The 144,179-nt window shown below is 42.0% G+C and overlaps 1 protein-coding gene and 1 long non-coding RNA gene across 2 annotated transcripts in view; both read left to right on the top strand.

The window, feature by feature from the left end:
• banp (BTG3 associated nuclear protein) overlaps positions 1-33,385 on the top strand; it is a 33,637-nt gene extending 252 nt beyond the window's left edge. Inside the window, exons 2-13 of the mRNA XM_034588445.1 lie at positions 1,646-1,724; positions 2,005-2,114; positions 2,244-2,443; positions 2,675-2,764; positions 2,895-3,067; positions 4,845-5,084; positions 6,571-6,729; positions 9,418-9,539; positions 10,749-10,820; positions 13,229-13,273; positions 27,743-27,883; positions 31,761-33,385. Of these exons, the coding sequence (XP_034444336.1) occupies positions 1,655-1,724; positions 2,005-2,114; positions 2,244-2,443; positions 2,675-2,764; positions 2,895-3,067; positions 4,845-5,084; positions 6,571-6,729; positions 9,418-9,539; positions 10,749-10,820; positions 13,229-13,273; positions 27,743-27,883; positions 31,761-31,877 (1,539 nt within the window). The 5' untranslated portion in view covers positions 1,646-1,654 and the 3' untranslated portion in view covers positions 31,878-33,385. The remainder of the gene's footprint in view (positions 1-1,645; positions 1,725-2,004; positions 2,115-2,243; positions 2,444-2,674; positions 2,765-2,894; positions 3,068-4,844; positions 5,085-6,570; positions 6,730-9,417; positions 9,540-10,748; positions 10,821-13,228; positions 13,274-27,742; positions 27,884-31,760) is intronic.
• Positions 33,386-35,521: 2,136 nt separating this feature from the next.
• On the top strand, positions 35,522-141,647 carry LOC117763207. The gene is made up of 4 exons (XR_004614128.1): positions 35,522-35,605; positions 49,964-50,029; positions 78,612-78,663; positions 141,076-141,647. It is a non-coding gene; the product is annotated as an uncharacterized LOC117763207 (long non-coding RNA).
• The last annotated feature ends 2,532 nt before the right edge of the window (positions 141,648-144,179 follow it).

Below are 144,179 nucleotides of genomic sequence, written 5' to 3'. Positions count from 1 at the left end.
GGATCGTTGCTTTACACCCCGGAGGCCTTTAGGCCCCACTAGCATGCTAATCGCCACGCTAGCTTAGTCCGTAGCTTCAGCTTTATCGTTACAAAGCAAAGCTTGCAAAGTCCACACTCTGCAGCGCTAGCTAGCATTAGCTCGTCTGTTTCTCGCCGGGCTGGGCGGCTATGCGGTGGTTATAACGCGACTAGCTGACTGGGAGAAGACATTTAACTCACCTCACAGCCATGTTCGCGCCAGTTGATTGTTTTATTTTGTCTTTACACACTTAATATCGCCGATAACCGCCCCCCTCCCCGCCCAGTTAGCTCCATAGCCGCAACGTTAGCATTGGATTCCCAGTACAGCTGCAGTTAGCCTGGCTAGCTCGACTCCTCCAGCACTGTGGGATGTTTTTTAAAAGTCGTCGCAGTTTAGTTGGAAGCATCGCGGGGGAAGCATTGTTGTCCCACAACAGCTGCAACCCACTGCGTGTCCCTGCTAGCACCAGAGCTAATGCTAGCTGCTGTCACTGTCAGTCCAAATGTTAGTATGAAGTCAGCTGTTGTCATTAATACAGTGACATGTTCTTATAGTTATCTATAATCCATGTTTAATGTGTGCTGGATTGAAATCTGCAAACATAAACAAGTGTAGAACCAGAGGGATGAAGCCAGGAGAGGACTGACACATGATGAGTGAGGACAACTGTCTCCTCTGTCTCATAGACGCTCAGTGACAGTCACCCTCCTTGTGTTTGGTATTGTCCCCATCAGCTGAGGAGACGTGTCCCTGCACACAGATCATCGTTCAGTTTATATTACACTCAGAATTTAAGTTGCTAACTGAAATAAACACATTAAATAAAAATATGTAATATAAATATATTATGTTTTTGTCATTTTAATTCCATAAGGTGACTGCCCTTGCATCAGCCAGTATTAGCTGTCAAAAAACTGATCTACAGTGTTCAGTGCTACTTCATCATTTAAAAAGCAGTAAATTTCTTCTCTCACCGTAAAACTTCTGCCTAAAGAAGCAAATTAAATCAAATGTAAACTCAAACAATCCACTAGTTGAGTTAAATGCACAGTAGTTGGAGTTATGAAGTGGATTTTGCTGAACTGATGCATAGAAATGAGTTTTTGCTCCTTTTAGTTTAATTTCATTTGCACACAATAATGATCGCATCATCAAAACCAAATTTAATTACATCAAAACTTTCTCTTATGAAAATGGCCTTTTTTTAATTACAACAGTAAAACATTTAAACAAATGGGATATTAGTGGCACACAGAAAAGTACATTTATATTTGCACTGAATGCAGTTCATGGATATGTTGGGTACAGACAATATAATACCTCTACAACAACCGTTCAGAACATTACATAAACATTACTTAGGACTAGTAAAGTGTTACATTCAAATGGATGTGTTGGGTTTTTCTTGTCCTGAAAGAACTTTCTGAAATATCCCCGAAGCATACAAACAAAAGGGAAATGCAGGTTTATATGTTATTTGAGCAAACTTAATTTGTGTAACAAGTTACATTTTAAGTCCAACAGACATCAATAGACAACAACAGGTGTTTTATTCTGCCTTTTAGTAGCATGTCAGTAAATAAATATTTTCATGTTCTACTTTTTCTATATTCTATATCAGGTGTGAACAATGTCGGAGCAAGATTTGGATGACATTGTGCAAATAACAGTGGAGGACTTTAACCAGGAGGAGCGAACAGGTAATCTAATCGTTGTGGATGGGTATTGACATTGTCGTCACTTCTTGACCAAATATGATTAGGTTTCTGGCAAGTGATGTTCTATTAAACATTTACTCAACAACTGTAACAGTATTGTAAATTCTGTAGTTTTGGTTGTAGACGCTCTCTTTAATATGTCCTCAGATTGAAGAACGACACACAGCCACTGTCTAGACATCCAATAGTGACATTTATTTAAAAAAAACATAGGCTGTCATGTTTTGTGTTGAGGTTTGTGTTTCTGCATGATTCTTGCCAGACTTGCTGGACAATCATGAAAACGATGAAGAAAGGCCACAGAGGAAAAAGAGGAAATTAAGCAACAGTCAAGAGAACAACAGCAACAACCAAGACTTATCTTTTATTAAGGTACAAGCTTTGAATAATTAACATTGTGTAAAGCACAATTTTTTTTCTTCATATTTTCACATATAATGGAAGAAATACAAATGTTGGGGATAAATTATACATTTGAGATCTTATTCTCTGTCTTTCAAGAACCTGTTTTTTTCATTCACCACATCAATCAGCCAGCGACTGGAGGGAATCGAGTCCAAGTTACAGGCTCTGGATGCCACGTGCAAAGCCCTTGGACACAAACTGGACAGCATGGTGCCCTGTCCAAAGAGTCCTATCCAGGTTCCTATGGTTGCAGGGTCACCTCAGGGGGCCACTCAAACCTGGAACAAAGTGCGATGGTAAGTTACATATGTTTGCCCACTAACACATTTTAAATCACTAGAGTGCAATCCACTGGAGATGAATCAGATGTTAAGTATGTGTCGTTTTCTTATGATGCTTTTAGTCATTTTTGCAAATCTGTATTATGATCTCAGAGCCGAGCAGAGCCACATTGATAGGGTTAGTTTAAACAGCAAAGCAAAAATTCATGTGGGAATTTACCATTGATTTTTCTACTCCTTCCTCAGTGTTGTTCCACAAACAAATGTGATTGTGAGCAGTGAGCACCCGAAGAGCTCGAGCCAAGAGGACACCCCGCTGGAGAATCTGCTCAGCAAGTGAGTGGCTCACATGTACATTTCTAGTCTTGTTGGAAAAGTTTTCCCTCACTTCTTCACACCAGGTGCCCACAGCTGTGATTTTAATCTATGTTTGACCCACTGATTGTATATTTGCGTTTCTTCTCAGCACCGTAACGAAGCGGCGGCATAACACAATTCTGGTAAAGGTGCCGGGTCCTGATGAGAGTCAGGAGGAGCAGGAGAGTGGTTCAGAGGCCAGTGACTCTGTGTCCAATGGCGGCCATTCCAACAATGCGCAAAGTGGCCAAAATGTCACTCTGATCACGCTCAATTCAGAAGGTACGAATACAAGCTATTGATAAACACACAGAAACACTGATCACTATCACATTTGTGTACGAAACAACACTGGAGGAGAAGTTGATAACTGCTACATATGCCCCATGCTTTCTTTAAGATGGATTATCATAAAAATATTTGCTATGTTTCAGACAAGCAGGGATGGCTTAACTGCTGTATACTGCTTTTTTTTTAAAGAACTGCATATCAATCTAATACTTCCATGGTACTCTTAACGGCTCTTTTTGTTCTTGTATGATTCAGTCTTGTGTGTACTGTTTTTACAGCAAAAGAAAAAGGAAAAAAAGTCACAATTATAGACTTTTACGGTGCAGTGGTTTTCCAGGAGCCCCCAAACCACCATTTTAGATTGAATTCATCAAGTCATCCATAAGAGGCAGCTGGCTAATGGCTACTTGGGGTCTCGGCTGCTGGCATACGAAACATAGCTGGGTCAACAGCAGACAAACAAGTTAGGCAGCCAAAAACTGCATTTAGCCATTTTGGCTTGCATGCGATTGACTTTCACAAGAAATTTAGAGAAATTTATCTTGTTTTCGTCCTTACATGCAAAATACTTTGTGCACTTGAGCATTGTCAGCATCGACTCCAGTGAAGTGTAACCACACTTTTGAATGATAAGTCCTTTCCACCATCGTCCCCAAGGGCAGCCTCTGTGTATGTGTTACACAGAGGCTGTGTTTGTGTGAGAGAGAGAGCTGCCCCCTTGTGTCAAGATGAACAAACCTGCGTAAAGTTTATGAATTTCTACTTTCCTAATCCGTCCTGTACTGAGAGCAGATCTGATTCCTTTGCACCTCCTTAAAACTACAATACAATAATAATTTACCCCCCAAGCCCATTAAATACTTGGATTCAGTAGCCTTCCATAATGACAAGATTGTATTGTTATTTAAGCTTCTACACCCTAACACTTCTCTGCATTTACTTGGAGGGCAAATACTGCCACAAATCTATAGTTGTACCTTCACTAATAGATCAGCCAGGAGGAAAGGTACAGACTTAACAATCATATCTCCTCCTGGTGGAGAGAATGATTAAGGATCTTTTTTTGGGCCAAATTTCTACAACGACAAAATGTGACTCTTTCACATGGTCCCTGTATTTAATGAAAAAGCAAACTACTGTTATGTTTCATGTTCTGTGTCAGACTGTATTGATAAATACTATAATAATGATAATTTTTCAGTAGTTTTACATTTGTAAAGAGTTTTATTTGCTGTCCTTGATGGTTGGGTTATTGTCAGTGGACTGAGGAAGATCTTGATTTCCTTGAAAGGGAGAGAATTCATTTGTTTATTTGTTTGCAGCTTTGGGTTACCATGACAAAATTATAGTAGTCCGCATTATTTAGTACCATGTGCTGTTCCGAGCAGTGTCTCTAATGCTGTGTCTGTGTCTTTGTGTGGCGGTCCTAACATTTAACATTTGCAGTGAGAAAACAGCCAAACCACATATTCTGCATTTTAATATCTTTAATGATAACATGTGTTTGCCCATAATCTATGTAGTTTTCCCTTACAGCCACATGGGTGTGCTGTTGTATTGCATGGTGCAGAGTACAGGATCTCAGTGACTGTACCAGTGTAGTTATCTCTGAATCTATACATACCATAGAGTGGTTATATTTAGCTTTTCTTCAGTGAACAAATGGTAGGTGGCATTTACACACTACCCCAGATCTTCGCCTATGAACCGACTGCATGTTTGCTGATAGAGCTGTGTAGCTGTAACTGTTCCTCCTCCTGCTCTCTAGATGATTATCCAGAGGGCACCTGGCTGGGTGATGAGAACAACCCAGAGATGCGAGTTCGTTCTCCGGTGTCTGCAGCCGATATGCTCCATATCAGCACAAACTGCCGCACAGCAGAGAAAATGGCTCTGACGCTGTTGGACTACCTGTTCCATCGGGAGGTCCAGGCCATGTCAAATCTCTCAGGGCAGGGCAAACATGGCAAGAAGCAGCTGGACCCGCTCATGATCTATGGCATTCGCTGTGAGTCCTGACATTATAATATCTGACCATTGACAAGTGCATACATTTCATGCCAAATGCTTCACTTTGTGATAACATTATTGCATGATAAGTTTACAAAAAGTTTCTTTTATGAACCAGCTGCCAGCACTGGCAGATCCTCTCAAGCCTCAGAGCTAAATCAGTCTGTGTTGACTTTATTGGCAAAATGACCCACCAGTATCTGTCAAGTCGGGATCTACTGACAGAATTTTATCTCACGATTATTATAAGATTTCCTCATAATTCAAATTATACTAATAAATATCACTCAGTCGGAGTTTAAAGCCTTGCCCCCCTGTAGTGATAAATGAACTCTCCGAGACCTTCCCACATTTCATCCCCCCGTTCCATTACAAAGCGGCACTGAATTAAACACAGAAATAGACTGCAGTGTGTATTCCCAAGGCGGGTTATAACAACATGCATTCATCATTGCACACACGCATTAATGTGCAACACATTTTATAACATACCAGACTCTAAATGCCAAACACATGTCTGGTAGAAAGATCCTAATGGAGTCACCCTCAATTCACTGAACTCTTTGATTCCTGATTAAGCAGACTCAAAGATTGATGATGTTAGACAGATGGATATTTGTGAAGTTTCTCTTGCGATATATATATATATATATATATATATATATATATATATATATGCAAGGCTCATATTGCATTTTAAAGAGAGGCTCTATGCTGTAGCCTATGCCAAAGAGTTTATCTTGTGCCCCCTGCAGGGGATTTACAAACATTTGTATTCTTGGTTATCAGTATTTCCTGTCAGCAGTATGGGTGTGTGTAGTTGCATGCAAATTTGACCTGACATAGAAGAATTCTGAGGCTGGAGCAGTGCCAGGTGACTTTTGGGTGACTCATTCTGCCTGCTTAAAAAAGGGAAAAGGAATTAAGGAGCACCTGCCCTGCCTGCCTGTACAGGACCCATCAGGTGTGTAAGGGCTGCCATACAATGCCATCCGACTATGTGCAGATATGCATCAGCTCCACTTTTATCTCATTTTCTACCCTGGGGCCGTTGCTGCGTTGTTAATTTATGTAGAAATGAGCTGTCAAGCGACTCACCCTCTTTAAACAGTTCATAACACTGAGGTAGACAGCCACTAAATGCAGCTGCATCCAATCTCCTCTGGATATATCTGCACCGAGGGAGGGATGAGACACACTCACAGGCCTGTGTTAACACTACTTGTTTAAAGGGTGTGGACTGTGGAAAAGAGCTAAACAGAATCAGGACAATGTTTTCTTCAGTTTTTATACTTATAGTTTTTATATTCTTCAGTTTAAGTATACATCCATTCTAGAGCCCAGCTGATACTGACACTAGTGTGTAAAACATTTCAAAATGAACATGTTGAAACCCTGAAAAGGAGACAGCTTTGGGACATATCAACACCAACTCACCAATCATACACTATTTGATGACCTTTGACCTTTCCATGAACCCACAGGTCACTTGTTCCACAAATTTGGCATCACTGAGTCAGACTGGTACCGTATCAAGCAAAGCATTGACTCAAAGTGTCGCACAGCCTGGAGACGCAAGCAGCGCGGCCAGAGTCTAGCGGTCAAGAGCTTCTCCAAACGTACACCTCGCAGTTCAGTCACAGGTAAAGTACAGACTCTTCACAGCAGCTGTAAAGCAGGTATTTCTCTGTTTTGCTGAGAAGAAGATTTATTTTATTTAGAATTACTCTGTGAGACCTCGCTAGATCTGTATCCTGTGTCCCACAACCATGGAACGCGCTAACTGCAATGTGGTGGGGTTTGTGTGTAGATAAATTGTTGTGAACACAATAACCCCAAGAAAAATACATAATTGCAACTTCATGTTTACATCCCGTGTGACACTGAACAGTGATGGCTTGAGTTGTTTATTTGTGCCTTTTGAGTAATTAACATGTACACTAAGGACAACTTATTTTCTTCAAACTAGTGCCTATGATTTAAGATTATGACTTTATGTCATCAAAGAAAGAAAAAAAGGAGAGAGAGAGTTCTTAAATGACTTATGTGAAGATGGTTTTTAAAGTAACTTTCCAGAACAAAGCCTAATTTAACATTTGGTCCAGGACAATACATTCTGTAACATCTTTATCACAAAGATATCTAAAAAAAACTGCTGAAGAAGGAAATATGGCTGCAGAGAAAGTGAAATAGAATTCCTGAATCATCCCATTTATTCAGAACCGAATAAGTAAATACTACAAGCAACACAAAGAGTCATGCATTATGTCCTCACAGCGTATATGACTGGTGTGAATTCCAACATGTTGAAGCAGTCGGAATCTTTGTATTTAAGAAATCTTTGGACCTTTCTGACAAGTTCCTTGTGAAATGCTGTGGGAGTGAGCACACTAACATTTATCTCTGTGGTCTGAGGAAACCAACAGATAACGTTGCTACGTTTCTCTGGTTGTTTTATAATCAAGCAAGGTGCACAGCATTGGGGTCTCAGAAAGAGAGACATCTGCTTTCCTTTTCCTTTGCTTACAGGCCAGTGACGCCACCACTGGTTTTCAGTTTCTATTGGTTTTAGTGGAGCAGTGTGTGACATCAGTTGGCTTACAGTGTTGAAACTTATTATCTTTGTGGCGTCATCAAATGAATTTCAGATTCTTTTCAACCTTGATCTATGAAGTTAAACCAGTGTTCAACAAATCAGAAAGGAATGGATGCAAGTGTTTATTTTCTGCAAACTTGGAGGACGTTTTCACTCAAGTCGTATCGGCTTCTCAACTGTAGCTGCCAAAGCTTTATTATGATTCTGATAACGTTTTAGACAGATTGCTCCCAGTAACGTTTACATGGTTAGTTCACCTTGACACTTTACATCAACCCATGTGCAAATGTTCCGTTAAAACAGCATAAAAACAAGACATGTTAAAAGTAGAATGAAAACATTAAGAGGAGATAATAGTAGTAAATTAGTGAAGGTCGTCCCAGTATAACAGATTTATCATAATTTTAAAGCCTTAAAGAGATGATTTCATAGCTAAATTAAAGCCATAGACTACACGTTTTTTGAATCAATCAATTTCACAGAGGGGAACATAAGTCTGTCTGTCCTGCCAGCTAGATCCTCACTGAAAATGCCCTGAGAAAAGTCCTGAAAAATGATCTCTAGAAGAGAGTGGGAACTCCTGACAGTGTGTATTTCCGCAGATGGTTGTAATCTGCACACAATGCTTGCTGTCCCTCCCTCCCTGTGAGCCATCACCTCTCACCTCTGACCAGGGAAAAGTTAGACTGCAGGGGAAACCCAAATATCCTGTGAACACACACTAGTGAGATCCTGCCTTCTCGGGGCCACACACCCCGGTGTGTACAACACAAATACGAATTCAGATGGTGCATGCACAAACATGCAAAGACACACTCTACACAACCATTCATTCCTTTATCAGATTACATGTTAAGTGGCCAGAAAGAAGCGATTATTCTACTTTGAAAAGCATTATTTACCAGTGAACCAGCCAGTAGGGCTCCGGCCAAAACTAAAGTCTCTACAAGCCACCTGCATCCTGCGTCCTCATCTGGCAAACAAAAGTATTGAGGATTATTTCCATAAAACAGTGCATAGCTGTAATAATGAAAGATGGGAGACAGTCCTACTTTTCAAAGAAACATAACTCAAAAGAGAAGGATTGAGGTGCATGTCATATGAACTGCATGGTACATATCATTTAAAGCCAAATCTCAGCAATGATAACCGTTGCATGGTTTGTTCCAAGAAATGATCTCAAATCCCTTCAGTCCTCACTTTTCCCAAATGGTCTTTTTATTGCTGAGGGTGTAATTTTACGGCCTGTGGTGTAAATGCCACTGTCGCTGAGTGCTGTGCCATCGTTGACTGCTGACATGGTGCCTGGATGTCATCGGCGTGCTGCGGAGGCCGATGTGACGAATCCATGCAGGAGTTTTCAGACCACTTGTGTGATAGCGGGTGTTTAGACTGAGGCCTGTAGTTTGTGCTTGACAGCTAGACCATGAGTGTCTGTGGATGCTTAGCTAAGGAGTTCTTGTTGTGTGTTTAGGCGTTGGATGAAGTATAAACACATTGTCATCCAGCAGATGGCCTAGTAATCAGCCAGGTTTTTTTGAATATGAGGTTACTGAGGCCTCTTGCGTGATCATGCGTGGGTGTGTGTGGGATTGTGTGTCTGCCTGCGTCTGCGTCTTTAGAGACCTCATTCTTGTTTATGATGTATGCTGCAATCACTTGCACAGTATTCCTGACCTACTTCCACTGTACACTTGACCGCATCAGTGACAACTCTTCTTTTCCTCCTAACCAGAGGGAGGCATCGCAGAAGAAACGGCCCAGATCGACGCTGCCACCCAGCAAACCTTGCACTACACACTGGCCAATCAGCAGGTCCAGTTCCACCGTATTGGCGAGGATGGTCAAGTTCAAGTGGTGAGTATCAGACATTTCATCCCTTGTTTTTCCTCTGAATCCATAAGCAAATATTCTTTGTACAAGTAAACACAACAAATGGATATAGATGTCCATGTCTCTTTCTGTGGCTGCTGTCATATAAGTTATCCGTTGAGCAGGATACGTAGTGTTTGGGGACAGATCATACCTCCCACCACATTCTGTATTGTTTATGTGACACACTCTGCAGTTATGTAGTACAGCTTATGTCAATGAAGGAGTGGTCAATGCTCTGGGACTGAATGACCTTGTACAGCCGCTGTGGTCAAAGGTCACAAGCCCACAACTGCATCATATGTGGGCTGACGAAGAAGGAAGGGATTAGACCTCTCATATAACCAACCACCCAAAATATCTAATTGTGAGGAACAAGAGTGGAACTGACAACTTAACCTCTATGACCTGCAGTAGATCTTAAGACATCGAGCACTGTGTGTGTGTGGAATTGATGAAATGTGTTCAGTGTTTTTCATTAATGTAATACTCATTAATTGAATGAGAGCAACTTGTCTCTTTGGTGTATTCCATCTCTTCGTGATAAATACAGAGGGTGTGGGAAGTTTGTTATATGGGTTTTTTCCACGAGGAAAGTGAATTAGATCATCTTGTCCTTGTGTTACAAGTGCATGTGTCTAACAAAAAAAAAGTAGCCCTGGCTATAACAGCCTTGTTCTACTTTGAGAACATTAGAGGAGCAATTTCTTTTCTGCACCTGGACTCAATGGTGCATACACTACGAAATGTGAGCTCCACATAATTTACAGTGTTGAGATATTTCTGTTGTTACTAGGTTGCTGCATGATGCATGTTTTTGGAGGCAGTGATGATAAGTGTCTCATCTGATAAAGGAAGGAACAGGCGTAAAAGATAGAGGGCGGACAGATGGGGAGAAAAGTAAGGCAGAAGGTGGACTAGAGGGAGCTCACTGTGCAGTAACTACAGATAAAGTGCACATGAGGATGACATTTATGAGAGTTGTTAATACAGCAGAGGAAATCAAGCAACCTTACTGGCAGTGACTCACCGCTGCAAACATAATTATATAATTGTATAATAGTTTTAACAAATTAAACCGGTACTTATGATAAAGGAAACAAACGCCATTAACAAATTACATAGTCATTCATTGATCATGTTTTTGTTATTGTTCCAGCTCCTTTTGTCTCATGCGTCATCCGTCTCTTTCAGATTCCACAGGGTCAGTTGCACATTGCTCAGGTGCCACAAGGAGAGGAGGTGCAGATCACACAGGACAGCGAGGTAAGATGTGTGTCTGTTTGTGTGAGAGGAAGAGAGAGAAAAGAGAAACAACCAACCACTCCTTGTCTTCAGTCATTTTTCCTGTTGTATAACGTTTCTCAGCCACTCAGGGGAATCTGTCTCCAGACAAAATATAACAGTGAACTCATGTTTGAGGTAGAAGTGGTTTGCTCTGAAGAAAATTTGGGCTGTGATTATTTGTGGCTATAAATCGTCGGTTTGAATTTCACCAACATGAAATCTAAAAGTTTTTTATGTTTATTATTTAATTTCTCAATAAAACTGGCATTTATGAGTATGAATTAGAGCTTTTATAACTTTGATAGATGTATTTATGATTGAAAATACATGGATCAAGGTCATAATGTTATTTAATTTTTATGCAGTAATCTGATGTCCCCAATACCTCAGCTTATATATTTGATAAATTTGTATTAGCAAGCAGATATCACAGTGTTTATTAAGACTCAAGACACCTACTTGAAAGAGGTCTATGCTCTACTGAAACCACCAAAAGAGAAATAAGGGCATGGACATGATGTGATTATGTTTTCTATCACAATTGCGGACCTTTCTCTTTTGGCGAGATACTTTTGTATCTCTTTTTTGTTGGCAAGCTGTGGAAGACAAGAGCACTTGTATTGTTCTTCTCTTGAAGCTTGAAAACTATTGGCACGGCCTCTATTCCTTCACACACACTATGGTGTTGTCACACATCGTCATAACTCATGAAATACAGCTCTTACTAAAACACTGTTTTTAATGTAAGACTTTACCATTTATAACATTATGTTATGTGTAATACCTATTGCCTGTTCCCAATCACTGAACATATTGTGATTGCACAACTCACATTTTGTAGACTGTAAGCTAGTCTACCTTTTAAAAAGAGTCACACGGGTCAAAGTTATTTTTCTAATCTGTCAAATAAATTAGGTTAAATTCACTGAAATATTTATGTGCCCTTTGAGCCCTGTATATATCTGTATGCCAATATCTGTCCCAGTGAATGCACCCGAGCCATACCTAACAACATTAAAGTCATCAGCAGATGTTTGGTGAAGAGCATCTTAATGTTTATATATCCGTCTGCTTACGCATGAGGTTCTAACTTTTGTTTATATGTAATGCCCAGATGTCTCGTGTCCCCTCACCAGACATCTCTGCATGCACACTCAGTGTTGTTCTGCCAGTTGAAATCAGAATCGAACTCCAAACCAAACCAACTGCTGAAGAGGAATTTCCATGTCAGCATTATTGTTAACGATTTAGAGGATGTGGGAGAGAGGTTTATTTCAAGGCGCCAGCCTGTGTACAGAACACGCACGCACACACACAAGCACGCACACACGCACACACACAAGCACACACACACACACACACACACAGCCACACACAGCCACACACATAATCACATGTATCACATGATAGATGCCACACATGCATGACAACTTGAATATTATGCAGATGCAATCAACACCTTGACCAAGTGTTTTTCTCCTTTCCTCTTCAGTTGTGCTAAAAGTTGCTCAGAGGGACAAATGCACAATTGAGTGAGAGCGCGAGTGAATTGGAGGCAGAAAAGCTCTTAAGCTTTTCCTGCTCTTTGTGGCTGAGTCCAGATATTTTTTTTCTCCTCTCTCATTCCCATTGCATGATATTGTTTGTTTTTTGGAGTTCAAAGCTTAGCAACGAAATCCCACTTCTCCAACTGCCACTCGCAGAATATGTTTTCATTAGGAATGGGCCTCTTTCATCACAGACATTGGTTTTAGGGTGCTGGAAAAGGAAATGAGCTGTTTGAGAGATTACACCACTCTTTGGCCATATGGTAGCGCAGTCAGAGCTTCATATATAAATGAAATTACAATTAGCAAGAAAACAGCTGAGATATGGGGTTGACTGAGTATAGCTTTGAGGATCTTCTCATCTGACCTTGTAAATGTCTCTGCACATGTTCAGAGTTCTTTATGATGGGCATTGCATCTTAACGAGACTGTGATGGGCTCGTGTCTGTGCAAAGGTCCGTCTGTTTTTGTTTAGCTAGAAGTCTCTGTGCAGCCAGAAATGACAAAACAGATGTAAATACAAGGACACTGCATCCACTTCTCTTCCTTATGTCATAATGTGTGAACTCACTTCTGCCAAACCCTGCATACTCCTGTCCAAACAGTTCAGACACTGTCATGCAGCACACTGTGCACATTGTGAGGGAGGGGTACAGTTTAGATCTATTGCATGGCTTCAGCCTCTTTTTGACCATGCAGGTCTCAGTATTCTTTTATCCACGTAGGTGAGGCGAACAGGAAGATGGAAAAGTGGGAAAGGTTTTACCTTTGCTAGTTTATAGCTAAATAATTGTGTGTGGCAGCAGTATGAAGTCATGACTTTTTATTTCTCTGTTGCAGGGAAACCTCCAGATCCACCAGGTACATGTTGGACAGGACGGACAGGTAAGAACACATTTATAGTAAACTCAATAAAAGTTTTAATACTCATATTGGCATCTTTCCATACTTTGCTGCAAATCCATTACTAACACAGACTGGATGACAGTATTTGTGTATATGTCTGGTTTTGGTGTTAGAGAAATGACTTTGGTCAGCCTAATGCATTCCTCCTCATATCTTCCACAAGTGATTCATGTTTCCCGTTGTCGTAAACCCTCCGGGATGTATGAGCAGACTCTTTGTTCCTATGATTCTGCAGACATGAAGAAACAAAGACAGGCATCTATATTATCTCATAATGGCCCCAAGTACCTCACTAGTCCAATTCGAATGAGTGATATTACTTCAGTCATAAAAGCATTACACACAACCCCAAAATTACAACCACATATTAATGTTTTAGTACCAGGATTTCAATCATCTCGCTTGAAGTGATACTGTAGCTTTGGCTCTCTTCGTTCATTTCAGCAGTGGTTTCTAAAAAACGGTTTTTCTGGATTTATTTGCAAAACAGTTCAAACTATTCCTGTGTTTGTTTTTTCGTGCGACTGCGTCTGGCAGATACTGAATATTTCTGCCATTCAGGGTAGTGAAGCTTGTCGACTTCTTGTATGGTCACCGTCACCGTCATATCCTCTGTTGTACTGTCGCACTGTGAGGGCGGTGACCCCTGAGTGTGAGCACGGCATATTTTTATGTAAAATGACTGTTTAGTGAAGAAAATATCATGTAAGTAATCTAATAATTTGGTATTTGACTGAAGGTATTTTCTTTTTGACCTCAGGATTCACTGATCATCTAAATTTCGCTCATGGTTTGTTCTGTAAAAACGTTTCCCCAAGTGCATACGTCAGTTATCATCTCAAAGAATAACTCTGTAATACTTATATGTAGCTGCCAGGAAGTCTGAAGTCTAATAGTTATGGGGTTTTCAGTTTTATAAAGTCAGAGGGTATAAAGTCAAAATAAAGAGACAGATGTTATGATAATATGGTCAGTTGGACACATACCAGTTGGCCTAAACGAATCACTTTTAATCAGCCCCGACTTCCTGTTTCCCAAAACCATGAACCCACTATTGCACTCCTCTAATACGAAGCTTACTGTCAAGCTGAATCCCATAATGTTGTTACTGCAAAGATGATTTAGTATTCAGTTTCAATGAGGTGTTATTAATATGTAGAAGAGACAGATGCATCCAAACAGATTACATAGAACATTTAGCATGCAGATATTTGCTGTATTTGTGATAATTTGCACGTGTGAAAAACAGGTTCCAAATTCGTTCAAGAAATAGTGACAGCATTTTTTTACATTTTATATGTAAATACAAAAGGTGATAAAGAACTGACAGCTGTGAAATTATTTGTGAGCATCATTTTCACGACAAAGGCTTCTATATAACAGCCTATAGAGTGTTTTTGTCCTTCACTGTTGAGGTCATTGCTAAAGATTATTATTGTTTGCTTAATTAATTTCATTTGTTAGCACAATCTATTCGGCTTGACCCTCCCAAAAAGTAACTAAACCTCATTACAAATCATTTGCATTAAGCTTTCAAACAACTGTGATACATTAATTATCTCACTCAATGTTTTCGCACTAAGGCAATGTTCAAACAAACAACAGCACTATGATAAATCCCCTCATTTATTCAGGTTATGATGTGTTGCACCTGGTGTGATGTATACCACACGTTCCTGGTACATTACCTTTTAACATCAATGCCGTAATTCTGTTGTTTATCCTGTGATCATCCCTACAGAAGATAAAAATTGGCACTATGGTAACTTTCCAGAGTTGTAAAATTCTCCCTGTCGGTGTTAGGCACCAGTTTGCAGTGTTTTAGCCTCTGATAAGCTTCCAGACTCATGGAAATATTTTTTTCAAATCAGCCATATTGGATCCCATTTCATCATCTCACCAGTGCCTTAAACAGGATGCCTCCACCAATGCAGCCCAGTGTGTTTGAAGACCACATTTATACTTACTTCCAAGTTCTGTAGTAAAAATAGTCAAAAATAGAGTCTGTAGCTTTGAATTCAGACTGTTTGACTTGTATTTGCCACTTTGTTGGCTCACTCATGCACCCTGCTCATAATTCAGACGTTTCTGGCACGAACTGAAGGGGGAATAAGACGGAGGAGATTTTTCCAGTGATATTATGCCAGTGAAGAGACTGAAGATGCCTAAAAGTGTAATTTAAGTAACAACCTATTTGTTTTTGAGTCAAGTTTTGCCGAACTTTGTTCCACTGCAATAAGTCGTAAAGTGATGACAATAACATTGCTTTGTAGGGAATTACTGGACCTCTAAAACTACATTTGAAAATGAAGGCAATCATTCTATGCGCCGTCATATGTCAAAATGTGGGGTGCAGCAAGATTTACAAGCCACCCACCAACTGGAACCATGTGCTTTCGGCTGCTCTTTTCTTAATTTTATTGTCCGATTAAGATCCCAATCATCCAATTCACTGATAGGTTCAAGGCGCGATTGGTTATCTGAGTGTACGCTCGCTTGTGATGTGTGAATGGATTTGCTTTATATGAGGGTTTTCTTTTGTTGTTTATGTTGTGTTATTGGCTGGTTGGCTCCGTGTGTGTTTTCGGTTGACTGAGGTACACAACCTCGTGCTGCTTCTTCTCCCTCTCACACACTCACGCACACACATGTGTGCCCGTGTCCTCAAATGACCCACTTGTCAATCCTGACAGCAGCATTCCTCCATCTCTCTCTTGGATCTTAGAACAAGTTTTGGCCAAAGTTTGGTTTAGATTTTACACAACAACAGACATCTCCAGTTCACAGAGTACACAAAGTGTTTCTGCTGATTTCAGTCAGCTTTATCTGATTAAGCTGTTCTATGGCGTATATGTTATACCATAAACAACATGCACAACAACATGCACTATTTGAAACTGCAGTGTGGAATACTTATAGTTATTTCTTACTTGCAAATAGACACTAAAGCGTTGCAGGATGCGAGGACTGAAAACAGCACAAAAGCCTCAATTCCCTTGGCAGTGTCTGGGAGCTTAGTCCAATAAAAAGCTGTTTTATTTTCCTTTCTTTGCGCTCATACTTTGATTAGGTCTGTAAAATGATACAAGTGCGGTGCCAAAACAAACATGCAGTGACTTATTTTTTAACTCTGGTGTTGCGGGTCGAGCCTTTCACACACACACGCAGTTGTACACATTATTCTTACAATCTCATGGAGCAGAGGTCATGGGGATCCCAGGTCCGCTCTTAAATCTGCTGTATCCCAGAAAGAACATGTACACTGAAGAGAAACAGGACCCAAACAAGTAAGACATTACTGATAGCGTTTCATTCAATGAGATAAATCTCTTTGACCAGATATGGTTGCATACAAATGACATATTGCATATTTATCTTGATTGGTGTAGTGTATCTTGGACCTGAATTTGTGAAGGACCTCAGACAAAGACAATACAGATCACATTTAAATCTGATGTGTGTGCTTATACGCATGTCTTAATTTGTGTGTTTACACAGAGGCCTAGATCAAATAGGCTATGGATGATGTCAATGTTTTTGTAATCTGGCAATATATTGCTGAGGCTATGTTAGTGTAAGCCTAGCCCACGCAATTCATCACAGAAGGACTCTCTCTCTCCCTCTCTCTCTTCCCTTGCTTTCTCTGGGGCAGTTATCCTCTCATCCCTATCTGACACTCGCTGCTTTTCGTCTTCCCTGACTACACCTGCCTTTTAAAGGCCACCTGCTGCCTCCAATCACTCCAGGTCACATTAACTGTCAGATGTTTACACTCTCTGGTTGAACCTTGGCTGTGTTCAGATCCGTTACATGAAAAAGAAAAGTTGTGGCACTCTCAGGCTGTACGGTTTAACAGCTTCACGCAGATGTTTTTGCACTCTTGTTTTTTCCTTTTAGTTGTTGCACATGTTGTACTTGTTTGTCTGGAACGTCCTTCGTTTTTGACTTTGTGCAGCATTTGTCACATTTAAAGTTATTATCAGATCCTCATCCTGAGGTGGTCTGGCACTGTCACATCTCAGCTTTGTGTGAAACTGTCATGTCGGATATGTCACAAGAAGCAACATACTGGACACAGATTGTCAGTATGGAGATATTCTGGAGGCAGTTTAGTGATTCCCTCTGCTCTTTTCCCCTCCACTGGGGTTAGCCATGGGTAATAGATATTTTAATTACTTGTGTGCATGCCTAATCAATCTTTTTGTTTGTTTGTTTTAAATAAATAACATATTGTGAGACCCCCTTTAAAAAACTGTTTAATTGTCAACAGACTTCACCGACTATCCCTAGCTAGTTTTCACCATTCTAGTTTGGCTAGTTGTTTCTGTTTATGAGGCTGCTACTCATGGCACATCATTTTCTCCACAGGCCAGTTTCATCCTGCCTATGTTGTCAGAAGTGAGGTATTTCTTTCAGAAAATTCATGGTGTATCTTGGTTGTATTGTGATAGGAAAGAAAACTTTGGATGTTGATATGTGTTGTAGTGAATTTTCAGAAAGATGACTCCTGCACTGGTGAGACTATAGATGTTTTTTCCTTTGTGATCAAAGGAGTGTAATCAGCAAATTATATCTGTGATCACTTGTTGAAGGAAGAACGGGATATTTTCATTCTTATATTTTCCACTCGCAGCTCGTCAGTCATATATCATGTGTCTGGGTTTGAGTAACTTGTGGTGTCCAGTGAGTTAACTAGTACTGCAAATTCTTTGTTTACTGTTAAGCTCCAGATTTAATTTAAACAAGGTTCTTTTTTCAGCAAGAGATGAGTGAGAGGGTTTGGGGCTTTGTTAATGGATGAGGGGTCAAACCCGGGGTCCAGCTTTACTGAGATAATAAATTGAGGTGTCTTTGTTGTTGAGGAGACAGGGAGCTTTAAAATATTAAGAGGGCTGCAGACTGACCCCTCTTTCTGCCATCTGTCCACCCGTCATCCCCTGTGTTGCCAAGGGAGATTTACTGCATGCAGTGAGCAGAACGGTGTAGGGCCGGAATGACGCATTTTGTATGATCGATTATGTCGTTTACATAAATATGTTGATTTGTGTTCAATGCATTAGTACCCACACGTGTGTGTTGATAATGTGGACATGAATCTATAGCAGGGGAACATTAAATATATATATATATATTCAGTGTGAAGGAGTTGGTGGCAGCTTGTGGAGAATGCAAATATCTGAATACCCCTCAGCCTCCCCTCCCATGCAAATAGGAGATCACGAGGTGACATCAGGTAATGTAGAAATGTGAAATGGCCTGTTTATAGCTCATGTTTGGTTAATCCTTTCTGGGCTGCTGCAAAAAACGGTTGGGCAATATGGTCGACCTTGGGTAAGAGGATCCACTCCCATTGTAGATGTAAAGGCCTTATTCTTAAACAACAAAAACATGATTCTTTATTTCAATTGATAATAATATAACTTATATAACTTTTGTGATTAATAGTACAATTCCTCACTTTATTAATAGATTTCATGTTAAACTATGTCACAGATTTTTATTTAGTATCTTTTTTTTTTTCTCAGGAAGAGGCAAAGCAGAAAAGAATTGATAGATTAATTGAAATAAATAATCATTAGACCAATCAACTAAACAAAAAAGAATTGATAGACGAATCAATGAAAACAAATCGTTAGTTGTTGCAGCCTGAGAACAGTAACACACATGTAACTATTTACTTTGTGTTTTTTTTTGTCTAACCCCTGATGTGCCCATTGAATTTGTGTATTTTCTGGTGGCAGATGTTTGTGTATCCACTTTTGTGCTGCTCTGTGCCAACTGTGCCCTGATCTGAGAGCAACTGTGTCAGCAGAAATTCTGAGCAAAGTTCTGTGGTGGTGGCCTATAAAAACCTTGTCATGCAGACGGAAGAGAAGGAAAACCCATGAAACTATAAAATAACTACTTTACTGCAGTCGCTGTCTGTCATAGCCTCTTATCTAGTGCCCTTCTCCCACTGGGCTGTGATCTTACCCTGCACTGATGCAGACCAAATGGAGGATTGGAAGATGAAAGGAGTGAGGAGGAGGGGAGAAAGAAAAAACCATGGTGAGAGGAATGCCAAAAAGGGAGACCGTCTGGAATAGATGTTTTGCCCAATTCATGATTGGAAACTGACAACAGTCGAGCTATAAATCGAACAAAAACAGACTCCGCTAAACAAATGCACGGCACCAGGTGCCACATAAAAACAGGGTTGTTGTGGTAAATACGGGAATAAAACTTACATAGGAGCGGCCAATCCACTGTTTCAAAAGATGGCTTTAAAACAATGTTGTGTCAGTCACATCTTGATAGGTCTATAAACCATATTTACTTATCCTGTCATTGTCTGATGGACCCAAATGCTGCCCGTCAGGGGGCTTAAGATGGGATCATCACGAGTATGAACAAGTTCCCTCACCTCACTCCCTCCCCGGCTGAAGTGCTGTCATCCCTTCCTCTCTGCACATGTTATGGTGCATCTGGTGGATCCTCCCTCCCAAGTGGCATTGCTAATGTTCAATGTGGGAACTGGGTCACAGAGCAGAGTCCGGCTCGGCTCTGGTCCCTCTGGCCGTGCTGCCAGAACCTGTAAACACACAACCAGTCCAAGACCAGGAAAAACAAAGGCCGTACGTGTCATGGAGTCGTGGTGTGGAGAGGCAGAGGGATATATAGATGAATTGATGTAGTGCAGAATAAGAAAAAGATGGTCGGACGGGGAAAATGAGACAATGAAATCACAGATGAAGAGGGAATGCATAAATCAGCGTTTTGAACTGTGAACTTGTTATGTTATACTGTAAGTGTTGACGTTATTACAGTTGTGTGTGTTTGTGCCAGAGACGGCACCTCCTTTTGATGTCTGCTGTCAGTTAGCATTGGTAAACATCTGGCGTTCTAGGACAGTATCTCTTGTATTTGGCATGTCTACACAAAAAACAGATGCTTGAATGACATGTAAAGTGAAGCGCACACAATCAGGGTGTGATTCGTGCTGGAATCAATCTGCTGGCCTCCAGCCGGACTCGCTCAGTTGTCCTCTTCTCTCCGCTCAAGAATTGTGTAAAAGGTTTGTGCAGATTCCTATGATTCACAGAACTTTGGGAGGGTCGAAATGAGACAAAAAGATACAAATAAGATGTTTTATGACCAATGTTTATTATATGTGGAATGCATGTAAGCAGTCAAGGATTTAGAGGTCCAGTGGTGGATCCAGTTTCAAAGGACTAGTGGTCTGCTTTGTGTCCCTGTGTCATCATGGCTTGGAGATAAATACCTGCAGATTGGGGAATCCTTAGTTTACTGTAGGTGTGGGTGTGTGTCTGTTTCTAGCTCAGCATTCTGCAGCAGTGCAGAGGAGGGTACCCCCCCAGTGGCGTTCTCCTTTGTCTTTGTGGGCAGAGCCCAGGGTCGCAGTCTGAGTGAGTAAGAGGGACCAGATGTTTTAGATGCATTTCAGTGTGACTCACCCGCAGCACAGGCCTAGTGCAGCCTTGTCTCATCAGACCCAGACCTTCAGTGCTTCCATCATCCATCAGTTTGAACTCCACCAGGATACTAACAGGGACAGTTCAAGCAATAATGAGTGAATGGACAAAGATCTGGGCTTGATTAAAACCAGGTTAAGGCGGGGCTCGATTTATGCAAACATCTTGATCAAGGTATTTAACACACATAAAAGTTATAATCATAAAAAGCATAGAAGAACTTGATTAACAGAACTAGATCACGCATCAGTCTTTTAAATTACTCTTGGCCTGCAGAGTATAGCCAACGTTTTGTGGTTGGGGGAAAAGGCAGCGCAACTAGCAGTGGGGGAACAATATAACTTGTTGGAATGGGAATGATAGCAAACAACTTCCATAAGTTACACTGCAACCAAATGGTGTTTTGTAAAATGTAAGTAAAAAATGAATATGATGTCTTCAGACCACCCAATCTCCTTGACATTGATTGATGTGACTATTAAACAAATAATTAATCCAGAGAAAGGACAAGGCAGATGTTGAGATGGATGTTGCTTGATAGTCATCAGAACATTTTGTTTTCTCTCTTTTACTAATGCTGGCAAATGCACAGGTGAAGCAGCAGTGAATGCATTTGGCAGATTTGATGATATGTGATAGATTTGAAGGTTCACTGAGATTGGGGAGTATGAAAATGATGTGAATCATATGCTGCAACCACAGTCACCAGATCTCAACCCAACTGAACATCCCATGAGAGATGTTAGACTGATGTGTTCAACATTACTCTCCATCACCGCCATCATTAAAACACCAAAATGAGGGAATATGTTTTGGAAGATGATGGTTCATCCTTTCAGAGCTTATCCAGAGAGTTGTAGTCACTGGCGAGGTGCGCTGAAGTTGTTCTGGCAGTATAGCGTGGCCCAACACCTTACCAAGACACTTTATGTTGGCTGTTCCTTTAATTTATCACCAACATGTTGTTTCCAATGCTTTTTTATTTGTTTTTTCTTATTTGATGTCAAGTACCAGAAATTGAAAACAGAATGAGATGTGTCAGGAAAATTACATTTGATTTAAGAAATGTCTTGGCCTCTATCAACGTGCGTTTGTAGATTCTGATTCATAGCTAGATTAAGATGTGGGTATTTTGTGCAGTGTAATACCTCGTTAGTTTGACGTTTCCAACAATTGTATATCATCTCCTCCGGCTCCTGCAGGATAATTGTAAACATGATCATCATCTTAAATTATTACATTTAGAGACGATTTAAAAATGCTCTCATCGCTTAGTCAAGTTTGGATTTATTCTTTTAATTTTCAAAGGTCCCAACTTTTATTTGCACTTTTTGCAATCAACCCCATTTGGATTTGCCAGTTCTGGGTCAGAAGTCAGGTCAAGGTTTTGTCATAAAACCTCTCCGAGCCCTGTTTCAATCTGATTCCCAGTCTGCGGGTCGGAGCTGCGGAGCAAAGGATACAAGGGAGGGTTTTATTCGATGCAGGTGTCGACCTCTGGTGTCGAGGCGGTGTCGCTGTGTGAGTGGAAACGGGAAGCTGTAGGCCACATTAGAAGGTCAGCGGTCTTGCAAGACATACTATTTATAACAAGTGTGTATTTCAAAGATTAATGTCTCGACATATTAGTAATGTATCATAATATCACTTGTGAAATGCCTTAACGTATAACACAAAACAAGTCAGGGAATTCACAAATCACAGAGGAACAAAGAAGGATACTCATTGGCTCCTATTTCAACTCCTGACAAATTTTGATTTGTAGCACAACTCGTCTGTTGTCTATTCAATCATATTGTGAGCTGAGGCACAGCTGAATTCAGAATACTCCTCAGAGGTGAAATAAAAGGAAACGTAACTAAGAAAAGTAATGACTGCAGTGAGACGTTTTTAGGTCAGTGTGTTCGCCTTCCTAGTCTGCACCAAACAAGCAGTCATGAGAGCACTGCTGGGTCAGGCATCTTTACAGCAAAGTCGCAGCCAGCCCTTAGTTCTCCACCCTCCTCCACTCCCCTCCCACCCCAACTTTTAACCCAGAGCTAGTGTTTCTGCTCGGACATCTGTCCAGGCCTGGCAGTTGCAGATGTTGTTGACGGCTGTGAAGCTGAGAGGAAGTTCCAGCCACTCCAAAGTCCAAATGTTTCTTTTTTTCATTTCCCTGTTTTGGTTTGGTTTTTTCTTTATTTTTCGGATCTGAAGGAAGAGGAGGTGCTCCACTGAGAGTGATGGAAAACAGATTTGTGTCGCTCTCTTAAGCACAGCAAAACCTTAAATCTTATTTTCTATGTATTTCTGTTTCCTCAAAAAGGAGGATCTTGCATTATGAGCGATTCCGGCGTTCTTTGATTTGAGGCCTAAAGGAAGAGTTCATCCAAAAATGAAAATTCCCTCATTATCTACTCACCCCTATGCAGATGTGGTGGCACCCACCCCCACATCGGCATAAGGGTGAGTAGATAATGAGTGAATTTTCCTTTCTGTGTGAACTATCCCTTTAAGCAGAATCTTTAAAGGCATACTCAGACACTAACACACGTACTCTCAGCTGGTGACTCATAACATCTTCCGATTCACAGCTGACTCTAAGTGAGACCTCCGGAGAGCTTGAGAATTGATGCCAGCCTTAATCAAGTATGTGTATTGTGGAAGCAGGTTTTTTTTTTTCTCCTTTTTTTTTTTTCATATTGGTGCACTACTCTGACACAGCCAAAAAGGATTAAAGATGGGAATTTAGATCCATTGTTGTATTTCCAAACAAATCATATTTTCTTAAAGCCTTCATTATTCATGTTTAACTATTTTCATGTGAAGAAAATGGAAAAACGTCCATTTTGAAATCTTCTAGACAACCAGAGATGATGGCAGGGTTAAAAAGTCTTGTTTATGCAGTTGGTTATTATCATTCATTCTTGAAATCATCTTTTTACATTAAGCTGCTGTTTCTGTTCACGTTTGTGTCGTTCCTCTCCCATGGCTGTATTCTATATTGTGTCCTGAATCCATTACTGAAAACATTACAGCATCAGCAAAATATGTTTCTCTTAAGGCCACAGCAGCTTGCAAAGCCTGCAGAAAATTTAAGATGTTCTTGATTGTGCGCCTCAGTCCATTACTGTGCTGCAGTGTCACATGCCGCTCGTCTGCTATGCTCCTTGGCCCTCCAGCCTGGGAGCTGTCCAGCAACCAGCACTATTATTTAAGGGACCCAATCCCTTAAACGTTGAGGTCAACAGTAACCAATGCACTTAAGATCTGCTGATGGTCCCTGTTTCTGACAGATTGAGCTCACAAACATCAAATCTAATATATTGAGCTGTATTTTAAGTGAGTCAGCCCTGCTCCTTGCTGCACACTGACGCAGTTAGGCAATCAAAGCAAGGCTGTAAAGTTTTCCCATTGTCAGGGAACTTCTCTGCTCCAGGGCAGCCCCCTCAAATATTTGTCACCCTGCTGTACAATATGTCTTTTCTACTAACAGTTTTAGACTCGTTTTCTACCTCATAAAACCTTTCCTTTATACAATTTAGCAATTACTTTTGTTTTTGCATCATTGCCAACAAGCTTAATGATGATCTCCTACCAGCTGAATGAGAGATAATTATCATCAGAACTCACAGAATCACTTAATAGCAGTCGACAGTGTTCTATACGATTTTCCAACGTTGAGGTAATCTTAGACAACAAATTAGTAATTAATCCTCGTGGGGAGTACACTCTCAGTACACTCTCAGTACACTCTCAGTACACTCTCAGTACACTTTCAGGGCAGCTTCTGTGAAATGGATGTACATTTTTTTGGAGCATAGGTTTAGTCTTTCATTGATTTCGACTGACACTTAAGCCAAGCGAGACAATATTTCGTCCAAGCAGTAGAGACGAGTTGTTCTGACAGAGCAAGTCCTGGGACAGGATGTAGGCCCCGAGAAGTTCCTGTGTAATCGCTGCCAAGATCTCACACACTGTTCCAACTCTGTAAATGCTTTTGTGAGCCTCTGTGTGCCGCTCCTCACAGCTGAGAATGCAAACTGCTCTCAAATGGAGGTTGAGAATCTAATTGAGCGAGACAAGTGTCTGCAATCTCAAGTGTCAACCATAGCATCACTTGGACGATGGTAATTGCACATTTAGATACATTAGTTGGACAGTATAGACTCCTCATCATGATTGAGCTTACACACACACACACACACTCACACGACTGCAGAAGCACTTGGCAGAAACCATGTGCCCACTTAAACTATTTGCTGTATACTAGTCTTAAAGGAAAAGTTTGACAGTTTGGAAAAGATGGTGGCAGGAGTTTTTAAGCTTAGCTTGGCATAAAAGCTGTATGCCAATTCAGGGGATGCATCCTTCAGAGGCTACATTTGAAGACCGATTGCATCACAGCCACGTCATTAGACTCCCATTGTAAATGCTCCTTCAAATGTATCCGAGCAATGAAGGATCTAATGGGTGGATCTTTCTTGGGCAAACCTATCCCAGGATTCATTGCGCTTTGGTGAAAAATTGCTTTTCAATGAGTTAATGACGGCGGCAAGTGGCGAAACACAAACGTCAAACGCTTACACTGTTAATGTAAGTTTCAGGTGCACATGTTAAAAAAACCAAAGGGCTTTAACACACGTTTTTATTGTGTCCAACTGCAGCTTTGTTGCTAGGCTACAGTAGTACGGGTGGGACAAGCTGGTGAAGCATATCACAGAAATTGTCCATAGACCAGACCGTATCATTTTGGTTTGGCCTTCATGGTCTACGCAGCCCACAAAGGAAGCAGCCAACCGAAAAAGGTGGCCCCTGAATTGGGACACCGATAAAGTCTGGTAGCAATGGGGACAGGTAGCTTTGTTCTGTCCAAAAGCCATTTGTAATTAGATTTTTATAGTAATAATAGTGTGTTTTACATTTGGACAGATCCAAGCTAGTTGTCCCCCCTTGCTTGTCTTTCTGCTAAGCTAAGCTAACTGGCTGCTGTCTCCAACTTCATATTTAGTGTACAGGAATAAGAGTGGTATCGATCTTTGGTTCTAATTCTCTGCAAGAAAGCAATGACACATATTTCTTTTCATCGTCTGTTTACACCAACCCAACCCTCCAGGCTTATTCTGTAATTAAATCAAGAAAGTCTAAAGGGTCATCAAACAATGATTCATTTAAACCAGCTCAACTGTTGAGTCTTCTGCTATATTTGGAGTCAAACTCGTTCGCCCTCAATCCGTGTCTGTGAAGTGTCCTGGTTGTCTGATTGGGTGAGTCAGACAGACTTCTTAGGCTAATAACTTCCATAGGGCCTGCCGAGCCTGGCACATTATGGTGATGAGGCGGCACATTTTGTGGTGAAACTGGCAAAGTCTGTGCGATGAAGAGGCAACTCTGGCGGATACCAGGGGGGGGGTGGGTAACTGAACCTTCTGGGCCCATCACTTCACTCAGAACTTCAAAGCAAAGGTCGAAGTCAGGGTTTGGGAGGCAGTGTGGGACTCTGGGGTTAGGGGGCAACAAACATCATCTGTAATTGAGGTTTGTGAGGTTTGGGTTTTTCTGCAGGCTCGCATATTCTCCTTTAAATTTTTAATGTCTCTTCAGCATGTCTCAGCCAGTCCCAGCATCCAGTGCAGCTGGAGGAAGATTGAGCTGGAGACAGAGACCTCACATAACATCGGAGAAAAAGCCCAGAAAGACAACATACAAATGAAACCTGCCAGGCAGGAGACACTGAAGGGGCCTGTGTTCATTTCAAGGCCATGTGATTGAAGGAAAAAAAAAACTCTAAATTAGAACATGCTGTCGGTTCATGTGGGAATACCCTTTATTTCAAACCAGCATTCCCCCCCTCTGAGAAATGTACTGCTGGAAAGCTGTGGGCCACACTGGAGGGAAGTCGTGTGGTCTGCGACCCTTGTCTGATTAAAATGAATAAGTACAAACAAAGCCGAGGAAATGTTTTCCTCCATCCGTCTTACTATGTGTTTTTGTTGACAGGATGATTGTATGTTAATTTGTGTGTCTGTTGCCACATGGGAGTTATGCTATCCAAATTAACAACATACTCTGCTAATCCCAGAGCGTGTGCATGTGTGTTTGTGTGTGTGATCTCGCACAAGTGCATATACATGCAAGTCCTGTGTGAGTTTGCGGTCACAGTCTGCGTATAGGAACAGACTCGACGAACTATAGGATTACTCTGCAACACTCCAGCTGCACTTTACTGCTCTGTAATTAGTGCATCGAATCCGCACAGCTCTAATGTCTCCTGGCGGAATTTCAACACTGTGGGAGATTAGAATCCCCCTGCGATGGCTCACAAGCCGTTCTCTGCCAGTTTTGTCTCGATAATGGAATGAGTGCAAATAAAAACCACCTAACTAGAATATCAAGTTATGCAATCCAGGAAAGCAAAACTTATATAATATAATTGAATTGAACGGACCATAACTTTCCTCTCCAAGTCAATGTATAAAGAGATGTTGGGTTGTGAAGGAGTGAAAACAGCACAGCTGAAATGTTTATTTGCACCACTTTGATACCAACACATGACTCTTGCCTCCCCACAAAGCTGTGTGTGTGTGTGTGTGTGTGTGTGTGTGTGTGTGTGTGTGTGTGTGTGTGTGTGTGTGTGTGTGTGTGTGTGTGTGTGTGTGTGTGTGTGTGTGTGTGTGTGTGTGTGTGTGTGTGTGTGTGTGTGTGTGTGTGTGTGTGGAACACCATGCTTGTGCACATAAATAGCTGTAAACAATAAAAGAACATGAATATACCAGATAGCAGACAAATGAGGCCTTGTGCAGTTTGTGTTTATTTGGTTTTTCTTTCCAGTGGTGTGGGCTATAGATCATTGCAGGACTGGATGGATCTGATGATGGAGGCGATTTGAAAAAAGAACTAAAGATTAATTGACTGATGAAGTTGAAAATGGACAGAAAATGCCATTGATGCTAATCAACTTTCCTCTGTCCTCTTCCTTCCCTGTCTGTCGTAGGTGCTGCGTGGCGCTCAGCTGATAGCGGTGGCATCCGCTGATGGAGGGGCCACAGCTGTAGAGGGCTCCTCTCTCCCGCCTGACATCCAAGTACAGTATGTCCAACTGGCCCCTGTCACAGATCACACGGCTGCAGTACAGGTAACATACATACACACAAAATAAATACAATCCATGTGCTGGAGTATGCAGCTATAATTACTTTGATAAAAAGCATACTAATCTGTTTGAGTTTTTTAACCAATCCACATTCAGCTTAATTCCTGGGAAACTGCTTTTTTTAGTTAGCCTGGTATGTGAAGTGGAGCAAATACTAATGAGCCGCATCAGCTGTTTCTGGAGAAGATGCCAGAGCCACAAAATTACCTGTGCAGCTGATTCAAAATGTCGTCATTCCAAACAAACAACAAGACCACACCACCTCAAGTCATTAAAGACTGACACGAAATCTGAAAGAGATTTTATTAAACTTGGCAAAACTATTCATTAAGTCTCTGCCTCTCTGCCAGTGGCAGCAGAAGAAACTAACTTCCCAGCTCAGTGAGGGAATATTTCTCACTTCAGTGTTTCTTGGAGCTTGTAGTTATCGCCCAAAATGAAGAACACAGCTTTGTACTTTTTAAAACTTATTTAATGAGCTGGATGTTGTGTTTTCAACATGTAGAAAATGTCACGCTCATCCAAGTGTTGAAACACTTTGACAGCCAGTCCCCTCCTCGCCCAGCCCCCTGTTTTTCAACACTGCACAGCCGTCCAATTGGAACAGTGGTTCATTGTGCTTGTGTTAAGCTCCCCCGAAACTGATTTTGATCTAAAATATGTCACAAGTGAAAAATGCATGTTGTTTTGAGATGAAAAATACACTTTAAAGCAATGGCCGATAGTTAAAATTTGTTTATACAGAACTCACCATTTCTGTACTTACTTAAATTTTAGGACTCATTTAATTTTAACTTTATTCTTGTTTTGTTTTTTCAAGAATGAAAGGGCTGACTATGAGCCAAAGAGTCTGGTGGTTGGCGCTTCCCTTCTTTTTGTACTATAATTGTTTGATTAGCTTCATAATGAGGCTGAATATATCCTGAAATATTTCATTCTTAATTACGGTAATGTTCAAATAGAAATGTGAGTGCAATTTTAGCAATTTAGCCAAACTACTTACAGGTACAATGAGTCTGTTTTTCTCCTGTTGTCATATTTCAGCTTAAATAAAAAGCACTTATCTTTCAGTCATGACAGGTGCTTGGACAAACAGTAATTTAACACTGTAAAAGGAGAAGAGTTGTAATTAGTAGATTTGCCTGAAATCCCTGGATGATAGAGTGTGTTGAGCAACAGCCACATGTGGAATCAGGATGGTGCACATGGCACAGCGATCTTTGAAGTGGTCACTTAAACTCTCCGAGGAATATTCAAGAACAGCACTTTTCCATTGTTCTCTCTGCTTTTGTTTTGCTCCAACATGTCGAATATTATTTTCTCTTTGCAGCTTCTTTCCCTCAAGTCACATGCTCAAAAAAGTGTCTGGACCTGATGTGAGTCGGCTCTTTGTTGTGTTGTTATAATATAAACAGAGAGAACTTCAGAGGATGTATTTCTGTGTTGAATACCAGTCCTGTCCTGATATTATCTCCTTGCATACGAGTGTAGTGTAATTGATTATATTCACCTCCCTGCAAGACATGCGAAGAGCAAATGTGCTGACCGGCCTCACATCAGGTTTTGGCATTCCCTTGTTGAGACTCTGTCTTCTCAGTAAGACTCATTGTCTGTTTGTTGTCCGTTTGTTGTCTGTAGTTGTCTTGGTAATTGGTTCCTTGCCCTGTTGAGAGTGTAGGTGGTTAAAGCCAACTATGTTAATTAAATGCTTTGGGTGTAGATCATACACAATACTGATGGACCCCGAAACACTATTTGTTTGTGCATCCATGAGCATGCACAGTTATTGCCACCCCATGCACTGTATTTTAATCGATGCCCAATGTTACTCGGTGCAGTAAGCAATCAAACTGTTTGTTTACTCAACTGATTTGTTTGAATTTATTTTTTTAAAGTCTCATTTTTCCAGGCTTCGACTGTACACAGATCTTGACAGAAATCAACAAAGTTGACAGAGGTCTGATCAGTCATCAACTTTCTGCTCAATGGAGTTCGGGTTCATTGAGGGCACTGGGATGTCGTCAGGGACAGAATGAAACCGCCTGTTAACAATGTGGCGTCCATTGATCAAACAGTATTTAAACTCCCTATTGAAGGTTTTCATCACACTTCGAATGTAAGATGTTAATGTGCTGAGAAAAGAGGCTGGTGCTTAAACACCTACATGTTGATGTAGACTCTTTTTTTTTCTCAGCATACCTTAAAGTAAAAGTAAGAGCCTGCGTGTATCTATCCAGACAATAAACAAATAACATGACAGGCTAGAAGGGCGCTCGGGGATTATTTACTTCCGCCAAAGGTTAACACCCTCTCTCACCATGTTGAAGAAAGTGAAGAAAAATACTGGATCTGCCCGTTTATCTGGATCCATTCAAAACTTTAAAGGGTTCTTCCTTTGCTCATGCCCCACCCGTCCACAAGATTTCCTGGAAATCAGTGAGTAATTTTTTGCATAATACTGTTAACAAACGCAGATGAAAACAAAACCTCCTCGGCCGAGGTGAATAATATGTTACAACAAAAGGAACTCAAAAGATACAGAACAGCGCAGACCAATTTGAACGCTTAATAAAAAGTGTAACTTTTCAGTTTAAATGCTTTATAAAGAGTTAGAGTCAAGTGGCCGTGTGGGAACCAACGTGCTTGGCCTGATTGGCTGGCACAGGGTGGCTTATTGTCACAGTTGGGTCTTGATGATCCAGCGTGTAAGCAGAGCTGACTTTCTGCTCAAAGTTCAGAACAAGGTCAGCGCTGTTCTTTTTCCCCCGTTTCTCAAAAGTGTTAAATCGAGAGAATTGCTCTCATCTGTTTCCAGACACATGGAACCGTTCTTGCAGGTTCTTGAAAAATTACTTAAGCTTTTGTATTTATTTATCTCTGCATCCCCCCCCCCCCCCCCCCCCCCCTCCTTTATATAATAGTTTCCATTACACAAACTAGAAGAAGTAGGGGGAAATACACACTGATATTTCCACGGGGCATTTCTGCAAGATGGTTAAAATATGTGGCTGAATTTGGACTCAAAGTGATTTATCTCCATCTCAAGTCCAAAGTCGGGACTAGAGATCTGAGACCGGCAGGTTTAAAAACACGCCTTTGAAAAATGCCAGAGCACTTCTGTGATAACACCATTCAAAGCAAGGGTTCCATTATCTGTCAGTACTTTCAAACAGAGAGCAAAGCCCATGTTATGACAGGTAAACATGTGGAAACGCTCATTGAAAAAAAAAAATGGATCTGTGAATGAGCCTCTGCACCCCCAGTGTTTACAGTGTTGGCCTGTTGTTTCATGGTGTGTGCTGCCGTGGTGCAGCTGTGCTCCAGTCAGTGCTGTTGTCTAGTGACAACATGCTGGACTGGAGGGAGGATTAAATGCTGCAGGTGTGTTTGAGGGAACCTTTGGCGTGCATTTCAGGAAGGAGTGAGTCACTCTTCATGGTCATCATCCAGGGCTGAGTCATGAACCTCTCATCCTTTAAGAGCTTTTTACCCGCACAATACCTCGCTCTGTCTGACACCGAGCATAGACGCAGTCAACGAGCATTAGCATACAAAAAGCTCATCTCTTGTCAACCACCGATCACTCTGCTTCTTTTCTCATTCCTTTCACCGCCGTCCTTTCTTCTCCCTCCTATATCTCCTCTCTGATCTCCTTCTCATCATTCCTCTGTCTGCCACAATGACACAGAGCCAGGAGCTGTAGTAAAGCTCCGTCTCCATCTGTTAGTTCACAGGAAATACATTTCCTTTTGCGTTGCAGGTGTTTTTTCGAGGTTACACCTAATTAGCTCAAGCAGGATGCTACATAATTAGTTGTTTTCTCATTGTTTTCCCTCTCCTCTCTTTTTATGTGGCCCAGGCTGCTGAGCTGACTCCAGCCCTGCCGGCGGACATGGAGGTGAAGGAGGCCATCCAGGGTGCCATCAAGGGCGAGAATGGCGAGGTGGTGCAGATTGTCAGCTCTGTTGCCACCTGAGATCCCAACGTCTGGGTCAACGCAGCCCAGAACTCTGCCCTGCAGCAAGGCCCGGCGAGGCCGAATGGAAGATCGGGAGTCAACAAATCCAAATAGTCTGAGGAGCAGTCAAGTCAGAAAACTTTTATAAATACTGAAGGTCGCTGATGAAATCGAGGGAAGATGCATCTTTTTCAGTTTTTTTGTTCTCACCCTGCAAACTGCTCACTTCTCTACCAACTCGATGTCATAGTGTGAAAAGGTTCACTGAGAACTCGAAAAGAACACGATGCTCCAAACATCAACGTGCTCTTTGTAGTGTTTTCATCACCAGACGAACGTGGCCAACGCAGCATACACAGTGGGATTACCGTCTATCCAGGGAGGATGCTGCAGTATGCAGACCATCAACCTGCCACTTCATCAGCACACACTTGTTTACATCGACTTTGGAGCTAAGCTGCTTGGCTAACCCTGAAACCCCTGCGAGGGTTTGTCTGAATCCCACCTCAAACAACCAGTACTGTGCTCTTTTTCTCGTCGTCGTCACAGTGGGCTGCAGTGGAAAGCAGATTCAGCTGAGGACAGCTACTCTTAGTTGTGTTTCACTGGGTTTCCTGTCACTCTCCATGCATTAGCCCATACTGCGTCTCCCAGCTGTGAGCGTTTCCTTCCTTTACTTTGTTCAGCTTGTTTTCATATTACTTTAGCCACACAGCTTTCTTTGATTTATCTAATCATGATGTGCCGTAATTCTCTGGGAGCTTTAATTTCAGAGGTAGAACACCATGAAATGGAGGAGATGGTGCCAGTGGTAGACAGTACAAGTCACTTGTAGAATACCAAGGAAACCTTGAAGTTGTTTATTTCCCCCAGTCTCTGTGAAAGATACATTCAAGTGAATAAAACATGTTTGTGGTTGCCATAAAAGCGTGTTTTTATTTTGGTTTCTTCCTCTATTTTCTCTGTATTTCCATCGGCCCTGGTCATCAAAGTGTCTTCAAAGTTTCCCGAGACATGCTTTCATCTGCCACAAATAGACAATTGAGGAAAGCATGATATAATACTTTGGTTTTGAGGTCTTGTTTCATGTTGAGCTAGTAAATATGTATCATGTTAGCTTCAACAACCATAGGATTGGGCTACTGTACTGTCAGCAATCTTCACAAAATAGACAGCAAAAATAAGCCCTACGATTTTTGCCATAAGACTGAAATTAATATGTCGGCCACAGTCTAACAGTTTCTGAGCTGGAATAACTTTTAACCTCCACAATATGTCCACTGTGTGGTTATTTTTATCTCACAGCAGAAACAGAGAATGTATTGTCGGGTTGTGCTGGAACGATGCTCCTCTAATGATGAATAATATTTTTTTGCAGCCATCGAGAGAAGAGATAAGCGAGACACTCGGAGGCGTTGTGCTGGTTTGGGGAAGTTTCCCATGCTCACTGTGATGTAATAGTGTATTTTGGAGTTGTGGAAAGAACCAGGCAACACAATGAACTTGATAAAACAACATCCATGGTCTTGGCTGCTTCCTCTTGTTTCCCTTCAGTCTGATGTTGCTGTCTCTGACCCCACTTTAAACTGCCTTGTCCATTCCCCTCTCTGCCTCTCCGACGTTTTCCTCTCTGCTCTTACTCAGCTTTTGTTTTTCTCTCTCCCCTTTGGAGGCCGTGTTAAAGTCCATTTACTCCCCTTTAAAATTCCACTCCAAGCCGGGCTAAGATTTCACGGGATAGACCAGTGGATCCTTCGCTTTGAAATAATCTTGATATAGCCGAGTTCAAATGTTGGCTTGGACGACTGTCTCCGACCCCCCCTCTTGCCCCCAGTGACTGCTCCATTAAATCTTGGACTTGGAAGGAAAAAGACTGCACATTACCCGTCTTTTTGCTCCTCACTTTTTACAACCCTGGGCTCGATCCAGGGGCTGTAGTGGTTACCATTGCGACGGGCTGCCTTTGAGATAACCTGCTGAAAACAGAAATGAATGATAGATGGAGGAATGAGATTGTTTGGAAGCAGAATGCATGTTTGGGCAGAGGGAGTGGAGTGATGGACAGGGACCAGGCGGTGTATCTCTGGCTGCCTCTCTCAGCGGCTCAGCGTTCTCCTGCAGCTCCATTGGCATCTGCTGCAACGTGCAAGTACCAACCTCTGATACATGTCCGACTCGGTCTCTGGTTGCAGATACCAACCCACCCCCCCCCCCCCCCACCCCTGTTCTAACTTCTGACAAGATTGGAGGAGTTATCTTAGCACATGTAAAGATGAATTGAATTATTAGTTTAAGCAAAACTATCCAAACACAATGTGCATCCAGGATAATAAATCTGCAATTGTTCATCTTTGGGAAACACATACCACCACAACTTGTGGGCAGATTACGGCAGAGCCGCACGGTCACAGTTTACAGAATACACTTTTTTGACAGAATATTCCCAAGGAGCACAAGTGAAGCACGCAAACTTTGCCTTTAGAAATATGACTGGGTTTCCTGTTACATGTGAGCACAGAATGTTCAGCTTTCTACACATATGGGGATTCTATAAGTGATGCTTTTTTTAGCAGCAACACGTACAGACCGAATGTCTTGGACCTTATAGCAACATGGCTGTTACATGCATCATAAAATAGCATGGGCTGCTGAATGTGTTTTTGAGATGTTGAAGTCAGTAAATTAAGTGTTGCCTTGGTCAAAGATAAAGAGCTGCTCAAAAGGTTTGTTTTAATCATTGTTTTTTTGTTCTGTTGAACTGTTGAACTCTTTCCTACAATTAAAGGGAATTCTGTGTATTTTTTTAGATGCATAAAAAAAATAATAGATCTGCCTTCTAAATCCGTGTATGATCTTTCTGTTTGTCAATACAAGACGGTGAAATAAATCTAGATATGATATGAACAAAACTGTTATCAAGATGTACATATATATATATATAGTTGATAATTGTTCTTGCTCACTACATTGGTCATCACAAATTGTTGCACTTACCTTTAACTCACTTAGTTTAATACTAAACTATTATGTTGGTTAAATGTTATACAATTGCTTAATTAAATTTAAATGCTATGTTATATTTTTGCAATTTGCACAATTGGCCTTATTTTAGAAACGTATTTTCCATGTTATATATATATATATATATATTTACATGATATTTTATTATTAACAATAATGTGGTGTTATTCATATCTATTTAACAATGTGCTTCGAACAACGCTGAAAGACACTTAAACACAGGAAGCAAATAAAAGCAAATAACGAAAATCATAATCCCACATTAAGATATAAATACACATAATTGCAGCTTGTAATTTTCGCTGCTCATTGGTTGGCTGTTTGCATCATTAACCAATCATCAGCGGGCACAGCCGTGGCGTGCTGGTGTTTACATCACGTGGGAACCGCCGTGGTCGGGTCGGGTCGGGTGTGGATGTAAAGAAGCTCAGTCACATCTTTAGAGTTGATGTTTTGTCGGAGCTTCAAAGATACAGATGAGAATCCTCATGAAAAGCAGCAACATGTGAGAGTGGAGGATGAAGGAGGAGGAGGAGGAGGAGGAGGAGGTTCTTCGTCACTGCAGGGACCAGATGTTAGAGAGAGAGAGAGAGAGGAGGAGGAGTGGTTCTCCCTCATCCACTCACACTGGCTGCTAAATGCTTCCTGATCCACGAGTTTGTCCTAAAAACAAACTGTTCTCAGCTCGGACCTTCAGATGAATTCTACTCATTTTAACAGCGAAGGTAAGTTTCTTTTTCAGCCATGTGTTTTGTTATTATTATTGGACGTCTGTTGTTGATCAGTTGACGCGCACGTCACGTCCATGTCCTGGAGGAGAAGTGGAGACGTGATGACGTGAGGGCGTAACGAGACGCTGTGCGGTGTTCCCCTGCTGCTCTCTCTTTACGTTTATATCATGTGTTCATGTTAAAGCATGTAGCTCACTGGACTCACATGTAAACAATGGTCTTTATCATTAGTATGAAGCAGGTGCATGTCAAGGATATGACAATATGTTAAAACTTAAAAACAAAGTGACTTTTCGATATAAATGACCCGTATCATCATTTATATGGTGAAACCATCAAAATGATAGTCCCACGTTTTTATATTTCACTTTTCACTCTTTTTGTATTTTTAGTCATCTTTATTATTGAATCTCTCCATACCTGCCTTTGGTGTTTCCTCATTTCAAATTGATGAGATTTACGATTGTGTTTCCTCACTTCCTGTGAATCTCTAACTATGTATGTGGATGGAGGGGGGTAAATTGGTGGGGGGGTATTGTTTTTATTATTTACTTTTCTCTACATCCTACCTCCTGCATTTAGGTCAGTGTGTCCCTCCTCTTTGGCTTTTCCACACGGACTGTTTACCTGCGGGCAACTAAAGCCTGATCAAATGTAACTAGAAACCGAAACCAGAACGCTTTGCCCCAAAATCATGCTGAATCTTTTTATAAAGATAATCATTGAAGGTGGCCCCAGGAATCCCTACCTGTGCATTAATGAGTATGGGGCAATCCCTTTTTTAAAAATATAATATACTACTCAAACATGACATGATTCATGTGAATAAGGATGTTGTCATTGTTTGGTGTGAGTGTTTGTTGTGTTTATGTCTGAGTTGGCGGGTTTGAAGTCTCAGATGACGAGGAAGTCCTGTCTCTCATCAAATCTGACTCTCAGGTATCAAGTGTCTGTACCAGAGATGTGTATCCCACGAGCTCTGTGGTTTGTTTGAGCAAGCGGCTGTTACATATTTTATTAGATATCCAATACCATTATGAGCAAATTTCATTACAAGATATTGAGAATTTCCTGTAAGCTGCTGGGAATTTAATAAGATCAACACTGAGAATGTCAACATTAAAAGGATTTCAGAGAGAACATATATTATATAATTTATTGTAAACTGTATTTGTAGGAAGTACTCTGACCTGACCATCAATACCTGTAACACAGAGCTAGACTCTGTGCCTTTGTTATTTTTCTCTCCACATGATGGGATGCTCTCTCTCGTAGTGGCAGATAACAACTGGCAGAAAAATCTAGTTCAGTAATGTCTGTGTAAATATGCATGATCAGTGTAAAGAATAACTTTGGGAGACTTGTATTTCTCCTACAGTACAGGTCAGGGACGGAAGTGACTGCATCTCGCTGTGTATTTTTGTTCACAGTTTGTACGTTCTCACTCTACAGAATGCTCCTTTGTTTTCTGAGACATTAGGGACTAAGAGAGGTCGTCCCTTTTGGACAGAGGCCGACTCTAATTCCATGGGAGAGCGGCTGCTTATTTGTTAACGCCATAAAGCTCTCACGTGATGAAAGGAATCTGCAATTTGCTTTTCGTTGGGCAGACATCTAAATGCTCTGAGAGAGGCTGTGTTTGATTTAGCTCCTCTTATCTACGTTATGGTTATGAAAATGATTATGCCAAATGTGGCATTGGATACAGGGCTTTGTCTGGGGGATATAAATGATTGATATCTCAAAGCATGTTTTCTTCTGGTCCAGCTGGACCAGGAGGTCAGCCCAGGAAAACAGGGACCCGGAGGTTCGTGGAGCTGTTGAACACCAGTGCCTGACACTGCATCGCACCATCTCTGGCTATGTTCACACATTAAACTATCAAAGTTCTCAGAGTGCATGTGGCTGGCTAACTCCCATCAATTTACAGAGTTCTTGTGTGTCTGCAGGGGAGAAAGATGTGTTTTATTGTGCATTTTAAGTGTTTATGATCCTTCGTAAACTGAGCTACTCTCCTTCTATTGGCGTAGTGGCATGAGGCAGAAAGTGTTATTGTCTGATTCAGGGGTTGTGCCTTATACAAAAAGCACTGGCTCACCTAATCTCAGTTTGCACGAGACAGCTTGCCATTAAACGCACTAGAGTACAGGAGACAGTCAAGCCTTGTTCAGGCTTCAAACATGTCTCTTGCTCCACAGGCTGCATGGATATAATGAGTTTTTACCTTTAATGAAAATCAAGAAAGGTAGAGATCAGCAGGACGGAACTGACGCAGTGAATAGGATTCATGTAAAGTATTTTTCTGACCTTGCAGTGAGTTGGGGAGTGAACAAGAGGATTGGGTGAAAGGATATAGATTTTTAATGGATAGAAGAATAACAAAAGAGAGAGAGAGAGCAAAAAAGAAAAACTATATGATTCCATGTTTCTGTTATTATCTGCCCTTCGTAAGGACTTTGGGAGTTTATATCCTGTTTTACTTTGAAGTTACTTGCCTCGTGTGTCTTCTTACTTCCTGTCTTTGTCTATTTTCCCGCCTTTGTGATAGTCTGATGTGTTTCACCTGTGTCCAGTTAACTCCGCCTTCCTTGTGTATTTAGTCTCTGTGCTGCCAGTCCCCCCCTGTTTGTCACTCCACTCTCATCACTCTGTTTCCTGCCATTTCACAGCTCTCTGCCCTGTTCCTTACTTTTTGAGTCTGGCTGCCTTCCTGCCAACCTGTTGACTGGAGCCTCGTAAGCCTAATATTCAGATTGAATTATCTTCGCTGCACCTACCTGCGAAAAAAGTTATCATTTTGTGTCCCGGATAGATGTTGAGCACATACAAGCTGCTAAGTTTGTGTGGGACTTGTCATGTTTGCACCTCCACACTATCAGATGATGGTTATTACCATTTCTTTGACACAAAAACAAACAGGCATTCTTGTGAGGTGAAAAATCCAGCATTGGGTTGGAGAGGCAAACAGACAAGTTATCGGTGTTGACATTGTAAGATTCATTGATATATTTTTTAAATATTTTGGCCTCCATGCAACAGAATGTGGCATAATAGATTCATTCATCAATAGTCTAGACTCTAGATTAATGGTCTATTAAATCTGCTAAATGAGCCATTTTTAAGACAAATATTCACAAGCGATGAAAAATAGAGGTGCTTAATCAATTGTTTTGGGACAGTTTGCAGTAAATGGGATTAAACAAGCCTAAGTATTGTAACGCTTCACAGTGTAGTAGCCTACAGTCAGAGCAATATCATTCTCAAATTCCAAACAAAGCCGTTATGAGTACAACAATATCCTCTAACACGATCAAGTAAATTCAATGTGTACAAACAGTGTTTATCAGGCAAAACGTAAATAAATTTGAAGACAAAAGCCCTTTGTAAAGGATCATTCAACCAAACACCAGCAGGCAATCTGTCTGGACAATTCTTCAGGCCACATGGTTCCTACTGTTGTGTATAGCGTGCTGAAGCACTTGGCTGCAGCACAGAAATGTAACTGGATGACATGTTGACTTAAAAGAGATGCTTATCAACTTCATATCGTCTTTGCATGTCCCAAAAGGCACCACCTATCGTGTTTGTTTGCACCTTTAACAATATGGAGTATAAATTGCAGTTGGAGCATGACGTCAATGACAGTAAAAAGAGTGCGAGTTTGCATTGGAGAGTAAAGAGGAGAGATGGGAGGCAGAGTTGGAGTGACAGATGAAGATAAGCTGGTAAAGTCTCACAAGAAGCAAGTCTGGTTCTATTTTTAATTTTTTTCTTTCTGGACATAAGGATCAGACCTCTCACAGCAGCAGATGTACACGTGTAATTCTGTGAGTACTGGCATCTTTGATACAGAGTGAACTTATGTCTTTGGTTTGAGTTTTGCTTTATGGATATTTGTCTCCCTCTTGAATCTGTTGGAATATTTTTCTGGCTCACGTAATGTGACACAGAGGAAGTAAACCGCTAAAAATAGCAGCGTCTTGACCACAGAAACGGGTCAAACGGATCGAGTCTTAAGTGAATAGCCACAGAATATTTTGTTAGAAAACTGTGTCGACTATCAACTCTCACTTAAACGTTCACACACCTGGGCTTTTCTTGCTGTTAAATGCCAAAATGTCTGCTGTGAAAAAGTTCAGTATTATGTCATTCACTTCACTCTGTTTGTGAAGGGATGGTAACTTGTTAAAGATGTTTTTCATGGTGAACATGACAACCACAAAACCTGCATGCTTTAAACATGCTTTATACGCTAAACTGATAATATTAGCTAATTGCTATATACACTTACTATGATATTAGCAAAACGCGGCAACTTAACGATCATATCTAAACATGCTAGACACGCTCAACTAAAGTAATGGCTAAATGCAATATAAGCGATATCAGAGAAACACCATGTGCTAAACGATCATATTAGCTAAGCATGATATGCTAAACTAAAGTTATTAGGTACACGCAATATAATCTAAGCTGTGATATTAGCGAAACACCATATGCTAAACTATCATGTTAGCCAAGCATGCTATATACGCTAAACTAAAGATATGAGCTAAACTTGATTTATTAACTGTCACATTGCAAACATTTTTTCTTTTAGCCATCTGCAGTGCATATCTGTGGCATGGGAGTTCAAACTACAAACGCCTACTTTACATAGTTGAGTGGCAGTAATAACCTGCTGTCTGAAAAGCTTGAAAAGGAGAATCTTCTGTCAGTGAATGATGTACAATATGGTCAGCGCCATGCTAGAAAAAAGCTGTTATTATCTGTTTTTGTGTTATTATCTTTTATTGTGTGGTGGCATTGTTGCTCTCTTTGTGGCTCTGGGAGGATGAACTAGGTATTGAAAGCATGGCCTAAAGGTTTATATCAGGAATAAGCTGTATAAGGTATGTTTTTGGTAAAAATCTGGCGTTGGGACAGAAATCATTTCAAAGTCAACATCCGCAATATGTCTTTACTCTCAGTTGAAGAAAGTTTTGGTGGGCCGAGCTGTGGTTACTTTCATTGCTTATGCTAATTACTATGTTTTTCTTCTTCCATCTATTTATCACTTCTGCACGCCCAAGCGACTTTTGCTGGGAAAGACCTACAGCACTTAACATAGGATGTTTAATTATCAACAGCTTCCGAGAACCAGGTAAAGGTTACACTGAATATAATGTAGATTAATATCAGTTGGCTGTATGTGGCAAAATGTAGATTTCTGCTGCAGTTCATGTCGGTGTCTTTGTTTTTTTCTTAATGATCCAGAATGTGTGTGGCAAACATGTGAGAGGAGAAAACTAGAAGCAGAACCTCCTAAATCTCTCACAGTGAAATAAATCACATGCATTACTTTAGCTGAAAAAACCCAAACAAACAGGAAACACAGCGAGGAGGATGTGATATAAACCTCCCAGCTCAGGCTGTGTTATGGCTTCACTGTTGGTGTTCGGGTTCAATCAGGGTCTGGTGCTGTAGGTTACACAGCGGGTCAAGATGGTGCCATGGTTGTAATGCAAGTGACAAAAGAAGTGTAAAGAAGGAGAGCGGAGAGAAAACTAGACAACTAGACTGTTGCCTCCAACTCTGACGATTATTCTCGCAATCAGTGCTGAACAAGAACCTTTTCATTGAAAGGATGCGCCCTGCCTGCACCACTCAGCTCAGCCGTACTCAGCCCAGGGAAACGAGGTGAATGTGGCTGTACCCAGCTGTGTCTTGGCTCAGTGATAGTTTGGTGCAATTAGAGAGTGAGAGACAAGATCAGGAAACACCCAAAGGCTGTGTTGTCGCTGCTGAGTAACATGATGAAGTGAGTGTGGCTGGCAGCGGCCCTCACAAGGTCCAGGGAGAAATCAGATGTAAACCTGAAGGATTAACAAAACTTCATAACTTGCAATGAGTTAACTCAAAAAATACAACACTCACAAAGGTCAGCCAGTTTGTTGTTGGACCAAAAGCTAGAGTAGCATCAGTGAGATAGTATGAGGTCCCATTGAAACAGTGCATACAGACCACAGACAGTTGTATATATGTATCAGTGAAGAGAATGCATGTGATTCTGTGTTAATGTATGTTTTTCAGCAGAGAATTTAGTGTCATCAAAGATAAGTGTGATAATGTCTTCCCGTTGTCGCATTTCTAAAAGTCACATTTAATATTGTATTTCAGCATTTAGTAGAAGCACTTTCTCCTTTTTCTTGTTTTCATGTTTTGCTACCATTTTTGTTTTCATTTATTCCAGACGACTATCTTTGGTGTAACCCTTATTTCCAACAGTGGTACCACATAGAGCAGAGTCCATGTTGGATGGCAAATGTCTGCGAGAGATGAAGAGTGAAAATTACTGAACAGGCTTTCACTGTCTCTATGGCACAGAAACATTGCTAGTTTATGATGCAGCGTGTTACCTGAAGACATATTGACAGAAACATGACATTGGATTCCTGAGAATGTGTGTATGTGCCCTCTGTCTGTGTGTGTGTTGGAGGTATGGACTGTCTATATTACTCTTCTGCATCATTTTACGTAATCTATTTGTGTTATGAAAGTATTGTATTTTAACTATACGTAGCAGCACTTGAATAGCAGGATTGACTTAGTTAGCCCTAGTGATATGGTAAAGATTTATAAATAGAAATGGAAGGTGGATGTGCCCTATAGTTGTTAGTGGTGGAATGGTAAGATAACTCTAAGATATATTGATATTGTCTAGTACTGACCATGATCCAAAGTATGGTCCGTCCTACAGTGCATTTAGTGCAGCGGTCCAGGCCCATGTGAGCTCTCACAAGTCGGACAGCCATGTTGTGGCATTTTTTTTTTCTTGCAATTGATTATTGATTTTCACTTATTTTCACAATTTATACACCATCAGGGGCTGTTTCCACCAAACTTAAAAACAAAACGACAAAGAAAGATGGACCACTTAAGGACTACTTGTATTTCCACAGGTGTAGATATAGTCAGGGTCCTCAAGAAACTGGTACTGAGTGCATACTGTTACATGTTGGCTACATTATTACTTCTTTAATACAAGTTATTGATCTCATTCACAGACATTCCTGTGCACTTTGTCCTTGTTAAACTGGAAAGCCCATTAATTGTGCATTATTACTGGAAGTTTTGTGCAGGGGAGGGTAAAGACACTCACACCCCCAAAAACCAACCTTTTATATCCAGATGGTGAACTCAGCTGAATGCAATCAATTGTGACAGGTGAACAGCTGTATTCAATCAATTTGTGCTCTACCGACGTCTATTGAGGCGTCAGTGTAAGCGTCAGCCCTTGCCTGTAGCCCTCCTTGTTAGAATACCTCCTCGGATAAAGAGCAGCAAGTCTACCTGTGTGACTTTACAGAGAGAGGCCCCGGCAAAGCAAATTATCTTATTTGCTCTAAACACTTAAAACTGTAGCTCTCCCCTCCATTCCTGTTGTCTCTTGTAAATGCCAATAGTATAGCTGCCAAAAGGCAAGAGGTCTGGTTAACCTCTAGCTCTTGCAACATTCCTCACCCACATGTGCCTCCTCCTCTGTTGGGTCGTGGAACTGTCTCACTGAAACTTACATCAGACCCCTTCTCCCATTCTTCCTGTCTGTCCAGTTGAGGAGTTTGGACTGGCCTCCCGATCTCCAACAAATGGAAATTCACTCAAGTTTTGCTTCACCTCAAAAACACCTCTTTGGAGTACAATACTGTTATTTGACTACTCCAGTAAAAGATTCTGTGGTTGTCATTTACGTCTGCCCGAACAAGTGGGGTTAATGTGCTAGACACACTGCTGTCTACCATTCCTGAGCACGACTGGCCAGTATTCATCCTTGATATGAACATCAGCCTTCCTGTCCCTGATGGTTTGCAGCCCTCAACTCACAAAGCCAGTAAAGAATGTGACTAATTCTAATCCAAAAACTGTGCCACAGACTGTCTAATGATCACACCACTCTTCCTCTCTGACCACAATTTCTTTCACTTCACTGTATGCCGCCAGAATTGCCCAACATTCCTCCAGCTCAGGTTTTGTTTTGTATCTTTGCCAATCCTAACCTTTCTCCCACCCGCTCCTCCTCAGTGGTTACCTGCGTATTACCTCCTCAAATCACATTTTCCTGACAAGAGGTCACTAGAGGTCATAGATCCACAGAGTATCTGTGTTCTACACTGGGCTCTAGATAGTCTCTATTGACCAAACACTAACCTCCCTCACTCATAGCTGACTGATACCATTTGAAATTTGCATACTGATCTCTAAGATTGTGAGAGTACATGGCATAAAGCAAACAACCCTCCAATTTCAAGGGTTATCATTATTTTTCAGCTTACAAACCTTTCTCAGTCCTCCAGACACTATAGCTGATATCTTGGCCTTCTTTTTTTTACTGAAATGTTGGCAGCCATCAGTAGCGAATTTGTTGAACCACTCAGAGACAACCGATCTCCCCCACTTAAGGGCACATCACCCTCCACACTCAACCCTATCACCAAGGGCAGTAAGCCAAACAGAAATGCTGCTCTTCTCTCATGCCCTTCTCTGCCTCCTCTGCTCCATAGCGTGCCTCCCACCTCCTTCACTCAGCCCTCTAGCTGAGTGTAAGATCCCAAAATTTGCAAAATGTAGCAGGCCCACTCAACACACTTGCATATGTGTTGGACTCCGTTCCCACCAACCTCTTTGAAGGCACGTCTCCCACCATTGTCCCAACAAACAAAGCGATAAATGCTTCCCTAGCTTCAGTACAAGTTCCAACCACATTCAAACAGCCAGCCTTTGATACAGTAAACCACTGCATCCTGTTCTGTGTACACTCTTTTATGGGCATCTCGTTCTGAATCCAATCTCACCGAGTGGTTCCTCAATGTGTCATGGAACGCACATATAACCTTATCCCGTCACCTCCCCACAGGGGTGCCCCAAGGCTTGGTGCTGGGGCCTCTTTTCTTTGCACTATAGACCACCTCTGTCCATCCCACCAGTGGCCCCATGTGGCTGGATCTTGGCATGTCTCTCAGACATATTCACATGGAAGAAGGAATGTCACCTTTAACCAAACCTCTCCAAGACTGAGGTGTTAGTCATACCGTATAATCAGTCTCTCCACCACAATATCAACATAGAAATTGCCTCTTCATAACTCACTCAAACCAAGGTCGAGAGAAACTTTGCCAGCTTTGCTTACTGCTCTACTGCGTCTGTTTCAGGTTTGTGATGCTTTGTCCAATACAACTTAATAAAATCAGGCCTTATCTGACTGAGTATGCTACCCAACTCTTGGTAGAGGGTCATGGTGTTGATCACTGACAGGCCTCTCTTCATACACAGTGAAACCCTAACAAATGGACCAGTATTTGGCAGCACGTCTGGTCTGTTGCCGAAGTTGCTTTGGAGTCTAAAGGCATTGTTGCACGTATGGGAAGGAGAAGTGTACAGTAGTTTGGAAACTCATTCATATAACATGCTGTATTTCTCCCCTGGAATGATTCACCCTCTGACTGTGATTGTCGCTACACTTCAGCTGTGCATTCTGAAGTTAACAAGTTCACCACCTCTCAGAGGTTTGCTATCTGGGAATTATGGGAACTAAAGAGAGCATATCCAGCATTTCATCACTCTTGTATAGCTTTTTTAAATGAAAATAGCTTTAAAGTTCTGTTTTATTTTGCCAGAAGGATTTTTCATGCTTATCAAAATGGACAATCAAAACTATGATCCAATGTGTGTGATGCACATCCAAATTGTTAATGATATTGTGAGCTTATAAATTCCTGATTTTCATTTAGATTTTATGGTCTATTATTTTAAGTAGAGACGTGGTTTGGACGTAAATGCAAAGCACAACCTCTCTCAGTATTTATTTCTTGGCAGCATACATAGAAAATAGTTGTCTAAAGAGAATTACCGTAACTGACATACAGTAGATATCAGATTGGTCATAGAGTCTGGTCATTGCTGCCAAATGATGTATTGAGGTTTAGATAACGTTCAGGGATTCATCAACTATTTCTGCATAAAACGGTTAGAAGTTACATGTTCAAACCGCCCCCCCCCCCCCCCCCCCCCCCCCCCCCACACTTATAATAAGTTAATAAATATTTGGTGCAGTGGTCTCCTAATAATGAAGAAGAATGAGGAGAGAGAGTCTGCCTCTTAAAGGAAGTTGTTTCTCACCACTGTCGCCAAGTGCTTGCTCATGGTCGGAATTGTTGGGTCTGTGTAAATAATATGATGATTAGTACAGTCTAGATCTACTCAATAGGAAAAGTGCCCTGAGTTAACTTCTGTTATGATTTTGTGCCTTTTAAATTAAACTGACTTGACTAGTTTTGGAAAAAGTTTTAAAATAGAAGCACTCACATCCATGTATTATGATAAGATATGTGATCCCAGTCATTACTGACCAGGGCCTTCACTTTGAGACACACACCCAGACCTATGAAGTCACTGCCTGTGTTGAGTGAATGTATTTTGATTAGACATTAGATCTCAGTTATTACTGATCCCTCTCTGTGTTAGTTCAATATACCATTTCATCTCTGTCTGCTGTGATTGCTTCCACATGTCAGGCCCCAGGCCTCACGGGCCCACACAGGTCTGCAGTATCTGTGAGTTTGGGGGTTCAGGAGCCCCTGTAATGGGCTTAGACAATCATAGAGTCCCCCTGGATGCAGCAGCAGAATGTACTTGGAAGCTTGCTGATGAAGAGGTGGGTTGGTGGGTGGTTGGATAATGTGAGAACTGTTATGGGAGCAGTGGGAGAGGGGCATGCGGGGCAAATTTGAGGAAAGAGGGGGATTTAGGCAGACACACTGCCTGATGCTGATGAAAGAAATTTGGGTCATGGGGATGCCACATGTGTATCTAAACATCTACACACACTGAAGGTATTGTAGGTATGTATGTTTCCAGTTAGCAGTGCATATATTTGTTTAGCGTCTCGGAAATGTGGATTAACAGTGATTAGTGTGTTTACCATGATGTTGTTTGAGTGAATTCAGCAAAGCCCTTTACATGATGGTTCTTAAAGACAGGATATGTTTCATAATAAGCACAAAGGAGCTTTGGTTGTCAGTTCTACCCCAGGTGGAGCGTACATCTGCCCAAATGATCTGTGTGGGGAAAAGCACGGGAGGAGAAATGGGGAAAACAGCTGTGGGTGTTCATGAACACACAAAAACAGTCACACCACAATTTTCCACAGAACGGCCTTCAGAATGATCAACAGTTTGGCAATTTCTCCGGCTCATCTTTCTGGCGAGCTCTCCTGATGATGGTGGGATGCCAGCAGCATCAGTGGTGAAAGAGACCCCAAACTTTAGTGGAGAGGAAGAGGGGGATAAATTTAAATCACCATATTTAATTTGTGGCATCTTTTTGGACAGGAGCACTATTGTTTTTCCTAAAAGAAAACATTGCTGACTGATTCGAGTAAGGCCCCTGAGCCAGTTGAGCATTCTGTTTTTGTTTGACAGTTCTCAACCTGTGTATAATTGTTTGTCAAATGACAGAGTTGCCTCTCTCTGACACTTCTGTGTTACATACCCAAACCATAATCCAGAATCGATGCTTTTGTTTCTTGAATTTTTTCTTTTATAATTCAGAACATTTGCTGGCAGAGCTTTTTTTTGTTTCGCCTGTTACTGTTTTGCAAGGTTATATGGCTAATGTTGTGAATTATCGTAATTTTTTTTTATCTTAATCCTGAAGAAATGTTAAACTTTCTGTTCTCAGCTCCGTTCTCAGATAACAATGCTGAGCAATCCAGCCAGCTGAGACAAGTGAGTGAACACAGTCATACAAACTGACAGAAAGTGGTTAGAGATATTCGGTTTCTTCGGTGCAAACAAAACCCCCCATACCATTGTCTGTGATTTCATGGTAACCTGAGAAAGATGTTCGCAATGATTTGATAAGAACAAAGTGTGACACAGGATTTTGGCGGAGGCTCTTTGGCTCCAGTTTCACCAGTTTGCACTGGCAGAATGAAAGAAATCAGCAGAGCATCCTCATGCTCAGCCAGTGTTGCCGCTGAACCCATTCCTCTCTCTGCTCTGCTCTCTCTGAGATGCAGCCCTATGTTTGATGAGGAAAAGCTACAGTGTGCAGTTCATGGATCCTGAAAAAGGAGGCCTGCGGGTCTTTGAGAATAACAGCTCTCTGATACGACACACTGAGTACAGCCAATCCTCCTTAATTTGAACCACGTGCTTGAAACAAGATGATGCGTTTTCAGAGTAGTCGATGTAGAACAACAGTTCTGCTGCATGTGCAGTTGTCAGTGTGGCTCGAGGGTCTGACTGAAAAACTCATTTTGTGGAAGGGGAACCATTTGCTTTATGAATACTGAGATGGCAAAACTACAGTGGTAATAAACAGTGCCTGTTTGTTTCAGTGCACAAACGCGGACAATCGGATTAAGATTACACATGATTGTTTGCACAAAACACACTTTGCTTTGGAGGCAATAAACCATTCACCTTTGACTCTCTCCATTCACCACACACTCTAAATTCAGTAAAACTCATTATCATCTGTATAGTTTTTTATAGTTTTGTTAAGGTCACGGAGCTGCCAAAAAGCTGCACGTATTTTCACTGTTTCCTCTCCACCTGTTAGTGATCTGTTTTTATGTGTCTCGCGTGCCTTTCCGGCTATAACGAGTTTTGGCTATTGGCAGGAGGAGGCATGTTTTACCCAAACCCTTTCTTTGCCACCATTCTCCATATCTCTGTCCTTTTTTAGACCTAGATGCATGCTGTGGCTTTTCCTGTGAACATATTGCATAGCTTGTATAAGTGTCTCCACTACTGTTCTGTAATTGCCCACAATGTCTTCCATATGCGCTTGTTGTATTCCACTTATGTAGCTTCCTCCTCAGGATTATCAGAGGTCGAGAAGTCCACGAGCATCATGCTGACTCTGTAGTGTTTTTTCTTTGCACCAATATTTCACAGAGGGGATCCCGCTCTTAGAAGACTAATCAGCACATCTCAATAAAGTGCAAGCAGATGATATTCATAAGGAAGAAGTGATGTCTGTGCTGTGTTCCCTTACCAGTGCCGTCCATGACTTTTCAACCTTAAACATTGTTATAGTCAATTGACCAAAACAAACCCATTCATGCTCATGTTGCATGTTAAGCTTCACTGACAAACCAGTGTTATATCCAGTGTAATGAAGTCCTCTCGGGGAAAGAAACGGTTCGCTAATTACAGTTCCACAAGCCACAGTGCTGTGTCAGGCCATTGAGATTCAAACTCACCATTGAAAGTCCATATGTTTTTATTTCATTCTCCTCTTGTTTATGGCTCTTTTGTCAAAATCGAGCAGAAATAAATCCGATTGTCACTCTCCAGCTGGGCTGAGTTCAGATGGAATTAAGATGGGGTGCCTCACAGCTCTGTAAAATGAGTCATTGTCAGCATTTCCACTAATAGATCACTCCACGCCGGAGGCTAGGAGGAGAGCGTACTTTCGATACTCTCTCAGCCCGAATCAGAGAACCTTGCATGCTCCCACAAGCAACTGACTTTCCTTCCTGACTTCAACCATGTCGTAGTGGTTTGTATTTTTACATGGCACCATTCAAAAGCTTTACTGGATGTGTTAATGTCTTCAATCCGTGAATAAACAAAACCTGTGATTGGAAACCTTGAAGAAACCCTCCCCCTATTGATATCACGGGCACAGATTCAGAGTAAACATTGAGAGGCATCGCTTCAATCCTCTGTTTTCATTGGCTCGCTTGCACTTTGAGGAGCGCTGCAGCTCGGTTGCCAATCGCTTTTTGCACAATTACAAAATGTCTATCTTTTGCTTTTATACTAATGTTGAACATGGAAATAATTTATTTAATTAGCAGTCGCTGTGTTTCCAGCGCACAATAAACTTTTTCTTTTGCTCAGAATTGATCCCAGTGTTTGGCTTCTGTTTCTTACTCCTCTAATGGAGAGCCTGAGCTATTTTGTTGTCATTTTCCTGATTGATTGATAAGCATTGATTTTGTATTCTTGCATTGTTCATCTTGCCAGAAATATTCGGGGATTAATGAAACTATTGAAGCGTGTCCAGGAAACTGTTGCACTGAAGCAATCCTACTGTCTCATGGTGAACTTTGTCATGGAGTGGGAAGGGATGTTGGGATTTGACGTCTTTGGAATTCCCTAAGTGGTTATTCATTTATTTTCAAGGTGACATCAATTTGTGTGGTTGTCTTTCATCCAGATGCATGCGTGTCCCTCATTCCTGGTTCTATTCATTCAGAGCTCCATTGTCTTCTTTCTACATATCAACCTCAGTGATCTATAAGTTATTTCACTGACCTGAGTGTGTAACAAACGACTGTTTTCTCTTCTTTTTCTCTGATAGGAGCTTGTGACCGAGCAGCAGAGATCAGCTGCTCACAGACGTACTGCTCATACAGACACTCAAACAGTAAGAACCGCATTATTTAAGCATGCATTCATAACATTATAATTTTGCACTTGAATTGCATGTATATGACTATGTATCCTTGCTAATGTGTCATTAACTGTATGTACAAACGTATCATTCTCAATACAAGTGCTAAATGTTATAATTCCAATATGATTGATAAGATCTATATAAGTAGATAAACATTATACGTTTGTATAAAAATGCCATCAGAATTGAATGTAAAAAGGTACTAAGAAAAGTTCTTCCATGTCAAGCCAGTCAAGGCTACATGTTGAAAACAAGTCTTCAAATCAACACATGTGCGTCCATTTACATAATTATATAAGGCCGTTTTCCTTGAAACAATGAGCTGTTGATGATGATGAGTGTGTTGGCCTCCCCTCAGACCTGGCTTGGGAAAAGGTGCCCCCTCACCCCACTTTAATTGGCTTGTTTCGCTCAATTTCTGGATGCGATCATGATTATTTGATCCCATTCGGTTTGTCTTAAGGCATTTATTAGTTTGTGACTCTGACAAAGTGGGACAATATATGACAACAGTCAAATGAGATTTTTCGGGGTTAAAATTCAAATTTTGTCCTTTCAAGCTGGGCGGTATAGGTGAACAGAAAAGTGCATTTGTGGTCACCACATTATATATTTTTCATAAAAAGCACTACGGAGAGACTGCAGGGGTTTATGTGAAGATTTTATCTGCAGGCCGCTGGCAGCACAGCTCTATTGGGTGCACAGTGCAGGCATAAAAGTGCTGATGTGCTAAAATTCCTTAGTGGACTGATTATTATCAAATTCTCGGAATTATTACACATTGGGCCGATTTAGAAACACGGATAACATCTTGATTCTGTATAACTCTCAACTCGGGGGGTGAGTATTTGGGAACAATCATTGATATGTCCTCATCAGTAATGGGTCCTTTGTCGAACTTAACCTTTGAATTTGCTTTTATCAAAGGCCCTCAAAGAGCAACCGGTATGTTAATTAATCTGAATCTCTAAATTGCTACCATGTAGGATGTGAAAAACAGGAGAAAAGGGGCACGATTATCATCATTTATATATTTACCTGCAGGTCTGAAGAATATGAACATCAGGCTCCACATCTTGACATCTGCCTCCTTCAGGCGCCCGGGGCCCTCTCACATAGTTGATCACAGCATTACGCAGCTGAATATAAAAACATATTAAAATGTTTTGCTTATCTAGATTTCTAGTTTTTCTTAAGAAATTGTATTTGAATTAACTTATTCCCCAAAGTTAATTTTAGCGCATTAAGGAATTCTTCACAGTGTGTTATTCATTGCAGAAATGGCATTACCAGTCAAATACAGGAAAGCAGTCAAAGAGCCTTCAGTGTGTTATGTAAGGTTTATTTTGATGAACCAAATTAAATTAAGGTTTGCGGTAAGACTCAGGATACCACAACAGTTTCATTATTTGATTATTTAGATGGTGCTTTCATGTTTATTTTGAAATATATGTTTTTAGTTTGGATTTGGCACATTGATTTAACAACACAGGTTTATCATATTCCTGAATGTAAGCAAAAGAATGTCAAATTGGACCATTCAGTCACCAAACATTTTACTATCCACATTACAGACGCCAACGGCAATTATGGTTTGAATTGGAATTAAGCTTTGATTAACCTGAATTGGAGCTGTCACATCATGGCAACTCTGCAGAGTTCCAGCTGGTCAGTATTTGTTTTAAATGTTTCTTACAACACTCATCAGTAGAAAGCTTTGATTAGTGAAATGTAAATACTATATGGTACATATATATGCAACTAATGTACAGTTAGCAACAAAGCCACCACAGAAGCACCACAACCATTACAACCCTTGTCCAGTGTTGTGTGTTTGTGCTTTGATTCAATGTGTTGAGGTTTTGTCACAGTCAAGCACAGTGAATCATGATAATCATGTTAATGACAGCACTGTCAGACTGGCGGCACAGATTGAAATGCTGTGTTGTGGTCTGTGTAACGGCCACTGTTTATTAAAGACACGTTTCTCTTCTTTTTCTCAATAAATCAATATGATTTGTTTGGGCAAAGAATGATTTGACATAGGAGTTACGGCAATATTGTAATTTTTATTGAATATGAGATATTGGCCGTTTTGACCATCTGTCTAAATCAGCTTTGGTACTTTTCAGTGTAGTTTTATGATTACATTTAAAAAAAAATCTTAACTGTGCTTGCTACAATATTCCCAAATAGATAATTCCCAAATCTTCAAATTTAAGACAAATGGTTGAATGTGATGTTTAGTAAATCTATTTGATGGAATACATTTAAATTATATCTCGATATCTTGTCAAACCTCTGCAGTAGATCCAGGAGGTGAGGTAAAGTCTCTGCTGGGTCAGATATAAAATGTATACATGTTTATATATTTATACATAAAAAAATAGGTTGTCTGCATAAAGGAGTATTTTATGACTTGTTTTTATCTCTGGCAATAATAGGTTGTAGTTTAAATAGATCAAAGTCAACTCAAAAGGGCATTGAGTGCATCCCTGACATGACACCACACCTCAGGCACGCGTTCAGGCGAGGAATGGACCTGCTTTTCCGACCTGATCTCAAGTCTTACAGAGAAAAATAACCAAAGACTTAGCGAGGGCCTGCTTAAAGCAACACCTTGTTGTTTTCTCAGATTTGTCGTCGTAATGTGCTCGGCTTTGTGTCTTTTGTGTGGAGATAAGCTCTGTCCTGCTTGTCTTGGGCGAGGCTGAACATGTTGTTTGGACAGTACTGTGTTGTACTGTAGTCACGATTCTTCTCTGCCAGCATCATCTCTCTCCAACCACTGATGGACTAGTTTGTAGAGTAGTGTATTATCCTGTGACTGCTGCAAATCTCTCTCCATATGTGCATCTGTATGCACATGCACACATGCACCGGTATGCACGTGTTTATGGACTAGTATATATTAAGTGTGTAGTGTTTTTGGCTACCCGAGTCATTAGTGGATAGGTTTGTTTGTGTAGATGTGTTTACTTTAAACAGTTGTCATTGGTTTCGTAGAAAACTGCATTCCAGAGATTAATGTTGTGTATATAAAAGGTTTGGGGGAATACACCTCATGCCCTTCTAGGTCAGCGCAAGCAGCGTTGTCTGTGTTCTCATAAATAAATAAATGGCAGGTGTTTGGAGAACTGGTATCAAAGTGTTTTGGTATAGTTATGATTGCGTATGCCTGCTGTCTCCTGTCGCTCTCTCTTTATATGTTTGCGTGTGGACCACCCAAAGCCTTTGAGGTCATAATAATAACAGGTCCACTTCCTTTCGGCGATTACGGCCGTGGTTCCAGTTGAGGGGGAGCAGATGGGATAGACACTATCAGTCCGTATCACAGGAACAGCAGCCCCTCTGTGTAGTGGACGAGTCACAGCTGTGTCTGGAGAAGGTTAGGCTCCCCCTCCCAGGGCCATTATCCAAATTTGCAGAATCCCAAATATACTGTCACAGCCCTATAGTTAGTGTGAGCGGGTTAATGTTCTTGAAAAGCACCCACATAGCTCAGTGTTAGTCCATCTTGCACCAGATGTGCAAGTGATGATGTCGCAATTAATCTTATTTTTTTTGGTCTTAAAGCGTCTCTTGTTAAATGTGGTCTGCTGGAAAATCTTCTTACTGTTTAAGGTTGTTTCCTTTTTTTTTTTGCCTCTTCTGTGTAAACAAATTCCTCTGGTTAGACAACATTTTCGTTTTTGTGATTTTGTGATTCTTCCTCCTCCTGGTGAGCAAAAATACACTGTGGTAATTAATATGATAATATATGTGGTGGCATAATTTTTTCCAGGCATCGCCGAGGGCCATGTTGAATTGAGGTCTGAGTGAGGTTTCAGCTGGAAATACTGAAAACAGTCCTAGTACAGTATGTCTCTGTCGGTGCTCGGCCAGTTAAAGAGTGGAAATAATATTTGTTTTTTGGAAAGAGGAGAGCGCCTTTCCCACAGTGCGAACTATTATTATTTGCCCAGATAACTGAGAGAGAATGAAGCTCTTTTCACCTTAGTGCAGTGTTTACTCTGTGCAGAGCAGCATAGGTTTAAAACTGCGTTTCAAACCACCGTCAGCTCCGGGACAATTATTCTTTTTTCACTGCTGGAAGCTGGAAAAACAACCCAGCATGGAAAGGCTCATTGTATGGGAACCATAGCAACTCTGCTGGAGCACAGTTTAGCCTCAGGAATCAAGCGTGCTAATTTGATCAAAAGGAAATTCCATAACTGAACTACTTATTCTTTGAAACACCATTTTAAAATTACTCTTCAAATTGGTTTCCCCCAACTCTTATAGACTGTTTATGCGCGAGGGGATGATTTATGACACTCAATGACAGTGGAGCACTCATTTGTGGTTAAACTGGGTGCAGTGTACTACGCAGATGCCCATGGCTGCCAGTCACCCGGTGTGTCTAGACAGGGTAAGCACCAGGGTCTGTAGACCTGCCGACTGACAATCACCGATGATTGGGTTTGTGGGATGTGATAGGCCACATCAGTTACAGTGACTGACAGCTAGTGGCGTTCTTTGTGTGCGTTGGATTGGAGGTAGTGGTGCACGATCTGTAGCAATGGCCTCATCTCTTTAAGGTTGACGTAAAGCACCGTCACTGAGGAGAATGAAAGGGCTCGACCTGCACACGCTGTTACAGAATGATCATCACGAAACAATTCTCATAAATGTCAGGTGGATGCGGATGCAGCGATTCAAAAGGCATCTATCTCCGCTGTACTTTTTTTTCGGGTCATGAGAAGACACAGTCCCACAGCCAACAATAATACCCATAATGCAACTGATGACTCATACTTTGAAGGCAGATAACAAAGGCCCTGGGACCTTCCCGGGGAAGAGAGGGTTGGTTTTGATTTGCTCTGAGATCCTCTGATCCCACGTCTTCCTCGCTGTGCTCGCTGCTGTACACGTTTGCTGAAAACGGCGGATTGTGATGGTAATTGCTTTTGTTGTTATTTATGTGTTTTGCTTGTGGAGTCGCTGTGAACTTTGGGCGGGGGCAAGATCCCATGGGACGCCATGGAAACGCCTTCACAGCCTTGGCATCGGATAACAGGTATTCATACTATTGTTATTACACAGATACAGATTCATAGACGCTCCCATACGCTGAAATACGTACACAGATGTTCTTGTAATCAATCCACAGTTGTTTCTCTCAACACAGTTATGCATTTCTTTGCATTATTGCATACAGTGAAATAAATTGCTACGAGCCTCAGAGTGATATCAAAAAGAGACCAGCTTTCTAAGAACTACAGTATGATTTGCCCTGTCTGCACGATGACTGTCATCGCTCGCATTTCTGTCTTGAGAAAACAGTCCTGAATGGGCAATGACTGGAATTTGTCTGCCGCTGATTGAAGCAAGATGCTGAAACATAAGACTTGTTTTTGGCAATATTGTGCTCGAATGAAATCAATTTTCTATGCATGCACCACTCCCACTTTTGTTCGTTAATGGGGGGAAAAAAATCTCATCTGTTTTTGAAGAATGGATCAGCAAAACAAACACAAAAACACACCCTGGCAGTGCGGGAACGTGCCAGGAAAATGTTTTTGGTTAATGGCCAACACTGTGCCACGGTGAGTCACTGAGTAAGCATCAGCGCGGAGATCAGTATCAGTTTAACCACAATGCCACAGGCACCCACAACTTCTTTGGTCCTGCATTCAGCTTTAGGACGTACTAACCTGCCTGTGTCTCTCTGCAGTTGGGTTTCTAAGAAAAATAAATCCCTCCCAGTCTGTGTGGAAAGATCTATCAGAGGTAAAGATCGGTTCCAGCAAAATCTCCTTTCCTGTCTCCCTCTCCCTCTCCCTGGTGGAGCTCTGTGTGCCAACCTCGCTCTCAGTCCGACCGATGGGAAGAGGAAGTGAGAGGTGAACGAGGAAAACAGTTTGTTTGAAAGAGAGAGTGGAGGCATTACGACTATACTTGGAATAGCCGTCTTAAGTTAGCACATTGCAGCGACACTGAGATATTAGTGTGATTTCTCTGCAGCTCGGGGTTGGCAGGTTCATTGCACATTGCTGCTCTGTCTACAGTCGGGCCTGTGGGGCTTGGTTTTGGCAGCCTTCACTGCTTCTTAATGATGCTTGGCACAAACAGGCAAGACACAGGTTTGTCTCAGGTCAATGGAGATTACCTTGACAGTTGTATTCATAGGAGCTGTGAGGGCAGAATGTACAGATACCTGCACATTCACATCGATGCAAAAACCAACTTGTCCCAGTTAATATTAATTAACGTAACATTGAGGGGTTGGGTTTTGAATCCTACTTCTTTCCCTCAGTTCCTTTTTAGAGTGCCCTGCATAAAATTGGCAAATTCCTTCTCTTCATTGCTTTGATGCTCAAGACTGAGCAGTATGTCTTTCGTCCACAAGGGGGTAGACATTCAGCACATATATGGTGCTTTTTTTCACTGTCAAAGCCTTGGATCAGTTTCAGGAAGTGATGGGGACACAGTAAATCCTCTCTGACTTTGTTGTATCTCAGTGTTTCTTCATGCTGTGTTTTGGTTTTATTTTGAACATTGAGTCGCGTCCAAGGTCTTTGCCTGCATTCAATTGGATGCACTTACACCCCTCAATGCCCCAAACTGCACTTCAGCTCAACGCAGGGTGACAGAGAGGACTTTTGACATTCAAGAGGACCCCGTCATTACCTGTAAGGACCCAGTTATTACCCCATCAGCTTCTACTTATCTTTGTCATTTCCTGCGTAGTTTCACCGTTAAACCTTTAAAGTATCCGACAGGCCCTGCTTGTGATTATATATTCATAACAAAATACGAGTGACAAATGTCTTTAAGTATATATTAGAACCTAATGAGATCAGTAAGCGTATGTCGTCTTCCCTCAACCACATGCACATATGCTGCATGGCAGCGCGGAGGGAAATTAGGATTAAGAAGGAATTTCGAGATGTCACACATCTTGAGAAGATCAGCGTTTGTGACTCTCAAATCCTCCGTCCATTCTTTACTTAATGATTTTTTTCCATGCAAACATAATGTCCTCATCAGTTATCATGACCTTCATCAACGTTGGATGGAAGGTAAAAAATTCCACATTTTTGTTTTTCCAAGTCTTCATTTTACAGAATGTTGGATATGCCATATGCACACAAGCTGAGCTGAGATTCTTCAGCTACACCTTTGGCCAACTATGTTTCCAGCGCAATGGGGCTTCTATTAAGTTTGTGTTTAATGCCGCTCCTAATGGGAGCTATAGTAAATCATACATGCTCAGCAAAAGGAATTTCATAGAATCTACATATACACTAGTTCAATGCCTGCGAGTCCATGTGAAAAACTTTAAAGTATCTGAACCACATTATCTCATTGTTTTCACATTAAATATAAAACTAGAATGGCATGTCGGGCCCACACCTCCTCCAAGGCCCAACGGTCTCCTTAAATTCAATCAAGCTGCACCAAATTTCACAAACTCAGATATCACCTTCCCTAAACATGAAAAAATAACCTCCTTGGCGGAGTTAATTCTTGTAAACAACCGGATATGTTCGATACGGACATGTTTGAGTACAAATCATCATTAAGTGTGCTAGTAAGGTGTTGGGCCACCATGAACCACCAGAGCAGCTTCATTGTGCCTCGGCATTGTTTTTCCAAGCCTCTGGGACTCTGCAGGAGAGATGGGAAGCCGTTCTTCCAAAACATATTAACTAATTTGGTGTTTTGCTGTTGGTGGTTGAGACTGCTGTCTAACATTTCCATCCACAATCTCCCACAGGTGTCTGACTGGGTTGAGATTCTGGTTGAGAAGGCCCGCAGCGTATGATTTTCATACTCAAACCGTTTGGTGACCCCTTGAGCTCCGTGTCGGGGCATTTGTTATGTTTCTCGACTCATTATTTTTGCAGGTTTTCCTTCAATTTGTCACCCGTCCATATATGTCTCATAAGTTCCATGCCATGTGATCCGCTGTAGGTCATGCAAAAGTCATGTCAAATATCGTGTGTGTGTCGTATGGGTGCAGGGGATAACTGATTTATGGATGTGTCTGTAGATATATGAGGCCCTGCACTTCCTCACTCTCATCCAAAACATTCAGATGCACTGTTCTCTCAGTGTTAACTCCCAAAGCGTATTCCTCCACCAGGTTCCCACCACGGCCACTGCAGTCATATCTCTGCTTTGTGTATAATCCTGAAACATTTTGGTCCTATTGTTTCTGGAACCACAATTCTCCTATTGTCCCCCTACTGTCAGTCCATTGTGACACGTTCCAGCTTTAACTTTCAAGATAAATTTGTTGGCTTGTTTTGGCAAGATTCAAGCATGTGTTGGCTGGATATTACTGGCAGTATACTGGTCTCTGAGTTCAAACTAGGGACGACTCCTGCAGTACGTTAAGGTGGCCTGTTTAATCTCTTAAACCAAGTGGCTGAGGAGATGGACAGACAAAGCCGAGACCTAGCTTCTCTCGGTTAGAATAAAAACCAAATGCTTCTGTTCTACAATAAGGTTCTGAACCAATACATTCAGATATGTGTTGTCTCTGTATTTATTGCCCTATCTATCATCTAGTGTCACTCATAGAAGGGGCCTGTTGTTTTTAAGGCGACCTGCTTTCACCTTTTTTCGTATGACATCACTTCATCAAGTTTCAAATTATCTCTCGAGGCATGAACTCACTTTAAAAACACACTGTGGAATTTCTGCTACCAGGCCATTGCATTTTCTGATCTCATACCCATGAAGACAAATGCCTGTACAGTTGACGAAAGGTGCATGCACTGGCAGTAGATCATACTTGTTCGAGATTGCATTTTCAGTGTAAAGACACACTGGTATGTTTGCAATAAGCCTAATCCGTCTTCATTTGTGTTTGAACTTGCTGAACTCCATTTTCAGATTCAAGCTCCACTGATTCACACATCAGAAAGCCTGGACACGTGCCATCCCTAATTCACTCAGCTTTTCCGTTCATGGTCCCATTTAGAGTTGCTTTTATAAGATGGTCTCAGTTAGGTACAAAAACAGTCCTACTTACTACTACAGCAATGTGCAGGAGTGGAGTGTTTTCAGAGATAGTGGGGTGTGGTGCACTCATCCTGCCATGACTCTATATTGTTTGCCTGTCAGTGCTGGAACAACACTGATTACTTGGCGTTCACAGTAAATGAACATACATGAGCATTTGTACGTATATTGTCCCCGCTCTTACTGATCGCTGGGCTGTGGCAGTCGGCTCATCGCTGACTGTTTTCGCCGAAGCGCTCGCATTCGCAGCTACCGAAGTTCACCAGTGAAAACTGGGTGTTGCTTGACCTTGACCAGGGTGTGTGAAACCACTCAGAGTTTGTGTGAAAGCGAAAGACGAGGGACGATAAATCAAGTGTTGGGAGAGCGACCTGCTGCTTGAGGTCAAAAGAGAGAGTTACTTTCTTTGATTAATGATCGTCTAAGGACAAAATATTAGCCATGTTTGAGAGTGGACTGCAGAGAGTGAGATCACCTACTGTGTTTGTTTTGGAGCGTTATAGCAGCAATACGTTCTCTAGTCCCCTACAGATGGAATTTGGAGTCAGGTCGGCGGCTCAGGAAGATCCAATCATTCCATTGTTATCTGGGCGAGTGGCGGTGATGTAGCTGTCCTTGAAGACAGATGGTAGACCTGCGTGCACCTGGGACACGAGTCCGCAGCTACAGTAGTCCGGTGACTGTGAAATATTCCTGGAGCAGTCTTACAGCAAGTTATGTAAGAGCTAGAGGTGGAAGTAGCCTCTGGGGATGCGTATGTGCTTTTGCAAAACTATGCATGCCATCATGCTGAGGGTGGGTGGGAGAGTAGGTGCAGTATTTTTTGTCATCTGTCAAATATTTGCGTAGTGATCGCTGAAGTAAAGACTTGGATCAGATTCTTGCCAGATGATTTTTTTGGAAAGTGGAAAGAAAAGAGAGGGAAAAAGACCAATACAAATGACAGAGGCTTAAACGGGGACATTAATAAATGAGAGGGACTACTGTGGACTGAGGCACTGTGATCACTCAGGTAGCTGCTGAGCGTTAAGCCTGAATATCTCACATTTATTTTAAGAGCTGTGCAGTCCGTTCTAGTGGGTTTAGGGTAAATGTCTCAGCACATGGGTGTGAAGTAATGGAGGGGACCAGTGGAAAATGTCATTTAACTTCCATTTAAGCATTTAATGCCTGGCTCCAGCTGGTTTTAATAGCCATGCACATAAATATCCATGTATGCACTCAATTGTGAAATGCTGTGTGCTGTTGTTTTCATCAGCGTTTGTCTGATAGTTAGCAGCATAACACGGAAACTTCTGGACTGATTACCACGAAACTTGGTGGAAGGATGTGGTATGAGTCAAGAAAGCACCCATTAAGTTTTGGTGAGAATCTGGTTAAGGCAGCAGATCAAAGACTTTTTGAGCATTTTTGTACATTTTCATTGATTTCTCCCTTCCTATAAAGCAGGGACTGATATTTATGAGTGTGTGCAGTTTGATGCAGTCCAAATACAAATCTGGATCTGGTAAATTTAGATGTTTCATAAGGTGTCTGGCCTTGGTGGAGTTCTGCACCAGCATTCGAGTTGTTTTTATTCTGTCCCTCAGTCTTTAGCTCTATTTATTCAGTCTGTTAGTCTGTCGCTTTAGCTTTATGATTGTTGAGAACAGCGACTGGTAAAAACAGGGAGTAGAGGGTTAATGGCAGAGACCAGCTTCCTTGTTCTGTCACAGATTTGGGTTTGGCCTGATACCAGACTGCAGTCTGACATTCTCACATCATCTGTTCAGGGAAATGAAGTGACAACAACAAAGTGTCTTTTGTTATGATGGGACCCCACACACTAATAAACCATATGTAATGTTGCCCACAATCTACCGACTCATGCCAGTTCGTACTTCTGGTTGGCCTAAAAACAGTGACAGTCCTTTAATATTCTTCTTGACATGGATGTGCAGACGGTGCTGCCACATGCAAACAACCTTCACGGGGTTAAAAAGGGCAAACAAAGTCATGGCTGTCATCAAAAACATTTGACATTTTCCGTGAATCCAATCCCATTGTCACAAATGAGTTACATGCTCATTAAATATTTAGTCAGTGCAGTTGTGCATGTATTCTGTACCGTTCACATGCTTTTGCCTCTTTTCTATGACACAGATCCAAACTGAGACTAAGCCCAGAGGTTTAACTTTGATTCGATTTCATTTTATTTTGCTTCACATTTGCTTGTGAAAAGAGCAATGGGACAACTTTGTACGGAATGTGCTACACAATTATATTTTGAAGGGTTTTACTATGAGAAATGAAAACTTCCTGCTGTCAGTGAAAAGAGGAGGCTGACAAGCCGCAGTATATGTTAGGAGGCAGCTCTGAGCACTGACCGGTCTCCAGCCAGTGTAATCTGGATTACTGTCAGCATGGTCTTTGTTTTTTGTGGTTGGTTGAAAATCAAGCTCCTCTGCAACTTTTCGTGTGGTGAAATCAAGCTGAGCCGAGAGGTGTCCTCGGGGCTTTTCATTGAGGAAGCAGCCAAATCCAATTAATGACATTTAATAGCGGACACATGCATGTGCTTTTGCAGGTGTTTACCTTGTCTGTCTCCTTATTGACAGCATGTGGAACATGACCAATAATCCCAGGTTTCAAGGCTGAGGCAGTTTGATTTTTATATATAATACGTGTATCCTTGGTAAACTCTATCTGAATGTGTATGCACTTGCACGGCCCCCTCTCTGTGTGCACCAGTGATGTCAGTCATTAAAGTTCATTTTATCTCGTGTTTAAATAGTTGGTAACAGCTACAGTAACAGCCTGTGGCAAAATAATAGGTTCAGTGGAAAGTGAGGACTCTGTTTTCATTTGATTTGGACGTTTTTCAATTCCATCATATCTGCCACAACTGTTTTCATTCCAGCTTTAAGCTTGTGATCACAGGTAGTGCTCTCAGGGTTTGTGTACTCACGGCTTTATTGCAAAGACACTGTATTTACAGAAACCTTTTTTTGTTGGGCTATAACCTGTGTCAGTATTCATTTAGAATAGGATTCATAATATGTAAATACTTTGTATGTTGACATTAACATTTCATTTAACTGGGGGGGGGGGGGGGTTCCCCCCCATGTTTTCTTTATGCATGTATTTAAAAGTTATAGATGCCTTAAAAGTAATCAGGAAATGGTCTCTGCTATGCTGTGCTTTTGCCCAAATGTGTCTGTGATGGGGGGGGGGGGGTGTGTGTGTGGGGGAGAGAGAGGGAGAGAGAGAGAGATGACGGGGCTCTCGGTGACATATCTAAACATTCTTGACATTAGGGCCCCAGCAGTCATCAGAGGTGCATCTCTCAGACAGGCTGAAGTGTAACCCTTTGAAGATTATGACATGCGACGCAATAACACAGATCTTTTTCCATGTTGTTATTACAGTTTTTTTCAGATGTATTGGGGCTCTGCACATGGAAGCCATTAGCCTGAGGGCTTAGGAGCTCTTTCCCATGGAGAGAAAGGGGGCTGGAGACCATCTATACATTTTGCCCAGGAGCTTGTTTTTCCCTGAAGCCCCCCTGTCTTCTCCGTGGAGGAAAGCCTGGTTTTATTTTGAGGCTAACCATAAGAGTGTGAAACTGGGCCCAGCAGAAGTTCTGGAAAGGGTAGTCTTAAAAGAAAATTGCACTTTAATGTTTAGTTTTTTTTTAATGCATTCATTATTCCTTACTTTGCATTACTATGGTGGTCTGCAATCCCTCCACCAAGCTAACGCCTCCCTGCAGAGGAATGAAGTCCCGTGCTTCCTGTCCTTTTGTGCACATCGTCTTTCCATCCTGGACTTCACACCTAAATTCACATCCAGCTTTGCCATGATGGAACAGCAACCCTGTCTTGCCTCTCAATTAAGAACCATCTGGGTTCGTCCTTGCCCATCCAGAAATGATCCACCCAGCTCTGCCTGGCTGCTGGAGTGAGTGGTCCAGACTCAGCAAGCCAGTGAGGAAGAGGAGAGTCATAGAAAGTCCATCTGGACTCCATCAGGACTAGGTAAACAGAGCCAGATCCTACACGGAGCAGTGGAGCCAGACCTTGGCTCCCACCCACCATCACAAAAGACTTCGGCAATGGCTCAAGATAAAAAATGATACACACATTGTTATTAACTCAAACCGTGTGCAAAAATGCAAATCTGCTCAAAACTTGATGTGCATACTGTCAACCTCGTGCCATTTTAGTTTAGTCCTCCAGTAGAGTGGGGAAAAGGAGTTGTGAGGAGGAGTTTGTGGAGTTTTAATGTCTGCTGCTTTAGTGTTAACCTGCCCCCTGCACCTATCACACATTCGCAGGTGCTTACCCCCTCATGTCAGAAAAGATTTGTTTTAACCATTCATCAGAAAGAGAAGTAGACCCACTGTGGGGTACAGAGGCAGAAGGAAAGGTGTTGAAATATGACATCATAGGTCATTTTCTTAAGCTGTAGAAAATTCAAAAGAGAGCTGTGTACTTACATGACCTCCTCATACTGTGTGTACAATTATCTCCACAGTTGATTTAAAGCTATTTTACCTTAAAATAAAAAAGCATAATCATTTTGATGGTACAGTGACTTTTAATAGGGAGACTGGTTCCCCTTTCATTCCCATGCCTCGCTCCAAACACCTGTTACTGCAATATGTAACTCTGCTGAGTGGGTACGATCTCCCGCAAGAAGTGCCTAACTGAATAATCGTCTGTGTTTCAAACGGCCTGAATCAGGTCCAGAGAGTTAAAGACCTAAGCCGATCTGTCAAGAAAAAAATAAGACTTTCAAAACCAGGGTTAATCTCTGATATTCTGCGAAAAAACCTTTAACCTACCAAGAATTCCAAATGGAGTTGGGCCTGTTTTATACAGCAACACCTTCTGCTTTGGGAAGTTGGGGATCATGGGGAGTATCCACCATTTAGTCCTGTTTCAGTCCAGCAAGTGGGACTATGCAGTCAGAGTTCTGGCCAACCAATTGATACATGGAAACTGCCGACCCGCTCGGACCGGAGGCCAACAGATCTTACTACCTCTGGATCGTGATAATAAAACAGCTGTTCTGTTTTTTATATTTACGTGGGTGCGTCCAGGTGCATATGCGAGGTTGTGTTAAATGTTGATGCCACAAAGAATTGTGGGGCGGCATTTTCTCGTTGCTTTTACATAGGATAATCTGATGTTTCCTATGCCAAAGGAGATAAGTTAGGAAGCATTGAAGCTCCTTTCCTTATCATTTAGAGAATTCAAACAGCTCTTTTTATGGCGGCCACTGAAACACTTCCAGGTCATTTCACTTAGAAGGTTCCTAAACTAAATGGCTTTTCCGAACGCAGAATTAATGTTTCTTTAATGCTGCCATCTTGGAATTTCATGAATTAGGTGTCTCCACCTGGATCATGTGAAGCTTAGATTAAGCTGTGAGGTATGTAAAGGACACTGAAGGAGAATGAAGTGAAACAACAAGTTTCAACACGCATTCGGATAATACCCCTCTTTCTATTCAACCCCGCCATCACAAAAACAACAGCCTTTTTCTTTCAGCACTCCATCTCCTATAGCAGCCGGTCAGCGCTGTGCACTTCCTCCTGCTATCGTATATCAGGGTAGTCCAGTGTTACTTCATGTTCCAATATCAACGTTAACTGTTGTGGACCTAACCCGGCCTTGTTGTCGCTCACTGTAAGGCTGAACGTTTCCACTCTGTGAACTCTACACTTCATTACGTTAGTGTTTTATTGACTTGAGAGGTTTTTTCTCTTTCATACAGGGAGATTAACTGTGCCGGCCATGCTCTCACTGCACATTTGATCTTTTGTTCTATGTGGTGATCAACCTTGGAAGGGGAACAAGTGGCCATAAAGAAGCTAACTGCTCTGTGTCCTGTATGTGGAGAGATTTATTGTAATAATCAAGTTGTAAGCGGTCATGGCCGGGGCAGCTACATATGGAAATACGTAATAGTAATAATGATAATGGGCCTCCTTTTCTAAACACTGACATCCAGCCTACTCTCTCATTAAAACCAGCGGTTTGTGTTGCAGACAACATTAAACCTCCACACTTGGAGGTGCAGTATGGTTTGGATTGTAAATTAGTTCTCCTCTGGAGTAGCACTGTTTTTGGGAAGCTCTTCGACTGGGAGCCCGCTTCCAGACACTGGAAGTCGGTTGAGGTTAGGGGCAGACTGGGCAGCTGGCCTCTGCTTGTTCACAGGGTTTGTGAACCTCCAGTCAGATTGCTTTAACCTTCACATTAATATGCAACTGGAACGGATAGCCACTACATCACTCTGTATTACTAGATTTTATTTATGGCTTTGAATCACTGGCGGTCTTAGCTATGGCCGGGCCTATTTGAATCAAAAAGGGTCCGCCCTCCAAAGGGCCCTTGAATAATTTGCGACTGGCCAAAACTGACAAAGACTAATACAGCTTGTTATATAAACTAGCAACATGTTTTCTTTATCTTATCAACTCTGCCAACACTCAATTATTATCCGTGACAGCATCCTTCACATCTGACAGGATTTCGTCATGAACCCATCAACAGATGTTATTTCCTGAACTTTAAATTGAGCAGGTTTTTGCTTGTTGTGTGATTAGACACCACTTTGGTATTTTAGTGATGATGATGTCACATAGTATCAATTAGACCAAAGGTGTGAGGTATATAAAAAAAACTATGGAACAGCAAAGATTTTTTGCCGATCTTTCATTTTACACCAATATCATGATATTCATCCATCCATCCGGGGGTCGGGGGGCTGCAGCCAATCCCAGCTGCTTGAGAGGCAGGTCACACCCTGGACAGAGTTTACATAGAACAACCCTTCCTGCTCACATTCACACCTACAGTTAGTACACAGTCTCCAATTAACCACAGCGATAATGTGCATATAACATGCAAAATCCACAAAGAAAGGTCCCGGGGGCCGAACCGCGATTCACACTTCTGCACCACTGTGCCTCACACTTCCATTTTCTTTAAATCATGATATATATATTTTTAATCCTATAATAGTTAACAGGCAGGATGGGGCCCGATGGATCTGCTGCAGGCTATACTTTATGAGCCCAGCATTGCTTTTGTTGTTAAATTAATTTGAGTCATCTGATACACAAGACTACGTGCAACACCCTCTTACTTTCTGCCTCAGTAAATTGAGGGCACTCCCTTATATCTGTCGGAGCTTCTGTGCCGATCGTCCTCACTTGCCCTGTCTTTACAGGAAAGATGGATGCTTACGGAAATAAGATGTATTTTCCAAACCTGCCTCAGCTTCCAATCGAATGCAGGTTTTTACATTAAGACAGGAATTTGGAAAGAGTGCTGACAATTTGGATTATGGCTGTAAATATATGAAGGATGAAAAGTGTGGAAGAGACAAGGAAGCAGAGGGAGTGAGTGTAAGAGAGAGGATGTCTTGCTGTGGATTTGTGCATATATCCATATGTCTGTATTTAATTTCTCTGTGCTGTGGGGATTCCATTACCTTTTAGCAGGGTGAGCATTATGTCACTTATGAACACCATGTGTCCTGCTATCCTGTGTACACGGGGAACGTTTATTAAATCTTGCAAGCTGGAAATGAAGACTGCACCACATGTAGGTCTGTCAATGTTTGGAACTGATCAAAAATAAATTTGCCAGCTTTACCGTTCACGAGCATGTAAAGATTCAGTGCTGCTGTGAGGCAATCAAAACTCTGTGTACCTTATGCAAACTACACACCCACACACTGCTGGATGTTTTCAGCTCAGTGACTTTGATTGTTTTATTATTTGGAATAGATGCATTGGCTGGGAATGTGTTTGGTCTGGCTCCAAGGCAGTTTTAAATAGGGCCTGTCTGATTTTAGACACTCAGTAGTATTTCATATGCACCTTCAGTTAACCTACGTAACCTTAAAGGCCCCTTTTGTGGCCCTGTAGATCGACTCAAATGCAATGTATGAGATGATGGGGAACATGTTTGTCTGAGGCCTCTTAACCAATGAAAAAGCGTAATTTATAAAGAAATATAGATCAAATATCAATATCTAGGTTGAGTTATGCATTTTAAGCCTTAATTGCATTGCCAGAATTAAGAGGGATTTACATTTCAACAGAAAAGCAGTATAGCTTTGTTACTAAAATCTAAATTGATAATTATTCGAAACTCATCTGACAGTTTGAGCACGCAGGTCATCTTAAGCCTAAGCACCGTAAGTCTCAGTCCTTCACCACATTCCTGTGCCACCCAGACTCCAAATTACTGTAAACGAAAACCAAAGCCACACTGTGGCAACGGAAGGGTGTCAATTTGGACAGGAAATAATTTATTTGAACGTGACTAGAGTTTCTCTGGCTCAGCTCCCTGGTGAGGATGTGGAGAGGCTGTGTCTCTGGTTACTCTGTCCCCTGACGTGAATGCCACATGCACCCCAAACAATAGCCAATTCATCCATGGCTTTGTCTGTCTGCAGCAGCAGCCAGGAAAGAAAAACACCTCAACTCGCACCTAAGTGAGAATAGATATTGTGGAATTGGAAAGCAATTAGCATTAAGCACGCGACTAATGATGAGGAATACCGAGTCTGTTTGGTATGCTTCATATCGGCATATACCGACCCTATTAAGTCAGACAAATCAGACACGATTAGCCAAAATTATTCAGTCATGATCAAGGATGACCAAAAATGATGGAATGTCCCTGTGGCCCAGGAGTTAAAGTACTGACCACGATCAGAAAAAGATTCAGTGACGTGCACAGATTTTAAATTTGGTAAAAGGAAAACGTTGATTACTGGTATCAGCAGATACTATGGATTGAGAATTAAGAGAGAAAAGTTTAGTTGATCCATCCCTACTGATATTCATGCATGGCTATCACCAACAATCTCCCTCTGGGTACCTGGTATGACCTTAGCGGACGGATTCTTATCAGTCTCATATTTCGGACTCTCAGAAATATCTGGGAGGCCCTGCAAAGGAGCTGTGACCCAAAATGTCATGCCCTTCAAATGAGGAAACCAGCTACGTTTGTTTTGCCTTCTGCTCAGACTGCGAGCATGACAACCATACTTGCACTGTGAAGTTGTTTTTTACTCGGGCAGCATAGAGCAGTAATTGATTCACAGCATCTTGTGTGGACACAGACTGTAGGTTCTGTACTCGGAGGGGCAGCTGGCTCAGGTCACACTCCAGAATAATAAACCAATATGGGGGTGATGTGTATGAACCCCACTGGACAGTCCCCCCTTCTTCTCTATTCTTCCCTCCCCCAGGTTCTCCTCCAAAGCCCAGGCCAAAGAGCGGAGGTGATGATGGGGCCCAGAGTTCCCCATAGGCCTCCCTTACTGGTCCCACCCTGAATGGGTGTCTGTTCCCTGACATCTCCGTCTATCATCACCACCCCATCAATCCCGTGCCTCTGTGACCATCCCTGCAGAGACAGGGCTCCACTTTGTCCCAAAACCCACCCTACTTCCCCACTAGGCCCCCTGCCTTATAGACCCCACTGTGCATAGGTTGTGACAGCTACCTGACAGCAGAGGCCCCTAAATTACAGAAATTTTAGTCCAAGCCTCCCTCTGTCCCCCAATGCATCAAAACACCATTGCCAGAATCAGCAGCTTCCCCCAACATATCCAAATACCATGTGTCTGTCCAGGAGTGAGAGACCATCCCCCACTTTGTATATCCATAATGGAGCCCCTCTACCTTGCTTTCATCCACATCAAGGTTCCCCTGACCCAGTAAACGCCTGCATGATCAAGGCCTCCACAGGGAATAGAGGTGGATGTTATCATAGCATTCCAGCCCATGTGAAAGTATGCCAATTAGCATAGCTGGAGAATGTTGTTTTGGTAGCCTCTTTCACTAAGCCCCACCTCCCAATGGCAGGCGGGGCCCATGTGGCCGGCGTCTAGCTGTCACTGGAATTGCTATTCATGCTGAAAATTGAGACTCTGTGTTGCAGCGGCTCCTAAATTTATTGCACAATCAGAAAGGAATATAAATTCTACAGAAGGTGGCACGTCACCAGTCCTGTCGGTGTCCAATATGACTCAACAACAATTCCAGCCTTACAGCTTCTCCCGGTGTGCCTTGGCTCTGCAGTGATGTTAGTTGACTGACTGTATGCTTTGATAGTTAATAGATCTGGCTAAGCACACCGAACACACTAATACTCTACCCTAAGCAGTTTTCCAATGATCCTGGTGTGTGTGTGTGTGTGTGTGTGTGTGTGTGTGTGTGTGTGTGTGTGTGTGTGTGTGTGTGTGTGTGTGTGTGTGTGTGTGTGTGTGTGTGTGTGTGTGGGGGGGTGGGTTATTAGGTGTTTGCACTGCAGAATAAACATGAACTCAGACGTGAACGTATGTATATTTTTTCAGACAATCCCTGATTTCGTAGGTCAGACGCTCTGCTAAAATTAGGACACATACATAGTTATCTTTTTCTACTGATTATAATTCAGGCAAATACCATATGACCACACTTAATTCACAAAAAGCATATTTCATTACAGTGGGAAGTGTGGTCAGACCGTGAAGTCCTTTAACCTGGCAGGGCATAACTCTGACCTACTTCACACAACACAGAGTGCACTGTAGAAGAAGTGGGTCCGGTGTCCTGATGATGTCACCCAGTGGTTTGTACTGGAGCTGATTTGGAGCCCAGTTGTGGCTGTAGGAGTTGGGAACATGTGTTAATGTGATGTTAGTTGAAAAGAAGATGACCGCAAGCTAAAAGACAAAAATCCAATTATTTTATTATATCACACTGACTGGAACTTTGTGAACAGTTGTCCTCTTTTCAAAATGCAGAGTGGCTGCAAAGCACATTTGTATCTGCAGTGTTCAGTCGCCCTATAAGCAATAGGCTGCAAAACATTTTTTGGCTTGTTGGACTGTGGCAGGGAGCCAACACAGGCATGCAAACTCACAGAAGATCTTGCTGTGCGGAGACTTCACTCCATCACTGCATGGTGTGATCAGCTGTAATTCTACACTTGTACTTGAGAGGTTAACTTTATAAACTTTGGGATCCCTCAAACACCAACATTAGGCCTCCATTAGAATCCCTTGTGGATGCTTACATGGACTTCTGCCATGTAGTTGGTGCCACTGCAATCTCGGAGACAATCGGCTATCGTCTGATGATGAATTAGCCTCTGAGGGCAACAGCCATTATTCTGGGTCTTCCGTTGTAGATGTCAGATATCCAGGCCAAGGCTCCATCTTCCATTCGCAAAACACGGTTTACAGTCTGCCGAGTTTCATTCATCACACAAGTCGAACGTTACTTGCTACCTGCATATGAATGCAGATAAATTAAAATGCTGATAGCTGATGCATTTCGGTCAATGTGGTCTGCCTCATTTGCCCTCCACACGGAGGCAACCAAATCTGCTCAAACTGGAATGGTCAAACTAGAAACCAGCAGGCCTCCAGCCCCCAAATCTTGTCCCTCGTATATACATTCTTTATATTCATATGCAGAATCTATTAATAGAGAATAGCACCCTTGGAGTTTCGTGGCTCCATGGATTGGCTAGGCCTTCTCAATGTGGACATAACAAATTGATGTGTACACATACGTCAGACAGCAGATTCTCAGACCACTCTGATGCTGACATTAGACCTTTGGGACCCAAGAAGACCCTGACTTACTCATGGATGTAGAAAGAACAACACAAGCCTCATGCAGATATCTCTACAGTTTTACCAACTTGTTTGGGGCTCCTTCAGACTTGTCACTACTTAAGTTTTTTTGAATCCTGACATTACTACCAGTAGTAACACAGATGGACCAACAAGTCTTTCATGTTCAGAAGTAAATTTACTTTATTGATGAATTTAATGTGCAGTATTTGTGCTATTTTGAACACAATAACTGTGATAATTCCTGAAACTAAATCGAAGCAAGCACCAGAAGAGAAGTCATCATAAACGGTGTCAATCCCATTAAACCTTTGACTTCAGTGCTACCATATTTTTTCCTGGAACTGCATTGACTCAAATGAAGAGGCACAGGGAGTGGAGTACACTGTGTGCTCTAGACCTCTACTCAACCACAGGCCCTAACCTCAAACAATGTGCTGTAACTCCAAAGCATTGTTTGAGACATGAGGCACACTCTTAACACTGGCTCCGGGTCCAACCTGACCACGGCACAGAATGCCTTCAGTTCCCTCAAAAATACTGAACATGCTTCTGTCCAATTCTAGCACACTCTTCCTTCAGCAAATAACCACTTGAGTACATTTGTCTCCTCCACTTTCCATTGAATGCTTGTCCTGTAGGCGATATAAAAACAGGCATTGCCGTCTCACAGGGCTTTAATGTGTTATTGTAGACAAACCTTCTCATAAATTAAATTTCTTGGCAGTACTGGTTGAAACTAAAAAGGAACCTCCAATTTTAGTGTTGTTTTTTTAATGTTTCGGTGCCTGACAAACAGTTCTGTCTTGGTGGGGGTAAGTCATTATGTCCAGTTGCCAGCAGGGGGCCGGAAGGGTTTAAAGATGGGGTTGTCAGGTGAGTGGGTGTTTGCCACATTGGGGGGGATTGAAGTCTCGCTTGCCAAAGAGTGCCGTGGTCCAACAAAAATGCAGCATCACCACTCTGCTCTCCATACATCAACGGCCGAGTTTTTGTTTTTGTGAATCCACAGCCCAGTGACATTTTGTCAGTGGCATAACTGCTAAGTATATTAAAACGAGATCATAGACGTACATGCCCACAACTCAAATTCAAAATAAGCTACTACTTCTACTACCAATAATAATATTTTTTACATACATGTAAGCTGCCATCTCAGGTACGGAAACAGTAGTCGTGTATGTGTCTGGATTTTCACTCACTCCGACCACAGATCCTCAGGGACTTGTGGTTTGGTGTAGTGTAGGTTCCCGGACTCTCTAGTTCTGCTGGTGGAGGGATATATGAGAGGATAGGTAGTGATGTATCTGTTGTCAGTGTTTGTGTTTCTGTGCCGACTGCTGCGATGTTTTTGTTCCCACTGAAGTGTGATTTGGCCTCAGGATGTCATGGCTACTGGTTTCAAGTGGGACGTTGGTTTGGATTACAACAGGCTCTTGATTTACGGTCTAGATGCTTCCTGCACATTCGCTGGACACATAAACAGTTCCTATGAGAGGATATCTCTGTGCACTCCACAATTGAATCTAAGACATATCAACACTGGTTTATTCAGTTATCTGTTTTGATGGCTCATCTTGCCAATTTGTGATCAGATCAAACACGATAACTATGTCGCTGGAGGACATTCAGAATGTTGACATTATTATTTGGACTGCGATTGAATGAAAGAAGCCCTGAGGGAAAATAAAGTGGTTAAGGATCCATGCGTTATTTGTACCTTAAAGTGAAATAGCTTTTCCCTCTATTGCTTAGATTCATAGTCATGATCTTCAAATACAAAAAGACAATATATTCACATTCATTTTGTCTGGATCGTAGTCTGTAGAGGCATTATTAAATGGTTTCAGTATGTAATTCACTGACCTTGAAGAACATGATAAACCCTGTATCTCAGAAAAGATATAATCGCCTTTGTGAAAACTTTAATAAGGGTCTTTATCATATGTAATTTTCATTGATTGTTTGGCAAATAGAAACCAGAAGAATAGTCGATCGATCGGCAAACCCTGAGTCTGCACGATTACAGCTTTGTCCTCAACATGTTTACAATTATATCTGTGGATTCTGAAGACACATTCACATGTTTGCTGTGCAATGAAGCAACGCTAAAGACTTTTGGGTCACTACTAGGTCGTGGAACAGGTTTTATTGATTCAAGTGAAACTCCAATATATCACGGTCTGATACTTGGATAATGGATACTACTTCTCAAAAAAGATCTGACCTAATTAGAAACAGGAATAATGACATGTCATTTCAGTTTAGTCATGGTTTCAGTGAGTTATAGAACTGGGATACTCTGCTCACGGTAAATCTTTGTTCAATCTTGGGATCACTTGAAGAGTATTAGATTGCTATTGTGGCTCCTGTTCAGATCGCCGCTCCTCACATGCACTTGGGACAGTTCTTTTTAGGGGATCAAACTGAAACCCAATACCCTGAGTGGCTGTAAATTATAGACACTATGTCAAGTTGTGCACATCCTTATATATAACCATGTCTTGTGGAGTTTACACTCATGACACCACCGCTGGTTTTGTGCTAACTTTTATAATGGTACTTTGTTTTTCTCTACGCTCTGTGGGGCTGTGTCGTTTTGTATGCACATAAGAGTGATAGAGGGGCGAGCAACAAAGGAAAAGAGTACCCGTGTGTGCCAGAAAGAAAATGTGGGATTAATCAAGGGAATTGCTTGGCGAGCTATGGTCCTTTTAATCCACTCTCTCTGATCACCTTTCTGTCTTTGTATAAACCTGTGACTAAAAACCAACCATCACAGAAGTGTCTGGGTTTATGGGACACATGGCAGCCAAACTTCACTTCTAAAACACAAAGCCAGGACCATTTGCTCCTTCCCTGTAAATCCATTAAATCCCTCCATCGCCTCATTCTCCGTAAATATTCATTTTCTTCAAGTGTGGTCTGAAGTTGGGAAACACATTGCTAGATGTCCGTGGCTCCGTCTCTGTCTGTGGCCAACGTCCTTCTAAAGCCAGGACCGGCTTCTCACTTTAAGTCTGGCCAATATATGACACTTGGGAGCACGTACAGCACCGTGAAAATAGGGGTGACATCCGTAAAATTATACTTACTTTTTTATTGCTGAAATAAATAACTCGTGTGAAAAGTGGTTTATCGGCAACATTCTCTGTAACACATGTGGATGGTTTGATGTTTACACTCTGTCAGGTGGTGTAAGGAGGCTGTTCATCAAATTGTCACTGTTTTGTGCATCACAACAGATTGTCACTTGATCCTTAAACCTGTGCAGAGACCGTTTTTATGGAGGAAGTACAATGGCCTGACAAACCATTAGCTCTGGCCACTTTACTGCAATTTGCTTCTTGCTGATGTTTTATTTTTTGTGTAAAAATATATATTGCCTAGATAATGATGCATTGCTCTCAATAGCACTGGGAGTAACTCGGGGCTTCACAAGGCGTTTTAGTAGAGTAGGTTTTCATCTGTTCATAATTTTGTGACTGAAGTTACCACATTCTTTCGAAAGGCAATCATGCTCTGTATCAGTACAGAGAGCGCAGTCATCCGCAAAGAGGGGAACAAGGTTGTCGAATACAAGGTTCTCACCATACGCGCACATGTGGTGTATTCGTGTCATGGCTGACAAGTTGCAAATTGATTCATCTTCCATACAAACAACACAACGCTCCACAACATGTGTTAAGCATCCAACAGACCGTCCAAGGCATTGGTTGAACTTGAAATGTCCTTTAAAAAGATTGTTTTCACAGCCTTTAGCAGTCTCCTCACCAGAGTTAAAAAGCAATTAGGGATCCAAGATCAATCTAGCATCCAAGAATTCAAGATCTGCTCTTACCTTCTCAAAATGTCAGCTCTCTGAGTCTTCTGTGCCAAATTTGATCTTGTCATTTTAAAATAAATTAATAGCCAAATCAGAAATCTCTTGATTTCTTCATCGTTAGCTAGCATTTTAGCACTTTTGGTTCCCTTGTCTGAAAGTCAATGGTTTTTTGGTTCGACACATCCTGTAGACATTTCTCATTGTATTCTACGAAAGACCAAAAACAGGAGTGAATACCCCACTTGTATTTTTATCTCTGCCAAGGATGGTATGTTGTCACCCCCGTCAATATGTTTGTTTGGTGTCAGCCAGATTGTGCTAAATTACTGAATTGATTTCCATTCAATTTGGTGGAATGATGGGACATGGGGCAAGAGAGAACCAATGAAATGTTGTTGGGGAACACAAAACCTTTACTGCTCTCACTCTATTTCTAACTTTAAAGAGCCAATCCCAGCGGACATTGAGCGAGAGGCAGGGGACACCCTGGACAGGCCACCAACCAATCACAGGGCTGAGATATTGAGACAATCAGCCATTCACGCCCATATTTACACCTACAAGCCAATTTAGAGTTGCTGGTTAATCTAGCCTGCATTTCTTTGGACTGCAGGTGGAAGCCGGAGTACAGAGAGAAATTACTGAGGAAATTTATGTCGGCTTTGCATCATTTATTTTAGACATTATTTATGTAGACATGAAACTAGATGTATTTTAGAATCATAAAACTGCTACTTTTCTTTGTGCTAGTCTGTTATTGTTGGATTTTCCATAAATTCTTTTATTTGTTCTTTTTCGTAAATTTAAAATGTTCTCCATATCACGCATCACGACTTTTCGACAGTTTTACTACAGTCCGTCCGCCCGACTTCATCAACCATCGGGGACTAGATTTCACAGTCACTGGGGCATGTGAGTTTTCAAACTTCCCACATTTCGATGCCTACATAAACAGCCAAGAGAATTTCAAGATCAAACTTTAGGTCTCCCGGTTAAATCAAATTGCATGTGAGGGAAAACTCTGAAAAATACAGAGGTCAGTGGAGTTTTCTCCTCCACGTCTGACTACTCCCATGAAAGTAGGTGAATGTGCTACTACTTTGGTTCCCTTTAAGAGATAATTAAAAGTTTCCCAGGGAGTCACCAGAATGAGATATGTTCTGTTGCTTGAGGCAGCCAGATTTTAAAAAGCAAGTAAAGCTCAGCGCTTGTTTACACATATGTTTTTTTTTCCGCTGTGGCCGTGGATTGTAAATCACTTGTCTCTTGTCACTATGTCATCCCTTGTCTGGCGTTCACATTACTATTTATTTTATATCCGCGCACATGCTGCACCTCTTGTTGCAATACTCATCAGCATGCCACTGAGTCATTCCTCCCTCTGTTTAATGTGTGAATGGCAGCGATAGTCAGGGTGCACTGAGAAGCCAAGCAAGAGAAGTGTGTGTGTGTGTGTGTGTGTGTGAGAGAGTGTGTGAGAGTGTGTGAAAGTTCTGAAACCAGGAGCCCAGCACTCCTCCATCTTGGCAGCAGACCTGTGTAGCAGCTGCCGTATTCTGCCAATCTCTCTGTCTGCGTTTCTTCTGGAAACAGGTACTTCTACTGTTGGTGATATTGGGTTTATACTTTCTGTAAAGTATTAAACAACACAAGTTCATGACATTATGCATGCTTCGGTGCAGGGAGGATGCAGAGCGAGCCGTCCAAGAGGCTAAACGAATAAAAGTGCTGCAAACAGAATGAAGGCAGCAACAGAAAAAAAAAAAGTCTGTAGCGACTTCATACTTTTATTACTGTGCCAGAAAACTGTCTTGATCCAGCGAGAGACCGTTTCTCATTCAATTACGCGTTCCATGTGTGGGTTCCAGGGCTTCATGCACAGCAGCTTCTGAGCAGGCCCAATTTTTCACACAGATCCTCATCTCCAACACTCAGTTCATTGCCTATCAAAACAGAAGTGCACTCGGTCTGTCTGGCACCTGTGTGTATATATGCAAGTTTATATGCATATGTACGGTCTTAGGTATGTGTGTGTGTGTGTGTGTGTCTCTGTGAGTTTTAGGGATATTTCCCAGAGTGTAGGTTGAGACGCGTGCCACGTTGTTTACTCTCTCCACAGTTCAGTGCAGCGCTGTAGGCGCTCACCATATATCTTGTTGAAATGGAATGTGCACAGGTGTTTGAGGTGCATGTGTCAGTCTGCACAGCCCTTTGATGCCATTTTGAGGTATTGATTTTCAGGGACTTGGATTTTAGGAGATTCCAAGAGCCTTTCAAGGGTTGACCTACTTTTGAGCTTAGCTTTGTCCCTCAAACAGTTTTTTTTTGTTTTGCTAAATAATAGATGGAAGTATAGATCGAAATCAAAGTAGATGAAATTGAATAAATTGTGTCCCACTTTATTCAGCCCTGAATTAATTTGTGTGTATTGTGTATCGATCCTTTATTTCACAGGAAGAATCATAGACTCTAAATTGACCATAGGTGCGAACAGGAGTGTGAATGGTTGTTTGACTCTGTGTTGACCCTGTGGTACGATGGTGACCTGTCCAGGGGGAATCCAGCCTCTGACCCAATGTCAGCTGGGATTGTCTCCTGTTCCCCCTTCACCCTCAAAGAATAAGTGGTGTCGATGATGGATGGATGGAGAATGCACGGAGCAGACCAGCCTGTAACATGGTGGTGATACACAAGTTTCCTATTTATATTTCTAAAATTTTTTTGTTAGGGTGTGGGTGAAAATGGTTGGACACATTTGAATGTGCTGTCATGATGCAATCTGGTTAACTGGTTGTTTGCATGCCATGGCTTGCCATATCCGCACCAAATAGCAAGGTGTTGGAGTACAGACGCCTGCTGTCAGAAAGATTTGTGAGTGTGGGCGCAAGCCACATCCAGGGTTCAAAGCAGCAACTCATCTAGTAATTGTGCTTCTAGGCTGCATTCTAATGTTTTAAGATGTGTCATGTTCACACATTTAGAACCAGATATCAGCAGTTGAATAAGTGGAGGACGAATTGCACCACTAATCCAGATGGCAGACTGTGAGCTTCATTGTTTTGTCTGCCCTTGATGGACCAGTAATATTAATACACACATTGAGTATACAGTACTTTTATGCAGTGTCTGTATTGATCATTGACGATATGTAAAAGGAAGTTACACAAACTAAATATCCTCTATTTGTATGTGTATTTGCCTTGTATTTTCTTTGATTTGAGCCAAAAATATTTTTTATAATTTTTTCTAATTTTTTTTTTATGTTACTGATATATCTTCTATAACAGTTCATACTTCAAACATTAAACTCTGTCTCAGTACATAACATTTCCAAGCTTAGTTTTGCACCATGTCAAGATAATACGTAATAATAATACTAACAATTATTGTGATGTTTGTTCATATTGCCCATCATTTCCCCCAGCACCTACCTACACTTTTCCCTGAATGCTTCCCCATCCGAGGTCGTTGCTGTGTTTTCCATTGGAATTAAAACTTGTTCTCGGGTGATTGGATGAGCTGATGTTGCTGCTTATTTGTTTTATTTAGTGTGTGTCTACGACTTCTGGCTGCAAAGCAAATTGGCCCACAGGAACGAAAGAGATTTACCCCACTGCTTTGCTCTTGCTCAGTCCTGTTCGAAATCATAGTTTCCACATTTTTGTAACATGTTCATCACCGCTGCGAAGTTCTGTCAAATTTTTATGACCTTGCATGTGCCTGTCTGCCTGCGGAGAGCTTTGTGGTGAGATAGGGATATGACGGTTTGTTTTCTTGTTTTGCCAAGAAAAAACGCCTTTGCTGTCTATCAATAAATAACAATGTTAAAGGATAGTAAATAATAATTGCCCTAAACACTATAAACAACCTGTCACATGCTGATACCGTGAAATGATATTGCCACTAAACTTTGAACCCTGTGAACTCTGTTTGATTTGACATCCCTGATAGAGGTCAATCTGATTTCTGCTGAAGTTGGTTTTACAGAATTCTGTCAATGGCCTGTAAATGACCCAGTTTATTGGCAGCATCTGGCTACAGCTGTATAACACATTTTCCTTTTGTGTCCTCCAGCCCGTGTTGACCCTCACCTCGACTGATTAGCCAAGGGCCGAAGATCGCTCAGGTATGAATTGAATCAACTCTTCCAACATGCTGTTGATGTTGTGCCAGTACGCAGATATACTTTAGACCAACTCATGATCACTGCTCTCTTTTGTCTTTCTTTATTGCCTTTTGTCTGTCTGGTTGTGGTTAAATGTCATTTTAATCCGTAATTCCCCTCTCTCTCTCTCTTCACCTCCCACAATGTTTGTGAATCCGATTCTGTGATTGTTAGTAGCTTTAATTACATGCAAGAGTGCTTCACTCTGTGAACTGTGCCACTGTTTCCCCCTGCAGGATCTGGCAGCTTGTTTATGTATGGATATGCATTTTATTGTTCTGGATGACACACAAACGATAAGTGAGCAGCCAGTGATCTGCTCTCAGCTGCGGCTCAATCGGACCTGCAAACCGAGCAGAGCCGGGACAAGAGGCTAACGAAACAGAGACTTAGTACATTTTGTGTCGCTTTGATCCGCATTACAGCGCTGCTGGACCACAGCACGTTCCATGACCGCACCGCTATCCCCCTTCTCAGCCTCACAGCTAATTGTTTCTGGTCTCCCCACTTTATTTCCCTTGACTGCAGGACAGTGACCAGAAGATTAGTGAGCAACGAGCTTGGCCTCGTGCTCTGCAGACGGCAGCGCAAAGCACACACTTGTTTGTTTTGGTATGTGGATAAGAGTGTGTGTGTGTGTGTGTGTGTGTGAGAGAGAGAGAGAGAGAGAACGTTTTGAGTGAGCTCTAGAGGCTTATCAATCTTCAGCACTTGGTATCACATCAGAGTCATTAAAGCCTCTGTTTTTTCCAGGAAAAATGAAAAAAAGACATGCAGACAGGCTGAGTATGGTGCTGCTGAGGTTGGCTTGGGGTCAAAAGAGTAATGCTGGACCAAGTTATGTAGTTCTCTCTCCTGAATCTCTAAACGATGACTCAGATGTGCTATTAGTAAGATGGATACACAAACCCAACAGGGGTACATGAGTTTGGTTTGATCTGCAGCACAACTGAACTCGGCAGGATGCCTCGTCATCCTCAGTCACGACATCAGGAAGCTGCAGAGGCAGCTGAGGTACAGGCTGACGGTGGGAAGCGTAAAGAGGGAGAGAGAGCGGCATAGACGGTCAGAGGGGGATAGATACTAAAACATTTTCTGATATGGAAGTTACACTAAATCTAGCATGAGTGTTTTTGGCTCTAGGACCGGGCCTGTGGAGGAGGATGTGAAGAGGGTGGGCTGGAGTGAGAGCAGGAGAGACGAGAGGGAGGTGTGGAGGCAAGTCTGGGTCTGAGTGGAAACTTGAATGGAGTGGAAACTGGGCTGGAGGCCACTCAGCAGATCCACCTTCACCCTGCCAGAGCAATCAGCTATCAGGAGTTTAGAGAAGGAACCATTTGCCCCCTAAGTAAATTCATGAGGGGTTTGTAGGGATTTGGCCCGAGCTTCTCCAGCTCTAATGTGGGGATATTTTGGTAAGTGAAGTCCTCTTGTTTTCTGGAGAGGGTGCCAGAGCCTGTCTGCCTTTTTTAATGGGATCACAGCGGACACCCCAGGAACCACCGCCAGGTGAAGTGATTCCGCTCTCTATTTCCAGCTGTGTAAACACACGCACGCACACGCTCTGCTCCCCCTCCCACACACACACACAAACACACACATACATAGACACATGTGCTATCACTTCTAATAAAACGCGCGCTGGCTCACATTGAGGGAAATGCTCACTTTCCCTTTCTCTCTCAAATAAAAACAAAGCTCATTTTTCTGCTTTTGAGAAAATTCTTGGCCTTGTTAAAAACAATGAGTTGCTTGAAAGATGTAAACAAATTTAACAAGAGCTGGTGTTGTCTTTTCTCAGGCTGGGAACGTTCAAAAGAACATAGAACTGTCCCTCCTCTCACCCTCTCCGCTGCCTTGAATCGCATTTCCTCATAAATCCTTTAGTTAGCCTTTTCTGCCAATGTTAATTTTCTGTGCAACTTTTATCACTTCTCCACCACCAACATTTGGTCAATCTGAAACCTTATTAGACCTCATTGTAGTGACATATCACCCATTTCTTTGGGTAAATTACTGCTGAAAACGTTTTATACCGACAACGTGTACAGTTACGAAGCGATTTGGGGTTTGGTCATTTAAGGACGTAGGTTTACTAAGCTAACATGGTCTATAGTCTATAGGGTGAGTTTGTGCAAAGAGGCGGGGAAGAAACCGTCTTAGTGGCCACGCGGTAGTCGTACTGTTAAAGGCATTTGGACTTTAATGCTCCATTGTTGATATAACCAAGAGAAAGTGGAGACTCCCTGATGGCCCTTTTGAAAAGCAGATGCCGGAGATTTTTGCCTCTGCATTTTATGGCTTATTTGCTACCAAGGAGATTCTGAGATTTCTTATGGGACAAAATCTTTCCTCACTTTGCACGTGTCAGGCAGAAGCTGACTATGAGGAGGAATGTCGCTGCTCTTGTCATCTACAGTTCATTCTCGGTTCTCTGCACATAAACTATCATTTGTATCGTCCACTTAAATAACTTTTATCCTTAAACTAGAGATGTCCTGATCCCCTTGTTCCCTTCCCTACTGATTGCAATACCTGGACTTTGCATATCGGCCGATTACTGGTAAGATATCAAAGAATAAAAAATGACAACGTATATTACATATTTTGCTAGCTATATGCTACTATCCCTGTATCTAAGTGATTATTACTATCATTGTTGTATGGACTATTTCTAGTTTTGTGATTGGCAAAACTAGAGCATTCTCCATTTTACTTGTGGGACTTTACGGCCTGACATATTACCAAACTGCTAACATTTTAGGTAACTCTGGCTAATGCTAGGCTACCAGAAGTCACTTCTTGGCTGCTCTAAAAACAGTAGCCTACTTGTACAGTGCAAATGCTTTTTTGGAGCGGTGAAGAAGAGAAATAAAAACTGCACAATTCATTTATTGACCTTTAACACGTATCTCATCCATACATCGATTCACTTACCCACCGATGGCCCAACACGGCATTTCCGGTAGTGACGGAGGCCTTTTCTATGCTGGTATCAAAACAACTCCACCTTTAATCAAGTGTCTTTGATACATACAATGAGAATCACTTCAAGAATATCTGCTCCACCTATGAAACTCATCAGCCTTACAGTAAAGTTAGTCCAGTTTATCTGAACACATGGTTTTAGTTGATGCCAGATGTGGGATAGGAACCGTGATGTTACGGTCACTGTGATGGTATGCAGTCAACAAGCAGGAAAAAGGTCATATTTATGTACAATTTGTATATGAAAGACAGATTCACAACATAGATTTAATATGGTAATTCATCAAGGCGGTTCACATTAAAGTTCCTGCCTAATTTCCCAGGCCTGGTGATGATTGCACTGTATCAATTCTCAGCTGTTTTCACTTGAAGACTGTCCTCTCTGCAGAGACGCCCCTTCTTAACAAGTCATTTTGTTTCCCACTGAGCCTTAAGGGTCTTATTGTTCACTAAAAAAGATAAAACATGCAGCCATTTGGTTGAGATAATTCATTTACTAAGGCAGATCGCTGCTCTAGTATCAATGGATCACCTAAGGCACAAAAACACGAGTCGGACACTCGACGGCACAGTTTTTCTCTGAGTCACCATCCTGGTCTCTAGAGCAGAACGGCAATCATCCTGAGCTCAGAGGAGCCGTAGTGTTGACAGAACTTTCATAACCGGCTCGTGTTATATAAGGCCTGTGTCACAGATCTCGCTCAGTGTGTGTGAGGAATATTTCTGTGCGTCTTGTGCGCAGCCGTGGGTTCGCTTACAGCTGGAAGGTGTGATGTTTTTAATTATAACTAACCAGCCCTGCCTGTCAGCTAGAGGAGGAGGGTCCAACCCAAAGCGTCAATGTGACAGTATCTCATGCCAGAAGAGACAAACTGGTCCTAATAAGACCACGATGGCCCCAAAGTGAATTTTTTCCATGCTGCCTGGTGTGTTGAGATGTAACACTACCCCTGTGGTGTTGAGGTTGGTTCTCTGCAGATAGAGTATCATTCTATTAATGGTAAGACTGACATTTTTGCATTTGTAGAAGGTTTTATCCTGAATCCTGAGTTCTCAGAAGACGAGCTGTAATTTTCGCCATCACATCTAATCTTGTGGCCCCTGGAATAGTGAGTTTATAGTGAATATGTCTGCAGAAGACACATTAACATGAATATGTATGTGTTTTTCTTCAATGAAAAGCGCTGTTAAAATGTTATAAAACAAAGAAAACACATGTAAACTATTCTAAACTTATAACCAGCTTAAAATCTTTCCACAACCTATTCTGCACAGTGTTATTTCCCCACATCTATTTGTATTTTTCTTGTGGGTTTTGTACCGACCTGCTGAACTTAATCGGGGCTGTGCATTTTGAGACAACTTGCCAATTCCTGCCCTCCTGGCCTGCATTAGTTTGTGTGTTAGCTCAGAGCTCAGCCTTATTGAAAGAGTCTGGACCACAGCCTCATCTGTTTGCTCAGCTGGATATGACTCAGGCCTCCCCTGGGGATCATCGAGCTGTCCCCCTGCATGTGCCACCAAGTCTCCAAACACTCATTACTGCTGCGGGTTCTGCTCGGCCCACATACAAGAATTGATGATGAAGGTTAAACTGGATATGTCATGCATGAACACATATTTATGGTTATGGGTTGGTGCCACACGAAACATGTTTGTTAATGTGAATAGACTAGTGCTCTCACTGGGTGGCTCTTCTGTGTCGCGACGACCAAAAACTGGCACATGTCAGATTAGTGGTTGTGTTTACTTATAGTCTTTGATTCTTTAACTGCTTGTTCTTTTGTTAATGGATGTGCGTACATCAGCGAAATTCATCACATCCGATCTGCACCAAATTGCACAAACTCATAAAAATAATTCCCATTAATGTTCCTAATTGTTTATCATCAAGATCCGTGAATTATTTCCTGAGAAATTAGTAAAAATGTTAAAAAAAAATGCACTCTCTCACAATATTAAAGAAAAAGCAACAAAAAAAAAAATATTTACCTGACCCATATTCCACAAATGTCATGAAAACATAACCTCTTTGGTGGAGGTAATAATTTCAAAAATATTCAGCTTCAGCCTCTGTATATTCTATGGATGTATCTCAATCTTCACGTCTGCAACATGCATGGACGTGTGTAAGTGAAACCTACATACGTCAAAGCGTTGATGTGATTGTTGCGGTATCACAGGGAGTAATCCAACACTCTCTTTGCCCTGCGAGCTGACCCCAGATCCAATGACATTCAGGGCTTCCCACTGGCTCGTTGACCCACTGGTTAAGCAGTGCAGTGAGCTGAGAGGCAGCTGAGTGATATACTGTGTGTGTAAAAGTAAAGGGCGTTAAGTGGAACACAAGCCAACAGCAGTAAAAGCCACAATATATCTGGCGAGACATGTCTTTTGAACAGCATATCCATCGTTGGCCTTTGTCTTTGTGTGTGTGTGTGCGTGTGCGTGTGCGCACAGTCCCAGAGGTTAACCCTGCAGAGGGACCCCGTGAGCTGATGTATGTTTAGATTTCATTCCATTCTCTCTGTAGTGCTGGGTGGGTTTCAGCAGGAACTGTCGACCAGTAAATCACCGAATGAAATGTGAGTCAGATGTGACTGACATTATAAGCTTTACATTTTACAGGCTTCTGAACGTCCTGCATGCGTTAAACAGCTTGGGAAGAGTTAGTCAGAGATAGAGCCATATCTGAACTGTGTGTGTGTGTGTGTGTGTGTGCGCGCGCGTGTGTGTGCGCGCGCGTGAAGGGGAAAAGGAGCGGTGGGCTAATTTGCGGAGCTAGTGAGTGGAATCATTAAACCATGTCTCGGTAATGGAGACTAATGTGGGATAAGGCAGACCTAATGACATGCGCTCGTCTGGAATGCTTGAGTAGCAGCAATCAGCGTGGAAAATGGAGTGATATGGAATTTCTTTGACAAGCTTTCATTCATATTCATAAATTGATGCTAATGTGGAAAAATATGAGGGTAGCTTACTTGAGGAAAATGAGGATATGCGCTCGGGAAATGATCTAACTTATTAAATATGATTGTGTCCATGATGGCATTAAAGTGACCGAAATGCCCCTTGAAAAATAATAATTCCAATTTTAAGCATCCCTAAAAGTTTTGCGAAAATATCTATAAAATGTGTTTCATGACCGAATACGTGTCTGAACACTTGAGGCCAAGCAAGCTTTATTAAAGAATAACAAATGCAACATTGAATTTGAACTGTGCTTTTCCTCTGCCGTGCACTTAATCACACACCAGAGAGAGGCTCTGAGGTACAGATATGATACAGGTTTGAAATTATAGATGGACATGCATTTTCCAGAGTGACGCCATCGGCAAATGAGTCTGTGCAAGACGGGGCCTGCCTCTGCCTTCAGCTCCGGAGCATTCACTGATCACTTCCTTGGCTGAGTGAGCGAGGGCCAGAGCATCGAGGGAGGAGGAGGAAAATTAAAGACTGATTTGTTTTTCTGAAGTATTGGAAAAGACCCATACCCCCCATTTGCCCCCCTGGACTTTCCCCCCTTCTGACTCTGGACTATACCCCTCTCTGCCGGGGCTCTCTCAGTGGTCAGGCCACAGCGTTCCCCCATGCTAGGATTTACTTTATGCATTAATGAATGGAGTTCTCTTCTCCAGCCTTCCATGACTTCTTACTCTTACGTTTCCATGTCCGCTTCCTCTTCTCTCCTTCATTTAGTTTCCCTGCTTCCTGGTTTTTCTTCATACTCATTGCTTCACTGCCCGTCTCTCCATGCTCTCGCCTCCCTCACCTCAACCTTTGTGGGAAAATACTTAAAGAGAAGGACTGTACCATCTATCAAACAGGTCATTAAAAAGAAAGACAGAGACAAACCACACTTTTAACAGCCAAGCAATGAATCAATTAGTTTCTCCTTATCAAGGGTTTTAATCCAAAGAATAAAAAATACTGCAAAAGCAATAATCCACGGTTGTCAAGGAACTATTTATACATATGTTATTAACAAAGCTCATAAACACCTACTCGTTTAAGGCAGTTTTCAGCTTTGTTTGATCAAACTCACTGGTGTGATTGATGTTTGGATGTGGACCATACTACCACGCTGCAGCACACTGCCAGCGTGGTAGTATGATGTTTGGATGTGGACCATACTACCACGCTGCAGCACGCTGCCAGCTACAAAATGCTGTAAAAGACTTGGTAAGCAATACACCTTGAGCAATGAAATGCCCAATGTACTGCAGTAAAACTACAATTATTAAACGTAGTTAAACACAGTACACTATAAAATGCCACACCACCCAAAAGCATTTAACGGCAGCGGGCCGAGCTGCAGAGTCGAGCTCGGGCCATTCATAAATCTACATTTATGAATGCTCGGATTCGCACATCGCTGCCAGTTTTACCACCCTATCAGTTTCCTGCTTATGACATCGATAGGACTGGAACTGTTATGTCAACTAATAATACACCTAAAGAGATTTATTTTTGAAGCTATTTCCTACATAGCTCTGGTTGTTTCTTCTCTGCTGCCATGTCTACTGACATCCTAGGAATGGAAAACAAACACTGCTGGTGTGTGGGTGGGGGGGGAGGGAGTCTGTCTCCGGGGATTTAAATCTGCTGCTCTGCGCTCCAAATATTACTGCTGAGATTTAAAGGTCTGACTGCTCCAGTGCATACAGTAATACATTACGCATGTTCAGTGGCAGTTATTTCCTTTATATTACATCAGTAGGTAAAATACTCAAGACCAAATTAGTTTAATGGGCTATCAAGGTCTGACAGCATGGCCGGCTTTGGTGTGTTTTATATCCTCCTAGCTATAGTATATAAATGATTCTGATTATGGGAAATGCTGTATCTAGTGTCTTTGGAAATCGACCCTGCTCGAGGCTTAAAGTCTGAATATATGTCCCTCTGTTGCATTGAATTAGACCATTCTTTTTTTTTTTTGCCATTTTACAACATATATATTTGTATTAGAAATAAAAACTGAAAAATGACAGATAAAAACTTCATTCACTGTGTAATAACATAACATGTATTATTGTGGCTTGTAGCCAAAACTGCACTTCAGTGACTGAAGTCTTGTGAAAAGATCATTGTCTGTGTATAATGATTGAAGGCATGACAGCTTCCTATAAGTGAAGCCCAATTGTCTTGATCACCACCTGGTGGTTGGCTGCAGTATAGCTCATGAACCCTGCCTTTTCCATGTTCAAGAGTACATTTTGGGGTTAGTCGGGTGTGAGTAGTTATTTGATGGTATAGAAATGTGGTGAAACGGTAAGATTGACAGCGGTGAGTGACTCGCGATTGTTCGAGTGCGTGTATCTGAGGGACCTCGCTGCCGCGGCTCCATCCCGCCACAGATTTTGGCTCAAAATGTCTTTGGCGTAATATCATGTTGTTTGTATCCAGGATATTTTGGCCTCATTTCTGGATAGAGGGAAGAAGTGAAGACACCTGGTCCATTGTTATATATAGTCCATGGTAAAGACACACAAAATGGCTGCTACTGAAAGTGATCACTGAGATTCTCCAAGTTTTGCCTTCTTGGTGTCTTATGTATTCAGAGTTGAAAAAACTCCCCCACACAAATGATAATGACATTTGTTTCTGAACTTTTCACCACCTCCACCTAAGCCCCTTGTCAATAATAATTGAATTTATGAGGTCCAGAGAGTGTATATTTTACTGATACATAATTTCTACTGTAGATTTTAGTATCTCCTCCCGAGTGACCATCACACTGACATGGACGGTGTGCTGCTGCATAATGATGGAAAAACGCTTCCAGCCTTATTTATGAGGTGCAGGTTTTTCAGATGTTATTTTATTACACCAGGAGGAAAGTCTACTGGGACACAAGATATTATTCAAATTGTTAACACCGCGTTTGTCAAAAGATAGAAGTAATATTATGGTTCTAATGTCCGTCTCGTTATGATGTCATTGCTCAGTGGGTGGGGGTGGGGGGGGTCGTGCAGGAGAGGGATTGGGTGCAACACATTTGTAAACACATCATTGGCCTATTCACTGCAGCACAAAGACATGTCCTGCCTTGCACTCATGCTTGTAGAACATGCAAACACAGATCTGTGGATAAAATGGGGGCCACTGTCTGTAAGAGGCAGATACGGAGTCTGCTGTGATCTGGAGCAGCAGAGCATGGACTGTACTGTCTTGTTGAACCCTTGGATCTTTTTTTAGTCTGGGCTGCTCGATGTTTTATTTCTCACTTTCCTCTGGAAAACTTGTGTTGTCATGTTTACGTTTCTGTTTCCCATTTGCATGCTAATGATGGCAAAAACAGACACGTGGATTTCTGTTTGTTGCACTTCTTTTTGTCTGGAATCTATCGGCCCATTTCAGTGTTTTCAGCACGACTGCAGAGCTGCCCTGCATATTTGTCCAATTCTCCCCCTCCTGCAGCCGCAGAAGGACTAATGTTAGCAATTCCACTGCTGGATCTCGTCCTGCACGGCCATATGGTTTCACTGGCATGGATCATGGATTATTAATCGTGCTCTGTTGCCTGTGAGAAATGAATGATACTTCAACTGTATTACAACAGCATCTGATGAGTGAAATGTCTCGAACACTTGGTTTGAATGACAGCATCAGGTTGTTTCCTCAGTTTTTATAGTCAACAGGTGATATCATGTTAATAATATATTTTCTTTTGTGCTAAATTCAAGGTCCTGTATGTTGTCTTGCACTCATGTTTCTGCATTGTCGGTGTTTTTCCACAAAAATCTCCCCAAGACAAACTGACAGAGCGTTTGTTTTACTTATGAATAATGCACTTGACAAATGATCTGGCTTATTAAATATGGGCATCTATTTACTTTAATCCTGGCTGACGTCAGTCTCGAGCTTAGTCCAGTTTGGCTCATGTCATCATTCAGGCTCTTTCTGAAGCAAAACGCTTCTATCAAATGCAGTTGTAAAAATAGCTAAAGTTAGGAAATCCCCCAGTTCTGACACTAAGGTATTCGACTGTCCGTGACTGACTATTAACATCATTGTGATTGGCTCACAGTTTGAGAAGCATTACCTGTTTCCCCTTTCCTCTGCTCGGCTCGTATTGCTGTGTGTGTGTGTGTGTGTGTGTGTGTGTGTGTGTGTGTGTGTGTGTGTGTGTGTGTGTGTGTGTGTGTGTGTAGGATGCCTTATTACTTTTTCAACTATAATTTTGGCCTGCAGAAAATTGCAAAAATATGGTTTTATTTTTTCATATCAGTGGTTATCTGTAATCTATATCACATACCACCTGAATTCAATCAAGCTGCACCAAATTTCACACTCATAGATATCAGTTCCCTAAATTTGTCTCCTTTTTTTTCCATCAAGAATTATTCTCTGTGAAAAGAGTGAAAATGTTGAAAGACATCCTTTCACCCAGTTTTGTAGAAATCCGTTCTGTTCTTTGGTGGAAATCTTCCAAACAAACAAGACACGGGTGAAAAACACAACTTCCTTGTCGAAGGTAATAAGTCAATTCATCCCCTTGGGGATAAAGATGACCTCAACGTGAACCGAGCACATGGACCATACGTTTAGAATCTGAAACAGAACATTTATCAAAGCATAGGTACTTGATAACATACTTTACATCATCAGTCTGATTGATGTAGGAGACTTAGCGTAGCTCTATTTGGGACTATCTCATCCAGGTCATGGCCAAAGAAGGTTTAAGGATTTTATGTTTCATGTGACTTTCTGTCCTGACATTTAGTCTAAGGGGAGTGCTCATTTCTTTCTTTATTCAGGTTTCATTCCAGAATCCATTTAATGTTCCTATTTTTGAATCTTTTGTTCTTGCTGGCTTTGTTTCATTTTTTTTTTTAAGCAATGTACCGTATCAGCTGCATGCGGCTGTTTCCTTTTCTTTATGGAGCACATATTTCTATCACAGTCAGTGTTGATATGACTCAGCCATACAGTACCATAGTTTAAACAGAGAGCTCCGTCCAGCCATCAATTATACTGCTCATCACAGGGCCAACAAATAGAGACAAACAGCCATTCACATTTACACCAATTCAGAGTCACTAGATAACCTAACCTGCATGTCTTTGGACTGAGAGAGGGAGCAGGAGTTCCCAGAGGAAACCCACATGCACATGGAGAGAACATAGAAACAGAAAGGCCCTGGTTGGTTGGCAGGTTTGAACCTAATACGACTTGTTTATTCCTTTTTGACTTCAACTCCTCATCAGTCTGTCTCCTGCAGGCGAACACATTACGATCTATGCTGACTACTATGTAGAAGCTGCACCGCTCTTTAAACTCTCTTTACCCCTGATGTCATGCTTTTGGGTTATAGCAGAGCTCTAGTGCACGCTACAGTGAAGTCACCACAGTCCAACAACACAGAAAGTTTCCTAAGGTCGTAAAGGCTGGCCACTGAGTGTTGGGAGCACTAGGGAAATACGTCCTGGATAATTGTCGGGTTAATTTCCGCAACAGCAGCTGAGGTCAGGCATGGACCTCTTTACCCCACCGTCCACAGTCCACACACACAGCCCAAGCCCCTAATCTGCCCTGCCTCCCATCACCATAACATCTCGTCTAATTGTAGTTTTTCTCTTCCCCTCACCAGTTGGCCCACACTTTGGGACGCATTCGAAACCCAGTCTGGTCGGCAGCAATGTTCCCCCTGTGGAGATAATGTCACTGGTTGTTTTTGAAGGTGGATTCAGGGCTGACCTTTCCCCCCCCCCCAAAAGAGACGCTAGACTGGAACTGTTTTAAAGAGCAAAATGTACATGTTTACAATATATTCATGCTGCATGGAGACATGAACAACATGTAAAAACAGAAACCCACAGCTGCTTTGAATGTGCAGTGTCAATATAAATAAATAAAAATATTGTTTATTTGTATTATAAAAAAGTGTCTAAGTTGAGCTGAATTGTTCAGCACATAAATGTAAACGGTTGAGGATAAAGAAACGGTTGTTTTATTAGTGACATGGGGTCGTGGCAATATAAGTGTCAGGAAATAGTTTTCCTTACGAAGCATCTGTTTATTACCTCAGCCAAGGAGGTTATTTTTTCATCAGCATTTTAGTTTGTTTGTAAACAGGATTACACAATAAATGCTGAGCAGATTCTCATGAAACGTTTTTGAGGGGTGGGACGTGGCCCAAGGAACAACTCATTAAATGTTGGAGCAAATCCAGCAATTGTTTTTCAATTTCTTTGCAGCCTTTCCCCACAGAATCAATTCAATTGCAGTAGTGGGGGTGCATGTGCACGCGCACAAAGGTCGCTCTCATGCACAACAATTTTCAGGTTAGATGTACACAGACTAAGAGTGAAAGAGACATTCTCGTGTGAGAGACAACTGCATTGCATGACACTGGCAGGTATGTGCTGCAGCTGAAACTATAGGTCTGACTGTCTGCATGGACAGTAACAACTTTATGGATGAGCAGGCTGAATATTGCACTGCACACAGGTATTCATTGTAGCAACCAAGCTGGCAGTGCACAGGGTATTTATTTGTTTCTGAAAACAGCTGCATTTGCTGCTGAGAGATGCTCAAAATTCTCTGTAGAGCAACAGGGTGATGATTCTGTTTGTCATTGTGAGTCACCCCGTTCACAGTACATGTAGTCTTTGTTTATCTAAATCAATTTGTGTAGCTGTAAATAAAAGCTCATTACTTTAAAGTTGCATATAGACACTGCACATCATCCTCAGACGCAGCACATAACCATTTCCATTCTTCTCGCTCCGTTTGCATGTGAACCTCATCTTTGCAGTTTCCTTTATTGCTCAAATGTTTCCTCATTTTTTCCGTCATGGCCACTTTTCCCTGAAATATTCCTGCCTTGTTCACCTTCCTTTGCTCTTAAATCAAGTCCTGAACTCTCCCTATAAGTCGGTGCACTGCTGCTTGGATATCTGTTATCTGGTCTTGCAGTGTCAGCTCCAGCTTACTCCATCCCCAGCCCTGCTAGCACAGCATGTTGGAGACTGGTTCAGTGGGTGGGGAAGCAGTTGCATGCGAGGCACACTCTCGGCCACGTGCTGTGGGCTTTTCGCCCCTTTTAAGCCCTGTAGATTTTCTCTTTCTCACTCCACTCCATTTTTTCAGCTTTTCTCCCCTTTTCTCTCAGTTCCCGCAGCGGGGGAAAAACTTACGGTGCGGTTTATTTGTTCTGGTTTGGTGTCGGTTCTCCCATGTCCTTGGCCGCCTTTCATACCTCCATGACAGTAGCCTGGGTTGTGAGCGATTATCGTGATATCGTACGCGCACGTGTGCGTGTCCGTCTAGTCTGCCACGCCGAGGCCGTTGCAGAGAACATATATTTTTGGATCATGCGTGTGCGATACAGCCTGTCACTGTTAATGTTGGACCAGCGAAGTGCTTGACTGCCAGAGTGTTTCCCTGCCGCAGCGCTTCGGTCTCCAGCATCCAGAGACTCATCTTGCCCTTCTCCTCCCCTCTCTCTCCCCCCAATTTGAGTGTCGGTCTTGTTTATGTTCCTCCTCGGAGACAAACCACACCAACCGTGTAGGAAAGAGCATGAGCCCGACAATTCGACTGGTGATTTGAGGGAAATGAAGTAGTGGGGTTTAAAATGAGGGGAGGGCTTCAGCGGAGGAGGGGAGTTAAGTGAAAGGCAGAATGGGAGCGGAGCTGTTTCCATCTGATTGTTTCCACTAATGCTAAATTGCAGCCACTGGAAGACAGTGACCTCCTCCGAACATGTGTTCACCATTAATCCAGCCATGGTGAGAGAAGGCCTGTTTTCACCAGGGGAGGGAGATGAGAGGAGTTGCCCCTGAACCCCGACGTTATTCACACTGTATTTATATACATCGTGTGTGTGTGTGTGTGTCTGCATGGATTTTTTAAATATGTTTTAGATTAGTTATGAAATGGAGGACATCTTTATATTCCTACACACTTTGCCTTGTGATTAGCATCATTTTAATTTCTAATACGAAGTTCCATTCAGCCATTTCCTTTACTGCTTTTCCTTTGAGAGTCTCGAGGGGAGCTGGAGTCAATCCCAGCGGAAATCGGAAGGGAGGTTACACCCAGTTTATCAAAGGATCAACAAACAACCAATCACACTCACATTTACACTTGCAGGCAATTTAGAGTCTCCAATTAACCTAATCCCAATCTGCATTTCTTTGGTCTGTGGGAGGAAGCTCGATAACCAGGAGAAAACCCAATAAAACACAGGGAGAACATTCAAACAGATCGGGATTTAAACCGTTAACCTTCGTGCTGTGAGGCGACAGTGCTATTATGAAAAACCCTAACCCTAAATGCTAACCCTAACCCTCGGGATATGAGGTTTACTGAAATATTACTCATAAAGTTCAGGTGTTTTCAGAGAAACAGAAGGTTCTCTGAGGACAAACCAACATTTAGTACAGATTTCGGCTGATGAGAGAAACGAACTCCAGTGCATTATTGGTAAATAGAGGTGGTTGAGTCATTCCCTTTTCTTTCCAACCGCGATTGAGAATAGATTTTCAATGTCATGTCCACAAATATGCTCTGCTGCTAATTAAAGGCGCCCTTGGTAAAAAAAAAAACACTTGTCAACACTTTGGATGCTTTCAACAGATGATGACCTCTCCTTCCCCCCTCTCTCTAAACATCTTTCACTCTCACTGAAAAAGACATAAATGTGAGGATTTATGCTCTTCACTCTACCTCTCTTTTTTTTTTTTGCTTCTTCCCCCATTTCACATCATCTATTCTCTTCTCCTTGCTCCCGATGCTGCTTCATACCGGTGCATGAGCCGCCAGACCTTTGAGTGGGAGAAAGTACAGGAGACCCAGGACGCGTTGACATCCAGCTCCTCCGTGTGATGTATGAGATGGATATAAGGGGGCGGGGCAGGGGGGGGGATAAGGGATGCAAGCCCTGTTCCAATATTTGGGAGGCACATAAAACATATTACAGAAGGGCTGTAAAAAAAGAGCCAACATTAGTGTCCAAATTTAAAACATGTCCCAGGTCTCGGCTGTCATTCGCTAGGGGATTTCTTACCGCCCCCCACCCCCTCCTCTTCTCCAGAGCTTTGGCAGAGTAAAGAATAGAACAACAGAGGAGAGGGGGAAACTGGCAGACCGTACATTTCCCAACATGCAGACTTTGTTAGTCTGAGACATCATGTGCAGCGTTTTTCAGAGTGTTAAGGATCTGACGCTAAAACAAATCAAAGCAGGGCAACGTGGTCAATAAAAGACAGGTACCTCACAAAGGGAGAGGCAGGAGATCCATTTGATTGTTGCATTGGTTTGGTATCTACGTGTCGGTTCAGCCAAATTACCAAAACAAACATTTTGCGACTTAGCCGTACTGATATTCTTGCCATGAAGATATCGTCAGTTAAATCTACTGGATTTCTTTTCACTTCAAACGTTAGAATTTTCCTTAAAGCTTTAAGAAATGACATTTGAAAAACTCAGCAGTACCTTTTTTTTTTTCTTTTCTTTCTCTGTAAAATCCACAGACCTCATTGTCAAAGTTTTCAGTGGAACTATTTTTCTTTTACCAAACTGTTGACAGTAAGGTCTGTGGATTATCCAAAGAAACAGGGACATTGTTTCTGGAAAGACGTTGCTGCTGTTGAGTCTGTCCAAATGTGATTTTCTTTTTGGTAATGTTTTGAGCTGTGCAAATAAACGCACATTCACTTAAACTGTACGTGCAGATAGAGATCTATCATGACAGATATCACAAAACCTTAAGAAAACAAAACAGATTTGCATGACGTGGATATGATGACCCTCCCTTTTTTGCGTGTATTTCAAATGTTCGTAGGTATTTTGCAGCAGCGACAGCACTAACCATAATGATGCACAATGTCAACATTAATTTCCACAAGCTAAACATTCGACACCCGAAGTGTGGTGAATTTCAATTGGCCTCGTGATCGTCAAACCCACATATTCAGCCTCGCTCTCGCCGTGTGAAAGACCCACATAGACACCGAATGTCCGGCAGTGCGCGGAGCTTCAAGTAGCAATCCAAATAAACAGGAGGTATTCTCAAACAACGCGGGCCTGCCAACTACAACACTCTTATTTATTTATGTATTTATCTGGATTTCCTGTGTACTTGTCGAGATGTCGGGCGCTGCGGGCCGCGCTATCTGAGGCCCGATTGACAAGGGTTGGCGAGCCCCGGCCAGGCTGCGCCGTATTGCATTAACGCTGGGTTATTTACCCCGAGGGCTCATAATGATGATGCTGTCCTGGGTCCCTGAGACGGCTCTGTTCTCGCAGTCACCTCCCGCCCTTCGTCGGATGCTGGGCCTGGCAGGTTCCCGCTTGTGCTGCCACCAGGAATGTTCCTGTGGATGCAGCGTTTGTGTGCGAGAGGCTACATAATCCTGGTAGTGTGAAGTATTTGTGCTACGGGATTCTTCAGAGCTAAGACATTTCTTTTGTGCAACAATACATCAGGCTACACCTTGAAAACTGATACCTTACACTTTATGTGAGTTAACCGTTGTCATTGTGAGCGTGTTGTTACTGTGATGTGAGCCTTTAAGTCTGTGCACAGTCCCTGTCAGGGTTGTGGCCTCTTGATCATTTGATTTCAATGATATTGTACTTTCTTTGGATACAGTCGTCTCTATCCCAGCAGACATTCTGGGTAGTCGAGCACAAGTGTAACTCATTAATGATGGCTCCATTCAGCGCCAGTAATCCGTGCCAGTGGGCGAGCGTGCATATTACCACAGCCCTGGAACCAGCACACCTGAATGGAGCGCAGCCACAACTAATGTTATTTGTCACACTGCTGTTTCTGTGATGGCAAGTCAAAATGTTAACTGTGAGAAAGGTCTGAGTTAAATGATAATATTGGAGCGGCAACGAAAGTTGTGCATGTGTGTGCACGTGTGCAGTTGAATGTTGCTTGTGATGTCAAAATACAGCTTTTGGAGTCTGGTTGGTGTTTATGTGACATTGGGATGTGCTGTAGATTTGCAGTGTGTGTGTCTCTGCAGAGTTTGTGTGTATGTTTGTAATTAAAGGGGGAAATTAAAATAGTTTCTCACAAATACATTCACATTAACAGATGATCTGAAGCACATAAAACCAAAACTAACCGCTACATACCACTGCTGCATGTGCATAAGAGTGATGGACATTCTCATCGAAATCTGAATACAGCTCATTCAGATGTGATCAGCGCACCTTACTGTACGCAGTGGCTGCTCTCAGCAGACTCGGAGTGACACGGTGAGGTTTTGTGGCATGTTCCTCGTTACATGTTTCATCATTGACCTTGTGAATCACGTCAGCCAGGCCTGTCAGTGGGGACCCATGCTGCGTCCTGTTGGATCTCTGCCTTGCATGTCTCAACCAAGTTCACGCTGATTGATGCTGGCAGAAATAGGACTGACTTTGGCAGGTATTCTAAGTGGAGTGTTTGACAGATGGTAAAAGTATATTGTTTCATTTCCATATAAATGAATAACTGATTTTTTCCATTATTCGAAAAAATTCAGCGAGCTTACAGCGAGCTCTTTCCCTCACCTTCAAACCAAACCAGCATTTTTCAGAACTGGAAAGTAGTCGACACTAATTATAAGATCACCTTGGAAATGCAGTTGCCACTGATTTCAGCTCCTGAGCCAGGTGAATTTTACTACAACAAATATGCTACTGGAAAGAAACCATCTGCGAGGCCAAAATAGACAGCAGGGCGAAATGCACAAGGGAGCAGTGTGCAACCGATTTCTCCTTCCTCTCTAATTTGTGCTGAGAATATTTCCTAACCAGAGGTTGCTTTCAGGTGTGTAAGCAAGCTGAATATAAAAATCTGAGTAAACATTTTGACACAAATGTGATTTTGCTGTGGCATGCATGACTTGGGGAATGGGAAGCATGAGGAACCCAAACATAGTTTGCCCACACGCTGCCTCAATGTGTGCATATGGCCCAGCAAGGGTTTAATGCCAACATTCATCTCATACCATCCTTTTCTCTATGTCCGCCTCTGCCTCACTGTAACTCAGTCAGTAAGAAGCCTGCAGACACATCATCTGCTGCACTTATTATTAAGTGGCTTAACCTCATCGAAACAAATGTAAATACATTTAAGGGTGTAAACCAGTAGGGACGTACAGAATGTACTATATTACATATGCATGTCTTCCCTCGGAAACAGATGCTCTTTTCCCCACAAGAGATATTTGATTCTGCAGTTGGACAAATGACTCATCCAAGTGAACAAATCAAATCGATTCCCAAACGTAACGGTAATCCGGACAGACTGTACTGTAAACACATTGTGTTTGAGTCTGAGGCGCTGTAGCATCCAGTTTTCATCATGTCTCATGTAGCTGCAGGTGCACGACCATCAACCCACTTAAAGCATAGGTTTGAATGGCTTTAGTGTGTTTCTGTTGAGTAATGACGTGCAATGGTTGGAGCGGGTTTGGATATTAGCAGAATATGTACTGGCTGATTGATTGTCGCATTCCAGCTGTTATTACAGCAAGTACGCACATCACAACAACCGTTCGCTACATCTGCCTTTTAAATCTTCTTTGGAGACTCGTTTGTTTATCATTTAACTCGATTCCTCTTAGAGCCAAGTTGCAAAAATTCCAACTTAATTTCACATGTGTGTTCCTTTTCTTTTTCAGAAGCTATAATATGTGTTGGCGGATATTCACTTCACTGTCAGTGTTTTCCTTTAAAACCGTGTGAAATATGGGGTGTTTGTGTCTCGTTGACTTCCCGTTTTATTTGCTAACAATTGCCAAGACCCAAAAGGCCTCCCGAAAGGCCAGTAAAGTAAACAAGAAACTAACCACTGTATGTTTTCTGCTTGATGATAATAAGACCTAGGGTTGTCTACAGTTTGTACAGTTTAAGCATTTTCTTTCAAATTAGAACAATTTATGCAAGAAGACTTGTAAATGGCAAGAGGACAAAGGCATTTACAATCACTTGTGTCTGCAGAGAGAAAGAAACACAGAGCATGCATTAAAGGATGCCAGCTCGCTGATCCAGTGTTTACACAGACATAACTAATGCACATTTACTGCATTAACTCTTCTCTTGTTCTCAGTATATTTTCCTTCCACATTTCCATGTGCTAAGACCTAATCTAGCCGTGCCCTTTAGTGCCCAGTGCGCTTCATGTGTGCACACAGTAGCTTGTTTGGTTGCTGAATAATCCACAATCAACAATCCAAACCAAAGCATAGTCTCTCATTATCCCAGGGAGCATGCCAGCTTGGCACACGGTGAACTCTGCCTGTCTGTTGTAAACAGGAACCTGCTGAAACAGCACAGTCCCTGACGGCAGCACAGACGATCTACACACTAACATATGCACACGGACAAATTTGCATCAGTGGGATGCACATGGCTGCAGAAATACACAAGAAGATCATGCACAAGTCAATGCAAGCTAGAGTCATAAAGAACAACAAACCCAGGACAACGCTTGGACCGAGGCACCATTGTGCACATGCACTGCATGCATCATTTGAATATAATAGTGGGGTATTGTGGCAGAGATGAACAATCCACAGTGGGATTGTCAGCGAAAGACTTTGCAAGAGTACTACTGCTGCATACAGCCATCCTTCTTTCATTAGGTGGTATAGGAGCTGCTACATGGGTCCTCAGGGCATTAATTACACTAAGAGCAGGGTCTGCGTGCCCGACAGTAGGCACCACACATGGCATTGAGTAACACACGGCTGCAGCCCCTCATGATTGGGGCTTTCCTCTTTAGACCTTTCATCACTTCCCATCATGCAATCCAGAGAGGGAATCCTAAACTCGGGTAGCCCGCTAACCAAAGAAAACATACACAGCTCTTTGTTTTTCTAATGTATTCTCTGTTAAATGTAACTCTATCTCTATTTTCTCATGTCTGTCCAAGTCGATCTTGCAGTATTTCCCTCGTTATTTGTCTGTTACTATCAAATACACATTAATGCACACACACAGTAAATTACCTCAGTCACATGCGTCACAGCCCTGACTCCCTGCCACCCAGTGGGAGGAGCTGTCCATTACAGTGACTGATTTTCTGTTTTCCTTTTTTTTTTTTACCATTTCATATCAGCACAGAGAGGTTAGAAGGACAGATGCTGTCAGAAAGTGACGGATGAGCTTCTTTTAAAGGGCCATCAGGGAAATAATAGACAGGCCAGCGAGCACAGAAAGCAGCAAGCTAAGCCAAGACCCTCTCTACTCCCCACTGCTCATCTCCACAACTGTCAGCCTGAAAAATGTTGGCAATTAGAAAGTATGGTAATGTAAAGGTGGTCTCACGTTTGATCTGCTGTGTGCTGAAGTCGCTGTGGCAGCTGAGGGGGTCAGAGAGGGCAGCAAGCAGCAGGAGGGAAGGTTAGACTCAGGGCAGACCGAGTCAGGGCCAAATCCAAAAAGGAGATATAAAGAGATTTAGGATAGTGAGGATATTTAAACTGCATCATCCCATCGCAGAAGCTTTTAGCTTTGTTTCACATTCTTATGTTCCAGTTATGGTTTTATGGAAGTGAGTATTCAGCATGTCTTGTTTTTTATGGTTAGAAGACTTTTTGAAAACCGATGAAGAGTGACTCCTGTAAATAGGATTTTTTTTTTCTGTTTCACATCATGCAAAGGGAGAAGGTTCTGGATGGGTCACGCTGTCATCATTTGCAAGCCATGATGTCATTGTGGAGACGTATTTGTGGAATCTAACTGAAATGAACAGTGTTTAATTTGGTTATCCATACACGGCACATTTACAGGATCATACGCACACAGAGAGATATGAACATGTGCTTTGCTCTTCTCTTATTTATACAAAACTGGAGATGATGCTGTTTTTGGAAGATTAAAATCCTATATATGCGCAAACATGTGACAGAACTGCACACTATGAAAAACTTGCATTGCAGTCGACTTCATTAGAGGCAGAAATGGTGAAAGTCCAATAGAATAGGAGACCTCGGAGACTAAGAGGCAGCATTTAGTTGCTTTAAATGGCTTATTTGATTAAGGCGTTTTTGACTTAGTGCTTCGTCTGACGCCAGACCTGGGACTTGTAATGGAGAATGAGTCAGAACTGGAGAGAGAAAACCTAAAGAAGGAAGAGATGAAGAGAAACAGAGAGGGAGATTCTAAAGGGGCTTCTACGTCAACACAAACAATTTGAGACAGGCAAACCACGGGCTACCCATTTAGTTCTGCTTTTTATTTACTTGCACACATAGATTTAAGTGTAGGGTGCAATATGCTCATGTTCATTTTCATGAATAAAAATGGGGCTGTGTGTGTGGTTTGTATTTCCCAACACAAACACAATGAAAGAAAAACCATAGTCCGACCATACATCTCTGCATTTTATTACTCAGTACCCATGGTCTTAGTGCTGGCCCACAGTTTGAATACATTAATTTCGATGAATGGCCTGCTGATTGCGTGGAAAGCAGACGGCGCAGCGAGGAGTGACGAAGATGAGCCGTCCGCTTCTACAGCCTGATGAGATGCTTGAAGTGCTCGGAGGAAAAGTTCAGAATTCAGCAAAATGCACACTATTAAACAGTGACATCAGTGTGGTAAAACCATAACTCACTGGTTTTGAAAACATCTCGCTGGATCTGCGGGCACTTTTCTAGTGGTTTTAAAAGGGAGACAAATAGCAGTGCCGGGCTGTCCGCACACTCGTGGAGAAAATGAACCAACACAGAGGCTTTTTCTCGCACTCACTGTTTGTTTTCTCTGGTTTAAATCGCTCCGCAGTTGAAACTGTGCTGCAGAAACACAGCTATAGTGTGTGTATATGGAACCGGTAAAATGTCAGACATGCCATTGCATGCAGATCCTTGTCTGTAAAGATAATCAGGGATCTTTACTGGGCAGGGGGGGGATATGATTTACCATGTGCTCTCTTGGAAAGGATGTGTCTTGGCTGAGATCGTATCTGTTTGTGGGTGCAAAACGGCAGTGTGATTCCTTGATCTGAACGCTGGCAGGTTTGATTTAGTGCTCCCATAAGTCAGACCTTTCTCACTTGGCTGGAGGTTTTCAACCCCTAGCATGAAAACCTCCTCACCTCAGGCTATGGGCAGTATACCAGGCAGTAATACAAACCTTGTGAAGCCATTAAAGCATAGATTGAACATAAGGGGAGTTGTTTTGTGCATTTGTGGCGTAAACAGCAGGGGAAATAACAGCATTTACTGTTTATCCCCTCTGATACCAGTGGAGAGCATTCACATCTCAGGGGTATGGACGGGAAGTCGAGGGGAAACAAGGTTTGGGATGGATATTGTGGTGTCCTGTGCCCTGCCAGTTGCCTCAACCACTGGCATGTCTCCTCTGTCCATCTGCCCAGAACAGCCATGTTAGTTTGTTCATGTCTCCAAATGAACAATCAGCACCAGTGACTTTGGGAGAGGTGGGAAGCAGAGCAGGAAAAACACAGGGGCGCCTTGTGTAGGGGGGTGGGGGATAGAAGGACGGGGGGGGGGGGGGGGGGATTTTTCCTTTAGCTCCATTTTCCTCCAGCACCACAGCTGATTGCTACCACATTGATGATGGTTAGTTAGCTGGAGAGTACTGTGTACTCTAGAGTCCGCTGGCCAGACTGGCTCCGTTCCCTGTGGCGCTGAGCCCCCTGGCAACCGGTTGCCGTCCTTCCGCCACCACAGCATCAGTCTCATCCCTCCTTGGGTCTGAATCCATGTCTCCACCAGGGGCTTGGAAGAGTCTTCCAATGTTTTTTATTGATCTGCAATTGATTTTCAAGTTTCCACAAAGGCCGTGGTTGACACTCAGGGAATGCAACTAATATACTTTTGGATAAATTCATAGAGTGTCTTTTGTTACACGTTAATCTGATTCCCACCAGATCCCTTCACCGTCTCTTCCAGCCTATCGCCCCTCTCTCATCTCCTCGTATCATATGAGCCGCTCGCCATCAGAGCTTAAGTAATATATTTAACTCATTTTCCAACCTCTCAACTCTCTGTCTGTGTTTCGTAGGAGCAACAACATTATCCTCCTGTCTCCTGCAATTTAATCCAGCAATTGTAAACTGTAAAATTTAGTGTGTGAGTCCAGCTTTATGATGGAACTAATTTTTAAAGTGTGTAATAGTGTAATAAACCAAACCAGATTCAACGTTTACCCCTTTTTGCCTCCTCTTGTGTGTCCATTGTTTCCCTGTGACATATCCATGTTCTCTTGTTTGGGCTTTTTTTTTTTTTTTTTTTTGGCTCACAGAAACCACGATTCTTCTATGTAAACACTTTAACAATATTCTGACAGTCCCTTGACAGTTGGACACACTTTGAACAGCCATGTAAACGTCTAAACATGGCAGCGGGTGACGAGGCTCAGAAACAAGACATCTGCATTTACTTTCATGTCCTCAGAGCAAGTTCACCTCTGCACACACAAGGCCCCTAAATCTTTACGAGCAAAATTTGGATCAAATCTTTCCTCTCCAACCTTTTACCCTTACATATAAACACAATTGTAATACAATATCTCCAAAAACTTTTTTTTTTACTCTACAAAGAAAAGAATGTGTTTTCCTAATGAGGTTTAAAATCTGTAGATATCATACGTGACATTTATGAGAAAGTTTACTGCAACAACAATCAAGGAAACTTGTGGGCACCTAATTAGAACTTGGACCTTCTCTTTTTTCACTCAATATTTCTACATGTGTATTTATAAAAAAAACTTTCATTGCCATTCTTTCAAATACACTTAAATTATCCTAAGTATATACAATGATTTAGATCCTAAACATCTCAGACTGCGATATAAGTGCATTTGTCATCAGATTCAAATAGAAAGATAGATGTGTGTTTTGTCAGAGCGTATATTTCTTTGATGGAGTAAATGTTTTTGCTAGTGGAGGCCGTATCTGCCAAAGATGAGGAAAGTCCTGGTAAAAACAGCTTTTCCTCTCGGAAACGAAAACACAGGCTGATGTTTATGGGCCATGGTTGAGGAGCAAGATCATGGGTTTTGGCTTGAGAAGCTCACACTGACAGCGACCACTCTCTCCCAGCCCGACACTTCCACCTCGCTTCAGACATAGTTCACTTGCAGTACATTAAAAACAATGGCGGCGATGAGTAGTGCGAGGAGAATACTGGTGAGATCAGTGACTGCGATATATTAAAATATCTTTTCTCGGCCGTGATGCAATAAAGAGTGCTTGTTTTAAGAGCAGGATTTGAACTTTTGTTGGAAGATCGGCCGTAAATCTCGCCAGCGCTCGGGTGAAATTTCTTTGATATGGCAGCGAAAGCTCAGAGCTCGTTCTACGGTATATTTTTCTGCGGTCAGCAAAGCTCCTTTTAATGTCTCTGGGACGTCATCCAACTCATGCTGAGAAGCTGTAACACTAAAGAGGGGCACTATGGCCGAGGTTCTGGATTATAATTGAGGGTGGTGGGATACTTAAGCTACTGCATTTGTTCTCTTTACCCAAAGAATCGGAGTAATGAACAGGATTTATTGTTTGTCCGTGGCCTCATATTCTGAGCTCTTATTTAAAATGAGGAACTCTGCTAACTAGCTCTACTGGGACCATGAGGGAAGAAAGTTAATATGGAAGCAGGTCCAGCGCTGGCCAGGGATTGGACACTTTATTAAGTGGACAAGTCCAGTGGATGTCTGGAAACGGATTGCAGTAAGGAGGCATTTCCTGCAGGCGGAGAGACAGCGTGAGTGATGTGGAGGGCTGTAAAGGGCCTGACAGGCTTCTCCACTCTGTCGTAGCTCGCAGTTATCTTTCTCTTTTCCATGTACAACAGACTCACGGTGGCTGCCAGTCTAAACCACACTACTCCTCAATTTACAGCCCTCACCAAGACGCAGAGGTTTATTTCCACATAAATATTTTAAAATTCCCTGTGGTACTGCAGCTTTTTCTTACTGTCTTACTCAGCTCCTTCATGAAAAGGTTGCAAATAACAATTACTTTCATTGTCAATGACACTTCACTTTTCCGTTATGAATCAACTGTTTAGTCTATAAAGTGTCAGAAAATGGTGACAGTGCCAGTACAAGACATTTTGAAAAAACAAGAGCTCATAACCAAATGTACAGTTATGTAAAACAGAGAAACTCAGCAAATCTTTACATTAAAGAAGCTGGTGACTGTTTGACATGGAGGTTTGATGAATGATTCAAACAACTAATCAGACTTGTTGATTAGACCTTTATTGACTCCGTGGTGACATCAGCCTTGTTCTGCTGAGTGGTCGGCTGGGGCAACAGCACAGACAGGACAGACCCATTCAGTCCTGGGATACCCCCTTGACCCAGTGGAGGTGGTGGGACAGAGGAGAATGATAACTAAGCATCATATCTGATCTAGCATCTAATACTCAATACTCAATTTCTTTTTGTTCCATTTCAACATTGAAATTGAAATTTCAGTACATGAAATCAACAACAACCGATTCTGTTCACATTGTATTTTTAAATTTCATTGTGTTGATATTTGGTCAGGTATTTATATCTTCTTTTTTTTTTACCTCCACTAAGATACATTATGCTTTCATCTATGTTTGTTTCATTGTTTGTCAGCAGGATTATACAAAACTACTCAACCGATTTCCATGAAATTTCTGGAGGGGTGCGGAAGAACCAATTACATTTTGATATTAGATAAGGATCAGATGCCAGGATTTGTTTTTACTTTTAAAATTGTGAGATAGGGGTTTTTGCAACATTTTTGTTCATTTCTCAGAGAATAGTTCACGGCTTATGAGGGAAAAAACTCAGACATATGCAGAGGACTGATATCTATGAGTGTGTGTGCAGTTTGGTGAAGCTTAATTTAGTTAACTTGACTGCTGGGCCTTGGCTGGGGTATGCACTCCACTGCATCCAATGTACTGATGTTTATCCTCTTTATATTTATGCTCTTTCTATTTTAAATATTTTTTCTTACTCTGTTCTTTTAAAACGTCAGGCGTCACTGATTATTTTGGACTCATCCGTCAGAGTTTCTGTGGCCGCCTCTCTCCAGCTCACGACAGAATGAAGAGGCTTCATCGCTGCTTTTGTTTAAAGCCATTTGGCTCTCGTGATTGACGCACGTTGTTTCACAGATGTGCGTCTGCATCAGTGGGATTGGATAAGGAAAACAAGTCTGGGCGAGGGTGGGATGGCGAGTGGCCGGACGTAAAGTGTTCCTGCTGTGTTTAAGTATGTGTTTGTGCCTTTGAGAGTATACATATGGCTCAGTGGATGTGAGTGTGGCTGTATCTGCACATTGAACCCGGGGCAGCCCGAGTGGGGACATGATTGATGACTTGTGTACTGCGGTGAAAGTCTTTTTAATTAAATCAGAATGGACTTCAGAACGTATGACTTCATCAGTGCTGCTCGGCTCAATGTGAGGTTAATGAAATGTGGCAAAGTCTTCTCTTCTCGGAGCGTGCATTGCATCCTACAAAAAGGGTTCTGCTCAGCCGTGTCAGTGCACTCAGCTGCCGTCATTGTGAGCGAGCAGACACTGGAGGATCTGCTGTCGCTGAGCTCATTGCATTGCTATTCACTGAGAGTGTGGTCATCTTTTACAACGCGCATAGCTTTACAGAGCCATCAGGCCAGTGTCACATCTGTCTGCACTGCAGGAATAATCTTCATCGGGAGGACGTTTTTGCTGTTTCTACCACAGATTCAGTGCTAAAAACTGTAGTATAGTCATTCTCAACAATTACTGTGGGGCTTTGCACAAAAACAATAGATATGCAACTGCTGTGTTGTTTTTTTTTAAATTGTAATTTTTGGAAAAGGCCTTACCCAGTTTTCGTTGCTGGACAATCTTGTGATTATTTTTTTAAGGATGAAGCATTTGATTGTTTAGTACATGAAGGCAGTGAAACTGTGTTTATTTGTTTTTTCAAAATTTTTTTTAGTCATTTGATCATTTCAACTCAAATTCCTTCCATTAGGGACATGAAACTGGAGCTGCAATGGCAATCGTGTGTGTGTGTGTGTGTGTGTGTGTGTGTGTGTGTGTGTGTGTGTGTGTGTGTGTGTGTGTGTGTGTGTGTGTGTGTGTTGCAGGAAAGAGCCCTGAATGTGTTGTGTTGACACTGACTGGAGGAGATGACAGAAACACTACCACCTAAACAAACTGAAAATGACAGAGGATGAAGCAAAATTACACTTTTTCTTTTTGTTATGGTTAAAAAAGAAAGCCTCCCTCAATTAAGTTCATTTTTCTGACTGGTTTTACAGTGTGTTTTATGTTTGAAGAAAAAACTACCAAAGAGTTGAGTATTGAAATGTTTTACATTACTTAGAGTTTGGTATTATGACAGCATGACCTCAGGGATATTTGATTATTGGTTTAAAAATCCTGATCTCCATGACCTGGCTGCTGGTTTTCAATCAGCTGCCAGTTCCTGCTACCTGCATGGCCGACCAGCGGTAAATCAATCCCATGTTTGTTATGTAAAAGTCAACAGCAGGTTTTTAAGGTTCTAAACTGCTTTTAAACACACATGACCACTATAATTTACATACCAATCATGTGGCCGTGGCAGACAGAAAGCCATACAGTCTTTCTGAAGGTTATCTCTGCTTATCTTGCCCTCTGGGGAATGCAGAGGCCTCTCTCCAGCATTATTCTGATCTTTCAGATGTGGAAATTCTTTCCCATGCATCTTCCCTCCAACCACAGAGAGTGCTGACAGCAATATTATTAGATTATACTTGAGACTTGCTTGGCAGCATAAAGTATTTGTCTATTTCCTCATGTTAATACGAGCTGTTCCAGTGATTCAGAGAGTGTTTTAAAGCACAGGATTTGTTCAGATGTTGGTGAGAGGCAGTCCAGTTTTCTATAGGGTGTGTTAGCCAGTCTGGTAATGTGGTAATTGTGTGTATTCATGTGAACGCAGCACTGTTAGTATGCATGTCTGCATATGTGCTCTCTCAGGTGTCTTATAATGCAGTAATGGTTCTCTTACCACCGTCAGGAAAGCAGTTACGAAGTCAGTCAGGTGCGTGTAACACCACCCTCCCACCTGCTCTAAACCTGCCGGGACAGGGGCTCTTGGAACGCACAGGAAGCCAATTGAACCCCAGGGGTCCTCATTGCGTATTCACATCTTCCTGAAGTGCCTCAAGTGAGCATAGCGCTCTGTTTGATCTGCAACACACACTCACTGCTGGCCCCAACTCAAACAGTTTTCTGTGAGAGTCAACATCAGTACTGTGGATTTATCTAGTCGGTATTAATAAGCATATATTGGATTTTTCTGGATGTTTTGCTTTTCAGAAAAGGGAACAGAGAGCAGGATGAGACAGATGTGAAAGTAAGGATTCTCCAATTAGGAATAAAAAACAAGGATATACATTTTATTACATTAAAGCTGCAAACAGCAGCTTCAACCTTCATAAAGCTGAGCAAAATCACTTCAGCTAGTAAAGTTCTGTTTAAAGGAGTAAGACCAAGCATCATCACAAAACCTGGGATCATTTCTATAGTTGTACACTCAACATTCTGCCTTTTACCCTCCTTTGAACTAAACTTTCTGTGTACATGCAGTAGATGGTACAGGATGGCTCATATGATTATTTCTGAGCAAATATGTGATTAATCGTTTTCACCAATCAATGTGTTCCTTCAGATTTTGAGGATGCACATTGTGAAATTCTGTCCATGTGGGTATTGAGGTACACAATTTGGGGTCAGCATCAAAATGCTTTGTTAGACCTATTCCCAAACATGCGTGATATGAAACCAGATTTATGATGACCGATGAGTTATGGCTATTTCCTGCCGGGTCCGGCCCCATTGGTCAACATCTTGAAAACTGAAGAGGATATCAATAAGCTTTGTGAACTTTAACTTTAAGTTCATAACTTGTCATAAACTTGGTCCAGTGATGATCTACAGATGATTTGGTACCAACTGGACCTGCAGTTTAGGGGGACCATCATGGAAGACCTATTTACCAAGAGGATTTTGTTGTTGACAACAGACTGACTCGAACATTGCATTTTTGAGTCTCACTTACAGCGCCACCATCTGGTTGATGGCTCATATTGATTAGAAAGCACTTTCATATTATTTCCAGTTGTAAGGCGATTGTTATTTTTAAGATAATTGTAATTTGAGCCACTGCTGCAGAATAATAATAATAATGATAATAATAAACTGGCACAAATACAATGGGATGCTGCTCCCTCCGAGCCTAAACACTAAGTGCAAAACACAAATGGATCAAGCAGAGGCAAAATGAAAAAACGATGTATACTATGACATTAATGAGGGAACAGGTGTTAGGGCGAGTGGAGTGGGGGGGAGGGGGTTCAGGTTATTCTGCAGGCAGGTGGGCGTGGCCCCATCATGTCAGAATTAGAACATGAATGCACAAACAACTGGACTGAATGAATGAAAGGTTGACTGGGCAGTGTGAAACTCAAGACCGTGACAGATGTGGGTCGACTTGATATGAACACTCAAGCTGGAAAAGTGGAGGAGAGCCAGCGCGATATTCCTCGACAGAGTCCGAGCGCGAGAAGCTGGAAGGCAGCGACTTCTCACCTGACTGTTGAATGTACATAGACAAGTATTCATGCATCTGTGGTTTTGAATGGTCTCTGTGTATTATGAGTTGTGTGTGTGTGTGTGTGTGTGTGTGTGTGTGTGTGTGTGTGTGTGTGACACTAGAGCCTTGGCCTGAGAGAGGAAGCCGACGAAGGCCAGTCTGTGTTATTCCAAGGATTATCAATGGTTGCCGCTGTGTCAGGCCTCACTGCTCCTCACAACCCCAAGTGTTTTACACTATGCAAGTGTAAGTGTGTGTATTATATTACATCTGCATATAGCAAATGTGCATGTGTGTTGCAGTATGAGGGTGTTTGTGCTTGCCCAGGGCTCCGCTAAGAGCCCTGTAGGTTTATAGAGAGAAATCAAGAGTCATGAGTCCAATAATAAAGCTGAGGGATTAGAAACTGATCAAAAACCGAGAGAAGCAGAATCTGAGATAAGTCTCTGAAAGAGAAAGTCCCCGCCAGGCCGACAGTATATCATCTGTGGGCGAGCCTGCTTCATTTGGACTCCACTGTATGCACCTTGGACCCTCTACAGGTTCTTTGTGTGAAACCGACCACAATGAGGAGACTGTATGTGTCCAGAGGGTGTGAAAACATTTCTGTTATCACTGTGGAAAACTCTCCCAGTTGTCATCAGATGGGGGGAAATATTATGAGTCTGTCTGCCGGCAAGTGTGTGTTACTCTGGGACAATCTCGCTATGTTTATTTTCTGAAACAGTAGACGTGCAGCTTCCACATCATACAGACCAGGATCCCTCAGCCGCAGCGTCGACCTCACTACTGTTTCCGCATGTGGATGAGTTTGGGGAAAGTGAGAGCGGGGGGGGGGGTGTGTGTGTGTGTGTGTGTGTGTGTGTGTGTGTGTGTGTGTGTGTGTGTGTGTGTGTGTAAGAGAGACAGAGAAAAGTAAAGGTTTCATTTTCATTGGGGTGCGTATGAAGCTGAAGGGAATGACTTTCGGGATTAGCCGCGGATCAGAAAATGATGAATATAATTACAACAACATGGAAAGCCTAAAGTTAAAACCACAAAATTGACAAGATGGCTGTTGTTTGTTTAGTCTAAACCAGCTGAGGAATCAAGTCGCTGTATACGCTTCACGTTCTGTCCTTGGAGGCGGCGCGTTGCTCCCATAAAGACGACATCAGCGAGTCGACCGTCGATCATTTTACAGTGAAAAACGTTTCTCCTCGTGCAGACTCGATTATTTTCACATGTTTACTTCAAAGGTTTCACCCGCTGTCACATCTGGTAGATTTGTTATTTTTGAAATCACACAATCAATAAACAATCCCACGCATGTTTACTTAATAATTGATGAATATTTAAGATTTTGAAAAAGTGATCCAAAGATGCTGTGCGTGGATTTCACAGCTCGGGCCTGTGATTGTAAAGTAATGCCCAATTTGTTTGATCAAAGAAACGGTAGTTGGAGAATTTCCAGCCTCGGTATTCAGGAGATTTATGGCAGACAGAAGGAAAGAGGTTATGTATACAGTATGCGCTGTAATTGTTAAGTGATGATTTTTGTGAACAAAAACGAAGAAGGGGGAAATCAAATGTTAAAAACACAGCCTCTCTTCATTTATGTCCCCGCTTTGTTGACGTTGGGCTTTGTGGTGACGGATGGCGTCAGCACCGAGCGGCAGCGCAGCTCCCTGGCTCTGTCGTATGAGTGATCTATCTGGTCCCATCAAAACACTGCCGACTTCCTCTCGCACACATGGAAAGCATTGGGTCACATGCAGGAGCAACACACACACACACACACACGTGAAAACAAAGAGGAAAAGGTAAACGGAGCTTCCAGATGACTATCCTCCGCTGGCTCTCAGGTTACAGGAACACATTTTCCAAAGCAGCATTTTCATCTTAGTTTTTCCTCTCTGTGGCGTCTTTGCTATTTGGAGACCTGTCACATCTTTTCCATTAGACTTCAGATTTATTGAAGGTCAGTTGTCTTTTTCAGAGAGTGACACCTTAAAGGGATAGTTCACCGAAAAATGAAAATTCACTCATCTAATCACAACTATGCGGATGGAGCGGTGGGTGAAGTGTTTGAGTCAACAAAACACTTCTGGAGTCTCAGGGATAAACAGTGTTGCAGCCAAGGCGACCTCTTCTTCAGACGTAATAAAACAACAGAAAACAAACACAACTTGCCTCCATACTGTTAACGAGGTCATTTACACTGTGTTTTAAGCCTAAAAGTCCACCAGAAGTGGCTGAGCTAGTGGATGTAGCCAGAAGAACAGATGTCTGGGCTTGCAGACACTTGGATGACACCACAGGAGCCGTATGGAGACATGTTGTGGTTTTTCTGTTTTATTACAGCTGAAGAATGACTCACACCCTTGACTTCCATTGTATTGGATTGGGCCGCAACACTGTTTAGACTCCAAAAGTGTTTTGTGGACCCACCCCTCCATCGGCATAGTGGTGAGTAGATAATGAGTGAATTTTCCATTAAATTTTCTATTTGTTGGTTTCAGCTAATGAGCGTGCATGATTATTTATTCACACTAGTTAATAATTGTCAAGGTTTGACTTCACATGGACATAAACATGTAGGAATAATATTTGTAAAACAACTTTTAACCAGCATTTATACTATTTTAAAATCACTAAACAATAGGTCTAAGTATACTGTTGTTATTTGTGGTCAAAATAATCAATAAATGGAAGATGAATCATTCAATTTAAGATGTTCACACTGTCTTATTCCTGCAAGACAAGGTAAAAGACACAATTTCACTTAAAATAAAATAAAAATAGTCTTTAATTGCAGAGCCAGTGAAGCGATGCAGTTCAGGAGTTTATCGATTTCAGGGGTTGGACAAAGAGGTTTGAGGGATGTGAGGCAAAGATCCCAATGGGAGAAGTACTGAGCTGGAGGTGGCAGGCTGACGAGTAAACCTGCAGCACGGAGAAATTAAGGCTAAATAACATGCAAAAAGCTCCTGGAAGAATAACAGACTCGAACTTGGTCATAACGTCTGTTTCACAAGGTCGAGTGAGGGATTAGCCGTGGATAAAACACTGCAGCAGGCTGAAGGTAATTAGCTGAATAAATGACACGTGTGCAGGTGGACTGGCGGGAGCATGAGCCAGGTAACCATGGCTAGCCCGGACACACACACACACACACACACACACACACACACACACACACACACACACACACACACACACACACACACAGGGAGAAGGATAAACATCCATACAAGCAAGGGATGACAGCAGAGAACAGAGGGAAAACAGATTTTAGCCATGACCCGGTTCTGAACCACTCTGACTTCCTGTGGGAAACGAGGAAGGACAGCTACAGACAAGAAGGCCTTTAAAAAAACGCACGTCCGGCAATTGTTTTTGTTGATTTCTCAGAGAGCTATATATTTATTTATTAGTCTCTAATGTGTCTACTTCTTTCTAGGTTGCGACATGTACACGGGACACTCACTGTGCAATGACAATAAAGGCATTGAATTGAATTGAAGCGAGCACACATCTCTGCCAAGGCCCCACAGTCAACTTATGAAACCACATTTACATTCACAAGGACCAGATTTTAATTCGAATCTGCACCAAATTGCACACACTCATAAATATCAGTCCCACATGTGATTCTTAAATCCATTGTTCCATTCATAGCTAACAAACAATTTCCTGGATCTGCCGTTATATCAAGATCCCCACCATTGTTTAATGGATTCTTTCCTGACCTTTTCCCCATTCTCTCTCTATCTTTCCTCTCTCTCTCTCTCTCTCTCTCGCTCTCTCCCCCACCCCCCCCTCCCCCTCCTGCTGCAGCTTGCTGAGTCATGCTATGATTGTGGCACCCGTAGTTTTTCCATTGTGCACCCCCCATAACCCTGGCAAACAAACATACATACATACTCCTGCATGTTACCCACTATGTCTTCATAATTGCTGGCTTTCACTTTCTCAATAAATCCTGTGCTGCTCAATGCGATGCCCCAGAGACCGAAAATTGGGTCAGAGCCCTGACAAATCTCCGAGAGGTGAAGTGAGACACAGGAGGGGAGTGTTGGCTTACTCCATCTCACTTCTATACCCTTTGTCAAACTTTCTTTCCTTGGTTACCTTTCAATCTGACTCCTTCGAAACCGCCTGATTGTGAAGAAATTCAAAGTTTTCTGAAGTCTGGCGGAAAACAGGTCGATATTCAGTCCCAGCTTATTGTAATTGTTCCACTGTCCAAATACCTTTCTCTCCTCCAAATGAAAACCCATCGCCGTGATCACAGCCAGTGTCTTTTAACAGTAGCCATGTGTCCTGAGGTGCTCTCTGCAGCTCACATACACACACACTCAACACACACAAGTCTTTAAGATGGAATCACTGCAGGTCTTTAAGAAGTTGGCTAATGAGCCATTAACAGGAAAGGAGCCCAAAGTGCTCAGAGGACCACACCCACGACAGGATCCAGAGTCTGGAGAAAGTTTTGTCTCCTGCACATTTGTCTCCAGACACTGTCATTTCGCTTTATGATAAACCGTGTGGCTGACACGTTTACTGTTAAATGTAGGATTTACTCTTCATGAAATGTTGTTCATGCATCAAAAATGTTGTTCATGCATCAAAAAATAAAGAAAAAGACTAAATTAAAATGGGAAATGCTTATGAATAATATATGAATATGAATAATAAATTATGAATTATGAATTATAAATTATAAATTATAAATTTAGATTTGAAATAAAATGTGTCTGGTCTATAATCTAAAGCTCATTCATCTCGTCTCATTATTTTCATGGATGCGACGAGCAAAGATTTCCGTTTTTATTAAATGTGTTTTGCGACAAAATGAAACAAGAACCAAAACAAATTTGCCCCGAGTAGCATTTGCAACACCCCTCTGAAAGCTCATCTGTTTGGTTTCTGAGAAAAGAGTCGGAGAACCACAATAAGTAGACAAGCCAAATTATTTACGAGACTAGATATACATTGAGATAATGTGTGTGTTTTTCCTCCTGCAGCTATTAGGTCCATATGTTCTGCATCAGCCTCCTGTGGGAGGAGATGGGTAGACATTGAAAGGATGACACCCGAGGAACATTAACCTGACTTTAATGCCTGTTTTACATACCAGCCCCAGGAAACTGTTTGTTTAATCCACTGTAATTGCCTTTAACGTTTCCTGCCAAGGCCGCGCAGACTGTAAACCTATAGCTTGGTCTGACGGTGAAGTTTTGCCGATGGCTGAACTATTAAAGCTCCCACTTCCTTTTAGTGGGGAAAGAGTGTCGATCCCAAGTTCTACAAACACATGATACTGGCTACAAACATGTGTTAGCAAAGAGGAAAGCTAAATATGCAAATTAACGGAAATACAAATATTTGCCAATTTATTTTGACCACATTGAATATTTAGCATTTTTAAATTAAAAAAAATTTCACAGCGATATTTTAAGAGCAGTTTCTAATGAAAGATATTATTTTTACTATTCCTCTTCTAGAGAACACTTTTAATAATGTAGAATATATTTACTTTCCCTGGGCACCCGCCTCTACACATTCCTACACACACTTCCTACTGTGTAAATATTCATGTTCATTCTGGTAAATTCTCAAGCTATTTATCCTTTCTCTTCTCATTAAATTAACCCCACTTTCTGGCAATTAGCACCTTTTAATGTCAGTGTGTTTTTATCACCTAGGAGAAGAAAAAAAAAGTCCAGGACTCAGGATTGTGTGGGAGCCCAACCGCTGGGAAGAACGCCACAGTGTGCCACAAAAAACACTGAATATCAAATGGAAATATAGACTTTCTTGTTTTCTTTTTCATGCATCTCTCTTTTCCTTTATTTCTCTTTTACTCCATTGCTTTTATGCTATTTTGTTTTTGAACATGTTTCTGGCAGCGGCCGGCTCTCTGACTGGAACAGATGTTGTGCTTGGAGGGCCGGGACATTGTTCTGGTGCAACTGCACGAGCGTGTGTGAGTACATTCGGTGGTTGTGGTGAAAGTGACTCTTCTTTTCTGCACAGTTTCTCCTCATTTGTGATTAGGCCTAACAGGGCCCGGTTAAGGGGAGGTGGTTTTGCAGCCCACCCTGAATGTCTGTCTGTAGGTCTGTAGGTCGGTTGGTGCATCTGTCTGTCTCATTCTTTGTGAGGACCCAGCTCCACACTCTGGATCGTGCCGTGTGTGGGTGTGCATATGCCTGCCTGAGTAAACACCTCCCGGCAAAATCAATGTGTACAGTACGGTCAGGAGATGATGGTGTGTAGACTGGTGCGACTTGTGCTGGATGCAGATGTTCCCTTTACCAGAATTACTATCGTCTCCCATCGAGAGACAGAAAAACACATGCAGATACTAAAAATGAAAGAAATTGAGACGATTCAAGAAGAACAGAGAGAATATTTAACTGTTAAACTGCATCTGTCACACAGATTCAGTACTTCCAGAAAGAACTACACACATGTTTCGTTGTAAAGTTGAAGTAGGATTTCAATTTTGAACATTTTGAGCATTGCAGACAGTCAAAGGGGAAGATGAATACCTCTCTTGTCCATACACTAAATTAATATAATATTCAATGTAGTGTTTGTGATGTAATCTATGTTAAACCTAAATTCAAAAGCTATAAGGCACCTGATCTGATCCTGAGCGCTTAGTGAAAAACCACTTGTCTCGTCTTGGAAGCACGTGCATCCCAAATTGTGTTGCTTATCGGTCGGTTGCTTGATGTGTAGGGTGATCCAGACGGGTCAAGAGTTTTTTATGAGATTCTCTGAGGTCCCTCTGGGAGATTTATTAGCAGCAGATAAGGCTGATAGCCATCTGCACAGCCACACTCCCTTTGCTCAGCCAGCCCGTGCTGATCCGCTGCCAAAGCATACAGAACGATCCATTTCTTAATGCGTCTGGCAGCAGAGAGAGGGATCAAGAAAACGAGGGGGAGAGGTAGAAAGAGAGAGACTTCGGGGGGTCATGTTATGGGATATTTTTATAAATATCTTTTTCTTTTTCTTCAAGCCCACGTCTCTATTTGCAGGTTAAAAGGTGAGACATTCTACTACTGGTGTGCGTCCACAGCCAGTCGGCCAAGTATACTGGCTCATTATATCACAGGCCGGGTGCTCTGGGGAGAGGGGGAGGGGGAAATTGTGAAAGGAGTGGGCCATGATAGCATTTTAATCACAGTTAATAGTGAGGCTCCTAATGAGACTGTGGGTCTGTGAAAACAGCCCCCTGAGATCACTGGAGGGGACATACCACAGGAGCAACACACACGCACACGCACACAAATGTAAATTCACACCCTGTACATTCTGATTACTTGATCACAGAAATGCAGTTAATGAGGAACATCCCATTTGTGTGTCACCTGCAAACAACTGACAAATGCACACACACAGTGTCCACACACCATCTCACGCACACACTTTGATGAGGGGAGTGGTGTGTGTGTGTGTGCGTGTGTGTGTGTGTGTGTTGCCACCAGATGATGTGGCTCGCTGTGAGTCTGCTCTCTGCTGGACAGATCTGTCTGAAGTGAACAGAGCAGGTAGTGGCCTCATCACGGTTTCCCTCTCCCCTGTTTATTTTCTCATTTGAATGGCATCCAGCAGAGACCACACCTCCACCAAGGCCCAACCGTCACCTCATGAAACCACATTTACTTTCACCAGATCCGGATTTTCACTCTGATCTGCACCAAACTGCACACATTCCACACTCACTATCAATCAGTCAACTAAACATGTCAGATTTTTTTTCCAGAATTATAATTATCTGAGAAAACAATGGAAACAGACAAACAAAAAATTGCGCAATGTTAAAGAAAGAAAAAAATCCTGGATCCCAACCCTGACCTTTCGAAGCCCTTTTATTTGTCAAGCGGCAGAAGGAGGTTCAGGATGATGTTGATATCAACCAACAGGATGAACTTTCTGCCTCACTAAACTTTTATCCCGAACATACAGTTTTTATTTACACATTTTCCAACATCTGCATCACACGCCGTGAGTTCGACTCCATAAAACGCTGTGCAGTTAATTTCATGTGATATTTAGTGGTACAGAAACCACTCAGACTCCATCATGTTCCTAATCCCCTCCTGGGCTGGATGTCTCTTCTGCAGATTATTGAAAGGAGAGCGAGTAACACAATACTGGAATAAAGAGAACCTCATGGATGTTTTTGATAGAATGTTTTTTTTTTATTGCTGCTGCTGCTGCTTCAGAGAAAATCCAATTAAATCTATGAAGGTTTATTTGTTGGCCAGTGAAAATGTTTGAACTCTGCGAGAGGATCACGATTTATACAGTTGTATCGACAAACCTATTAATAATACAGTAATAGGTAGCTAGTTTGTGAGTTCTCAAGTTACTGGTGGTTGTTTTACTGCTCTTGGATTAAAAATACCCCGACCTCCTTCTGTCAATCGACCACACACTTCCTGCCTATCTAAAGCCTTCGTGCGTGTTGATGTGGTAGAGGGTGAAACAATGGGCAGAATGGTGGGAAAGGGGATTATCATTGATAGGGATAAACCGCCACTTTCATCTGTCCCCCTTTCAAACGGAGTTTCCAGCCGCACAATGTTTTTGATGCTGTGTTTGTGGTGCGGTCGGGATTTGGGGTCTTATAATCTGAACATCGGGTATTAGATTCTCATAAAACAATACATACTGGAACCTTCTTTAATGGATACGCTTGGCGGCGGGACAGAGCACAGCTGGGAGGGCTTTTAAAAAAGGGGCATTCAACAATGCAGCCTTGCACACTTTCTCTCCTCTTTCCAAAAAAAAGGTTTTCATTAGACTGCTTTGGAAAAATGTGGCAAATGCTTTTTGACAAATTTGCTCAGTCAGAAGAATGTCTGTGCTTTTTTTAAAAAAAAATTTAAAGTCCACTGGAAAGTATCACGGCCTCTGATCCATACATAGTTTAATATCTATTATAATTTTTTAAGTATGTCTGAGTCTCCTGGAAGCTTGAAAGGGAAAAACAAGGCTCTTCATTGTGGAACCTCTTTACCACTGTTCTCCTGCACAATTTCTCATTAAATGTGTCGCTGCGTTTAAAAAAGTACACTTGTCATCCAGGAGTTCTACGAAGGTGACCTTTTAAAATGCGTAGTAAGTAAGTGTTTCCTACTCCACAAGTGACTATTACACATAAAATGTATTATACACATTATTACTTTTTCTCATGGAGTAAGATGGCTGTAGTGTTGAACTCTCTCACACACACACACACACACACACACACACACCCACACACACACATACACACACAAGGGGAGTGGGTTTATAAGGATAATTGCTATAATGGCCACTGCACATGATGTTTAGGATGTAGGTTTCTTAAAAATAAGGACTACGACAAACATTGGTACACCACCTTCCAGGAGGACACTGCTTTAACTCCCTGTAAGAATTATGTAATGATTAAATGTTTTATTTGTCAATATGACATTTTGAAAATATCTGAATATATAAATTGGAATTAAATAATTTAGAGACTGGCAGAAAGGCAAAAATCATTTGTTGGTCGATGAAGTACGTCAGAGAAATCATCATGAAGAGAATAAAAAAATATATATACTGAAGGCAGTTATTGCAAATAAAATCAATGCCAGGTTTGCACTTATTGTTTGTTTGCACCCCTAGACTAAAACTACACTATTATTATTATTATTATTAAGTGCTTAGTTTCTGTACTGAGCTGAACTTTTGTCATCTCAATTGGATGTAGGAGAATAATTGAAATGTTTCTTTTGGACTCCTTAGTCATTTATACTAATACTTTCAAATTCTTTTTCAGAGATGGGGATTTTAGCATCAGTGTGGTACTTTGGAGCCTGTTGCTATGGAGCAACCAAATATTTTTATTATCAATTAGGCGGAAAATTATTTTCTTGATTTATCAATTATTCATGCTGTCCATAAAAATATCAGAAAACGGTGAACATTGATATTGCAAATGTCTTCAGATGCCTAAAACTTCAGTTCTTTATCATTGAAAAATCTGGAAACGTAACTAGTGCAACTGTTCCCACTTAATTACTCTGTTTAAGCAACAGTTACCCAACTATTCAGATACTCCAGGACGGGAGCATGAATGAGAGAAAGAGATTCAAACACACAACTGAACTCTGATGAGTAAAGCAGTAAAGGAAACAGGAAACAGGCACGTGTAGACAGAGGCACACACACACACACACACACACACACACACACACACACAGAGTCCATACTTGTGCTGCATTCCATTACACTTCGGAGCTCGGCCCTGGGAATGACTTCACGACCGAATAACCCGACTGCCACCAGTATCAGAGTCTGCGATCCCTCTCTAAGCAATAACGTCACATTCACATCATTCATCAGTGGTGTTTGTGATACTGTGTGTACATACTTCATATATCAGGCTGCAGTCCAGACCGAGGAGATGTGGGAGAGACAAGGCTCGTGGATGAGCTGGAAACAGTGGGATGATAAGGGGCTTCACGAGGGATTAGCAAATGAGGGCTGTTAGTTTTGGCTGATACATGGGTCAGTTCCAGAGAATTTTCCATCTGTATTTATTTGTAATCATTGTGTTTATTGTTTCAGGTACTCTATCCATCACAAAGACTCACACTAAGGCTGGGTATGGGGTGGGGTGGGGGGGGGGGGGGGGGGGGGGGTGTATTACATTCTCTATTTTCACATATAAACACACACTCGTGAAATCTCTCTTTACTTACTTGCTAATGTTGCAAAAAAAGAGTTGACCCGCAGCCACACAGATGACTCAAACATTAAATAAAGGATCTGGACACAGCAGGGTGGCCGGCTTCTGTTTCTGCCAGAGAGGAGTCCTGACAGACATGATTGTGAACCAGTATCCACACAAGACAGACTTATAGGAGACGTTCAGCAGGCGCTGTGGAAATAACACCACTAATAATCCAATCAGCAGTGAAAAGGTTCTGGCAGCACAAGCTCTTAAACAGGTGGTTTAGAAAGCGGGAGTGAAAGCTAATCTGCTATATGTGTGTGATTGATTACTACAGCAAAACCAGTACCTGCAGGTCATTGGTGTTTATCCAGGCAGGTCTGGAGAAAACGACATGTCTTAGACCTCTTACCGAATGCAGACGCTCCACCGATGCATGTGCATGTGTGAGAGAGTGGATTCATTAATACCCAGCATGCCCTGGGCTGGACAGAAGTTAGGGAGGGGTAGAGAGGAATTCCATGGCTTGCAGAGATAGAGCGAGGGGGCCTCACGCTGCAGACAGGTGGACAGGTAGCAACAGAGGCCTTATTGTCCGTGGCTTAATCAGACAGGCAGGTGTGCCGCTCGGCGCTCGCCTCACCCCAGGAGCGCTGCACCCTCCTTGACTCCTCGCCTCCCCGCGGCCATCCACCCCCCCCCCCCCTCGTTCGGGCTTACTGCTGCAGCTCAGTATACCTGCAGTCCTGCCAAGTATTATTAAGTCTGCTTTCATTTTGATGGATTAAAAATGAAAAGTTGATGCGGAGGTATCGATTGAATCTAAAATGTTTTCTTGGCTCACATGCTAATCACACGATAAAGTTCAATCACGCACAGATATTAATGGCGAGGAAGAACTTTTTGTCGCTTGAATAATAAACTTGAAAGTGGAGGAGGCGAGTAGAATTTACTTCACGAGATCAAATATCAGGGAGAGATGAAGAACAAATCCAGAGCACTTTATGCAGAAAGAGGCTTACAGGGAGTGAGTGCGATATGGTTGATGGTATATTGCAGTTTAAACCTGCCAAGCCAGGTCCGCGTTGATAAATCTGTCAGCGGAGGGACCAGGCTGCACAGATCCAGGTTGCTGTAGGACTTGACTCCGCTGCTCCCCAGCTGGCTTGGATCTCGTCCAGAGCCTCATACTATATCTTGGACCAGCTCCAAGCCTCTGGCCTGTACTTACCCAGCCTCAGCACACACCCCGACCACGACCAGCCGGATGTCCTCTTGGCACCGTGCCGCTCAGCTATAGTCTCGCTCTGTCCATGGTTCCGCCTCCGTCCACTGGTTCTCCTGCCTCCAGCATTTCCTGATGTTAATGGGAGCTTTGTATGCATGGTAGTATTAATAATTCCTGACCTGAAGTTGTTTCAGGAAAATCGTTGGAATAAGTGTTTTGTCACATCTTTGCAGGTTCTATAAATCTCTGTTAATGTTAAACCAGTCCAAGTATACTTTTTTAAGAAGGATGAAGGGAAAGAACTGTGGTCGCTGCAGATGGAGAATAACACACTAACTGTATAATTAAACTGGCCCTATTTTCTTTTTTTCCTTCACAATTGCATTTTACTAAGCTATTTTATAAGGTCATACAATCACTGTATGTTATTTGAATGTTTCCACAGTTCTTTTTTATTTGTGATCATTTTCACTCTCAACCTCTTTTTAAATTTTGATACAGATTTATCCTTTAATTTCTTTTACCTCTTCTAATCATTTTATCTATTCTTTGTAGTCTTTGCTTTCAGATTTAATCATTTTTCTTTTAGATTTGTCTCTGTGTTTTGTGCAGCACCTTGAATCTCCCTCTGTGTATGAAAGGTGCTACATACATATATATATATATATATATATATATACACACAGTTGCCTTTTGTGAAGTGTACCAGACACTGCAAACAGTTGCCTGCTGTCCTCTGGTTGAACGGCCTTGACACACACCTCCGAGCCAAAACAGAGTTGTGTGTTTGTGGATCTAAACTTTGAGATCTCTAGGTTAGAGTCTGGTCACACTCTTATTTAACCTGTGGTGAGGTTCTGGACCTTTTACTGTCCGGGTGACCATCGGGCCGTTCTGCGGTCCAGCTCATTGTGTTCTGGTGGTTTGCAAACCTCTGTCCTCGCACAGGGGATCTGACAGCGCTGCTGTTGTTTGTCTGGGCACGGCTTCATGCATGCTTTCAATCTGCAGGCTGTTTTGGAACAGTTAATGTGCTGTGGTAATTTGCATTTCATTTTGTTTCTCTCTCCCCCCAAACGTATCCAACAGTGATGCAATGGAGATGCAATGCTCCCATCACGTCCCCTCACTACAGACGTGTGAAAGGAGATGTTGCAGGCATGCAGCTCATTTGCATTGACTCTTGTTTATGGTATCATCTGAAAGAAAAGACAGATCTGTAAAAGGGTGTGGCGCTGAAAGGAGGATGGATATTCTCAACCCGTACATTTTACTGTCTTTGTTATGATTCAATGACCTTTTTATGGTTGATGTGTATTTAAGTTTTTTTTAATTTTCAATCACTTTCTTCAACATTGCCAAATAGCGCATTATTTGACATTTTCACTGTTTTCCCAGGGAATAATTAATGAGTCTTGATTTTTTTTGGGAATCCGGCAATTTTAGCAAACTAATATCTATGAGTGTTTCGGAAGACTTCAGGAAGACTGTTAGGCCTTGGCCGAGGTATGGGCTCTATACTGAGTGTTTAAATATAATCCAGGAGTTTAACTTTAATGGATATTTCTCTGTGATTTTCTATTAACAGAGGTCTTAAATATGGCAACGTGACAGAGCATCAGTCTGAGCTTATCAAATGTAGGTCAATTGCCGTTTTCTTGTGGAAGATGGCCTTGTGTGCTAATTTCAGATGGTCTAAAATTCTCCACATTATAGATTTTGGACAATAAATGAATTAATCTCTTTTAAATATTGAATAGATTTAAATCGACTGTGAACATATGACCTGTAGTGCTCGGTCCCACAGCGGATACTGTGGATTAAATGCCTCAATAAAACCTAAAGACGGAGTTGACAGGAAAAGTTTTCCTCTTTCTGGTATAGTCATCATTAACAAAGTAACATGAAACTGAAGCTGAGTTCAACTTTTTTACAGAAAACAACGTCACGTCTTGTCAGACAGCAGACGTCGACTGTTGTCTTTGGTGCACACAGGTTGAGTAGTGACGTCTGGAAAAACTATTGTTAAACAGGAGCCCCATTATAAAGAATGTGTCTGTTCTTGCTTACAGAGAGTTTGACGGAGGAAACCGTAAAATCAGCAAATTTTCTTTACGCAGACCTGACAGTGCTGACGGTTTTGACATGACTGACAGTTTTGTAAAATCTTCGGCGATTCACTGAACCACAACAATTCATGTCGGAAACACCTAATCCCCATGGTGACGCCGGCGCTGTGGGAAAGTAGCCCAGCCTCTGTCTTCACACTCTGGATATCACTCACTACATCAGGTGATGAGCATCTGCAGCCAATCTGATTCAAAGAGACTTTAACTTGTCCGTAATTGCAACGGTTTCCTTCCTGTTGACAAAGAACTATGTCAGCGCTGGAGGAAATGTTTTTCCGACCAGGCGTCCTGTGGCCTGTCTGAATTGGCAGCTGTGACAAGGACAAATTGCTTGTTTCCTTAAGGATTTTCACATTAGTCTCCATCTAACACACACACAGCATTGTGGGTAGAATAATACAAATGCACTCTGCAACCCTGATCAGCAGATGGAACACTAATACTCTGGGATTAGCATTGAACGCATCACGCCTACAGGGCTTTTCCAAGATCTTGAGTGGCCGCTTGAATCACTCCTCAATTTATCTTGTCCACGATGGGCCTTGCATAATAAAATCAATAATAAATAATGTGTTTTGTAAGGGCAGATTGTCTGTTTATACACAAATAAAGCAGCGGATTCAGATGTCAGCATGAAATGTAGTTTTTGTTTAAACACATTAACATCTGTTGCACATTTATCAAAAATATTGATCAAGAAACAGTGGAAACATAAACAGGGTTATGAACGAGAGCCTGTAAAACATCATCATCTTATTATGATGTAAGTAAAACTGGCCCAAGAGACAATCATGCTTCATTAAATGAGTTTGCTGTTTACTGTAGAAACGTTGAGCCAGTCCGTCGTTGAATTCTGAATAAGAAGAAGTCGCTGAACTTCAAAACGAAAAATGAACTTTTTCCACAGTGGCCTGGATGTGCTGTCATCAGAAAGACATTGACTCTCTGAGACATCTCCTAATTATGCTGAATAAACGTCCTTCTAATATGAAGTGCCATTAGATTAGTTTGTCTGCATCTGTTTTTAATATTTTACTTTCAGAACTAATACTCATGTGTTAAGCTTCTAAAATATCGAATAGATCATTGTGAGAGTTAACAATATAACAACAGTCTTCACATTATAAATTATTTTTAAAAAAAAACAGGCTCATTTAACTAAGTAAACCAAAAACTTTAACTGAATACAGCTTACAGATTCGACTTTCAAGTAAATACTCTGAGTTTTGATCATTAAAAATAACATTTTAATGTGGAACTGGTTGACAGAAGTGAAACAAATTCTAAGCTGGATAAACTTTAAGACTCCACACGTTGCTCAGAACAAAGAGTTTGTCGCATTGGAGGTTTTCTCTTTTTTGACACTGCTATTCTGCAACACCAATGTGTTCAGCAAGTCAAGAACTGATGCATCCACAGAAACAGAGGGAATTTCTGTTCTCTCTCTTCTTCCACGTCAAAGGATAAACTAAACGTCAAGTGAATATGACTTTTCTGCATTCCTCTCCTAAAGAAGTTGACTCAGCAGAAATTATTGGCTGTGTAATAAACCACAGATTCTGATTCTCCGAGTCGTTATCAGGACTCGCACACGTTCTTGAAACAGGAGATTTTCTCCATATGAAGACCTTCAATATTCATGGTTACAATAATAAACACACATGCACAGTTGTGGAACTGTCTTAGTTAAAAGACACGTTGATGAATATGAATATTAGTGTTGGAACTACACTACACATACATGTCAGTGTAACTTCCTCCTTTGCTCCTGTCACACGGCGGCTGCAGCTAAGCTAACAACTAAATGTGTCTGTGAGTATGGATATGGAAACGTATTGAATAACTGTAGCTCTCAGATGAGTGACGGGGAAAGTGAGTGAGCCATTACAGGATTAAGAAATGCAAGATGTGGTTCTGCAGAGTCGAGCTGCAGCATCGAGTTGAAGAGGGCTTGAGAGAAAGTGAAGTCGCTGCGGCCTGTGGGTCAATGTCAAATGTCAACAATAGGGATTATTAAATTCCTATTGGGGGGGGGGGGGGTGTTGTGTAGAGCCAATGCAGATTTTAGATTATTAGGAGTACAAACTGCAATACTGATATATCAGCCCATCTATAAAAGTTGGCAGGGATTCCGATATGGCGTTTTCAAACCCTTAAAAAAAAAGAAATGTAATTGAGGCTCGATATTTTGCCGTTCAAAGTATATTTTATATAGAGATAACTATAAATACAAAAACACAAATACAATCAAATATATAGAATTATGGAAATAAACTTACATTTACAAGATGTAAACATAAATGCACATGGACCAAAACCTAAAAGTTGCTCCAGCTGATTGCTTCAAAGTTACTATAACAATGTGTTTCAGTGTTTTAAGAAAAGTACCAATTGAACTGAGCATGTATGTACAGTAGCTGTATGAGTGCTCGCATGTAAGTTACAACTATTGTCTGATCATGCATGACATTCAACAAAGCCTCCTTGTTTTTCTCATTCTGCCTTTTGCCCGTATTTTACATGAACTACCATTTCACATGCAATTAACTTTCCCCCGCAGCAAAGTATGTGAGTGAGGGGAGCACCGCTGGGGCTGATGAGAGGCAGTAATTGAACGGGTGAGTGAAAATGGGTAAGGGAAAGATAGAGCTGGTGAGTGAGGGAGACAAAGAAGCGGGTCAGTAAAAGTCAGTGAATGTCAGCACATCCAAATCAGATGCCGGGGCCGTCACCCATGACCTTGGCACAGTTGGATTTGCAGTTCTGAAAACACCCAGTGGAGAAAAGAGAGATGTTCTGTCCGAAAACCGTCACAAACACGTCACTGTGATTTACTTTGTTGCTTTTTTTTTTACTGCAAAGAATTCACAAGATATTTTTACTCTGTTCTTTAAATTACAACATAAACCTAAATATACACATTCTACTTTTGCGTATATATATATATATATATATATATATCTACAGTTCATCTACAGTAGGTTCTTTTAACAAGTTCGAATTTTGGCATGCTAACAGTAACAGTGTGTGCGAGCGCTGTTGTTGCCACACTTGTGTTCCCTGTGGTTTGGATTTGAACTATTTAATGATGCGGCCTGTTGTTTGCTGTGTGTTTTTAGACTTAGACCTGTCAGACTGTAATATTTCTACAGAGTCACTGTTATTGTTGGTCGTAACTATCCGGCCTGAGGTGTTGTCTCAGCATCAAGGATGAATTGTTGAGGTTTTTTAGGCTCCTTGAACTCCTTTTTGCCTGGTAACTTGGCATCATGCTGCACTTCACCAGATTTTTTTAATTATATCTTCTGTCTACTAATTCCAGTCTGTATGGGGGGGGGATATCTTGAGAACTGCTGATCTTATTGCTTCACATACCTTATTTATTTACACAGTTACTTTACAATATAAATGAAAAAAGAATACAAATTTGATTACGTCTGCATAAAGGTGAAATAAAAGATCAATAAATAAAATCCGTGATTTGGTTTGAGCGATGCCATTGTGTTAGCCCTTGGGTGCATTTACATCTGGATTTAATTTTGTTTTAGTTCTGTCTGATTATAACAATATCACTTAAGCCAAGTGGTGTAAACTTACCAACGCCAATGTTGTAAAATACCAACAAACTTTTCAAATGGATGATAAACATACTCAGATTAAACGATTTTAAATTCAGATTCCAAACATTTTGATGAGCTCCCAGAAAAATATCTCAATATGGAAAAATTTACTCCGATTTAGCAAGGTAAGGGTTTTTCGGAGAAACAATGGAAAGACCCTTTTTGTGATTCAGAGGTTCTAAAACAAATAAACTGAGGAATTAAGGCAATCAGACAAACTTTCGACACTCTTTCTGCAAGGTTTGGATTTTGCCAAACCTTGTGTTCATCCAACCATCCATCCATAGTTGGATCCGATCCACATTGTATTGCTCAAAGCTTTGACAGCAGATTTTTGTCCAAACTTAGCAATTATATGACCGTAATAGAGCTTCTACGTGACATGCTTCTTGGAGAGGTCAGGTTTCAGCTTTTATTGACGACGTAAAAAAAAACACACTGAAGAATGTTTCAGGCCTGAATGATTGTCAGCTCTTACAGCGACGTGAGGAGAAAACAGGAAGACCCCTGATGGTTTTTTATTAGCAGGAATCACGACCAGAGACTCTTGTATAGAACACACACGCATAATACCCCTGTTGGATCCTGTGCTCTGATTGGTTGGCGCGTTGTCATCGCCAATCCAATGCTGTGTGGTTTAACTTCTCATATGAATGAGGCCCGACGCTACTGTTCATATAGAGAGACCCCGACATGTAGAGCTTCTGATTACACCAGAGATGTGGGGGCCTGAGGTGATGTGGGACCCTCTGCTGTGCACTGGCAACTGTTTTACCAGTGTCTGTTACAGTGGTGGTATTATTGCACAGTGTGCTGCTGTTTGATTTGGCAAAGGTTAACCATTCGACTCCTCTGGACAATGTGTGGGATGGTTTAACACGAGAATCCATGCAGTTGCCTGACAGACAGGTGGCGCTGAAAAAAGGAAGTTAAACAAGCAACACATGGGCAGCTATCACATCCCAGCCAAAGGGGGGCGTTACTATCTATGGACATGATTCACGGTCTGGTGCTGATAGGAATATTACAGAGATGCTCAGACACAATAATGGGAGATTAAGAAGCGGGATGAGCTCAAGCTGCTAGCATGTCTCTGCCTTCGCCTCATTTTCTAGTGGTCAAGACCCTTTAGTCTTTTTTTAGCGGAGGCACTGAAAGGATTATCGCTGCGTCTGTGCAGCCAAGGGACGTGCAAAATCCCATATTCCCTCTAAAGAGTGTTATTACATCTGTTGAGCACTTGTCTGGAGCAATGACCAAACTTTTTTTTCAAGCCGTATGGAATTCATTACACAACATCAATCACACGATATCTTTATGTTTTAATTACTGTCAATAACTTCCAGCGCGGCTTTTTCGGTCATGATCGATGAACCGCGCGGCTTTGACCGCTCGGCGACTGGTGAGCTAACGTCAAGGCCATCATCTCAGAAGAAAGATGGAGGTAAATGACATTAGGTGCATTTAATCTAATTTGCAATCATTTGTTGAAGTTAAACTCTGGGTATGTGGAAAGAAAATATTTGAAGTGATAGCCTGCTGTCTCTACTCATTTTTCATCTCAATTTCAGTGGGGGCAGAGCCAAGACACACACAGTCAGCCACTCTGCCTGACTGGATAAGAAAAACACCCTGACCTCAGCGTGCTACCAGCGTTCTCACACATCTGCAAAAGCATGTCACTTTAAATTTGTATTTTTTCCAGACCTGGAGAGGTTATGAGAAGTTATCATATGCAGAAAGCTTTTGCAAAAGCTATACAATGTAATTGTTCTCTTGCTTTGTGTGCTGTTCAATATCACACAAACACATGTGGTTTGTTTTGAAATAGTGCAGACGTGTTGCAGGAAAGTGCTGTTGTTTGCAGAATGGTTTACATATCTTTTTTTTTTTTTTTTTTTTTTGACGGAGGTAAAATAACACAGCACATCATATACACACACACACACACAACACAGATCAAGGCCTTCTTACTAACACAATCCTATAGAGTGCCATGACTAGGTGGTGAAATCCCATGTAAGGAGGCAGGAGGTCATGCTTGTTATTTTTGAGAGGATCAGTCCCAGTGTTACAGAGGCCTTACTGATGTCTTTTATATAGTGCAGACAGGTCCCCCTGGTTTTACAAGAGCTATAAGCACCGAGACTGCAGTCGTCAGCTCAACCTCTCCAGAGCTGTGGGCCTCTGAGACGGGACTGCGAAGGCCTCACAGGGCGCTGGACTCAAGAATGAGGTGATAGTTGGGTTTTCCTGATTATTACCTATTTTATTTGTCCACAAGAGATTCAAAGGCACAAATGACAGTGAGCAGATTGTCTATTAAATCGAAAAGCCTATGTGAAACGTCCAATCTGCTGAGTGTGTACCAGAGACATGGAACCATCTGTGCCGGAGAAGTGGTGCGGCCACAGATCCCTTTGACATGTGTTAGTTAAACGAAGACAGAACTAAAGCATCCATCGTAGATTTTGTCACTGAGTAGCAAAAGTGGCGCTGTTCTCCAGAAGCCTCATTAAAGTTGAGTTATGAGGTGAGAGCGCTCGGCCATAACGCCTCAGAAATGTGACGCAACGATTAGTATTTTGTGGGAACACATTTACGTGGTGGATTTCAGGGAAGTCCTCTGAGAGACCTCTCCACCTTCACCTCCTTTGGAAAAGTGGGACAAACAGAGTAATTGTTGATAAACAAAGTAACTATTGCCATGCAAAAATTAAAGATCTCAAAAGTTGTTCAGTGGTTCAGTCTGTGTTTCTCAGTTTTCACACACAGACATGACGAGGACTGTTACTGATGACATGAAGAAGATCTTTGCTTCTGTTTAAGTGTCCAATAAGCTTAATAGTGAGCCAACGTGCAGGAGCTAAAGCAGCTAAATGCATTTTTCCACTGTTAAGTTTACTATTTACACCAATGTTTGTCTAAATGTTACATTTCAAAAAGGCCCTGACATGAGAGATAAATCTTTTATGTTCATACAACTTCTTCAAACAGTTCAGTTTCGTGATGTCTTTTTGTGGCAGCATTTTATTTTCTTCAGCTGCGTCTCCCACTAAAGTATTATTTCCTGACATTATTGTCAGCAGTGGAAATAACACAAATGTTTTCATTTTTGTGTGAGTGTTCTTCTTCAAACGTCACAGGGCGAGGCCCAGTAACTGCAGCCTGTGTTAAACTGTTTTCAGACATGAGCAAATTGGTTGCGGACATTTTCCAGAGTTTTGCGTTTAACATATGAAGAACAGCAGGAGATTGTCCAGGTCACACAGGTTCACAACAACAGGAACATTTCTGTAACATTCAGCACGAAGGAGGCAGGAAAGGTCGTAGAAAAGCTCTTGAATCTCATTGTCTTTCCAAGTTGACATCTTCACATGTGTCTCCCTTGTGTATGGCACCTCTTTTTGTACCCTGACATATTTGTATTTTTTTTAGTGTTGAGTCCGTCACTCTTCTGGACATCTTACTGGGGGGGGGCTTACAGGAAAGGTTCAGGAAAACATCCAGAACAACTGACTGGGACATTTGTGTTTTCACATACCGCCCCTCCAGACCGTCCGACCTTCAGTGCATGTCTGAAAGCAGCTATACAGTAAATTTCATTGCTTAATGAAACTACTAATCAATCAATGAAATTAACATCTAACATCAACTGTAAGCAGAGAAAGTTTGAATAAAGTTTAAATCCCCTGTTCAAGGAACACATTTGACAGTCTGACGCTAATAGTCCAATCAGCAGGGACTTCATTTTGAAGAATGAACTAAATGTATTGCCATGCACAGTGAGAAATGAAAGTGATGTCAACCAAATTAAAAGGGAGTGTGGCTGCATAGTACAGGAACCCCCCCCCCCCGGGGTCTGGACACAGGTGGTGGTTGATGGGACCAAGAAAATGTTAAGGATCTGACGAGTGGACTCAGTTGGGTTTGAGCAGAAAACTTTTTTCATAGAGACTTGAGGTGACTGGGGAGGAGGAGGGTCCCAGCAATGAAATGGCCGCTAACAGTGTGAGATGGGGGATTTACGGTTTGACAGCAGTGACCTGATTGGCTGATTGAGATCACGGCAAAATCTGATTGGATTACCATGAACGTCAAACAGCGAGTTGATAATGTGAGGCAGGGGGGGGATGAAAAAGAATTTAGCCTGTCTGTTGTCCTGGAGCAGGAGTAACACTGTGACATCACTAACGCTATACAGTAATCCACGGTGACAGGCGGCTGAGGCCGATCGCACGCTGGCTTTATGCATAGACAGGCTGATTGCATTTAACAGCCTTTAAATCATCTTAATTATGGCCTGGCGTGATGCACAGTGGCAACACACTCTGATTGTGTTCTCACACTCAGCACACACAATCCAGGTTGATGAGCCGATTAAGTGGGATTTGACTGTTTTCCAGCTGCAGTTTCCAGCTCAGTTCCTCGTCTTTGATTTCTTGCCGTAGTTGCATCATAACAAAAATTGGCACTCCCCGACGAGAGCGATAACATCATGTAGCTTCTGCCGCACCACCTGATCGAGCTTGATAGTGAAACCGGAGACACTGATGCTATCAGCGTCTGTGGTGGGAAAAGATTTTGTATTTTGGCAAGTGCTGAGAAGAAATGCGGTGTGGCAATAAAAAAAAAACGTGTCCTGTCTCTCGGCTCGTCTACACAAAGTGCTTTGAATGAGCACACACCCCCGCATATGCACTACAATGCACACACACACACACACACACACACACACACACACACACACACACACACACACACACACACACACACACACAATAATTGCCTGAGTCCTGGTTGATTACAGTGTGCTGAATGTGGCAGAAGTAGTAGTTGTCGGTCTTTGTCCTGCTTTGAGGTAGCGGCATCGCTGGAATTGTGGGTGGGCTTGTGAGATTGTCATGCTTGGCAGATAGTAATTTGGGGTTCAGTCTGTGGTTAGTATTGGGGTAAGGATTTATGTTATGGCTGGTGTTGGTTTGACTTGCTGGAAGTGAGCAGCAGGGAATGGTAGCTCAGGCCCCCCTCTTTCTGATTGTCTTCTGCAGATTAGAGCGCTCCGCGGTTTCCTCCTCTTGTCACTTTTTCCTTTATTCAGTCTTCCTGATTTAGTTTGTGTTCCTGGGCTCTTTTGGGGGGAAAAGGGAAAATGAGAAGGAGAAAGACACAGACAGACAGACAGACAGACAGACAGACACACCGAGGGTAGAGAGGAGGGAACAGGACAGGGCCGGAACCAGGGAGAGCTCGTGTTTGAAGTTAAACAAAACTGGTCCGTATCCTGAGGAAGTGACTGCTGCCAAAGACGGGGATAAAGAGGGACTGTTCCTCATGCTCTGTGCGTGCATGTGATTACACGTGTGTGTGTTTGTGTGTGTGTTCATGTACACTCGAGTGTTGATATTTAATAATACCACTGTCCCACAACACAATCCCCATGTTTTATCGTGCAGCCATGGCTCATTTTCACCTTCATCATGCCCTCCACTTAGCCCTGAGAGTAATAAATTAAGCTTTCTAAAGGTCTCCATTTACTGCTCGTCTGCTGAAAGCCCAGAGGGTTGTTTTTCTTTTCCCTGGGTCCATAAATGAGGAGTTGATTGGGTGCTAACAAGGAACACTTCATGGATTTCAGATAGCATCGCTGTGCCTGAGTAATAGTGGTTCAGGGTCTCCAGAGTCATATTAGTTTGAATAATTTGAGATGGTTGTGTGTGTGAGTCCGTGCATGCATGTGTTTTATTTTGGATCTGGAGATAATTCTGCTCATCTTCACTTCTTCACAGGGATGTTTGAGGTCAAAGACTTTAAGGTTAAAATTAGGTTTAGGTTAATGTAAGGGCAAGGCTTTGGGTTAAGCTTGTTGTGTCTTTGGGTTTAAGGATTGAAGGCCTGGAAATTTGATATGTCCATGGGCGTCCTCGCAAGTTTAGAAAAACGTGTGTGTGTGTGTGTGTGTGTGTGTGTGTGTGTGTGTGTGTGTGTGTGTGTGTGTGTGTGTGTGTGTGTGTGTGTGTGTGTTTTGTTTTTTTTCTTGCATGACATGGATGAGCTGCAAATGTAAATGCATGCTTGTGGTTGGAGATGTATTTACATGCATGTGTGTATGTATACAAATACTTATGGTGGGACACTGAGGGCGTTCAGGTATGATCTCTCCTGTAATGACACACAGTGGTGGAATCCCACAGCCAACACCCCCCCCCCCCCCCCCCCCCTAGACAACAACCTAGCTGCTCGGGGCACAACACACTCAAGTGATTACACATAAGTGTAAGTGTAGTCATGGGGTGTGTGTGTGTGTGTGTGTATGGTGCCCTCCCACCTCAGTCTACCGTAGTCTAGACTCTCTAACGGCCCTGCTGTTGAATGGCTAATCAACCCAGCTGATGAAGCGGTGGAAGTAAAAGAGGATACACAGGAGATCTAAGAATGAGAGACAAAAAAAACTCCTTTAAGTGAGAGCTGTGGTGAAGCCAATGAGGCGTGCAACAACTGGCTACATTACTTACGCGCTTAAGATTATCTGTCTTGGAGTGATTATCGACTTCCCTGTAGACTTTCAGAAGGGGATCCGTGTGGTTTGGGTATGATTTGAGTGGTGAAATCGGCGAAGTGGCCATCCAGCAGGACGTGACTTTCAAACGACCAGCAAGCACATATTTCTGACTGAATTAGAGGGACTCGGGCCCCCTCGGCAGATAGCGTGACGTATTTCGCCACCGGGCCGGCTGCCAATCAGTATTGACTCTTCTCCCTCTTGTTCTGAAAAGTCCTTTGTTTTCCTGGAGCTGCCAGACAGGCTTCATGCAGGTTTTGGAGGGCGTTCAAACCTAGGACCACATGTTCGACTGGCTGCATAAGAGGAAAATGATTTCTCGAAACCACATCTGATAGCTGCATGCACATCTGTTTGATAGCATGTGTAATGTGTTTGTGTCTATGGAAACTATACTGTGTGTTTGAGTGTATTTCTCTCCCTCCCTCTTAATTTGTCTCTATTTGTGTGTAATCATATCAGAGCTATCTTTAGTGTAACCTTCTTCTCAACATGTTTTTTTTTTTTTCCTCGCTGCAGAGGTTTTACCGCCTGTTGTGACTCACACACTTGGAAAGGATGATAGATGATGTCCTCCGTGTTTAGTAATTAGGCAGCGCAGCCAAACTGTTGCTCATTCATAGAAAAGTTGCTTTTCCGACACACTCTGCTTGTATGAACCTCTCCGGGAAATATTTTTGGGCATAGACATTTACTCTGGCACTGGGTGACTATAATGTATTTAGTGTGTGTGTGTGTGTGTGTGTGTGTGTGTGTGTGTGTGTGTGTGTGTGTGTGTGTGTGTGTGTGTGTGTGTGTGTGTGTGTGTGTGTGTGTGTGTGTGTGTTTTTGAGGAAATAGCTTTTCTTCCTCATGTGCCCCCAGAGATTCATCTGTTTTGCTATTTGTCTGAAAGACACAAGATCCCCGCCTGATTCTCTGGCTCATCGAGAGAGCTCAGCTGTTCACAAGCTGCGTCTCGAGCACTCACACACCTGTTTAGATGCATGGATATGTACTTATGTCTCGGAGAATGTTTAGTACAGTGATTCAAGGAACTGACCAGTGACGAATAAACAACATTGCTATTTTTCCCTCTGGCCTGCGTCTGGTTGCAGGGACAGGAGTGCAGTCTGGTTTGACTCCGTGTTCACGATGTTGGCTGTGTGGGTTGTGTGTTTGTGTCTGGACAACAGCCGGACTTAGAGGCTTGAGCGTGATAGAGAGGTTAACCAAAGCATAGCCAGAGGGCCGGTGTCTGGGTTTGTGGACTGGAGTGTTGCGATGGTTTGTGTTATCTGGACCGAGAGCCCGAAAAGCTCACGAGATGCGGCCAAGCCCCTTGAGCGGAGTGGGGCCCGTGTGAGCTGTGAGGCTTGTTTGCATATGACAAGGGGAAGTGTCTTGAACTGTTAAAAGGTGTCAGGGTGCTCCAGAAGAACATAAGTACTCAGAAAACATTAGCAAATACCCTCCTGGAACAGTTTTAGACCCCAGTCTGTTTTTGCTCAGAAACAGACGTGCAGTGGCGTGAATAACCGTAGGAAGTCGAGGGCATCAGACTGTCTGAATTAAAGGTAACATGATACGCGTGTGTGCGAAGGTTCACAGAGAAAATATTGGAATAGGCTGAGAATGGCATCAGCGGTGCATTTCATCCTGTTGGTCCACGTGAGGTGCTAATGCAGCAGAAAGATCATGGCTAGATCATGCTAATGGTAAACCTGTAAACCATTAAGAGCCGTTGATTGTCCAGACAGTTGTGAGTCATCAGTGGTTGATAGAGGGTTAACAGTTACCATTCCTCATGAGTCAAACTTTTCTTGTTTTTCTAGATTCCCGTTGATAGGGGAGTAGAGTTGTTGGGAAAGTCTGTATAATCTTTTGATGTGTGTACGAGGCATTTCGGTTTTGACACTGCATTCGAGTAATGGCAGATTACACCGGTTCTGCTTGATGAGAGAACAGAGGGAGGGTGGGACAGAGGAACTGCCAGCCTGAATGAGGAGCGGGGGACATCTGGTATGGCTGTTTATTTACCCGCGGAGGAAGTGACAAAACAGTTTTCTTTCATCCATTGGCTTTACTGGTTTATTTGTTCAATCAATACTTTAATCTCAGCCCTCTTTCTTCGAACCACTGTTTTCCTTTTCCCATCAAGTTTGCTTTTGTAGTGACTGGAGCCTAAATAAAGACGCTGTGCACACATACGGAAAAAGCACACTGTAACATTTCAGACTTCAGTCTTTAGAGTCAAATACATGAATCATTTTCTGGATTGATTATGCAGAAGATGTATCAGATGCAGGTTGCAGGGTGTGGACTTTGCAGTAGGAGGTGGATGTGCCTTTATCTTTAATGACCCTGATCCACTTCCTTAATTATGTCAGGGAGTCAGTAAATCTTTGGATCATGTAATCGTGACCAAATCTTTGTCTGAGATGTTTTTTTTAAGGAATAAGCAGGATTTATATCAGAAGATTGATACCACTCACACCCCTGTGCAGTAGGGTGTCAAAGCTGGGAGGGGATTAGCTTATTTTAGCTGGAAGCAAGATGAATCAGTTAGCCTGACATTCTGCAAAGTTCATGAACAGGCCAAGCAACACTTCTAAATTGTACAAATTAATTTTGAATTGTCATTTATTCAATGCCGACAGGAACACAAATGTAACAATTGTGCTGTAAAGGTTTTCCTATTTCCGTTACATGGTTGTAGAGATTTCTTCCTCATGTCCTTTGATCATTTCACTTGAACTATTGGCTACACTGCCCCCCCCCCCCCCCCCCCCCCCCCCCCCCCCCCCTCCTACAATGTCCAGTGGTACTGCTCTGTTTCATCTGTTATTAGTAAGCCTTCAGATGTCGTGTACAAATATGGACAAAATGAACGCAGAGTACAGACAGAAGGTTTCGTCATCGAACATTGAGCATGAGTGAGCATTAAGTGGTTCCAAACGTGGAAGTTTCAATCCCCAAAGAGGAAACAATATAAATGTGAGGGGTTATGGGTTACTAGTCGGTTATCAAAGGTCATGCACCATTAAGGTTTATAACCAATAACACACATCCAATCATTAAGGCGCTGATATATTTTAAACCAGAAATGCATGTGGACATCAGTGCAGCCAGTGCACACACATGCGGTTCTGTTTATATTAACTTGTGTGTCTGCATAGTGGGACACACCCATACTGTATATGTGCACACGTGCAGTCATACTTTCAGCTGCACGCGGACCATCTGCTCACACCCTCACATGGACATGGGAAGGTTTAGGTTTACTCTTACCTTACCGTTTCTGATCCTAGCCTCGTTCCAGACCTACGAATAGTCACCCACATCGAAGCGCTCAGGTCGTGTTCAATAGGAGCGTCAGCTTTACAAATGAATTTAAACCCATAAACAGAAATAACAATTCTCACAGTAAATGTGTAAAAAATGTGTTAACTGCTCCCAGCAACCCATATTACTGCAGCTTCTATGGGAAAGTATGAAAAGTTTTTGTCTGGGACCTTTATTGCGGCAGACATTTTGAGTTGTCATGGGGGAAAAGCAACTGTGGAACTAATAACATTAATGATGGCTCCTCTCCACTGCGGTGTCCCAGTTAGTCATGTCAGTGAGCCAGCATGGACATATCCAGGTCCCTGACACTGACACACCTTCATGAAGTACAGCCACTATTAACATTATACGTTACATCTGGGCATGTGCTGTCAGAGCATTTGCTGCTGAGAAGGCACCAACTCACATAATCCTGTTATGGCGGAAACCAAGATGTTGGCATAATGTCCCTCCTCAACATGAAATATGAGTTTTTAAAAAGAGTGACTGTGTTGCGAAATCCTAAATCTAGTGTAACGAATGAGATAAGGAAGGGTAATTAGACTCTTCTGAACAGAGTGATTATCTAAAGCTTCTTTGCAGGATATCAGCTGAGTGAAAAACATGTGCAGCTGTTTTCACAGTGTGTTAATCCATACATATTTTTTCTTTCCTTTTCTTCTCGAGCACATCTTGGTGCTCGACCGTGACCTCTGAGACTCGCACAGACTGTTTAGATTGAGCACAGCACTTTTGGCCTTCGCCATGCAGCCGCGCTCCAGCAGGGCATTCCCCCGCTGGATGCATTGAGAAATGTTTATCTTCACACTTGAACATGCTACACTCATGGTCCCGGAGCAAGAGGTTAATAAGCACAAGTTGCAAGTGCTCAGCTCTACGTATATACACTGCCCTGCAGAGGTGTGGAGGACATGTGTACCAAGCAATGTGCAAAAGTATAAATAAAAAAAAAGATATTAGAGTCCACTGTTTTACCGTTTCTGCATTTGGTTATAATTCATATGGAATCTTTGTTATGTGAAACAATATGCGGCACAGATGTTTGAAAATCGCCTCTCGACCATGAACAAACTCATTTATTACGTCTTGCTGAGTGCGAGCGTATGACTTATATTTTGGAGAATGTATTTGAGTCTACTACAAAGAATAAATCATGTTTTATGATAGGCTCTTACGTTGCATTTCTGTGATTTACTCTTCATAGAGGAATCGTCTATCGACTATTTATAAATCTGTACATTGTTAGATATAAAAAAAATGTAAAAAAAGAAGCAATGTCTCACTGCTTGATACAGGTTCATTCAAGCTGTGATTTACAATAGGATATAATTCTGCACTTGTACAACAGGCTAAACATCTATTTTCTGTATATTTCTTATGCTCTTATCTGAGGCAAAAATAGTATAAAATACCAGGCAGGGGTTCAGACTTTTTCTTATTGACTGGACAATTAAACTTTAGCTTTTGCTCAAAGTGAACCTTTCAACTTTTCATGTATTATCTAAGTCTTTTGAAAAGTACGTGATAAAGATGGCTCGTGAGTTGTGTCTGTCTTTGGAAGTAATTTGTAACTTGTTGCTTTTGATGAATAGACACAGTTGGACTCATGCTTTGGTTTAAAGGATAAATAAGTTGTGTCTACTTTTAAGGAGTCCGTGTGGATCTGCATGATTCATGTCTGAGATAAAATACACAATATGTCTGTGCCGGTGCACATGTTTGTTATTGTCCTGACTCTGATCTAAGTCTGTGTGAATGTCTCATCGCTGTCCGCTTGGGTCTGAGTAAGCCTCCTGCGTTGGTGGATGATCAAAAGTTTGATGTGTCTCATGGGGGGGGGTGTTGCAGTATGAGTCATGGGAATCAAAAGGATGGGATTCCCAATCTTAGTCAGCAATAATTGACAGAGCCTGTGATTCCCTGCAGATTTGGTGAGCTGGAGCCAATCACAGCGGATATTGGGCGGGAGGCGGGATACAGCTTCTTCACACCCACCAATGAAATGTGAATTATGTTAACATAAAAGTCGATAGAGACTGTGGGTAAAGAACATAAGCAGACTTTCAAGTTCTCACAGACACAGCACACATCAATACATTACTCACAGTCGTCTCTCTGCTTTTGTTCTCTGGGTCCTTTTTTCTTTTATTCTCTTTAACTCTGCTCAGGTTGTGGCCACATGTGCACTGGCGGAGCTTTGAACCTGTGCAGGATTAAGCGTGTCTGTCTGTCTGGCTGGATTATCTGAAAACTGGGCATGGCACTTTTGGGGCATCTGACTCTCTCTGCTCCGAAGCAGTTTTCAGAGAAGTCTTCAGATGAGCTTGAAAATGAATATATCTTGAGCTTATAAAGATATAAATGGATTACATTTATGATGATGTCGTTTACACACAATAAAGAATTTAAGCAGCTCTTGATTTGTCCTTTTCTTTTTGTTCGCATGTGTAAATGATAATGTCAAATCTGGTTATGGAAGAAAGTGAGAGAGTCGTTAATGAGTTACAACCATCGCCACATATTCCCACTGCAATGTTAAAAACGTCAGTACTCCATGGCCAATTTATCACGTTTATTCATTCTAACAATATATCATTTCCAAATGTACCCATTAAATCCTAATTTGTCCAGTGGTAATCAATTCTCAGAGGCTTCATATATTAATTACAAGTGTATTTTCTTCTTTATTATGTGTTGCCACCTCAGACTCATTGTTTGAATTTCGCTTCAGTCTGTGTATCATGTGCGTATTTCATAAGCTGCAAACGGATGACAAAGGTGCATCATTTCCATTGAGACCTCTTTACAAAGCAATTTCCCCGTCTTATAACCACGTTACCAGGACTAGACGAACACAATGAGATATGTATATCACTCCAAGCCGTTTAATTCTTTCCAGGAGGTGAACGAAGGACTGTGGTGGTAAACCTCTCATAGTTTTATGGAGAATAAACAGTAAACATTGAGATGAAATAAATAAAACTGTAATAAAAGCACTATGGAGGAATTCTTAATTATACTCCCTCGTTGTTATTTTTTATTTCCAACTGAAAGTGGAAAACTGCTCCGATATCAAAGGCAATCACGAAGGAAAACAAAAATATAGAGTTCTCAAAATAACCTCAGAAATACCCTGGTTCGTTTCCCCAGACCACTGATTGACATTTTATGAACCATATTTACCATAATCCATTCTCTTGTTTGTTTATAGGTGGTACTTCTTTTCAAACAAAGGCAGACTGGCACATGCACCATCAACAGTTTAAGTACAACACACCTGCTTTGATCCTTTTAAGTTTATAAAACTGCAGACTGGCAAAGAAGGAGTAAATGCTCCGGCAATCAGAGGAACATGTGACACAGGCCCTCACAGGGAAGGGTTTGGCTTGTGTTTTTTTATTTTGCATGCATTCTCAGGTTATGACATTCCTCAGTATTTGATATAAAAAAAAACTTGCTTCAGTGAAAATGTGCCGGTATCTTGTGTCTACCTCTCCCACACGTTGACGCCCATCCCTGACCACAGCCAATAGGGGATAATGCAGGGTTGACACTTTGCCCCTCCCTGATCTCCGCTGACCACCACGCTCCCAGGAAAAGACAACAGCCTTCCAAATGACACGGTTGTAGACTTCCGATTACAGCCTTGTCACTTACTCCACAGACGTATAAACACATGATGGAGAGAGAGAGAGAGATGTGCTGGGGTGCGTGGGCTGCGTTTTGTTTGCCTCCAGACGTCAGACCTTTGGTTAAATGTAAAACGTTTAAACCGACATGATGCCTCCAGTTAAACTGACTGGCTGCACGGGCCCTTTATGAAACAATAGACATAACTCATTTCATTAAAACAAGATGTTTTGAAGTTTCCTCTACGTCTCACTTCTTCAGTTTTTTTTTTTTTTTATCCTTCATCTTTTTGTGCTTCTCAAAGAATAACCCTAACCCTAACCCCATCATACAGTATTTTGATTCCTGTGACAGCCGATACATGTGCATCCACTCTGGCCATATTTTCTCATGCTCTCTTACTCACATATACGACAGTGCCTCATTTTAAAGTTGGTAAAAATACGTTTTGAATGAGACATTTCTGAATTATGGCCCCTCGGATGATTAACACAATGGTCTCAGCCATCCACAGCATCTTTGTGATCCTGTGGCCTGTGAGAAGACAGTCCTAGTGCTGGCCTCGTCTTGGCCTTCTGACCAAAAGTGTGATAATTTTAGACTGAAGTCTCTCACATGGTCTGGAGCAAGGACGGCATTTGGAAATAAACTTGGAATTTAGCTTAATTGCAGTTTACAGATTTAGGAGGGGCAGTGTTCTCTTCTTTATTTTCTTGCATAAATAGAGAGTGACTGGAGGCCAAAGACATGAGGTTTCGAAGCCACAAAAGAGGTTAAAAACGTCAGAGGCAGTAAGGACACTTTTGAGCCTGTTTCTTCGCTCTCCCAGAGGCTTAGCCGTGCTCCGTCTCGAACGCGAGATCCTTCTCCTCTCTCACCAAATCCATCAGATTTATTATCCCACCCAGGCTATTAGTTCTCTGCAGTAAAACTTGACTGTTACTTTTTAACGGCTTTACGCACAGTCAAGTTACAATGTTTCCCCTTTTCAGATGCTAATTTCTGTCGTAGGAGGCTGCGGGAGATTTCAGTTGGGAATTTTCCCTGTTGCTGTTCAGCTGGATCTCCTAGCAGCAAATGAATCGTCCTCCGAGCTCCTCAGATTTTGACAGCTTCTCTACACACACTGTTTGGGTCCAGATACAGAATTTCCCATTACCACGATGCGCAAAGGCTCCCTGTCATTTACTAAGCCTTTTTTTTTTTCCTCTTTCCATTTTGCAAAAACAGACTCTCTCACCTGATTGGTGTGATAAACATAAATAACGCTTGGAGCCTGTGTTGAATAGTGTAACAGCACGATGTGATTTGTGGCTTATGAAAATGATATCATAGATTTGTTGCCAGTATGTAGCAAATGGGCGTAGGTAGGAGAAGTAATGGATGCGTTTCAGGTGGGGTAACAGGGGACAGGACATAAACTGTGAAACAGTTCAGCGGATTAAGTCTCATCGCTCCCTCTCTCACGCCGTGGTCTCTTGCTGTGAATGATTGACGGTCTGGGCCTCCCTCTGGTTTGCTCGTAGGACATAGATTGGATAAAGATAAATCTGGCATCAAAACACACTCAGAAAGATTTGTAGCCTTGTATTAATGCAGACTTTTACTCATGCAAACACAAATACGTACGGTATATTTACACAGGCGCAGGGTTCTGTCCACGTTGGAAGGAATGCTCCTGCAGCTAAGATGAAAGCCATATTCTGGAGACAAATGATGAGAAAAACTGCTGTTTATAACATGCTCAGCCAGGACATATGCCATCCAACCTGCAAATGGCTACATTAGCTCGAGGCCATTGCTGCCCCAGACCTGGAAAAGTAGTCACTTCCCAAGAGGAGGTAGATCAAACTCAAGAAAACAAGACCTCGACAGTGGACGGGACATACATCACTGGAGAGTTTAGGGCAGACGGGAACATGGGTGAAGAAGAGGCTCGCTGGGAAGAATTAGTCTCAAGGAATGAGACCATGGGTCTCGAGATCGGAAGAGTGTGTCAGCGTATGAATGCTCCCGAAGGATGATACGCTGTGTGATTTGGGGCTGAGTGATTCAGGGAAGAAATGGTGAGTGAGTGGGGCCTGTGGAAAAACTATGTTTAGCAGAGAAACAGGAAGGATGGAAAGAATGACCAGTCAATAGAAATTATTCATTTCACCGATGGCTGTTTTAGGCCGACTGATAAATCAACTATTGTTCATGGGTGGATTAGAGGAGTTGTGTGAGTGATTAGAACATAAATCACTGAAGTAATATTGTGCAAGAGCAGGTGTGAATGAGTCATGTCTGTTCCCTCCAGTGCAAATGATTCTTTGAAGGTGTCAGTGTTTGCCCACAGTTTTTAACTCTTATGTGGTGGATTCATACAATCGAGGCTGGAAGTGTTTGTTCTTTAGTCTCCGAGCTTCAGCACATTGGATTTTAAACATAACAATGCGTATCACACTAACGTGCCAAGCCTGAGCTTTTATTTGACTTTTATATATGCATTTTGAAGAACTGTGTGGGAGACAGGCCTTTAAATACATGGGGCTCGATTTTAATGGTCTTAATGCAGAGTCTAAAGAGCATAGTGAAAGCTGATTTAGGGTGCGTCCAAATACACTTTTGTTAGTTTTATGTTGGAAAGAAACGTTTCTTTATTAGTCAGGGGTGTGTTTTTTTTTGGGGGGGGGGGGGTGAAACATGCAGTAAACCAATCAGAGAGCTATCTCCCATTCCTTTAAAAAAGCCATGTGCTTGCACCTTTGTGGGTTGCTATTAACAGAATGGATTTACCAGGTAGTCAGACGAAGACTTCTTTGCACGCAAGCAGATCATCTTTGCATGAAGCAAGCGCACATAGGCACCTCCCTATGTAGGAGCATATAACTATCTTGATAATGAACCCTTAAAATAACTGTGTTACTGACTTCAGATGAGGTTGTTTTTAGTCAAAAGGGAAGTCGCTCTCCTCTTCCTCAAGATCCGTGAGCCAACACTTGGCCATACCTCATTGTTAGACCTCAAGAAGATCAATGGTCGCTCAGACAGGCACAAGCCCATTTTCTATTTAAACAACATCCGCACTACGGTCGAAAATGCATATAAAACTTGTGTCAGGTGTAAGATATGGACCATAGTGCCATAGTCTAAGGGATTTAAAAGTGATTGAACAGATAAATATGAAGCAGGAAGCATCATATTTAATAATATGATGCTCCCCTGCAGACACTTGACATTGTATCTGGTGATGCTCTCATAGAGCTTCACTGCAGCTCCGTCTGCCTTTCGCCTGGTACACCTGTTGTAATGCTGCTCAGTCCAACTGAGGCCAGAGGAAATTAATTTTGATGCATTCGACTGAATCTGAGCACTTATTTATTGATATGCCTTAATTTCTTCATTCATTCTATCAGCAGTGCAATCATCAATAAAAACCACTGGCAGCCATGTACCTCCAAGGCGTCGTCGAAGCACCAAGTTGGATAGGTGAGGTGCTGGACAGCTGCTGCTTTTTTCCTCTTTTTTCTTTCTTTCCTCTTTCGGTTCTCATATTTCCATCAGTTTCATTCCGTGCTCCTGGACCGTTCTGTTTTTGAGGTTCACCAGCATCTCGTGGTGAATCCTCTGTGGTTCTGGAAATGATGTGCAGATGCTTCTCTAGGAAATATGGTCCAGTTGGACTGATGGTGGCTCTGTGAAAAGTGCCCAAGAAGGCAATTTCGAAAAATTTGATACACAAGTCGAGCTCAAGATGCTCCACAAAGAAAGTGTCTTCGACTACCAAGATGGAGTTGTTTAGCCAATTTGCATAATTTGAGTTACAACCCTATCAACACCAAATTCAGTATTCTTGAGGGAATGGGATACACAATGCTCTTGGAACATGGAAGCAGCCAGTTAATACAATTTGAAAATGGCAGGGGTTAGAGTTCTGTTTTTGAGGTTCACCAGCATCTCGTGGCGAATCCTCTGTGGTTCTGGTCACGATACGACACACAGCTGCCCACGTAACACTTAGTCGCCAAGTGTCCAATTACCTTTCAGCGTTTAAAATTGGAGAACTTCCTGTTTAAAGCACTATTTCTGTCACTACTGTCTTTCTACATTGATGCAAACCTATTTTATTTCAAATACATTTTTACTCATGCTTGATTATTTTTGATTAATTCTTCTCCCTTCTTTTGTGGGTGATTTATTCCACCCAGACCAAAGTCATCCTTTCCTCATCCATCCATCTTGAATATTTACTCAAACGATTGACTCAGTGTATTATAAATATATCCCAGTCAACATTTCATCACATCCTGAGCACAACCAGTGTTATCAGATGTATATGAACATAATATATTTGAGATAAATTCAGTCATAGTGACAGTGATACTCCGCCTCTCTCTCTCTGCACCTATCATTAGGCCTTGGTAATAGGACCTGCTTGGTGTTCACATCCTCACCCACTCTCCTTCTTCATTTCATCTGTAGTATTTAATGCTTACCGTCCAGAGGAGGTGAGCTCATTCAGCCGCGTCTGTTTATCCTGTCAGTGTGAATGTTTGGAGAACACCTTGCACAATGATTGCTGAGCGACAGTATTGATACTATGTTTTTTTTCTTTTTAACACTCCTCTCCTCGCCGCATGGGTGATTGACAGACAAGAGTGATACTGGGGGTCACAAAGAACAGGGACCTGAGGGGAAGGAACAGTTTCATGACCGGACACGCAAGCAGTCTAATGTTTGCCGGTGACAGACGAGTGGTTTAGTGA

The sequence above is a fragment of the Hippoglossus hippoglossus genome, chromosome 6 (genome assembly GCF_009819705.1).
Source record: "Hippoglossus hippoglossus isolate fHipHip1 chromosome 6, fHipHip1.pri, whole genome shotgun sequence".
Lineage (NCBI taxonomy): Eukaryota > Metazoa > Chordata > Actinopteri > Pleuronectiformes > Pleuronectidae > Hippoglossus > Hippoglossus hippoglossus.
This window is presented reverse-complemented; position numbering and strand designations above follow the sequence as displayed.